This window comes from Chelonia mydas, chromosome 7 (assembly GCF_015237465.2).
Source record: "Chelonia mydas isolate rCheMyd1 chromosome 7, rCheMyd1.pri.v2, whole genome shotgun sequence".
Classification (NCBI taxonomy): Eukaryota; Metazoa; Chordata; order Testudines; family Cheloniidae; genus Chelonia; species Chelonia mydas.
In genome coordinates this window covers 35,028,359-35,172,537 of record NC_057853.1, presented here as the reverse complement: position 1 = coordinate 35,172,537, position 144,179 = coordinate 35,028,359, and the positions used below count along the sequence as shown (strand labels likewise).

The 144,179-nt window shown below is 40.9% G+C and overlaps 1 protein-coding gene and 1 long non-coding RNA gene across 3 annotated transcripts; one reads left to right on the top strand and one right to left on the bottom strand.

Moving 5' to 3' along the window:
- Nucleotides 1-34,168: 34,168 nt before the first annotated feature.
- LOC119566819 lies at nucleotides 34,169-37,642 on the bottom strand. The gene is made up of 2 exons (XR_005226218.2): nucleotides 37,392-37,642; nucleotides 34,169-34,946 (listed from the first exon to the last, which is right to left on the bottom strand). It is a non-coding gene; the product is annotated as an uncharacterized LOC119566819 (long non-coding RNA).
- Nucleotides 37,643-37,837: 195 nt separating this feature from the next.
- Nucleotides 37,838-105,379, top strand: HDAC11 (histone deacetylase 11). 2 transcript variants are annotated; one of them, XM_037904724.2, is made up of 10 exons: nucleotides 37,838-37,993; nucleotides 43,218-43,366; nucleotides 47,493-47,593; nucleotides 64,779-64,895; nucleotides 73,752-73,794; nucleotides 77,776-77,852; nucleotides 79,653-79,715; nucleotides 83,617-83,713; nucleotides 98,167-98,345; nucleotides 102,272-105,379. In XM_037904724.2, coding segments are annotated over exons 1-10 (1,071 nt in total). In that variant the 5' UTR covers nucleotides 37,838-37,991; the 3' UTR covers nucleotides 102,515-105,379. The 2 variants fall into 2 exon arrangements, with proteins under 2 accessions (XP_037760652.1, XP_037760653.1); XM_037904725.2 differs by lacking the exon at nucleotides 37,838-37,993 and adding an exon at nucleotides 38,047-38,241.
- Nucleotides 105,380-144,179: the final 38,800 nt, after the last annotated feature.

The following is a 144,179-nucleotide window of genomic DNA, read 5'->3' as shown; positions in this document are numbered from 1 at the left end:
ACCTACACCGTCCCGGGTCGTACCATCTTTGATAACCTGTATCTGGTCGGGGATCTCTTGGAGCTTGGGTGTAGGGATGGTCTGTCATTCGCCCTCCTGTCCCTGGATCAGGAGAAGGCGTTCGACAGGGTGGACCACAGGTATCGCCTGGGCACTCTGCGAGCGTTAGGCTTCAGATCCCAGTTTGTGGGTTTTCTCCAGGTGCTGTACACTTCCACAGAGTGTCTGGTCAGGCTCAACTGGACCCTGACCGAGCCAGTCAGCTTCGGGCGGGGAGTACGGCAGGGGTGTCCCTTCTCAGGCCAGCTGTAAGCTCTGGCGATCAAGCCCTTCCTCTGTCTCCTTCGCAGGAAGTTGACGGGGTTGGTGCTTCGAGAGCCAGAGTGGCGGCTGGTTCTCTTGGCGTACAGCGACGATGTGCTCCTTGTGGTCCAGGACCTGGGCGACTTGGCACGGGTGGAGGCTTGCTAGACCATGTACTTGGCGGCCCCCTCTGCCCAGGTCAACTGGGTGAAGAGCTCTGGCCTGGTGGTCAGGGACGGGTGGCAGGTGAGCTCCCCCCCACCCATGCTTCAGGCCATCCGGTGGAGCGCAGGTCCGCTGCTCTATCTCAGCGTTTATGTTTCTGCCACGCATCCATCTCTGCCAGAGAACTGGCATGGTTTACAGGGCAGGGTGATAGAGCGGCTCCGGAAATGGACAGGACTACTCTGGTGCCTCTCCCTTTGAGGGAGGGCACTGGTACTCAATCAACTAGTCCTGTCCATGCTCTGGTACCAGCTCAACACCCTAGTCCTGGCTCCGGGCTTTCTCGCTGACCTCCAGGCAGTGATTCTGGAGTTCTTTTGGCCAGGACTGCACTGGGTCTCTGCAGGGGTCCTCCATCTCTCCCTGGAGGAGGGAGGGCAGAGTCTGAAGTGCCTACGCACTCGGGTCCATGTCTTCCGCCTCCAGGCCCTGCAGAGGCTCCTTTACGGTGCAGGTAGTCTGGTGTGGAGAGTACTGGCGCACACCTTCCTGCGCCGATTCCGAGGTCTCTGGTACGACCGGCAGCTCCTTTATCTCGATCTGAGAGGTCTTCCGTGAGACCTCTCTGGGCTGCCGGTCTTCTACCAGGACCTCCTCCAGACCTGAAAACTGTTCTCGACAACCAGGTCCACGGCGGCCACCGAGGGAGCAGATCTCCTCACAGAGCCCCTGCTACACAACCCTCAGCTCCGTGTGCAGGTGGCGGAGTCCCCCTCGGTGCACCAGAGGTTGGTCCTGGATGAAGTCAGAGTCGGAGACCTCCTGGATTATGACTGGGGAGACTGGCTGGATCCCCTGACGCTCACTCAGCGTATGGGGCTCTCCAGGCCTTGTACTCCCTGGTGCGTACTTCAGGAGGTGAGGGCTGCTTTGCCACCCGCTGCTCGGGCTTACCTTGACTGGGTCCTGCACGAGGGCACGCCCCACCCACCCTCCACCCCAGGCCCTCTGGACCTTTTCATTGGGCCCCTGCCCGGTGGACCCAACCAGTCCCCTGCCTCTTCTCCATGAGCCGGCTGTACGACTTGCAGCCGGTTCATTTCCAGACCGCGCCAAGGAAACACTTATACATGCCTATGCTCCACACCCTTTACTTCCTCACCCTCGCGTCCCACCCTGACACAAAGTGGCAGGACCTCCTGCCACCTCTAGAGCGTGAGGAGCCCCGGTGGGCCAGCCTATACTCCACCCTGGTCCCAAGGCCCACCGGGGATATCAGCTGGCGGCACCCTCATGGGGCCGTGAGCTCGGGTGTGTAGTTGGCAGGTTTACCCCTATCCCAGATACCTGCCCCTTCTGTGGTGTGAGGGAGACTCTGGCGCACGTTTACTTAGAGTGTGCCAGGTTGCAGCCCCTATTCCGGCTTCTCACAAATATTCTGTTACGTTTCTGCCTGCACTTTTCCCCTCACCTCCTTCTCTATGCACTCCCAATCCATGGCCCCACAAAGTCACGGGACCTCCTGGTCAACCTCCTCCTGGCCCTGGCTAAAACTGCCATCTATAAAACCAGGGAGAGGAGGTTGGCTGATGGGGACTCCTGTGACTGTGAGGTCTGTTTCTGATCCTCTGTCCATTCACGTATCGGGGCAGAGTTCCTCTGGGCGGCGTCCACTGGCTCCTTTGATGCCTTTGAGGAACAGTGGGCGCTGTCCGGGGTTCTCTGCTCAGTGTCCCCGTCAGGCTCCCTTCTTTTAACCCTTTGACCCCACTCCTTTCCCTATTATTTCATTAGTTGTCCCCCGGAATCATTTGGTTTCCAGGTCCTGTGGATCCTCCCCTTAGGCTGGGGGGGGGGGGGGTGGTCCTATAGCAGTGGGCGGGCTTCCACCCGCCCACTTCCCGGCACCCAATAGGTACATGCATAATGTGGTAAAGATCACGATCAAGACATACGCTTTTTCTTGCAGAGTGGCAACACAGAGCATAGGTGGCTAAAGAGGAAAAAATATCAAAACAATTAGTGGGGTAATATTTATCCTTCCCATTATTTATACTATTACTAACGTTGGCTGAATAGTCATAACAAATAATCTATAAGAAAATGTTTACCTTTGTCATTGTTCACAGAATTCCTGAGACTAGTGTTTGTTTTCTCAAATTTAATCCATAAAATAGTCTATGAAATGATTTGAGAAGGTTATTTATAGCTTGGTATTTGAAATCCAAAATAGCAAACTGAGTTGCTTAATTGTGATTGGTCACAAGTTACACTGTATTGGTGTTTCTGTTCCCTAGCTCAAACCCTGATTCATTCAGGAAAGCATCATTATTCGGCCAAACACACATGTTTAATTTTAAGCATGTGTTCAGCTCCCATTAAGTATGTGCTAAGTCCTGTCCTGAATTGGGGCCTGGAAGAACTTAGCTCCTATAATCATGTGAGTATGGGTGTGCTCACAGAAAGCAAATTTAAAGTTCACTTTCCATGAGTATTCTAGTGTGCAGCCCTAAAATTCACTGACTGTGAACATAGATGTCCATAGGACAAATACAAAAGGTTTTAAGAATATGGTAGAAGATTTTTGTTTTAAAATTGAATGTTTATATAGATGTGTGTACAGAGAGATTCCCACTCCCTCTGCAGCCCCTTTTAGCCATGTAAAAGCATTGGAGCAGCTCTGAGGGGCCCTAAAAGCCCTGGTTCCAACTTAGTAAGACAGCCATAAGACTGCCTTCGAGGGACCTCTTTGCAAGTCTATAGGGTATCTGGCTGGAGCAGGTGAGGCTACAGCTACCTGCAGAGATGCTGGTCAGTGCTTTGACCCATAAAGCAGCCCTGTGAGACAGCTATAACTTAGAACGGCTTTCAGGGCTGTCTAAATTACACCAGAGGCCTGGAGCACCCCAGGATTGGGGAGGGGTTAAGGTGACTTAAAGATATCATAGTGTTCCCTTCCCCCTGGGCTACGAGTTTTGGTGCAGCACAGAATCTCCCCCACAATATTTATACAGGCACGCAATATAACGTGACCTCTCCCAACTATATTCCATTTGCTCAGCGCTTTTTATTATAACTCCCAGCTTTCAGTTGCTTATGACTTGGTTGGAGTTTTACCTTTTTGAGCTGAAATTTTACAGGCTTAGTCTCTTCATGAGGGATAATTATTTTTTTAGGCTTGATTTAAAATGGTTCAGTCATTTTTGAGTACAAGTGAAAATAGTCAGTTTTGCTGTAGTCTCCTCCCCTCCCCCACCTCTAGAGCCTGAGGTTTTTGAGTTGAAATTTGGCAAATTTCCCAATCTAGCAAAGGACTTTTTAAGCACATCCTTAAGTAGTGGGACTTAGTGTTACTCTACCATGCCTGTTTTGTATGTATTGCTCTATATTGTATATCAGGCCAAATTCTACTTGCTTTACTCACACTCATAGTCCCATTTATGGTAAGGCAGTTTTGAAATCAGTGGAATTAGTTATGTGAATAAGGCAGTTAGTATTCGGCCCATTCTGTCTGAACAATGTGCTATATTTTGTATGAATGTTTTGTTAGAATTAAAAAACAAGTCATGGAAATAATTTCACAACTGAAATTTTAGGCCACAGATTGCTAGTATACGGAGGCACATTATTCTTAAAGTCCGACAGTCCTGATATGGAAATATAAGAACTTTGTAAACAGTTGTGGGATCATTGCCAATGCCACATGGTTGCACCAAGATATATGAAATCAGAAGAATTATGTAGGTTCAGAAAGGTAAGGATAATTAGTTATATAATTTTGCACAATATCCTGTGCAATGCAGGTGGTCAGGAAGTATGATTGAACAAAACAGTTCCAGATCCTGTTAAATTTGAAAGACTCAAGATTGCCAGACCTGATTTGCCTATTAAAAATTTCCAGTGTGTACATGCCACTAACTGTAATGTGTAATTCATATGCCCACTTATGTAAGTATATATTAATGTTAATTACAGTCAACGTGTAAGGAATTCCTAGGCTTTCATCAGCTTCCATTATGTAGATTTAAGGAAAAAAGATCTCATTCCTATGTAAATATGTCTTTTGAAATCGCTTTTCTTTCTTATGAGACTTTCATTCACTCATTCATTCAGTGAATGGCTCATTAATGTGAACTATAATCTGCATTGACAGGCACAAGGCCAAAGCAGTATTATGTAACAGTTTGAAAAGGGACAACTGTAAACAACCTATTTTAATAGCTGTAACATTTACACTAGAAAGGTAGATAAACTTGAAAGTGAAAAACGTTTATTTTTATCTGATGATATCCTGTTTTATAGTTTCAGCATTATGACTCTCATCCTGAATAATTTGAGAAGGTTTTACACCATCTGGGAAATTCTTGCAAGTGAAATGGATTGATATGATAAGAATACAGAATTAAAAAGAGAGAAGTTTCTCTTTTGGGACCTAATTCACCATACTTTGCACTCACCCAAGACTTCCACTGGTATCAATGGGAGATTTGGCTGTGCAAAGAATGGCAGATTGGGCCCCTACTTCACTGATTTGCTAATCAAGAGTGTTCCTTTCTTGATAATTTAAAACAAAGTAAAACCAATGTAAATCTAAATTTACATTCCTTATTAACATGAACTGAATGCTATAATTTAAATTTTTATCCACTTCCTCCCTTATGTATGGGGATTTATATATTTCACTCAAGCACCTTGCAGAGATACTTGTTGGGAAAAGCTAGGTAGAAATAACCACAGTGCTCAGTTTTATAGCTTCAATCGATCCATCATTAGATCTCTGCAAGCCTGAAGGGATGTTCTCACAATTCTTCAATAGTCAAATGAATGTGTAAAAAGTCTTATATAATAAACTGTTTATGCTAGCTTGATTAGCTGGGAAAGTGACTAATAATTGCAAAGGGAATGTGTTGCTTTATGCACTCTGTTTTTTTTTTCTTTTTTAACTGCTCATTATCAATATATATTTCAGTGTAGTAGTGAAAAATAATGCCCCAGTCCTACAATGAGAATGATGTAGGTGGACCTGGGCATTTGCACTTAGGCACTCTGAAGTCAAGAGGTCTTCAGTTGGATGCAGGAATCTGCCACCACAGTTCTCACTGCGGCATTAGGGCCTAAGTTATCATAAGGTAACTAGTAAATGTTAACAGCTGGGACGCATTATATAGTTTACTCCTATATTATATAACATTGGGCTGACAGAAATAGTCCTTTGAAAACTATGGTCTGTGGTCCACTGGTGATCTGTGCAGCACTTTTACATGTTCCACAGACCTGCTTCCCAGCGGTGAGGAGTGCACCATCATTTAAGGAGTCCATTTTGGGAGTTGTAACCCAGGATTTCTAGATGCTTTTGTTGAGTAACTTTAAAAAAAAACAAAACACCACTTTGTACCCTGTGTAATTGCTTCGTGTCTTTTTTCGGCCAGTGTTTTTTTGGTGGTAAATCTAACTGTGATTACATTTGTGTAGGACCACAAAATTGTAAGGGTAGCACACACACAGGATGACAGAACCACACTGCAAAATGAACTGGAGAAATTAGAGCAGTGGAAAAAGCGAGCAGTCAGGACTTATTTGGCACCAAAAAGTCCTGTACCTAGGAAACAGAAATGAATAGAATAGGTACAAAATGGGGGAAGAGGGTGTTGTATTACTTTTATGCATCCATTGCATAAATGACACTATGTGTCTTTTGTTTCCTTAATTCTCTTTTAATGTCACTTTCATGTAACCAAGCTGCCAGTCAGGTTACGGCGGGGAAGGTGTAGGTTCAGGATCAGGAAGGGAGATAGTCATGAAATGGTCTGTCAAAGAAATTGCCTGCAGTACAAAAAAGTTTGTGAATCAGTGATATAAAACAAGTTACAAAAGAATATAAATGACACAGATTCACCGTAGATTGTAAACTTTTAAAGGCAAGGATTGTAGAGTTCTGTTTGTTTGGTAAAGGCTTCTTTCTCTTTCATAGCCCCATTGCAATAAAAATCTGCATGCCTCAAACATTTAATGAATTTGTTCTCACAGCAGTTATGGAAGCATTATTATCCCCATTTTGCAGATGAGGAACTAAAACACAGTGGAATTAATCGACTTGTCCAAGGTCTCACAGCAGGTCCGAGGCAGAGCTTGGAAATTAATTCAGATCTCCTCAGTCCTGGTCCAGTGCATTGACCACAAGGTCATCCTTCCTCTAGAACATTTTGGGTCCTGTATACAATAATAATAAACTGTTGTACAAAATAAAAATTAATAATTAGAGTGCATTAAAATATTAGAATGGAAAGAAACCCCTAAAAACACAAAACCTCGAATTTCATACCTACAAAATCTGAAAGGAACACAGACATGATAAAAAAAATTTGAACTGTTCCTTATCTCTTACTGAAATAACACCAGAGATTACTAAACTAGAATTTATTTTTTAAACCTGATTTGCTTTTAACCACTGAAATCTGCTGTTAACTTTATGCAGACATCTGCCAATAAAACGCAGTCTTTCAAAATGTTCATGGAAGTTGAACACAAAAGACTATGCAATCATAGCTGAGGGACACTCATTTAAATACTCTGAATATTCATGAATAGTTTTGCATTATTCTCTCAGCTCTTCTTTGGTATGAAATTTAAACAACAAAAAAGGCATATTGGCTTTGAGAATGTTGATTAGCATATTTTAAAAAATTCATATTAATAACAAAATTTTAAAACCCACAACAATTCTTCACACACTGAACTGTTACCCTAAAGTAAAATGTATTTTAAACTTTAGCCATATCCTAGAGGTTCTGCTGATGTTTATAAAACATTCCAGGTTCACACTATTCGTATCTCCAGCGTCAGCAGAATGCAGAGATTAAACTGCTGACTTTTATAGGGCTCGATGGTAGGCAAGGGACACCTAGCAACTTCTTGACAAAAGAAAAAAAGGGAACAGTATGAATGTGACTTTTGCAGCTTATGGAAGAAATGAAATGGAGATAGACATAAGTTATACTCAATTTCCATGTTTGCCGTTTTGTTAAGTGGAACCCTGTGAACAGAAGCTGGATTTTGTTAGGGGATGAGATGGGAGAATGGGACTTAGCTAAATACACCAAAGTGTTTTAAATATTGTACAAGAGTTTGTAATGAATGGAGAGTAGGTGTAGATAGCTCATGTTTGGGCAATGATACAGTTTCATTTCTCCTAGCAGTAGCTGCGCCATGTCTACTGGTTTATGTCTACTCAGCAATGAGCATTCTAATATACGTTCGAATTTACAGTTCTTTGCAAATAAAGTGCCAACTTTGGAAAAGTGCGGAGCACCTGTAACTCCCACAGAAATCAATTCTCAAGATATAAACATGGAGCAGATATCACCAATATTAGTTGTAAGTGAACATCAGCATGGTCTTAAGTACAGATAATCCTTGAGAGAAAATGCCAGCTTGGAACATATCTGGATTTTGCAGCTTGCCCCAATAACTATTTAGATTGTAAGTCTTTGGGGGGCAGAGATCATCTTTTTGTTCTGTGTTTGTACAGCACCTAGCACAATGGGGTCCTGGTCTATGACTAGGGCCCCTAAGTGCTACAGTAATTATAATTATTGTCAATAATAATATTATAATGGATAAACTTCAGGCCATTTGAAACTGAGATCTGAATTTTGCAGCTTGGGTCCATCTTTAGACAAAAGACAGTTTTCCCTGTGGTAAATTTGACCTCAAGTATATATTTCCCTTAAAGAAATGCATATTCATCTTGTATCAAAATTCTAGATATTTCCTTGAGAAATTCTACAGTGGCCAGAATGAACTAAATGACTTTGACAAGGAGTCATTCCTTGCCAGTTCTGATAATAGCTACAGTAAACAATATGAATGAAATGCATTTACAAGTTTATTTCACCTGGGTCAGCTTCTACTTTCAAGCTTGATTGGCTCTAAATTCTGTACGCAGGCCTGTCAAAATTAAATACCTTAAAGGGCTTTTGAGGCTCCAAAGGTCACCCAGCTACCTAACCAGGAGCCTTTAATAACAACTTCAGAGGAAATCTGCTTAAGAGTCTTTAAATAGTTCACTGATTCCAAAAATAGCATACGGAGCAGTAAGTAGAGAGATCCGGAGATAATTTCATCTTTTTTGTGTTAAGGTATTTTCAGCATCTTTAAGTATAGGCTATAATTTCCAAACTAAATTGCCTAAAATTACATAAAATCAGTGGCCTGGTTTTCACAATTCCCACAGAAGTCAGTGAGAACTGCCGGTGCTTGGCCCCACTGAAAAGTAAGACCAACCACAGAGTTGATCTTTCTGGGTTAGAGCTGAAACTAGTCATTCTGCATTTCCCCTGCCAACACTGTCACTGTCATACAGGTAGAAGACCAGTGAGACCATGTCTACACTACAAACTGTGGTTGACGTGAGTTATGTTGGCATATACTGACACAGTTAGTATATCGCTCGTGTGTGTACATACTTGATTGCTTGCGCCAGCACTTCACATGGTCACCAGGAGTGCTTGTGTTGATTGCAAAGTGTGGTGCACAGTGAATAGATATTCCAGGGTACCATGTGCCGCCAAACAGCACAGTGCATTCAGGGATGTTTTTGCAGTTGTGGCATAGATATGAGCTGTATAGGGAACACTGGGAGCTAGGAGTCAAGTGCCCTTCAAGCAACTTTCTCCATCCCATAATGCCATCCCTATCCCATGATTTGTTGCCTTTTTTTTTTTTTAAGATTCCATGCAGCACAATTCAGTGTCCACCGTCTCCGACAGAAGCCTGGAGCCCGCACAATTCTGTATGGTTTTCTTGAATGTTGAAAATACAGGATGCCTGATTCTCCAGTATTATTAGAGCCACAGGAAGAACCACAACAGTGGGAGACATGATGATTTGTTTGAGGACATATTGCTGAGGGACATAAGAAAAAACAGTTCATAGTCGGTGGTGGTGTTCACCGAGCAGCGTCAAATGGTGGAGTACCACGCCTGGGCCGGAGAAACGAGCAAGGACTGGAGAGATTGCACCATAATGCAGGTTTGGGTCTAGCAGCAGTGGCTGCAGGACTTTCGGAAGTGAAAGGCCACATTCCTGGGTCTGTGTGCCAAGCTCACCCCAGCCCTCCAGGGCACACATAGCAGACAGCTACATTGTTAGTTGAGAAGTGAATGGTGATCACGTGCTGGAAGTTTGCTGAATTGTTATCAGTCAGTAGGAAATTATTTTGGAGTTGGAAAATCCACAGTGTGGGCCATTATCATGTAAGTGCGTAGGGCCATTAATCGTGTCCTGTTACGCAAGACTGTGACTCTCAGCAATGTGCAGGACATAGTGAGTGGATTTGCAGCCAGGAGGTTTCTGACGTGAGTGGGGAGATAGATGGCACTGGCATGCGTATCTCTAATTTGGCACCAGCCCACTTTGCCACAAGGGCTGTTTTCCTATGATTATGCAAGTGTGGGTGGATCACCAGGAACACTTCACCAGTATCAGTGTGGGCTGGTCAGGGAACGTGCATGATGCTCACTTCTTTAAGAACACAGGGCTGGTCAGAAAGCTGGAAACAGGGACCTATTTTCCTGACCAGCAGATTACCATTGGCAATGTTGAAATGCCAAGAGAGATCCTGGGAGACCCAGCCTACCCCATGCTCCCCTGGCTCATGAAGCCATACACTGGTCACTTGGACCGCAGTAAGGAAAGATTCAGCTACAGACTCAACAGGTGCAGAATGATGGTTGAATGTGCTTTTGGTAGATTGAAGGGAAGCTGATGGTGTTTACTACAAGATTGGATCTCAGTCAGAAAACTATCCCAGTGGTTATAGCTGCCTATTATGTGCTGCGTAATGTACATGAGGCAAAGGGAGAAAAGTTGCCACTAGGGAGGATGATGGAGGCAGAGTGGCTCACTGCTAAATTTGAACAGTCAGACACAAGGGCAATGACAAGAGCCCAGCATGGAGTGATGCATTTGTGGGAGGCTTTGAAAGGGCACTTTAATGGTCAGCCATATTAATGTACTGTGCTTGGCTGTGCTTTGGCCCTGAAGGTTTGTGGGCTGGTAGGAGCTGTGTCGTGCCTGGTGTGCATTTAGACATATAATACAATGAACCAATGAATTATTGTGTTTTGCTGTACGTTTATAACCATTCCACTATCTTTCACTGAAACTATTCATTATACTCAAGGTTCTTTCCCCTGAATCAGGCTCGCCCGGGCTTGACTAGCAGGACTGGTTAGAGTGGCAGAATCTTGAATGTATCCTGACTCAGGGCATAGCTGGACCCTGTGCTGCATGTCCCTCCTCTTCCTCGCTGTTCACAGCAGGGGTCTGTGACTCTGGCTCCACCAAGGTATCCAGGGTGACCTGCAGGGTGCAGGTGGGGTCTCTGCCAAATATGACATGCAGCTCATCAGAAAAGCAGCAGGTCTGTGGCTCAGCATCAGATCAACTATTGGCGTCCCTGGCATAGCGTTATGCTTGCTGCAGTTCCTTTGCTTTCACCCAGTACTGCTGCTGCTCCCTGTCCTACCCCTTTGCCTGCATCCCCTGTGCAATCTTTTTGTAGATGTCCATTCTTCTACATCTGCTCCACAGCTGGGCCTGAACAGCATCTTCTCCCACAGGCCCAGGAGATCCAGTACCTCCTGTCTCTTCCAGGCAGGAGTGCGTCTGGAGCGTGTTGCCATCATGGTCATTTGGGCAGCTGCACACAATAAGGAAGAGCTGCTAGATGTGGTCTCCAAGCTGGGAAGTCAGCGAAAAGCATTTTAAAAATACATGCTGTATTTTAAGGAGTTTGGGGTCTCTGTGACCCCGGGCAGTGGAGTTCACAGTTACGACTAAAGCGGTCAGTTTTGGGCATTGTGAGACAGCTGCTGGAGGACTGTTAGGGCCAACATAGGTCACAGAATGTCTAGACTCACACTGCGTCAGCCATGGCTCAATGCCATTTGGGAAGGTGGTTTTACTGCATCACCGTAATGGCGTGGTAGGAGACAAATCTGAGTGTAGGCACATGCATAAATTGGTCAATGCAAGGCAACTTAAATTGCTCTAACTTTGTATTGTAGACCAGGCCTAAATCAACAGGCTGTCAGTTTTCAGCATAGCAGGAGGTTAATGTTGGGTTGTCCCAAGGATCTGTATTATGCTTGGTATTGAATGTATTTGTTATTATCTGGAAGAGAGGAGGCATGGGGAAGGGATAGAACAATGAGTTTGGCAACATTTGCAGATGACAAAATTATTTTGGGTACATCAGTATGAGGGGAGACTGTGAGAACTTCAGAGAAACAAAACTAAGCAAATGGGCATCATGATGGTTTCTGAAATTTAGTGTTTGACAAATGCAAAATAGTGCATATTAGAAGGAAACATCTAAACTTCTCCCACACAATGCTATGTTCTAAATTACATGTAATTAGGAAAAAGACCATCACTGTAGTCAGTTCAATGAAAAAGTCTGTTCAGTGCCTAGCAGAAATCAACATAGAAACTGTTATCATACATAAAGAACGGGATAGAAAATGCTTAGAATATTATAATGCCATTAAAGAAAAGTTAATGGTGTACCCACCTCTGGAATTCTGTGTCTTAGTTCTGGTCATCCCATCTCTCATGAGGGAGAACAGAAATGGAACATGGTCTAGAGATGGGCAATGGAAATAATTAGAGGCATGGGAAGACTTCTGTATGAGAAGAGAGACCGGGAAAACCGAGAAGTCTGCTGCTTGCCGGGGGCTAAGATTCGCGATGTGACGGAGAGACTGCCGAGACTCATCAAGACTCATCAAGTGAGGGGAGGGCTCCTGCCTCATACTGGGAATGAGGGGCGATCAACAGGTTATCTCAAGTGCTTATATACAAATGCACAAAGCCTTGGAAACAAGCAGGGAGAACTGGAGGTCCTGGTGATGTCAAGGAACTATGACGTGATTGGAGTAACAGAGACTTGGTGGGATAACTCACATGACTGGAGTACAGTCATGGATGGTTATAAACTGTTTAGGAAGGACAGGCAGGGCAGAAAAGGTGGGGGAGTAGCAGTGTATGTAAGGGAGCAGTATGACTGCTCAGAGCTCCGGTACGAAACTGTGGAAAAACCTGAGTGTCTCTGGATTAAGTTTAGAAGTGTGTGCAACAAGAGTGATGTTGTGGTGGGAGTCTGCTATAGACCACCGGACCAGGGGGATGAGGTGGATGAGGCTTTCTTCCGGCAACTCACGGAAGCTACTAGATCGCATGCCCTGATTCTCATGGGTGACTTTAATTTTCCTGATATCTGCTGGGAGAGCAATACAGCGGTGCATAGACAATCCAGGAAGTTTTTGGAAAGCGTAGGGGACAATTTCCTGGTGCAAGTGCTAGGGGAGCCAACTAGGGGGGGCGCTTTTCTTGACCTGCTGCTCACAAACCAGGTAGAATTAGTGGGGGAAGCAAAAGTGGATGGGAATCTGGGAGGCAGTGACCATGAGTTGGTTGAGTTCAGGATCCTGACGCAGGGAAGGAAGGTAAGCAGCAGGATACGGACCCTGGACTTCAGGAAAGCAGACTTCGACTCCCTCAGGGAACAGATGGCCAGGATCCCCTGGGGGACTAACATGAAGGGGAAGGGAGTCCAGGAGAGCTGGCTGTATTTCAAGGAATCCCTGTTGAGGTTACAGGGACAAACCATCCCGATGAGTCGAAAGAATAGTAAATATGGTAGGCGACCAGCTTGGCTTAATGGTGAAATCCTAGCGGATCTTAAACATAAAAAAGAAGCTTACAAGAAGTGGAAGGTTGGACATATGACCAGGGAAGAGTATAAAAATATTGCTCGGGCATGTAGGAAAGATATCAGGAGGGCCAAATCGCACCTGGAGCTGCAGCTAGCAAGAGATGTCAAGAGTAACAAGAAGGGTTTCTTCAGGTATGTTGGCAACAAGAAGAAAGCCAAGGAAAGTGTGGGCCCCTTACTGAATGAGGGAGGCAACCTAGTGACAGAGGATGTGGAAAAAGCTAATGTACTCAATGCTTTTTTTGCCTCTGTTTTCACTAACAAGGTCAGCTCCCAGACTGCTGCGCTGGGCATCACAAAATGGGGAAGAGATGGCCAGCCCTCTGTAGAGATAGAGGTGGTTAGGGACTATTTAGAAAAGCTGGACGTGCACAAGTCCATGGGGCCGGACGAATTGCATCCGAGAGTGCTGAAGGAATTGGCGGCTGTGATTGCAGAGCCCTTGGCCATTATCTTTGAAAACTCGTGGCGAACGGGGGAAGTCCCGGATGACTGGAAAAAGGCTAATGTAGTGCCCATCTTTAAAAAAGGGAAGAAGGAGGATCCTGGGAACTACAGGCCAGTCAGCCTCACCTCAGTCCCTGGAAAAATCATGGAGCAGGTCCTCAAAGAATCAATCCTGAAGCACTTAGAGGAGAGGAAAGTGATCAGGAACAGTCAGCATGGATTCACCAAGGGAAGGTCATGCCTGACTAATCTAATCGCCTTTTATGATGAGATTACTGGTTCTGTGGATGAAGGGAAAGCAGTGGATGTATTGTTTCTTGACTTTAGCAAAGCTTTTGACACGGTCTCCCACAGCATTCTTGTCAGCAAGTTAAGGAAGTATGGGCTGGATGAATGCACTATAAGGTGGGTAGAAAGCTGGCTAGATTGTCGGGCTCAACGGGTAGTGATCAATGGCTCCATGTCTAGTTGGCAGCCGGTGTCAAGTGGAGTGCCCCAGGGGTCGGTCCTGGGGCCGGTTTTGTTCAATATCTTCATAAATGATCTGGAGGATGGTGTGGATTGCACTCTCAGCAAATTTGCGGATGATACTAAACTGGGAGGAGTGGTAGATACGCTGGAGGGGAGGGATAGGATACAGAAGGACCTAGACAAATTGGAGGATTGGGCCAAAAGAAATCTGATGAGGTTCAATAAGGATAAGTGCAGGGTCCTGCACTTAGGACGGAAGAACCCAATGCACCGCTACAGACTAGGGACCGAATGGCTAGGCAGCAGTTCTGCGGAAAAGGACCTAGGGGTGACAGTGGACGAGAAGCTGGATATGAGTCAGCAGTGTGCCCTTGTTGCCAAGAAGGCCAATGGCATTTTGGGATGTATAAGTAGGGGCATAGCGAGCAGATCGAGGGACGTGATCGTTCCCCTCTATTCGACACTGGTGAGGCCTCATCTGGAGTACTGTGTCCAGTTTTGGGCCCCACACTACAAGAAGGATGTGGATAAATTGGAAAGAGTCCAGCGAAGGGCAACAAAAATGATTAGGGGTCTAGAGCACATGACTTATGAAGAGAGGCTGAGGGAGCTGGGATTGTTTAGTCTGCAGAAGAGAAGAATGAGGGGGGATTTGATAGCTGCTTTCAACTACCTGAAAGGGGGTTCCAAAGAGGATGGCTCTAGACTGTTCTCAATGGTAGCAGATGACAGAACGAGGAGTAATGGTCTCAAGTTGCAATGGGGGAGGTTTAGATTGGATATTAGGAAAAACTTTTTCACTAAGAGGGTGGTGAAACACTGGAATGCGTTACCTAGGGAGGTGGTAGAATCTCCTTCCTTACAGGTTTTTAAGGTCAGGCTTGACAAAGCCCTGGCTGGGATGATTTAACTGGGACTTGGTCCTGCTTTGAGCAGGGGGTTGGACTAGATGACCTTCTGGGGTCCCTTCCAACCCTGATATTCTATGATTCTATGATTCTATGAGATGGAAAAGATAGTATATATGTTCATTTTTGAATACTCTGGCAATCCTGATAATACAGATTACCAAATGCAAAAGCAAGTGACCATACAGACCTGAAATTATACCTGAAATGTTATAAAGAAAAAAATGTGTTTACAATGAATAAATTGAGTTTGACTTTAAATTTAGTTTTGATGTAATTTCTACCCAAAGAAAGTATCGCTGGCTAACAAGAAACTGAGCTATTAAAAGGAATCTGGAATAATGGCTGAATCTAAGATGAAGCCTTTTGTTTTCATACCCCTAAACAACTTTTTTTCAAAGGGATTTGCACTTAAGTTTCTAATTTTGGCCTATCTCTAATAACAATAGACCAAATTCTGTCGTTGACTTTCTCATGCAAGTTGCAATGATTTTGACTTTGGTGGGACTAACCTCATGAATTGGCCCAATATTAGCATAGCTTACAGCTTTAATGTTCCACACAATGTCTGGAAAGCTCTTTGAGTTCTTCAATTTAAAGGAGCCCTAGAAGTGCAAAGTTGCCTTATTTAAGTGAGTATCTGACAATTCATTGAGAAATAAAAGATGATTTCAAAGCTACTGTACAGCACGTGGAATCTCTTCGTGAATTACTTTGTCCATGTCCTATGTGCATTAACGTTGTAAATTAATTACAAGAATGCCAATCCTAGTTCTGTAACAATAAATGAAATCTCACACAGAATCTCAGTGGAAACTATGTTGTACGTAGGCCTGGTTTTGTGGAAATTTTTAGGTTGACGAAAAATTTGTTTTTCAGTTATTAGTTTTTATTTGACAAATATAGTCTCTTTGTTTATAATTCACTGCTCTAACAGCTCCCAGCCTTTGATTGTTAACTATTATTTGAATAAAGATTTGTTATTTATTTGAATGTATGAGCCTGTGGGCCCAAATTAATTGATGTAACAGGCTGAAGGAAGAAAAAAAAAGGAGTGAATTATTCAGTAACATTTGGCTTAATTACAATCAAACAACCCTTTCAAATTGAAAAAGTACTTGGTTAAAAGTGGAACACAAATGAGATTTTTCTTTATAAATAATTGAATATTCATCAGTGTTTTAACTTTAAAATTCCACCATTTAAAAAACAAAGACTAAAATATCCATATTGTAGTCTACATAGCTTGAAATTTGCTTTATTTGATCCATTTCTGAACATATTCTTTTTGACTTTGTGGGGTTTTTTCCAGCACAGATCCTACACATGCTTAACTTTATACACTGTGAGCAGTCTCATTAAATTGAGTGGCTTTTGTTAAAAAGATATCTTGTTTGGCTCCTTGTAGATTTTTTTCTCCCCATTAGCATGTGTGAACCCAATCTTGCACTGGGCTATGTGCAACTTCAGGAATTAGCTGGGATGCAGAGCTCAGTGCAGGTTCCAGGCGTATATTTTTAAATTGGTAAAATTTGCATAAGAATTTGAATACCATGCTATAGCTCAGTCTCCCATTCCACAATTCTAGATCTATTTCTAGTAAAGGATATATTTTAAATAAAACAACTCAGTAACGGATAAGATTTCCCTACAACTTAAAAACAGTCTGTAAAATAACAAAATTCTTTACTAGAGAGGTAAATTGGGTGAATCTTTTAACTTCTGTTGGTGAAAGAGATAAGCTTTTGACCATCACAGCTCTTCTTCAGCACTGTGGAGCTTGAAAGCTGTCTCTTTCACCAACAGAAGTTGGTCCAATAAAAGATATTACCTTACCCATCTTGTGTCTCTCATATCCTAGGACCAACATGGCTACATCAACGCTGCAAAAAACCCTTTATTAACATTTTTCCAATAATTTTCCAAATTCTTTTTAAAAAAATCATATAATTAAAATTCGAGGCACTGATCCTGCAAAGATTTATGTACATGACTAACTTTACACATTGTGAGTAGCTCAGTGAATTGCTGCATTCCACATCATATCCTTTACTAGAAGCAGAGCTAAGATTGTAAAGTGAAGCACCCTTGGGAGCCGGAGATATAGCTTGTTATTAGAAGGAATATGTAAATACTGTCAGTTTGCAATACAAGCTTCAATCCTACACTGAGGTCTGCCTGGGCAGACACCTGCACGTAGCTCATTGCAGAATCAGGGTTGCACAGCCTAATGGAAAAAACAATGCTGCAAGAGCCAAGCAAGGCATCTTTTAGCCAAGCAAGTCACCTTTTCCAAGATGGTATCTGAAACAAATGTACAACTTTATTTTTTTTTTAATGTTTCCCCTTTTTAAATTTAAAAAAGAATAGCTTTAATTTTTGTATAATATTTTTCTTGACCAAAAACAAAACACAAGCAGAAATAAGCTCAGGCCTTCATTATGAATCAGAAATAGGATCATAAGCCCAAAGTAAAAAGGGCTACAATCAAAAGGATCATAAACCCAAATTAAAAAAAAATCCTTTGCAACTCTCCTTTAAGGGACGGGTAAAGTTCTTTACTTTTTACATTGTGGGTTAACCCTCTAGGTTCCACTATTCAAGAGGACACTACAAAATAGATGAAAGACTGAAGGGGGGACCTGTACTGTGGCCACTTTGCACTGGTTATGCCAAGGAAAAGTGGCTGCCAAGACCCATCAGGGAAATACTCGCAATTCAGAGAGCTTCCCCTGTGAACACAGAGCCAGGACAGACAGCTTGAGACCACCCCTTGCAAGAGCCACTGGCACAGGAGGGATTCTAGGGGCAGCCTAAGGTAAGGAGGGACACGGTTGATGCATTCCTGTGCTTTGGGTTTCTCCAGCCGATAGGAGCCAGTGCAGCTGAGACACAAGCTAGGGATGTCCTTAGGGCTTTATTAACATGCACTGGAGCTGCACTGACAGATTTACAAAGGGATTTAGGTAGCTAAAGATGCAGATAAGGACCTAGTCAGGGCCAGATTAACTCTCCTGTGGGCCCGGTTCTATTAGATGTTGTCGGGCTCCTGTATACAAGTCTTTTTCCTGGGAGGGTGTTTGGTGCAGGAGGGGGCTGGGGCAGAGGATTGGGGTGCAGGAGCGGGTGTGGGGTCTGGGAGGGAGTTTGGGTGCAGGAGGGGATTCTGACCTGGGGTAGGGGGTTGGGCTGCAGGAGGGGGATTCTGATCAGGGGGTTGGAGTGGAGGTGCAGGCTCCAGCCAGGAGTCGTTTACCACAGGTGGCTCCTGGCTGGTGGCGCAGCCGGGGTCAGGCTGTCTGTTTGCATGCCATGGCCCCACGCCGCTCCCGGAAGCGGCTGGCTGCTAGCATGTCTCTGCAGCCCCTGAGGGGAGGGGAGCAGCAGGTCTCTGTGCGATGCCCACGACCACCAACGCCACCCCCATAGCTCCCATTGGCCGGCTCCCAGCCAATGGGAGCTGCGGGGACAATGCTGGGGGTGGGGGCAGCGCAGTGAGCCACCTCCCCCACCCCTGCCAGGGGCCCAGAGAGGTGCCAGTGCCAGTCGCTTCCGGGAGTGGCATGTGGCCACGGCATGCAGGCAGCCTGCCTGAACACTCCTTTTAGCGGCCCAGAGATCGCTGCCTGTGATTTAATTTTGCGGGGCCTCCCTTGAGCCAGAACCCTGGGCTGCAGCCCCTAAAGCCCCTGCCTTAATCCAGCCCTGCACCTAGTGGGATTTTCAAAAGCACCTGGGTTAAGTGCCTAACTTCCATTGACTTCAATGGGAATTAAGTACCTAATTGGCACCTTTGTAAATCCCACTAGGCACCTATCTGCATCTTTAAGCACCTAAATACCTTTGCAAATCTGGCCTTCAGAAGTCACCAGCACAGGGATGAATTTGGGCCTAAAGGGCCTAGTCCTATCGACCTTACTCAGGTAAAACTCGAATCAAAGTTTCTAAGAGTTTAATTCCCACCTGTAATATCTACTTTAACATAGAGAGGCTGATTTATCGGTAAAGTGTTTGATGATTGCATAAAGTCTGTAAATCTAATACAAAATCCAGCTGCAGACCTCTCACAGTTCAGCAGGCCAATCTGCATCGCAAACCTCTGAAATCTGGCTGTATGTATATAAGGAGCCGTCTCTGGATCTATTGAACTGGATACTCAACAATGGGAGGCATCTCCAAAGTCTCATATTTGTATTGAAAGAACCACCTCCCTCCACCCAACACCAGCGCAGCGTGAGCATGCCGAGATAAGTGAAAGAATTAGCACAAAACAAATCCAAAACATATTGTACCATCCGGAAAGGACGTAGATCTGAGAAAACATTAAACATAACTTAAGGCTGAAGCAGCTAGAATAACTTGTTCTCTTCAGACGCTGCAGTTTTGTAAACACTAGGGAGTTTGTTTGTAGTTACTTGTGATTTACATTTGTCAGCTAAATCAGAAATTTAAATACAAAATACAGCATACGGATTTGTGATGTCCTCAGGAGGATGCTGGGCTTGTCACAAATGAATGATTCTTTACGATGAGATAAAAATAATCTGTGACACAGTCTTGCTCCAATGTCATTCAGGTTATATTTATTTATTTATTTAGATTTATTAAAAAATGAAAGTGGGTGCTTATCCAAAACCTTAGTCGCCTCTTGACAAGAACAAAATATATTGCAAGGTGCATCTGTTTGCCTGGGCTGTTGTGGAAGGTAGGCTTTGGTGTGGGTCAGCTTTGTTTGGTGGGAAGGGGAATTTGGGTTTTTTTATGTTTCGTAAAGGGGTTAGGCTGCTGAATGGAAACTGCTCTCGTTTTGAACTGGTGTCTAAATAATAAATAAATAGCATCTTACCCCATGACAGCCACCAAAACTTCAACCCCTTAAAAAAAAAACCACACACACACATCTGCCAGAATTAAGATTACCTGTGCCTCTGGGGAATTAAACTGTAAAGTTCTAGCAACTCTCTGCTCAGCATTTGTGAGCTGCAATTTTTCAAAGGTTTATAACTTGGTCAAATTTTGGTGGATTTTCACAGGGAGGGCATTTCAAGTCAGTGCTCCAAAGCATGGGGGGGCAGTAGAGCTTTTCAAAGGAAAGACGGCCAGAATTTTGTAACATGGGCAAAATGACATTTTTCATTAGTGTCATTCCTAGAAGCAGCTGACCTGTTTTGGCTGGCATTAAATATACAGAGATATAGATTTAGAAAATTCTTCAGCCTGAGGCAAACATCTGTCATGGAAAATTTAATCCCAAATGGTTAGTTTGGCAGAGTTATAAGCAACTGAAAACAGAGTCTTACAAAGGGAAGTGTCGGGCAATCTTAATAATAGGTGGTGCTACCAGCTCTGCCTAAAATACATATAAGATAGTGAGAGCATTATCTGTTCTCGTCTCAGCATTGTTAAAAATATGGAAGGTGAATTGTAAAGCAGAAAACTCCTAAGTTGCTGTTTCTCACACACTGCCCCCAACCTACAATGTACAAATACAGCCTCAGATATTTGAACGTAAAAAGCTCAGGGGGGAGGGTGTTGTTGTTTTTACAACTGAAAATCTAGGCTCAGTGTTCTCTGCTGCCTCACTTGGGAGGCGGGAGAGCTGCAGCTCAGGTTACACAATTGTGTGGTGTTATTGGTAAGGCCCCGTGGACCTCATGTTTTGGTTGGTTGGTTGGGGTTTTTTTTAACAAAATCATGGAAGTGTCAAGGGTAGGTGTTAGGGTGACCAGACAGCAAGTGTGAAAAATCGGGACTGTTCCTATAAAATCGGGACATCTGGTCACCCTAGTAGGTGTTGGAACTTCACAGGAGTTCTGCCCAGCCTCCGAGTCCACTCCCTGAACTCCTGTGATTTTTCCCTGCAGCGGGGAGGTGAAAGCTGGTATCCCAGTTTCCACCGCCCTGCTGCAGTTGTGGCTGCTCATGGGGTTTTCACATATCTGAGTGCGGGGTGGATAGGTGGTGAGCCAGTCCCATCTCGGGGAGTAGAAGGTGACTGAAGGCAGGAGCATGTCGGGGTGTCTCACCACGTGGGGTCTGGCTACCACTCCTGCTTCCTGACTGGCCAGCCAGTAGGGAGAGTGGGGTGGCACTAACAATATACAGCAATTAGGAGCCCCAGGCTGGCCCACCCCCAGCTTCTCCAGGCAGGCCCAGGGGAGACACCCCAGAAGCTGAGACTGCAATCTGCTGTTTGGAACATGAGCAGGTGTATGAGGGGGCCCTGCCCTGGCAGGGGGATCAGGGTGAGACCAGGATCCAGCCCCCTACTGGGCAAGGCCCCCTTCACCCTCCTGACCCTCTGCTGGGCAGGGTCCCCTTGCAGACATGCTTGTGCTCCAAGCAGTGGATCCCACACTCAGTTCCTGAGGTTTCTTCCCTGGACCTGCCAAGGTCTGCTGTGGGGTGGGCTGGAGCAGGTTTCCTAATTGCTATGCATTGTCAATGCTGCCCCTCTCGCTGCTGGCCGGCCAGACAGGAAGCAATAGTGGCGGGCTGGGCCAGATGGCTAGCACCATGTGGTGAGATGCCATCCCCCGCTCCTTCCAAGCAGCCAAATTAGCTCAATAAATCAATTTTTCCAACAGTGTGTGTGAGAGGGCAGAAGTAGGCATTTGTGCTTCTTCCTCTCCGCTGTCAGAAAAAACAGTGTTGTGCTTATTTCTTATTTCAGTCTGTGAAATTGTGATTTACTCATGGCCTTAGTCATGGTACAGGTCTTCCAAGGTCCTCAAGCAAAGCCTGCGAAGTGAGCAAATAATATTTAAAGTGCCAAAATCAATAAGTTGCTGTATCCTTCCCCCATCACAGTGGAGCGGCTGAGTTGGTCAGATTGGTAGGGGATAGTCCCTGGGGTCCTGATGGGTAGTTGAGGATGGGAGGTTTCTACATTGTTTCCTTTATGCTGGCCAGCAGGGAGGTTACCCGCTGCCCCCCTTTCCTTTCATCCTCATAGGCAGGAGGAGAGCATGCATGGAAGGGGGGTTATTTAGGTCTGTGTCTCCCTGAGTAAGTGTGTGATTGGCCAGTATGAGGTTGGGGGGGGGGGGTCTTGGGAGATGATTGGTGCCTGCATCAGTCGCCTCTGAAGATAAAGGGTCCCTTCTGAGACCAGGAGGCTGTTTGGCTCCCACAGAGTTGCACCCACCCATCTTGCTCTTACTGTGGATAGTTCCCTGGGTGGATCTCCAGATATGCTATGGGCTTAGCCAGAGTGCCTTTTTTAGGGGGTGAGAAGGGAATTTACCTCTGGACAAGATAGGCCCATGTTAGGTTGTGTTTTATACCTTCCACACAGCAGCCCGGAGGCCTGGTTGGTTATTTAGGATTGCTAAAAGGAACAAACAAACCAATATACTTCTCAAAACCTTTGTCTCAGTTTGTGTCTGGCATCCAGTGCAGATAGAATAAGTGGGTGACTAACCCATGGGGTGAACCTGAGCATGGGATGTGGGAGGGAGTGGCACTAAATCTGATTGATTTGGAACAAGTCTAGGGGTCTTGTGCAGACTGAGTCAATCTCATGGGCCACCCAGCAACTGGGCTTGATCCATCTCCACTGTCACAGACAGCGTAAGCTGCGTTAGTGGAAGAAGCTGCATGGAAGAGAATTAGGCTAGGGAGAGAGTAGGCAGTATCTGCATAGGCAGCTTGCTGTTAAGCACCCATAGGAGCCCATTGGTGGAAACTGCCTGGAAAATGCTCTGCATCAGCATATGCCTGGGTACACCACATTTGGTATGGTCCTGGCCTGCCCCAGTTCACCTAGCAAGGTTGGGGTTGTAGATACTTGGTGTCACTGCAACCTTCCCACCTGCTGGACTTCTTAGCAGCATCCTAGGTTTCTGCATTCTGCATCCTAGGTTTCTGTGCCGCCAGCTAGCACAGCCAAAGGATGAGTTGATTCTACTGTGTCTAAGAACCACTGTGACAGTAGCACCGGAGGAGAATAAAGTGTATATTCCAGTCTGATTTGGCAGCCCTTTGTCACAGTGAAGTTAATCCTTTATAGGGTAAGAACAAATTAATGGTTAACTCTGAGACAGCAATAGATACTGTCATCACTGCCGTGTGGATCAGAGAGAAGAAGCCAGGTGGGGAAGAGAAACGGAAGCCTATGCTACGCAGAGGGTCGCAGGCAAGGAACTGAACTTTATTACCAACTGGTATTTTTCAGCTTTCCTGTAGGTGACAGAGCTAAGTCATCAATCCCCTGCTGATACCTTAAAACACCACAGGCCACCAGTCAAGATGATGTAAGCTGCAATTAAACCAGTGTTAATACAAGAATTGGTGTAATCACTGTAACTAAATGTGTGGGTGCTAATTGCTGGTCATTGACGTACTTCAGATGATGAGCAGCCTATTAACCTCAGAAATGCAGAATGTGTATTACTTTCATGTTCTGTGATCAGCACGTGTCTTTGTTAAAATAATTTCCTGTGGAATAAAAATGAAGATGAAATGAGCAGTTCCTTCCTCTGAGCAATAAGAAAGATTTTGCTGGGATATTTGGAAAACGTGTGGGTTTTTATTTATTTATTTAATGATGTTCAGATTGATCATAGTGTGGAGAGGGGGAATTTCCCTGTCTCTAGTGAATTTCCATTCCCCTGCCTAGGCACTGCAAAAGCCTCCACTGCATATATTTTGACTTTGGATTGCATGAGAATGCACCAAATCTAAGTCTTCATGAGACTCTCATCACTGTAGTATTTGAGTCCTTTACAAACATTAACACATTTTCCTCACAGTGCCCCATGAGGTTTCATTTTACTGATCATAGAATATCAGGGTTGGAAGGGACCTCAGGAGGTCATCTAGTCCAACCCCCTGCTCAGTGCAAGACCAATCCCCAAATTTTGCCCCAGATCCCTAAATGGCCCCCTCAAGGATTGAACTCACAACCCTAGGTTTAGCAGGCCAATGCTCAAACCACTGAGCTATCCCTCCCCTCTGAGGAACAGAGGCACAGAGACCACAGCCCAGATCCTGGTGTGTAGTATGAACAGTTTGTTCCGTAGTGTGTAGTATGAATAGTTTGTTCCAGTGATTCTGGAACTAAACCAGTGTACAGGGATATAGTAGCTACTACACCCGCACCCCTCCCTATTACCGTGGCTTCTGTATGCCTTTCTGATCCCTAGCTTCCCTAACAGCCTCTTGGGTGTATCTCATGTAACTTGTAGCCATCACTCAAGAATTGTCCTGTCTACTCCAGCCAAAGACTGCAAGCAGGATGCCAAAACCTCATGGTCAGTAGTATCAAAGTCCGTTTATAAAAAGGCTGCCAAGTACGATTCAAGAATGCAATTCTGAAATATTCTTAAGGTGTTCCACTTTTTTCACCACAATGGGCATGGTCCTCAAGCTCTTTAAGTACTGAAACTCTGTAGTATTCTCGTACAAAAGCAGGCCCATGAAAGAAACTCTATACAAGATATTGCATATCCTAGAAAGTTTGGTGTAACAGCTGCAACCATGTTAGCATAGTTGACTCTCTCAATCATACTTTTGCCACCTCTATAGTTTAATGGGCTAACCTCTGAAGCTATAATTGGTGCATTTACTTAGCAGAACTGGTTGTAGGGAGCCACCGACTACACTGGCTACCTAGTTGTTTTGATGTTCAATTCAAAGTATTGATATTAATCTATAATGCCTCATATGAATTAAATTCCGGTTACCTGAGAGCTGACCTCTTCCCAAGCTGTTCCATGACAGCTGAGATCAGCTGAGATGTTCAAGCTAACAATGCCTAGATTAAAATGTGTGTGGGCTGCTGATAGGGAAATTCAACTGGAATGCTCTTGATTCTGGAATTAATTTCCTTTACTGGTCTGAAACACTCAAGAGTGGTGACTTTTAGCACATGGTGTGAACCCCATCTGTTTACACAGACTTTTGCCAAATGGAATGTGATATATTGCTGTAAAATCATGGGCTAGTTTCTTTATTTATGTTGACTGCTCGACTAAATGTTGATATTGTTTCTGCATAAATAGCTGTACATCTCCCTGAGTTATTCTGAAGGGTGCATTTTTATAAATCTAAAAATAAGTTCATAACAAAATATTCAATAAATGGTGAATGAATTTGCAAATATTTCATGTGTGTACTTTGTGTGGTTGTGTTCGTTTTCATCAGCACTTCATATTCTTTCCTGAATCAGTTATTTTTCTTATTTCAGTTGCAAATGTTATCTGAGATGCTGGTAGTAGAAAATTCATGCACCTTAGTGTTCTTTTTGTATTGGGTTTTGATCTATTAAATCAGTAAAGTAATGGCTATGTATAATTCTGCCTTATACTTTACAACCATATAGGCTTAATATGTTACATCTACATTTCAGGTAGGATTCTTACATTGGTTTGAAATGTATGAGCCATGTCCTCCGCAACATAAGCTTGAGTGTCCTCAGACCATTGACAGTAATCTTTTAAGGGATGTAGTATCCCTTCTAGAGAATGTTGTACTGCATAGAAATGTGTTATGTGTACATAGACATCTTTCTAGTCGTTCATGTTAATCTTTTCTCAGAAAACTTTTGGGTTAAACGTTTGAATATCTCTTTCCCCACAGTTTGATACAACTGGGGTTCTACTAAACCACTTCTTGGTGGTGCTGGAAGTGCACTGTAAAAGTTCACTTCCTTTTATTTTTTCAAAGATTTGATCAAAGGGAATGATGTATGTTAATTCTTTCTGAATAAGAAATGCATCTGAAGCTATACGGAAAAAGGGAATTTTGGAATATAGAATTTAATCCTTATCTTTTAGATTAAGAAAGGGTAGTCCTTTTTGAATATTTTACCAAAATTTTACCACATTTTCGATACCTGCTGTATACCAATCACCTGAGTTTTAATATATAGCGTTGGAAGTTATAGGAAGCTATTTTACATAGGAGACAGAAGTTGTATTTTACTTAATTCATCAGCTTTTTCCTATTCTGTATGCATAACAAAAGAATTACATAGCTCACCATTAGCAAAGGCACTATGAGGTAAGAGTGGAGAAAATTTCAGTTTAACTGAGTTTATCTGACTGTGTATTATTGTTTGCATTTTCTCATGTCTGAAAATTTAAAAAAAACGTATACACTGTATATGATGTCTTTCATTCTGATGAATACCAAAGTGCTTTATATACTGCAATATCCCACTGTGACTGATACTGGTTTTCCCTAAGAAACATATATAAATTTCTAAATAGTTTTGACCATGTATATCTATATGAAGACAGATAAATCAGAGGTTACACATATGTGTGTGTATTTGTGTGTACTTATTTTGTCTTATTAAACTCATTCCATTTCCCTTCTTTGCATACCACCGCCCCATTAACTAGCTAGTCATGCTTGTAAAGTGACTTGCAAATTAACACTTGATTTGAAAACTTGTGCTCATTTGGAAAGAATTTCATTCCACTAGAAGCAATTTTAGCTGTCTCGCTTTCAACAGAGATTTACAGTGTAAAGCAGTAAATCAAATCTTATGACTTTGTCTTCATAAGATGGTCTCCTTAGGGCCTTTAGCAGAGACTTAATCTTAGGGAATCTAAAATGGCTATAGTTCTATTTTAGATAAACCATAGCTGAAATTTGTATATTCTAAAATTTGTTGAAATAGTGTAGTTTTCAAAAGAAGAATGAGGTCTAACCTGAAGCCATAAAATGATAGTTAGTGCTATCAGGCTGTATTGTTTTAAAAATAGAGAATTTCAGACTAGATGAATGTCAACAAGGGAGGCGGATTTAGGCTACTTGTAAGTAAAGATGAGACTATGAGAAGAGTAATGATGTCTTTGAGAAGCATCCAAACTATGCATTTCCAGCAGCTGTGTGCAATACTAAGGTATGAAATCTACAGCAGCTTCTGAGCTATATAAAACAGATCTTTTTCTGCCCTGCTGGATTATAGAAATCAATAATTTTACATTTTCTACACACCATGGAAATAGGTTTCTGATCTCAATCATGTCACCACATAATAGATAAAAGCTTTCAGGATCAAAGAGATTAAAGTAGCATGGTTTTCCAAGATGTTGCTCACTAACAGCTTAATTAAAGCTTCTTTGGAAATTCATGTAATGATGTGCTATGAAAAAGCTTTACAGAAAAAATATCCTATACTTTGTCTTATGTTTATGTTTTCTTTATTAATGATCTGGATGATGGGATGGATTGCACCCTCAGCAAATTTGCAGATGACACTAAGCTGGAGGGAGCGGTAGATATACTGGAGAGTAGGGATAGGGTCCAGAGTGACTTAGACAAATTGGAGGATTGGGCCAAAAGAAATCTGATGAGGTTCAACAAGGACAAGTGCAGAGTCCTGCACTTAGAACGGAAGAATCCCATGCACCGCTACAGGCTGGGGATCGACTGGCTAAGGAGCAGTTCTGCAGAAAAGGACCTGGGGATTACAGTGGATGAGAAGCTGGATATGCGTCAGCAGTGTGCCCTTGTTACCAAGGAGGCGAACAGCATATTGGGCTGCATTAGTAGGAGCATTGCCAGCAGATAGAGGGAAGTGATTATTCCCCTCTATTCAGCACTGGTGAGACTACATCTGGAGTATTGTGTCCAGTTTTGGGCCCCCCACTACAGAAAGGATGTGGACAAATTGGAGAGCGTCCAGTGGAGAGCAACGAAAATGATCAGGGAGCTGGGGAACATGACTTATGAGAAAAGGCTGAGGGAACTGGGCTTGTTTAGTCTGCAGAAGAGAAGAGCGAGGGGGGATTTGATAGCAGCCTTCAACTACCTGAAGGGGGGTTCCAAAGAGGATGGAGCTTGGCTGCTCTCAGTGGTGGCAGATGACAGAACAAGAAGTAATGGTCTCAAGTTGCACTGCGGGAGGTCTAGGTTGGATATTAGGAAACACTGTTTCACTGGGAGAGTGGTGGAATCTCCATCCTTAGACGTTTTTAAGGCCCGACTTGACAAAGCCCTGGCTGGGATGATTTTGTTGATGTTGGACCTGCTTTGAGCAGGGGGTTGGACTCGATGACCTCCTGAGGTCTCTTCCAACCCTAATCTTCTATGATTCTATTGTAATCTAAAAACCCATTGCTTTCTTCATATTTCCTTAAAATGTATTTTATCCCTCATATTACTTATAGCATATTTCTTTACTCTACAGATGTTTCATCTGTTTTATACGTAGATCTACCTATGAAAAATCTGATACCAGAATCTAGATTTATGATAATTTTACAATAAATTCCCTTTGATAGAGCTCAAGGACACAACTCATGAGCCTGTGAAAGTTTCTTACATGTCATAATTTTAAAAAAAAGGGCCATTCCCAAGTATTCCACGCAAAGATCTGAAGAGCACCTTCCTCTGTGTCCATAGGAAAGGGAATGAGGCTTTGCAGCGAACTAGGTCCCCCTCCTATATAGAGGAGACCTGCACATGTTTCAGGGGCATGATAAAGTCTATTGAAGTCACTCCATTTCCATTTTTTGTACTGCAATCTGGTAGTGTTTGTGACATATATGGCAATTTCCTGCAATATCCTGGACAAGCCTTACTGAATTATGTTTAAGTATCTTAGGAGTTCATGTATTAAAAAGGGAAATGTTTATGTTTTATGTGGAATTGTATGTAACTTATTTAAGGGGAAGACATGGCTAGTGTAAACCACATGAAATGCTATGAACTCTTTGATAACACTTTTTAAATGTTATGTTAGGACTTTTTTAAACAATGGGCTAGACAAGAATGAACTTTTGGTTGAGTGGATTTCCTAGGGAATGCAAATTTCCACTTCTGGACCCAACCTTTTGAAACCATGCCCTGAGGAGAAACACACTGTCTATGACGGGGGTTCTCAAACTTCATTGCTCTGTGACCCGCTTCTGACAATAAAAATTACTACACAACTGCAGGAGTGGGAACTGAAGCCTAAGCCCGCCCAAGCCCCACTACCCTGGGTGGAGGGAGCCGAAGCCTGAGCCTGCCAAGCCCCGCCGCCCGGGGTGCGAGGGTCAAAGCCCAAGCCCTGCTGCCCTGAGTGGGGGGGGGAGGGGCAAAGCCCAAGGGCTTGTAACCTGAGCCCCGCCACACAGGGCTGAAGCCGCTGGGCTTGGGCTCCAGCTCCGGGCTTTGGCCCTGGGCCCCAGCAAGTCTAATGCCATCCCTGGTGACCCCATTAAAATGGGGTCTCAACCCCCTGTGGGGTCCCGACCCACAGTTTGAGAACTGCTGGTCTATGAATTATCTATTCCCAGACCAAAGACCTAGGCTGCATAAAAGAGGGACTAAACTTCTCATGAGTGTTCTTGTTCTGAGCAAAAGGTGTTATGAACTTGTAACCAAGAAAAACACCTACATGTGGTTTGAAGGACTATGCACAGGCCAGAGCTCGTTAGAGTTAGGGTGATCTCTCTGGTAAACTAATTAGCATGTTTGTAGGTTCTTTTATTGTGTACAGTATGTTTTCTCTGTAATGTATTTACCTTTAGAATAAATATGCTTGCCCAGAAAGGGCTGTGTTGTAACTTAACTATGGGTAATTATACTGTTTATAGCCGCTGAGGAAAAGGCAAAGCAGGCCTGCTTAGGCAGTCTGACTTGCTGGGGAATTCAGTGTTGGCAGGGAATTGCGCAGCCTGGAATTACCTAGGTCAGGAGGAAGAGAGATGAGTGTCTATGCCCACTTGGGCAAACTGATCCCACTGAAGGAAACCATCAAGGGCTTCCAGGAGATCCTGGCAGATGCCTACGACCACCTGCCGGAACAGGCCTTCTACATGGTGGGCCCCATCAAGGAAGCTGTGACGAAGGCAGACAAGCTGGCCGAAGAGCACTCGTGAGCGACTGGCTCCGTCATGCCTCTCCCCCACCACATCCCCATCCAGCTCCCCAGGGCCCGAGCTGGAAGTCGTGTCGTGTCTGCAGGGTATATTTAAAGTTTCCAATAAAATATCTGTCTAAAACATGGTGGGGGGAGTTACAGTTGTGGAGGTGGAAGCCTCACAGTAGATGCCCTTGCTGGACCATGGAGGGGATGTACAGGTGCAGTTACTCTGAACTGTGACAGTGTTATTTAGTGTTTAAAGAATGGAATTGGAAACCGTGACTCCTAGGTTCTGTTCCTGGGTCTGCCACAGACTTGCTTGCTGTGTGACTTTGATAACACACTTGACTGCTCTCTCACTTGGTTCTCTCATGTAAAATGAGTGTTTCAGTGCTTACCGAGTGTACCTCCCAGCTCTGCTATGGAATTTTGATGCATGAATATAAGGTGCTGTATCCAGTAAGTGCTGATTAATCCAACGGTCATTTATGACAGTGGATTCCTAATGCAAGCATGTTACTTGGAGGCTGACAGGTAAACCATTTACTCTAATTCTAGAAGACCTAACCACCAAGAACAGTTTCATATTTTCATACTGTCACTAAATTGAAGGTTGGACTGATGGGAGGCTATGGTATGAATGAGGGGAAGGGGGAAAAAAAAAAAACTTGGAAAGCAAAGGTGAGAAAAAAATCTAAAGAAATCAGGGCAGATGCAGGAAGTTTTTTGTGTTGTGTATACATTTGGGAGACATTCAAAGTAACAAAATTTAGGCAAATTCCAGCGCGAAAAGAGATAATGGGTGAAAATAATTACACAATTGCAACAATTCTTAATTTGGCACTGCTATGAGATTGCCCAGTTGCTTCAAAATACAACATTTGTGGGCTGTTGGGAAGGTGACACAGAAGAATAGTTTTTAGCAGGGATTAGTGCTTATGAGATACGTAGTTCCAAATGTCAGAAGGCTATGGAATTTGCCATAACAGATCAAACCACTGTCTCAGACAGTCACCTGGATATTTCAGATGAAGTTGAAACCCCTCTTAATGCACCTACCTGAAAACTGAAAATCCAGGGATCCACCCTTTAAAACTATGAGAGTTTGAGAGGCTGATGAAGATTTCTCATAGAACTCATTATGTTTTCAAAAGCATGTTGTCTCCCAAGGAAGATTTTGGTCTCCAACACTATTGTTATTAATCAAAGTAATACTGATATTATTATATCCTATTATAATTTGGAGGTTGGATAGATAGGGTGAAATGATTTGATATTGGCAGAGCCATCCTTATATTTTTGGGAGGTCATAACTTATGCTATCGCGTACAATGCATAGTTTTAGTCATATTTTCTCTATCTGCAGGAGCAAGAAGATTGTTTTTGATGGTTGTGATGGGGTGGGACTCACCACTGCAGCGCCCCCTGCTGGATGTCCCAGGGATCATCTTTGCTAGCCAGTGTGCCCTCTTCTGGTGGCATCTTGCCACCATCACTTCTGCTCCAGGGACCCACATCACTCCCAGGACCGCGGTGTCCTCTTCATGACACAGCCCTCTGCCTGTACTGCACTCTGGGCTCCCCGCTTCCAAGGGAATGTCACAGTCCTTTAATCCAGCCATTTCCTCAGTGGCGAGTGGGGGTACCCAGGCCCATCTACTAATCTGGGCCCAGGGACCCTGTAGATGGCCGCTGCTTGCAGCACCCCCTCTGACTCCTCAGTAGATTTCCCTGGGCCACTTCCTCACAGCCCCAGAATCCTCTTTGTCCTTGCCTCAGGGCCTCAGCCTGCAAATCCCTGCAGCCCACCAGGAGCTGCCTTTAGGTCTCTGGGTCTCTCCCTGCAGCACTGCTCTGTCCAGGGTGCTTGCTACCTTAAGCCTGCAAGAGAACTAGTCCACCTCCCTCCACAAGCTGCAGGGAATAACTGAAACTGCTCTGCTCTGAGTCTCCAGCCCTTCTTATATGGGCCAGCCCAGCCCTGACTGGCTGCTCCTCACAGCCCCTCTCTGATTGGCCACCTCCTGCTCAGTCTCCCAAGGGCTCTATTAAACCCTTAGAGCTCAGTGTGGGGTAGGCATACTATCACAATGGTATTTCAGATCATGCAAGTGAATCTGTGCAAATAGAACCCTGTGCTTATACAAAGCCCCCTTGAAGTCAATAGATGAAGTCAAGACATATAATCTGAAATGGCTTTGATGGCGTTCCATTCAAACACAGGAGTATGCCTACATTGGCAATGTTGGGCTCATAAGTGAGCAAAATAATTCCTCTCTGGAAGTGAGATGTTCCTTCTAATGTGCCTTTTGTGATTTACAGTATGAAATTAGTGATTTCCTAGATGACTGACTTGAAAGCATGTTTACCTGACCAAACCTTGAGAGTCGACAGGCTGATGGTTATTGATGACAACCATGATATATGCCTGTGCCTTCAAGTACATTGTAATTAATGAAGTCCTTTACCATGTTTTACTCGTGTGATCCAAAACTATTCAACTTGCACTGTTTCAAGAGAAGCAGAACTGAATGGATGGTAGAGACATCAGTTTCACAAATTACATCAGAATACGGTGCAAGTTGGGTTGCAATCCTATTTGCTTATTTTTAGCATGTATCTAGCACCCTCCTTCCTGAAGGATCCCAAAGTGCTTTACAGACAGTGCTGTTATTCATGATGTTTCTATTTCTAAGTATATACAGTTCTCCTAGGAGACAGGAGACCTAGATTATGTCCCAGCTCTGTCTCTGATTTACTTATTAGCTTAATTTATTTGTGGCTCACTTTCCTTATTTGTAAACTGGAGATTATACTTACCTTCCTTTGTAGTTTCCCAATTCTCTTGCCTTGAAAATTCTATTTAGAGAGGAATACTGAAGCATGGAGGAAATCCAAAAGTCCATTGTCTGTGATCCTTGCATAGTCCATTTCCTATGGATATATTTTTGGGCTACTTAAAGAGTAAGTTATTCCCTTTATACATGAAAAGAACAGATTACAATTTAGGCCCCAATCCTGCAAACACTTACATGTGATTATTATACTACCATGAGTAGTCTCCTTGACTTCAACAGGGCTACTCATGGTAGTAAAGTTGACATGTGCATAAGTGTTTGAGGCTTTAGATTGTATGTAAGCTCTTTAGAGCAGGGACCATATTTTGTATAGTGTGGGCTTGTACAGTGCCTAGCACAATGGGGCCTGGTCCATGAATGGGACTCCTAGGCACAACTGCAATACAAATAATACATAATCACAAAATTCCTAAGGTATAAATACATATTGAAATGTAGAGAATTATTAACTTCATTGCAAAACTTCCTAACCGAGGAGTTTGTTAAACAGTGTATGTCTTTTTTAAGGTAAATGTATTTATTGACCACCTCTCATACCCTGGCTGATGCTAAAAAGCACCAACTTCCAGCAAGTAAGACCAGTTATGAAACTGCATCTTCATGGAGGGTTCTGTTCTTAGGGTGGTTCAAAAGAGCCCCCTCCCCCACGATCTCTATGTAATGTTAGAAATGCCACTGTTATAGCCACAAGTGATAGACCAAAAGAAGACGGAACCGTTGGCAGGACCTCTCTATGCTATCAGCTCTGCTGGTGGATAATCCTAGGGATTTAAAAAAAAAAAAAAAAAAAAACTATGCAAACCACTGTGGAGTGGAGCAGAGCAGAAGGAAAAATTAAAACAAAACCAATGAATTTCAGAGCTAAGCAGAAGTTGTGGGAGATATTCCTTCACCGGATAACTTTTTGGAAAAAGCTGGGAACTAAGTAAAACTTTCATCTTTGAGAAGTGTGGAAGGTGTCTGTGTAAAGATGTAGTTCAGATGAGCATGATTAATGGCAAATAGTATATGGGGAAAACACATACAGAATTCAATAAATAAAGAAATCAGCCTGAGTGTAAATTTGTTCTTAATTTAATTTTGAAAGCTAATTTATATGAAAATAGAACAGTTAAATATTAATTATATATGTAGCCAATAAAACAAATAACACTCAAATCCTAATTAGCGCTAAACATTAAAGTCATTAATAAGAAATAAAAGGTAGATATGAATGAACTAATGTTCTGAGGCATGTGCACAAGAAGTCAACATGAAAACAAATTATAATTAAAAGATAATGTTAAAGGGATAAAATGTTTTCATAGGATAATGGTTTCCTGGTGCTAAATAAATACCAAGGTGAAATCCAGGCATCTGTGAAAACTAAATGTCAAGTTACAGCCAAGATATTTTAAATCGGAGACATTTTCCAGTACTCTCATGGAAGCACATTATTTCTCTTCCACCGAGAAAATGATAAATCTGAACTTTAGTCATTTGGTTTGATGGATATTGTTGCCATAGTTGGACTGTTGTTCATGGCTGTATTATTGATTAGCTGTGTTTGTACAGAACAAATTTGTTATGTGCATGTTAGAATTTGTTTTTTTACATTAAATTATTTTTTCCCTCTCATGTATCAGGTAACTCTGAAATTAGCAATGGCTTGAATTTCCAAGGGGCCTCAACGTAACAATTAAATGTGCACCTCATGCATGCACGCAAATTAATAATGTTGGTTCTGGTGGCAAGAGCAGGCAATTGGTCTTCAGGCTCATGGGATGAAATCCTGGACCCACTGAATTAAATGGGAGTTTTGCCATTGATTTCAATGGGATCAGGATTTTCCCCCTGGTTTCTATCCCTGGATCTGCTACTGACATGTTGTGTGACCTTTGGCAAGTCATTAACTTTATCTGCCTTCACAATTTATAAATTGTGAAGCACTTTGAGATCCTCAGATGAAGAGTGCTATAAAGCTGTCATTGAAAATCTGGGAAGGATAAAGCCTTTATTCAACATCAGAAATGCACAGTGGGTAATTGACATACTTATGAAAATCCTAATATGGTTTTACTTCTCATCACATTAAATCAATTACTTTTATTCTGTGATCTTTTATAGTTTCCTTAATCCAGTCCACAGTGTAACCTTTCATCTTCAATTGATCTTTCATAATTCTTGTGTGCCACTAAAAGTCCAGTACCGAGTCTCAAGTGTAAGAGATCCTTTAAAAACAAACAAACAAACAAAAAACTAACCAAACATATTCATCATTGAAGTCCCAATGGGTGACAGCCTTGATATTGTCTATAGCCTGTAATTTTATACTGGCTAGTGGACAAAGGCACTACTGCTCTCTGCTGGCTGAATTGTAGCTGTTTGCATTCATATTCAATTCACATGATTGCTTCTCCTTTGACTATCTGGATCACAATGGGTAAGGGCCAATATAGCCCCTATTTTCCTTTAATTTAAGCAATAAAACATGAATCACAGAACACCCAAGTGGAAGTCATTCACAAAATACTTAATCTTTATTAAAATAATAAAGCTAGAGTCTCTCTCATCCCACTGGTACATATTGTGATAACTAACCTGTTTGCTACTGGAATGACTCACTGCAAAGCATATCTAACAATAGAGGCCTGAGATCTATCCCTATTGTTGAGAGTGCAGCCAGAGATGTATTACAATATCATGATGCCTTTAGGAATATATAGCATTTGTTATGCTCACTTACCTATTGGCAAACCAGATCAAGTCCCCTGCCTCTAGCAATTGCCAGTAATGCAACGTGCAATAGCCTGTGCTGGTGGGTGCTAACTCTGGAGTTCAATTTGTAGTTGCTCCTCTGCACCTCTTGTTCTAAAGCACTTCACCATCCATAGATGCTGTCTAGCAATTATTTGACCTACTAGTGAAATGAAGCTTTCTAACATCTCAAGAAGCCCACACAACTTAGCACAGAAAAAAGAAGGGAGAATTTAGGTAGCCGAGTGTAATAATCTATCTTGCAATTTGGCCAAGAATTGTAATACCCACAAGTAGTGAGGACCTCTGTGTTACATCTCATGTGAAAGACAGCACAGTGCCTTCTAACCTCATGCAGGGCTTCAGACAGAGACAAACACTTACAAGATCTCTATCAAGCATTCTTACAACTACAATACCCACCTGCTGAAGTGAAAAAACAGACTGACAGAGCCAGAAGAGTACCCAGAAGTCATCTACTAAAGGACAGGCCCAACAAAGAAAATAACAGAACGCCACTAGCTGTCACCTTCAGCCCCCAACTAAAACTTCTCCAGCGCATCATCAAAGATCTACAACCTATCCTGAAAAATGACCCCTCACTCTTACAGATCTTGGGAGACAGATCAGTCCTCGCGTACAGACAGCCCCCCAACCTGAAGCAAATACTCTCCAGTAACCACACACCAAAAACACTAACCCAGGAACCTATCCTTGCAACAAAGCCCGATGCCAACTCTGTCCACTTATTTATTCAAGTGACACCATCATAGGACCTAATCCCATTAGCCATGCCATCAGGGGCTCATTCACCTGCACATCTACCAATGTGATATATGCCATCATATGCCAGCAATGCCCCTCTGCCATGTACACTGGCCAAACCGGACAGTCTCTATGCAAAAGAATAAATGGACACAAATCTGACATAAGGAATCATAACATTCAAAAACCGGTAAGAGAAAACTTCAACCTCTCTGGTCACTCAGTAACAGACTTAAAGGTGGCAATTTTGCAACAGAAAAGCTTCAAAAACAGACTCCAACGAGAAACTGCTGAGCTTGAATTAATATGCAAACTAGATACCATTAACTTGGGTTTGAATAGAGACTGGGAGTGGCTGGGTCATTACACATATTGAATCTATTTCCCCATGTTAAGTATCCTCACATCTTGTCAACTGTCTAAATGGGCCATCTTGATTATCACTACAAAAGTTTTTTTCTCCTGCTGATAATAGCTCATCTTAATTAATTAGCCTCTTACAATTGGTATGGCTACTTCCACCTTTCAGTGTTGTCTGTATATATATATATATAATCTTCTTACTATATGTTCCATTCTATGCATCCAATGAAGTGGGCTGTAGCCCACGAAAGCTTATGCTCTAATAAATTTGTTAGTCTCTAAGGTGCCACAAGTACTGTGAGCTCGTCCCGTTCGTGGAGGAGCAGTGTCATGGCAGCCGGTCCCGTGCGCCCCGTTGCCCCATCCACTCTCCCGTTGCCCCCCCTCGTGCCCCGCTCGTGCGGCAGGACGTGGTGGGGTTTTCGGGGAACATTGCGTTGGGGTCAGGGAAGCAGGTCGGCTGTGGGTGCCGGCTCCCGGGTCCCGAGGAGAGATGGGCCTGCCCTGCGTGTGATGCTCTAATAAATCTGTTAGTCTCTAAGGTGCCACAAATACTCCTTTTCTTTTTGTGGATACAGACTAACACGGCTGCTACTCTGAAACCTGTAGTAACTCAGGGTGACAGCCACTGAATTGCCAACAGGAAGCATTTAAAGTATGGCTTGGAAAGTCACCCATCCAAGTACAGAGCAAATCCAACCTTACTGTGTAGAGTGACAGGCAGGGGAAGTAAAACTTCTGCTGGCAGCCTGAGTGGGGCTGTGATCTCTGTGTGACCCTTTCCCCCGTACCTGTTTACAGGCCTCTTTCAGCTCTTTTACACTCAGCCTGTGCTCCAAGACAGAGCTGGAAAAGGTGAGCGAAGTGGGTGTTGCTTGCTGGCCTGCAAAGACAGGAGCCTAAGCAGCAGAGATGAAATTGGCAAAGTGTCACCCAGAGTAAGGAAAGGGAAAACGGTGTGTGTGTGTGTGTGTCCAGGTGCTGCCCTTTGCTCCGAGCTGAGGTGTCCTGCAAAGGAAGGGGAAAGGCCACGGAGATGAGAGGAAATGATGCCTGTGCGAACTCTTCGGTGCTCTTGGGGCAAGACACTCTTACACCTCACACCTTCCTCCTCCTCCTCCCCCCAGCCCACCCAGGGCCCCCTTCCTAGGGCCCCGCCTCTCTCCTCCTCCCAGCCCAGGGCCCCCTTCCTAGCTCCTGCCCCCCAGCCCGGGGCTCCACCCCAAGGCCTCCCCGCACCCTTGCCCAGCCAGTGCCGCGCGCTCGGTCCTGGGCTGGGCGGGGCCTCTCGTGTCTCCTCCTCCTCCCGCCCGCGGTGTGGGGCGGGGCGGCGCGGCGCGGCTCGGCCCCTCCCGCAGCGGAGCGCTGGCTGGCTGAAGGCGGCCGGGGGGATGTGAGTAGCTGACGCGGTCCAGGCCGGCCCGGGCCTTGTTCGGCAGGCGGGGCCAGGGCCGGCCCCTCCCGGCGTGGCGCGGGCCTCGCACCCTGAGTCGGGGACAGCGGTTGTGGCGCCCCCACCGCGCTGCCGGGAGGGAGGGCGCAGGCCCGGGGCTGCCGTGCCCCAGGCCTGGCAGCCCGGCCGAGGCCCGCTGGGGGCTCCATCAGGGCCCCCCATGATCGCGGTCTCCGCCCCGTAGGCAGGTGCGGTTGACTCAGAGCCGGTCCTGGCCGGGCTGGCGGGCACCGGCCTGTATCGCCCCGGGGGGCGGAGCCTGGCGGGGACCGTCCTTGCAGGTGGCGGCAGCGGGATTTGAACCAGCACAGGAGACGCCGAGCGCCGGCTTCCTGCCGTAGGCCCCCACCCCCAACAACCCTCTTACCTGCCCCGCCCCAGGGAGACGCTCCCTTGCTGCTCCCCTCCCAGCTTCCTCTGCATCCGCCTTTCACCCCTGGACCACTCCAGGCATCTTGTTTCTGCAGCACCGTCGCTCCAGAGTCTCTCTCTTTCCCCTCCCAAGTCAGTTTCCTCCACTTGTCCAACATCAGCTTCTTTTCTCTGACCTGCTTCACGGTTTTGTACCACAGTCTCTAGCACAGCTCCTGGGGGAACAGCCTTTTTGTGTTGCTCTGCTTTCATCCATAGGCTATCTATTATTGTAGCTCATCTGACCATCCAGCTTTCCTCCCATCTCATAATCTCTTTTTTCCTTAGCTGTTATTCTTGGCATTATTTTAATAGATGTAGTCAACGTGAAATCCGCTCAGTTTTAAAAATGAGTTAAAAGTAGTTTCAGATACTACAGCTGCTCCTGAGGAGCTGTTCATAAATTATGTAATACATTTTTGGTGATTTTCAAGACCATTTATAATACTTCGTAACACTGGAAATAAACATGCAAACTTAAGGACCCACCCACTTCTAAAGCTTTAAGTAATTTATGGAGCACCCAAGAGTACCCTTACCAATTTTTGTGGTTTTACAGCAGGATGGACTGATTTCAATCACCATTTTTAATTATGATTTGAAATCAAGAAACAGGAAACTTTGATTTAAATAATTGATTTTAATTTGTTTTTCCATTTGTACTTCTCGTTTTCCTGAAGAAAGGTTGAATCTCATTGGTCAATAACCCTTAAAACAAGTTGATGTGCAGCTAAATATAGCTTTTACACTAAATTTGGTGCTTCATTTTGCTAAGTAGGAGGATATACCATATCTATACACATTTATTTAAGCAATATATATAGCTTAACATATATTTATTCAGATTCTTAATTTTTACCTTTTTATTATGTTAGAAAATGACAAATGATGCATTTATTATTTACTAGATTAATTTGTTATTTGTGCTTTGTGCCAACCTGCAATTGGATGGAAATTGGAATACAATTAAAAAAGCACAAAACCAGCATTTTAAAATTATTTTTATTAAGTAAACCAAACTGCCTTAAATGTTTTGGATACATAAGAAAAAAAAGTAAGTTAGCAAAATATGTTTTGCATTGAAAATAAATAATTTATTAATTACAGGTATTATCGTAGTTAGTGAATTGAACTGATTGTTTCTGGTCACCGTGTCCTTCAAGACTTTAGAATGAGTAGATCTCATCCTCTCACAGCTTGTTTTTATTCATAGATTGGAAGAGGAAACAAGCTTTTGTTCTTTTTAAGCTCCAGATTGGTATTTTAACTCTGTATGAATTAATCTTTGAACTAAACTAGTTGAATAAACTGAAAAGAAAAATATATTCTCTCTACTACTGTCAAAAGCTGGTTGTAGCACTTCAACAAACTTTGGTTCCAGGTGCTTAGCTTAGTGACTTTCACCAGTTCAGTGATTTGACTTTCTTTTAAATTTTGGCAGCAAATGTATTGTTTAATATTTTCTTTATTTAATATACATGATTTTAATAGAATATAGTAAGTTTAGGCCTTAACATTAGTTTTCCATAATTTCAAATTTAATTTTAAATACTTTTCTTTTAAAAATAAACAGTTAATTTAAATAAAAAAATCCATTTTTTAAAAAATGATTTTTCATCCATCCTGAATTACAGCCATATTTTCTTGAGGTTTTTATGTGTGTTTAATTTCTCTCCATTGTTATGTGAAAAATAACCCACATAGACAAAAGGGAGAACTGATTATAAAAAAGCGGTGTCCGATTCTGGAAAGAACCCTTTCCCCCAATATTTTTCCTGCTATCTCCAGGAATTGTAGGTATTAATTTTAACTATAGTAGGTAAAATATTTGTAGACTGAGGTATGATTTTAAAAAAATGTTCTTTTAATTCTGTAAGAGGTATAGTTTGTATGAAAGACAATAGAACAATCACATGATTCTGTAGTCCTGACTCAGGAAGAATTTCTTACAATCTCTGTGGAAGTTTTGTGTGAATCAAGACTACAGTTTGGACCCTAAATTTCCAGTGTGTTTTGTATTTCCATAGAGTTTTAGGTTTGGTTGAGCATCTTTCCTTACTTATATGCCTAATGTGTAGGGACAGTACATTTTGATTTGTATTTAGAAACAAAACTTTGAAACTTGAGCCCAGTACATCAAAATAAACTTTAGATTATGTCAAGTGAAAAGTTGGACCTACGTTTTAAAATTTAAAATGGGTTAGTGTTTAATCAACTTGGAGAAGGGTGGAACAGGTAGAAATGGAACTCAGTTTTGCCAATAATTGAATTTAGTGCTGGAATGAGTTAATGTACATAATCATTTGCATCTTCTTTGTGTGTTTTGACATACTGCTTCCGTCAGGTGCTTGGACATGAGTAGGGCCCTACCAAATTCACAGTCCATTTTGGTCAATTCCATGGCTAGGGGGTTTTAAAATTAGTCAATATCACATTTTCAGATGTTTACATCTGAAATTTCACGGTGCTGTAATATGTGCGGGTCCTGACCCAAAAGGCAGTCAGGGTGGGAAGGTTGCAAGGCAGTTGTAGGAGGGTCATAGGATTGCCACCCTGACTTCTGCCCTGCTGCTGGCAGGTCTGTTGCCTTCAGAGCTGGGCAGCCAGAGAGGGAAGCCTGCTGGCCAGGCACTCAGCTCTAAAGCCAGCGTCCTGGCCAGCAGCAATGCGGAAGTGAGGGTGGCAAAGTTTGGTGGGGTGGGTTACCATATGTTTCGTTTTTCCAGCAGTCTCCCATCCGAGTGGAGGGGATGACAGCTGGAGCCGCAGCCTCCCCCACTGCTCTTTCAGGCAGAAGAGGCTCCATCCCGCTCCCTGCCCAGCTGCCAGGGTCAGCGGCCAAACATGCTGGAGGGGAGGCACAGGGAGAGAAGGACAGAGCCCCCTGTCCCTCCCTGCCCCCAGCAGGCCAATTTGGGGGGCAGTTGACACCCCCCCATACCCCTCTATGCATCGCCTCTGAGACAAGGTTTTGGAACTAATTAATACATTAAACAGTAATAAGTCACTAGGAGCAGATGGTATTCATCTGAGAGTTCTGAAGGAATTCAAATATGAAATTGCAGAACTATTAACTGTGGTATGTGACCTATCACTTAAATCAGCTTCAGTACCAGATGACTGGAGGATAGCTAATGTGATGCCAATTTTTAATAAAGGCTCCGGAGGCGATCCTGGCAATTACAGGCCAGTAAGCCTAACTTCAGTACCAGGCAAATTGGTTGAAACTATAATAGAGAACAGAATTATCAGACACATAGATGAACACAATTTGTTGGGGAAGAGTCAACACGGCTTTTGTAAAAGGTAATCATGGCACACCAATCTATTAGCATTCTTTAAGGGGTCAATAAACATGTAGACAAGGGTGATCCAGTGGATATAATGTACTTGGACTTTCAGAAAGCCTTTGACAAGGTCTATCATGACAGGCTCTTAAGCAGAGTTAAGGAGCCATGAGATAAGTGGGAAGGTCCTCTCATGGATCAGTAACTGGTTAAAAGACAGGAAATAACAGGTAGGAATAAATGGTCAGTTTTTAGAATGGAGAGAGGTAAATAGTGGTGTCCTCCAGGGATCTGTACTGGGACCAGTGCGGTTCCATATTCATAAATGATCTGGAAAAGGAGGGAAACAGTGAGGTGGCAAAGTCTGCAGATGCAAAATTACCCAAGAGAGTTAAGTCCAGAGCTGACTTCAGAGAGTTACACAGGGATCTCACAAAACTGGGTAACTGTGCAAGAAAATGGCAGGTGAAAGTCAATGTTGATAAATACAAAGTAATACATATTGGAAAACATAATTCCAACTATACATACAGAATGATGCCATCCAAATTAGCTATTAACACTGAGAAAAAGAATCTGTGAGTCACTGTGGATAGTTCTATGAAAACATCTGCTTAATGTGCTATGACAGAAAAAACTAATGGAATGTTAGGAACCATTGGGAAAGGGATAGCTAATAAGACAGTAAATATCATAATGCTGCTATATAAGTTCATGGTATGCCCAAACCTTGAATACTGCATGCACTTCTGATCGCCCCATCTCAAAAAAAGATATACTAGAAAAGGAAAAAGGTATAGCGAAGGGTAACAAAAACAAGGGTATGGAACAGCTTTCATATGTGGAGAGATTAAAAAGACTGGGACTATTCATCTTATAAAAGAGGCAATGGGGGGGTATGTTAGCCTATAAAATCATGAATGGGATGGAGAAAGTGAATAAGGAATTGTTATTTACTCCTTCACATAACACAAGAACCAGGGGTCACCCAAAGAAATTAATAGGCAGCAGGTTTAAAACAAAAGGAAGTACTTCTTCACACAACGCAGTCAACCTGTGGAACTTGGCCAGTGATGAAGGCAAAAGCTATAACTGGATTCAAAAATGAATTAAATAAGTTCCTGGAGGATAGGTCCATCAATGACTATTAGCCAAGATGGCCATGGATGCGACCGCATGCTCTGGGTGTCCCTATGTCTCTGACTGCCAGATGTTGGGACTGGATGATGGGATGGATCAGTTGATAATTGCCCTGTTCTGTTCATTCCCTTTAAAGCATGTGACATTGGCCACTGTTAGAATACAAGACACTGGACTAGATGGACCGTTGGTCTGACCCAGTGTGGCTATTCTTATATTCTCAACAAGCCAGACAATGGCCCCACTGCTTAACGTGGGGTGAGGTCATTAGATTTTCCTTTACCAATCGTTAGGAACAGTGATGGTTCTATTTTTTTTCCCTTAAGGCCTCACAGAACTGAGCTGTATCATGAAGTCCCACCAACATGCTGGCCTATTGTATATTCTCCAGACTACAACATCACATTTATGGGATTGGAGAAGCTACATCCGTTTGATGCAGGGAAATGGGGGAAAGTAATCAATTTCTTGAAAGGTAACATAATGACAAGGTTACACTTATTATCCAACTTTTAAGTGGTGTTAAACTGACACTTGTGCAAAGAAAATGGAACAGAAGAAGTAATTGCATGCAGGCTCTGTACACATTAACTATAGTTATTGCTAATATGGACAATAGTTGATCTGCATTACTGTCTGTCTTGCTTTTACTTTCTGGGCAAACCTAGCTTTTTTCTTTTTAAATGTATCACCTTTGTAATACTTTAATGTATGTGAAACCACAAGCTTAAATCTCAGCAAGTTTAACTTACCCTTAATGTTTCTTATGTAAATTGAGGTCCAAGCACTTTACACTGCTGAGGCTCTTGCAAGTGAGAATTTAAAAACTGAGATTCTATCTGCTCTGCTTGGACATTAAAGAAACTGTAGCAGTTTTCTTTAAAGCATGGGTTTACTCCACTGGCACTTGGCACTTTCTTCCCCACCAATATTTTGAAAGAACTTTCCACCCCAGTTGTGGCTGCATTTCTGTGGTGCTGTGTGTGTGTAGAGTGAAACTCACATAATGGTTGTCAGTTTCACTCTGCCATTTGGTTTGAAAAACAGCAGGAAAAGTAACTAGTTGGTTAATGTCATTCTGACCCACTGCTTGGCAAAACTATGAGCAACAGCAAAAGTACAGGAGCTGCCTGTATAAAGACTCATGAAGGCAGCAATGCATTAGTAGGTTATTTTCAAATCAGAAAAGCTAGAAATATCTTTAATGGTTGCTTAGCATGCAAAATTCCAATCACTGCAGAAAGTTCCCTACTTTTCAATAACAGAGGATCAAGTGAATTTTTCAAACTGCCAGAGTACTTCACAAACTGTATATGGTAGAGAAGATCCCAGATGCATGCCCATAAAACATTTATAAAAACCATATAGCTATTCTGTTTGTGCTACATATTTTAAAGAGAAATTATCGTAAAATTGTTTGAGAATCTTAAACATGTTTGTCTGTTCTGTTGGACTCTAACAGGGGACTCTTGTGCTTGTGCTGATTCAGGTGTAGAAGGCAAATGCCCTATGTTTTTAGAGTACAAAGCATCCTGGTGGTACTTGGTAAATGATTTATCCTCAGAACAGGTGCAATACAGGATGAAAAAGTGCAAGTTTACCAGATCTGTTCCATCCACATTTGTTAGAGTTCAATCCCAGTACCCATTTAATTTTTAGTCTCTCTGAGACTATCATAAAGAAGGCCAAATTAATGCCAGTTGACATACGTATTCTGAGAGACTCCCTTTTGACATATACTATCAAATACTTGTCAGACACACATGACCCCTATCCACGACAGACCACTTTAGCAACTGACTCTGTTCTGTTTTTCAAATCATAATGATGTAATGAACATTTTGACATTTAATGTACTTAGTGTTCATTGTGGTTACAAATTGGTTACTAAATGTTTTCTTTCAGTACTAAATTACAAGGTGATAAGAGGGGAACATAAATTAATAAAAGGTTGTCTTTATACAATGGAAGCAGATGCTGTTTTGCAGTTCCAGTTACTATTTATTTTAAAGCTAACCCTGAAACTAAAACTGCACGATGACTCCAATTCTACTGAAATGAATGAAAAAAATCCTTCTTATGCATTGTGATCCTTGTAAACATGTAAAATACATGACTTCCAAGGGGAAGCACTGAGTATGACTAACTGTAACTGGAGCATTTTGGTTGCTTCAGTCTCTCTTTGGAATGCTATAGCAGAAGAGAGAACATTCCACCCTGACTCTTATCACTAAAAAGAGTTTTAATGACTGTCTTGCTGCATTAAATTATATATGGTGTGAATCTGACTTACTCTTGAGATTGCTGATGGAACCTAATATATTACAAATTAAGTAGCAAATGACATTTCAGGAAGAAGGAGACTAGCTGTGGCTTGAATATATCCATCCCTTACTATCTCATAATATTGTTGTGATAATTAATGTTTGTAAAGTGCATTGAGATCATCTGATAGAGGCATAAAGATTAGTGTGCTGAGAGGCACTAATATTACTGTTTACACAGATGAAAAGTTCGGTGCAGAAATGCTGTTGGGAATTTCAGATATAAGAATTAAGGTCAGAGCCTGTAAAACCTCAACACCTTTTCACCCGAGGACTGAGCTTACTTGGCCAGGTCAAAAACACCTGTCAAACACACCATGCCCAAGCCAGTGGCCCGCCCAGAGCCATGCCTATTCCATTGACATTGCCACATATTCACTCCTCCGTCAATAAAGCAACTCTGTCTCTGCACATGAATTAAATTCTTCCTCTCAGGGGCGCACACATGCATGCACATTAAATGCATTCTGATATTCACCCCAGTTAATGAATTCTGGGATCTTTCCCAGTCCCCTTCTTCAATCAATGAATCCTGACTTCCATCCCCTCCGTCCACCAATGAATGAACACTTGGTCCTTCTACCTTTGTTGGGCTCCTCTGAGGTGGCTGCCCTTCTGGACACGCTGGTGTTTCTTCCAACTGCTCTTCCCCATGTGGACACCTCTGCTGTTCACTTTCCAGTTCCTCAAGGAGAAACTGATGGCCCCAGACACTTTGCTCCCCTCTCCCATTTCGTAGAAGAGAAGAGGCACTCTGTTCTCTGCATCCCCTGACTGGAAAACTACTAGAGGCATTTTGGCTACTCTATTCTTATACTTCTCCCTTCTTCAGGAAAGAAGTTGTTGCCTCCTTGGCCCTGCTCATCTAGGAAAAATTTCTACATGAGCTGGGTGAATGGGCAAGGTGGGTTTTTCAAGCCTTGGTCAGTAGGAACACAAAAGTTCTACCAGTACAGACTTGTTTGTTTTATATCATGCCAGTGGAAACAAAATTAGTCAGATTGTAGTCTTTCTGCAGCTGCATTAAGAAGGCTTTTCACAAAGTGTAGTTGCTCAGCAGACATACTCTAGTACTATATAATATAAACAATTATAGAGACAAGGTGGGTGAGGTGATATCTTTTATTGGACCAACTTTTGTTGGTGAGAGAGACAAGCTTTCGAGCTTATGCAGAGTTCTTCTTCAGGTCTGGGAAGAGCTCAGTGTAAGCTCGAAGGCTTGTCTCTCTCACCAACAAAAGTTGGTCCAATAAAAGATATTACCTCGCCCACCATGTTTCTCTAATATCCTGGGACCAGCATGGCTACAGCAACACTGCATAAACAATTATGTGATGATCACTGGTGTTATACTTCTAACAGTTTATCACCATAGATAAAGTATGCATAACTGTTTTCCACCATGTGCGTTGCTTAGCCATCCCCGATGCACTGAAATGAAGTTTGGTATACCGTCCAGCAAATGTATCCACATATGTTCCTGCTTGTGTTTAAAAATATCTCATTCATATATAATATATATCCATGTACAGATATCTTGGGGTGATATTTAGGAAAGCAGTAGTTTGTACTGGTAAAACTTAATTTTATGTAAGCTACCTATGGGTCACCAAATATGGAGAGCAAGTAATTGCTTCCAGGCTTCTGCAAATTAAATATCAATAGGGGTTTGACAATGTTAAATGTACCAATTAAGCCTAAATGTTCACTTCTTATCAGAACTCCCTAAGTAATTCTTCTTCGAATTTTGGCATTTCCTGCTCTGATGATTCACTGAATTAAATGTCAGTGCTTGAGTGTGGAATTTGCAGTAAAATATATTAAAGAATCAAGGTGAATAATTGCTGATACTAGGACCAGAGTTTTCAAATTCTATACATGTTTAAACTATCAGTGCCCTTTGGATATTTATTTTTTTTGTTTAGCCTCATCTGTCTTCTATTTTAAAACCTTCACTGCCTACCTTTCCTTTCCAGTTTAAACAAAGAAATTAGCACTTTGAAATTATAAAGTGGCATATGAGCATTATTAAATTCTTATAATTATTTTAGTTTTGTCCATAAACAATTTTGTTATATTATTTATATGTGATTAATAACTTGTGTAGAGTGTGTGTTTGAAGCATTTACTAGCACTTTGAATTAAAAGTCCATGTAATGCAAAGTAGGAACTCCAACACCTACAAGCCAGATTCTAAAATTGTAGGGAAAAAAATTAGAAAGTTCAACAATGCTGAATAACAATTTTTCTTCCTCCTTTTTTTCCCTGCTGTTTCAGAAGAAAAACTAATTGCAGATGACTTGATTGTACAGGCACGAGAAGCTACTGAAGAAGACCTGTTGGTTGTCCACACAAGACGCTACCTGAATAAATTAAAGGTGCTGTACTTACTGGTTATCTTTGAAATAAACTTTTTGGAATTTATTTCAAGCAGTAGATGTCCTGCCACTGGCATAATGTTGCTTCCTTTTTCCTGGTCAGTGCCTGTCGTTAATGAACCAGCAAATTCCAGTTCAGCAGTTTACCCGGGCTATATTCTGGATTTGCCCTCTAACTTTTTAACTCTTTTTTCAGAGTTACTGTTTCAAAGTCAGACCTCTATTTGTCATAGTGCACAACATTTAAAAGTTCAGTGATAATTGTTGAAATCGGTATTGGAAGTCCAGTCTCTACATCAGCAGAGTTGACAAGCTGTCAGTAATCTTGAGATTATGTTGGATACAGACTAGGGTTGTGCCTATACCTTGAGGTGAAGGGCAACTGAGCAATGGTGTCACTAAGACTGCTATTAACTGTATCCTACAATATTTTACTTTCTTTCCTAGAAGTAAGTGACAGCATAAATGAGATCTAAACATAATCTAGACTAGAATATTTCTGTTCTATATTTGGGGGAAAAAACTGATTATATGTATAGTCTCATCATATAGTGATGATAACACTCTTTCTATTCCACTTTTAACTCTGGAGGGTGCTAAACATAATCTATTAAAGCTAGACATTTTTAAATCAACAGGTCCAGATAATTTGCATCCAAGAGTTTTAAAAGAGTTGGCATAGGAGCTCACTGAACCATTATTGTTGACCTTAAATAAGTCTTGGAGCAATGGGGAAGTTTCAGAAGACTGGAAAAAAGCCTATCTTGTACCAGTTTTTAAAAAGGATAGTTATAGGCTTATCAACCTGACATCAATCCCTGTCTAAATAATGGAGCGGCTGATACAGGACTTGATAATAAAGGATGAAAGGAGGACCACCATGATTAGTGCAAATCAATATTAATTAGATCCTGTCAAGCTAAATTGATCTTTTTTCTGATAAGATTACACGTTTGGTTGATAAAGGTAATAGTGTTGATATAATATACTTAGACTTCTCTAAGGTGTTTGACTTTGGTACTGCACAACATTTTGATTAAAAATCTAGAACAATATAAAATTAACATGGCACACATTAAATGGATTAAAAACTGGCGAAGTCTCAAAATATAATTGCAAACAGGGAATCATCATGAAGCAGCTCTGTTTCCACTGCGGTCCCACAGAGATTGCATTTTTTATCATTGACCTAAAAAAACCATAAAATTATCACTGATAAAGTTTGCAGATGATACAAAATATTAAGACATGACCAACCCACCCTGTCCTTAAACAAGTGCATTAGCCCTTTGGATTCAGCTCAAAATTGCCCTTGTTTTTTAACTGCCTAATATGGCACCCATTGAAGTCTGTGGCAAAGCTTCCATTGACAACAGTGGTGCAGGATCAAGCCCTAAAACTCTCCCTGGATTTGTCCTAGCTTTACCTTGTAGACAGTATACATGTCTGCTTACCTCACTGTTCAGTGTGCGTGCTTAGCACCAGCCTCCTGTTTGTCCCATCCTATTGTGTTGCCACTGTTGGTACAAGATGTTTCTTATGCATAGCTCCTGGCATTTGGGACAGCTTTTCTTTGGCTCTGAACTTAGACTTTCCATTTATTTTTCAAAATCCACTTGAAAATGCCTTTTAAATCCCCTTATCCATCTGCTAGAATTTTTTGTTTTAACTTAGTAACTATATTTTCTCTGTAAAGCATTTTGGAATATACTTTTATGAAAGACAATGGACAAAATAGCGTTGTATTTTCAGTATATCAGAAAAATTCATAAGCCTAAAAGCAATTGGTAATCAGGCTACTACCAGCCGCATTATAGAATAATCTTGTGTAGAATGTAGACTACCCCTCAGCATGGTAAACAAATTTACCCTTGTCATGGAAAGTGTGGGAAGAGGATTAAAGGCTCTGGTGGAAGACTCAAAATATGGAAGGGAAGATGAGAGAGACTGTGGTGCTACATAGACTACAGGAGTTGGTTTTCCTTTACAGCCATGTCACCCTAAAATGTATAGAATCAAAAGCAATACTTAGGTTTTCCAGTCACTTAAACAAAGTGAGTTTTGCCCTTGTAGTTTGATAGCAGGAGTGAAGACTTTTGGTGGGCTGCTCTAAAAGGAGAGGGCTCAAATGTAGAATTTACCATGAATACTTCTATCACTTGGAATGGACTTAATGTAACTAGTTGGTTGTGTCTTATTCTCTTCTGCAATGTACTTAACATGTTGAAGTCATCCTACTAATTGTACTCATTTTTGTTTTTTCTTTTGCTCCAGGCAAAATGACTTTTTGGCAAATTTAAGTGAGCATAAGGAAATTAGTAACATTTGAAACACAATTAATTTCCTCCATAGCTCTAGGGTTCTAGTCTTTACAAGGGTAAATTCTATTTTATTTTAAAGTGCTATAGTAGTTAGAGTAAATGTTGAATAGAGCATTAAAATAGAATATACTATACTAGATGTTCTTCTACAAATAATAATTGCTTAATGGGTTCAGGTTTTATGTAATTTTAGGAAGGCATTTGTTTAGGGATTTCTTTGTGCCAGTCTGTTGAAAAAAGAGGCTTCATACTTCAAGACACGTATGTGGCACTGGAATACAAAAGAATAGAAAGACACAAGTGTGCTCAAGGGTGAGAGAGACCTTAATTACAATCTTGCTTGCCATCTGTATTTGAAGGCTTACAATGCCAGTTGATATCTCTACATATTAATACTGAATAGAGAATGTTTACTGACTATTCTAATTGTAAAAAGGTTATTTTTGTTGACATACCTTTCTTTGAAAATGTACTAGATCAGATGCTGTGGACAGAATGAGATAGATGAATACAGGTGACATAGAATGTGAATTTAGAAACTCTCCAACGGTATTTGTAAGTAGAAAATAATGATCTTATATGCTGTAATTCAGAAGGAGCTGCTCTGAGTTTGCCGTCATTGCTTTTGGACAATAAAAGCAGGCTTGAAATCTCATTTTTTGAGCCCTGTGTTCATCTGCTTAGTGGCTCCCTTCCTCATGTGGTGTTGGTCGCTCATGTTGCTTCCTACTGATCTTTAAACCTCTTGACTCACCTGTTATAGTCTCACTTGGGGCTTCATGCCTTATTGATTCTGTTCTTACCAGAGCTTGTCTCAGTATTGAGCCTTGGTTCCACAGGACCACCCAGCATACATTTATTAAATAATTTCTTGAGGCAAGGAAGGAGGCACCACGTGCATAGCATGGTTCTAAGTGCCATAGAGGTGTTTCTAATATATATGCAGAGGACAGCTCTACAGTCATCGATCTCAGTGGACTCTGAGGTCTCAGTGGTCATAAGTAAGGATATCTTTTAGTCACGGGTATTTTTAGTAAAAGTCAGGGACAGGTCATGGGCAGTAAACAAAAATTCACAGCCCATGACCTTGACCTGTCCATAACTTTTACTATATACCCCTAACTAAAACTTGGGCCGCGGTGTTGCGGGTCCTGGGGCGGGGTGTGGCCCAGGACTTTCAGCGGTGCTTGGGGGGAGGCAGGCGGTGGCGTATAGCATGGGACCCGTGCTGTGGGTGGGAGGCAGGCAGCGACCCAGGACCCCCGCTGGTGCTGGAGCAGGGCGGGTGGTGGCGCACGACCCGGGGCCCCTGCTGGTGCTGGGGGGTGGGAGGGTTGGCGGGGCTGGCAGGCTCCCTACCCAGCTCCGACAGGCATGTCCCAGCAGCTCCTCGGGGGAGGGGCGGCCAGGGGGACTCCACGTACTGCTCACGCCACAAACATTGGCTCCGCAGTTCCCATTGGCTGGGAACCACAGCCAATGTGTGCTGCAGGAGCGGCGCATGCGGGCGTGGGCAGCACGTGGTGCCCCCTGGCCCCTCCACCTAGGAGCTGCAGGTACATGCCAGTGGGAGCTGGGGAGCTCCCCACGCCAGTAAGCACTGCCCCGCACCCCAACTCCCTGCCCCAGCCCTGAGCCCCCTCTCACACACCCAAACTGCTGCTGCTGGCCACTGCAGAAGTCACAGAGATCACGGGAAGTCACAGAATTCGTGACTTCCATGACCTCTGTGACAGACATGCAGCCTTAGTCATAAGCTACAGATTCTCACCTTATACATGATTGACAATTGATCTCCTTACCTCTCTGGGATGGTGGCAGTACAGGGAGAAATTGCAATTATGAATGGACTTCAAAACTGTAGTGATCAGGGTCACTCCTGTTTTGGGTCTGAAAACCTACTTGGGAGACTACACACTCAGAGTACTTTGTCTAGGAACCATAGCTACATATAAATGTTCTGGGAGAAAGTGCAGTCCTAAATATACTAAGGACGTTCAGAAGCCTAGTAGCCCAAAGGGTAATTATGATGGAAATGGATAAGCAAGTCACCCTATTTACAAACAATCAGAGGGTATCAGAACATTCCTTCTGTGCTGGGAAGCCCTACTGGTGTTGGGAGTGAGTGCTCCTTGTCCCCTAACTAGCAAGAAAGGAAAAATTAGTTACAGATTGGGTAAACTGTTTGGTAGTGGAGTCAGATGAATTGTCCCTGAGCCAGGAGGTTGTGGGCCGTATCTTTCTCAAAATACTAGATATCCGTACACAATGCCCCTGAACAAAAGGTAGTGGTGTTCAACACAAAGCTGTGGAAAGAGGTTACATTATTACAGAGACACGTTCTTTGTTTGTTTGTGAGGGAAGGTTGCATATGAATTCCTATTAATACTTCTGATAACAATGGCCCTGACCAGGCTCAGGATAAACAAAGATTCATTTATCTTCATAGCCCCCTACTGCCTAAAACAAATATGGTTTTCAAACATGTCTTGAGCAAAGAAGGCTAGTTCCATTAGGCTAATAGTCTAGTCACATCTGAATGCACAGGATAATGGCATCTCTTCCTGTCTGTATGGCTCCTGCAGCTATAGAAATCAAGAGGCGTGACTTGTGAACTATCCCGAGTTCTCTTTGTTGCTTGGAAGGAGTTTGCTAGAAGGACTTACAGTTTGAAAGTGTAAAAGTGTTAAGATCTGGTGTGAAAAGGCCCACACAAAGTCTGCTTAACTGCCTTTTAACTCAGACAAGTGAAAGACAGATCTACAAATAGCAGATCTAAGCCCATGCTCTGATGAGCAATGAGAGCTGCTTATATTTCTGGGAATGAAGAGTGGAGTGTCAGTCATGAGAATGCTGTAGCAAAATTGAAGGTGAGATAGAGAGCCCCTGGAAAATTTCCAACTGTTGTGGGGAGACAGGTGTGTCTCTTCACTGTGTTAGTAGCAGCCAAAGAGGCTGACCTAAGATCTTTTGATGGGGAGAAAACAGGCTGAAGGGCAGTTGGAGGGGAGATAAGCTAGGACTGAGGAGACAGATCAGGAAGAACTCTTGTAAATTGAATTTTTAAGTGGAATAATTTATGCTTTTTAGTATCTGTATATCTTTAACTGAAAAGTTGTCCAGAGATGTATGGGTTTGCCTTCACATCCTTTAGTAAAAGCACAGTTCTAGCTGCAAAACATGGCCCTGGAGATTTTCATGGAAGGCTTTCAGTCCCTGAAGCAATAAATGAATTATGAAAAATGTAGCTTTGATATTTGTATCCATCTTGCTCCAATATTTGTGTTATATAAAGAAATACTTTATCCATTTACTTCAAATCAGCACTCTGAAATTTCAAAAGGAAATAAGCACCAGTAAGCCTAAGAAATATTTGGCACCCTATAAATCTTACACTTCTGGGATGCACAAAATAGAAATAATTTACTGTTTTACAATAACATGTGTGAGTGTCAAGTACCAGAGGGGTAGCCGTGTTAGTCTGGATCTGTAAATGTTTGAGTGAATACTGTAATAGAAATTACCTACACAAAATGGATCACTCTTTTGCATGTGTGTCAGTGGAATGCAAGGTGGTGTTCTTCTGGGAGTGTTATGACACATAGACTGTTCCACACCTTAGGCTGTAAGAGCAATTGATCAATTTATATAATTACAAATTAAGTTTATCAAAAACTTATTAACTTTTTGTATGTAGAAACCCAAATTGGTCATTCTTAGCCAAAAAACCCCACCAAGTCCCAGAAGCTCTGATTTCTAGTTTGATGTATGTCTTTTATGAAACACATGTTATTTACAACAGGAAATGGAGAGCAATCAATTATACAATTCAGTATAAAAAATTCCATTGTCTGTGTTTGTTGTACAAACACACATTGTTTTGTTGCTATGAAATTATGGCAATCTTTCAGAAACTTTTCTGTGGGTAATTTGCACATGGTATATATGCATCTGATGAAGTGAGCTGTAGCTCACGAAAGCTTATGCTCAAACAAATTTGTTAGTCTCTAAGGTGCCACAAGTACTCCTTTTCTTTTTAAGTTATTTCTCTGTGGCTCCAAATTCCTACAGATTTTTGTCTGAAAATCCCTCAGATCATGCAGCTGTGTCATTATGATGCCTACTCTCTCTGTTTTTAATAAGCATGGTTGATATATCATGTTTTTTTTTCTCACCTTGACTTTTTTACATTGGTTTTTGGTGTTAACTGACAAACTTTTTGTAATGGGCATTGGTTATTTACTTTTCTTAACTTTTATAAAAAGTTCTTGAAATCAGTTAATTGATTTTGACTGTCACCTAGACTCTTGAGCAAATAGCTATCATATTAAGATCGGTAGGAATTCCTGCAGAAAATATTATTTGTAGGGTAATGAAGTGTGACTATATATATATGGAAATTCAATTAAAGAAGAAGGCTCAATTATAGATAAGTAAAACATGTACACTGAAAGGTGGTGGAAGTATTCTCTCACATTTGGCGTTGGCTGGGGTTGTCACTAGTTCGGTCTAGTGTGCTTTACTACTCAGGCTTTTGCTTTGTAACTTTGGGCATCTGGCATTAGTCGCTTGGATACTTGCTTTACTGATCAGTACATAAGATACCTTTGTCAGGTAACTTTGGCATCTGGCTCCATAAGAATCACTGAGAAAAACTGTTCTCTATCTTAAGAATATTAATAAAATCCCATTTTTAAGAAGTAAGAGAACATTAAGGGTGAATGGTTAATCACTCAAGACAAGAAATGTCAAGATTAAAGTTCTATGCACAGTTTTAACTATCTCTTGTACATGTACATTACGGTGGTCTTATTTACATGAGCAGATACCATTTCACAAATGCAATAAATATCATATACATTTTTTCTCTATAACTTCAGATAAATGTGCAACATTTTATAGTGCTGGGCATTACTTTGTGTACGCCAGAATTCAAGCTATCTACATGAAAGATGCAATAAGGGCTTCTGGACAACCCTGTCTCATTTACTGCACACCTCAGATGAATGTAGAAAATATTGCATAAGATGACATTGTATTATGTGAGAAATGGGCTGTAATCATGCAATTAGAGCTGTGGTTCCCAAACTTGTTCCGCCGCTTGTGCAAGGAAAGCCCCTGGCGGGCCAGGCCAGTTTGTTTACCTGCTGTGTCCGCAGTTTTGGCTGATCGCGGCTCCCAGTTACTGCAGTTCACTGCTCCAGGCCAATGGGAGCTGCTGGAAGTGGCATGGGCTGAGGGACATACTGGCCGCCGCTTCCTGCAGCTCCCATTGGCCTGGAGCAGAGAACCGCGGCCAGTGGGACCCGCAATTGGCTGAACCTGCGGACGCGGCAGGTAATCAAACCAGCCTGGCCCGCCAGGGGCTTTCCCTGCACAAGCAGCAGAACAAGTGTGGGAACCACTGAATTAGAGTATACTGTAAAGTAGAAGTACAAGAGGGTAGAGTTAAGCTGCTAACTTTAACTTTACCACATCTTGACTTTTGAATGCGTATATATGCCATCTTAATCTTCTCTTCACATGCTTTTTTAATGGCATTTCCTAGGTTTCGTAAATAGAAAAAAAGAAATTCCATTACCTGAAACTGCTTTATTAGACACCACCCTAACACTCTGTCTTGCGCAAAGTTCGTTCTGAATTAAGCTTGTTAATAGCAGAGAGGAAGAACTCATAACCATTTCATATGTTCCCCCTTTTTTGTCAAAATGCCAAATGAATGAAATTTTTTGTCAAAATGTAGAATTTTGAGAAATTTTGACAAGCTCCGATGCTTATCATGGAGACCCGCTTATTGAGCTTTCTATGATTCATTGTTTACTGCAAGCAAATGTGGCAGGGGTCTTATGGCTTTATGCTGGGCCTAATCCAGTCAGGTGCTGAGAAGATATTGGGAGATTATTTGCAACCTCAGTTCCTATAGCAGGCCGTGGAAATAGAGTGCAGTACCTCGTGCCATTATACTCTTAAGTCTTATCCTAAAAACAAGGTTTTTCGTATATTTTCATAGTGGAATATATCGTAAGAGGGTATCTCATGGACATCACCCCTCTCATTTGCGATTATTTAACAGTCCTGTAGCAATGACAACAATCACCTACATAGAAAAATAATATTTGAAAAATATTTATATATTTTTATCTGTCTTTAACACTATTTAAGCAGCTGGAAATAAGGAGAGCCTGTGTCTTGTGACCAGTGACTTCTATGTAAGCCACCAGCAAGGGCTGTGCAGCAAACCAGTTGGACCACTGTTGGGAAATCTTTACCCATTTTCATGAGAAAGGGGTCCTATGGAAGAGTCTGCAGTGAACTCATGCCCAGCATAACTTTCCTTTGCATAGAATATAGGTAAAAGGTGTTTTAAAGATTAAAAAAAGCTGTGTTCAAAGTATAAAAAAGCTTGCATGAATTGCCCTCATAACACACTTAAATCAAAAGCAATTTTCACTGGAAGACTCAAAAGGCATTTCACGTCAATGAAGGCAATTTCACTGTCAGTTTTCAAATTTGTTCTGTTTCAATGCTAAAACTGTCCAAAAAAATCACAAGAATTGTATATAAATTTTCTCTTTATTAAGCTTATATTTGAGATGCATAGAATAACCGCTTTAAAAGGTTGAAAAATTCATATGTAAATCCCAGGAAATTTACAATATTTTCCTCACAAAAAATTGAAGAATAATAGTTGAAAGAGTCAAAAATGGTATGTTATGATGGAATGAAAATGGTAATGTAATGTAAATACTTAGGCAACCTTAACTAAAACTATTGCTACCATCCTACCTATGCAGATCTCTCCTGCAGCCTAACCTGCAAAATGAGAGGTGCAACTGTGAAACGGCAAGATCTGGTGGTAGGTCTGTAGCCCTTATAAAGCAAGTAGTTCTGCAGAAGCTTTTACCTGAAGCACTTTTTCCCCCCAGAAAAAAGTATAATATTACTTTAGTGCTTGATTTTCAGAGGAGCTGAGTGCTCACACTTCTTGTTGATTTCACTTGGAATTAAAGGTTCTTAGCACTGATGAAAATAAATTGGGCCTTTAGCTGTGTCTTCACTAGGAAAAAAACTTGTCTTAAATAATGCGAGTTAGCTAACACAAAATAAAACCCTAATGAAGACAAGGCAGTTTGTAGTTGTCACACAAGGTAGTATGCAAGGTAAAGACTATGGAAGCATATGGTTAACTCAGCCTAACTCGTGACAAAAGCAAACTGCCTTATCTTCACTAGGATTTTATGATGTGTTAGTTAACTCGAGTTAAAACACAACTTTTTTCCTCAAGTGAAGACAAGACCTTAGTGTCTGGTTCCTAATAAGATTCTAAATGTGTAGTTGATTGGCTTCAGACCTTTGGGTGTAAAACCTTTATCTGCTGTTTCCTTGAACTTGGTACTCTCTTCAGAAATCCACTGAAGATATGAATACCATTTTATTTTTAACATCTAAGATATTATTTTAATTGGCTTATTTTAATTAATGAGCTGTTAAAAGTAGTGGTTTGTAGTACTTGAATGCATAACATGAAAGATGGTATACCAAAGTTTGCTTTTGATCACCCTCATGCTGTCTGCTTTAATGTGACATCTCTCCATTGAAGTTGTTTTTCTGTTTCTTTTGTTTAGATTTAACTTTGATCTCCAAAGTCTTAGGTACTGCTTGCTGTAGATAGAAATTTTGGAAATATTTTAACCTTTTCCATTATAATAAATTGGTGTTTTGTATAGGTTAAGGAACTGATCCTGCTAAAGATGGACGCCTCTATGCATGTGCTTAACTTTATACACATCTCAGTGAATGAGTAAATTAGATGATTCATACTGTTTAAAGTTAAGCAAATGAATAAGTCAAGTCTCTGCAGGATCTAGGCCTAAGTGAAGAACTCTTAAAAGCTAACATCCTGAAGTGGTGGTGCATACTATTTTGTGAGTCAAACTTAATACTGTCAAGTAGTTTCATTTGGGTGTTCGCAGCAAAAGAAAAGCTCAAATGGTGAATGGTGTACTGGGTCTGTCTAATACATGCTTTTATTTTACCTCTCTTAAACAGCAAGGGAGTGAAATATTTAAAAATAAAACATCAACTGGATTCTTACTCTCAGAAAATTACTTACTCCCACTTCTGAGCAGAATATGGTGAATCCTTTTAAAAATTCCTGTAGCATTATCAGCACAAATAAAAATGGGTTAGGTACGCTTTGTAACCACAGAAGAGCACATAAGAGAAAAATGAAGACACATCGAGTGCAGTGTTTGCTGTCTATAGGTAACTTGCAGTTTGTTACTCTTATGGACACAGGACCCATTTTGACTGGAGGCAAGTTCCATAGTTACATGCAACAAGTATAGTGTATAAAGGAATGGAAATAGGATTTAAAAGTTGATGATGACTGAATGAGAATAAATGTCTACCAAAGAAATAGTTACATGTATTGATTTTTAATATCAATCTAGTTATCTAGATAAGCTTAATGCAGAAAGTACAGTGGCTTCTAAGATTACTATATAATGTCTGTCCTTTTGTTCCGTATCAGAAGAAATTAATAAAGAGCGTTGTCATTAAGACAGATATTTCTGGCCAGTTGACAGTTTGGAAAATTAAATTACCTCGAGTTACCATCTATTCCAAATGTTTGAATATATTTCTCTTTAATTTTTTTATACGCATACAGAACCATATCTTGGAGGGCTTTCAAGAGGTATCCAGTAAATCATTTTGCGCTTCTGCTATGCACATAAAGTACTATGAATATAAAATATTCATTATTTAGTCATTGAATTGTGATGTCTTGCTAGAATGACTACATTGGCTACATGTTGTATGCAAATCATTATCGTTATCCGTTATTACGCTGTACTTTTCCTTTGTAATTACATTTTGATTTTTTCTGTACACTTAGTGCTTTTGTTTGTAATGTTGATGTGGTACTAAGGTATTTTTATAATAGGAAGTCTCTTCGTGATAGAATTGTGGCTTCAAAGTAGCATTAGACAGCTTGCCCCATAAGTACATGGAAACAATCTAAATTGGGTTTAATTTATTGGTATTGAAAGTTTACTGTGCTTACTCCAGTGTTGATTATGGAGTTAGACTTTCAAATTGTGGCATGCTTTTGCACTTCTAAAAAGCAGGAATTATGCTTGCAAGTACATGTGCAGTATGTAATGAGTATGACACTTTCAAGTTGTGTGTGTGTGTAAATGATGCCGAGTGGGTGTAACTACAAATATTGCCATACAAGTAAAGTAGCATTGTGTGATTAGCATTCATTCTAGCTGGGCCACTTTGAAATGATGAACCTTGAGCTGAAAAACCCTATGAATTGAAAATTGTGGCTCGGTAAAGTTGTATTTCATAAAGGTGTAACTTTCACTAAGAAGTCCTCCAATCTTAATATTATTTTTCAGTTTATATGGGACACATGAACAACAAATATAAGCATTTTGATAGTGCCAATTAATAGAAATGTCCACCCCTCAATAAAAGACTGAGGCCCTGAGTAAAAAGACGTCTCTGTCAAGTAGAGCTGGCCAAAACATATGATTTCCAATTTGCAGGAAATTTTGCATTTTTGAAATTTGATTTAGTTCCAAATCAGAATGAATCTAATTTTTTTTAAAAATTCTGTGAACCAGCAATCCTTCCCCTCCCTGCCTAAAACCCACACCTTTTGGAAATACTAACACAGTGTTTATATAATGAAATCTGCTCCCCAGCCAGAACAGCTGCTGAGTGAAATTGACATTCTCATCAGTTTCATGGCTGCTAATAGCAGCTGCTGGGGCTCCCATGTGTAGCTGGGTGACATTTTTTGGAAGAAGTAGTTTATTCACTGGAAAATGCAGTTTCGGTCAACTCAAAACTATTGCACATTTGACCCAGTAGTTTTGGCTGAGGAAAAATTTTTCAGGATCAGCGAACTGAATGCATGTCTTTCTGTTCTCTTCATAAACTTTAGCTCGCTGGCTAAGGTACTTGCCTAGGATGTGGGAGAAGCCAGGTTTGACTGCCCACTCTGGAGCAGGGACTTGAACTCAGATCTCCCCCTTTTCTAGGTGAGGGCCCTAACCACCAAGCTATTTTTTCTTCTAAGGTGAGTGTGTCTCAGTCTCTCCTATTGAAGCTGTTCTGCTGTGCATAAATACTTAAAAATTAATTGGGCCACAGAGAGAGAGAATGTGAGAATAAAGCATTCACCTGGAAGGTAGGAGATGTGGATTCAAGTTAATCCTCTGAATCAGGCCGAGGGAACATTTGAATCCACATCTCCTTTCTCACACACGAGTGCCTTAATCACCAGGCTCTAGAGCAATTTCCAATTTGCTGACAAATTCCCAACATTTTTTGGAACCAAACTGAATATTGCCTCTGATTTTTTTGGTTTGCTGGCTGAACTGAAAAATCAACTATTTGCCCAGCTCTGCTCCTAAAATCTGCAGTTCCAGGCTGGGGACTCCAGAGCTTTCAGACTTCTGGGCCAGCTAGAATCATAGTGAGCTGGCTGGCCTGGGAATCTGGATGCTCTCACGTTCCTGGGCTGGGGCAGCCCTTGCAGACTGCCCTCGAGCCACAGCCCTGGGAGCCTGTCCTAGGACTTCCAGGCTCCCAGCTCTACAGCAGAGAGCTTGGAAGTTCTGATGGCAGGGCTGGCCTGAAGCTGCAGACAATGATCAAATATCTCAGAATATTTTGTATCTTATATCCCAACATCCTTTGTGTTATTTTAGCCAGCTCCCCCATTGCAGTGAAATACATAATAATTTATTAATTTTATGAAATTAATATATTTATAAAAAGTGTTAACTATTCTGCCAAATGTGACCAGAGCCAGTGCTTACATTCAGGACATGATTCATTTGATATTTTCATATATTAAAAATATTATGTATGTGTGTATGGAAAATTTCAGATTACCCAGTGATATATATTTAGTCAGCACTATAACAGCAGCATTTATACTTGTTATATTTGCAACCAGAAGTGCTCGAAACATAATGAGAATAATTATTTTAAAACACATAAAAAACCTTAGCCTATAGAAAATGTGGTCCCCATATTGTCCTAAAGGTTTGTGAGAAAAGTCTACAAAAATCAGGGGGTAAAAATCTCTGTGTTGAATTTATACAAAGAATTATTGTTACTGCTTCTTTTCAGACCATATGGAAGATCAAGGTCCAATTAAATATTTAACAGGAGAACCATTTGGATAGGATAAATTGAAAAATAAGTTTCACAGCTCTCCTTTACCCTTAAAACAAACATATAGCTGCCTGTGTTAGCCATTTGCTTTTAGAAGCAGGCTTATTAAACGTAGTTATCTGGAATTACCGTAACAAGGGCTGTTTGCTATGAAGCAAATTCTTTTGTTAGATTTGTGTGTAGCAGCCACAAACAAGTCTGACAAGAAATCCGCCATTCTACTGCTCAGCTCCTATAGAAAGCACATAGGAAAGCAGAATTTATCTCCTTTTCATTCCTATATGTAGTTGCAGTGGGAAGCCTTGCATGGCGGATAAACATGATAAAATACTGCCCATTCTGCGGTGGGTGGTGTACATTGAACCAATACACAGTGCTTCAAACACTTCCTGATCACCTACTGGAGGATTAAATGTACCTAGTAGATATGAAAGACTTGGGGAACAGCTACATCAGCAGAGGTACTGGAACTGTGTGCAGACTCAGGAAGCTAACATTGCCTTGGCATGCATTCAGAAAGTCAGCTTTTTAATTACATATTGGTCTAAAAGTCCCTCCCCCCCCCCTTTTTTTTTTAATGTAAGCTTCAGTTCAGCTGAAGTTGCTGGTACAGGTGCGTTCATTCACCAGGGCAAGCGTTCCACGTGCCCAAGATTAGTGGGTTTTTTGAGCCCAGCCCATACAGATATCTTCGCCTCATAATGATAAATCCTGTCATACGTGAAAACCATTTAATCCTAAACAAATGAAAATACGTTTTGTAAAAATGCCATCTTTGGCTTTACAAATAGGATTCTGTGGACAAGTCATCCAAAACAAACTTATTTAGAAGCTCTTTGTTATCAGACATGTTCCTATGAACATTTAAAGCATATCATGTATCATAAACCTTTACATTCCCATTCATCAGCATATGGACAATGTGCCGAACCGTTTGATAGCATCGTCATCAGCCAGGTGAAGAGCCTGACTTCGAAGTAAGTCAACGGGTGCTTGTTAAGGCTATGCGACATAGCCTGAATTTGACGGCATCTACATCATGGGTCATTAGAAAAACCCCATTTCAAAAGATTGGCCAAACAATTACACTGTCTTGTTTGCAGCTGGTTCAGGGATGACCCACAGGTACCTTGGCAGGTCAAAACCTGGTGGGCAGATGGTTGGGTTGGTAACATTCCCATTTATATGTGTTTTATTGTTTCATATTTAGGGTTATTAACCTGATAAAGTCATTCAATATGATGAACATGTACTGTAAAACACAATTATGAAGTGGTATATTCTTTTCTTCAGTTTCTAATGCACACAGCTAATAACTGTAAGAATGAGGGGTGGGGGAAGGGCAGGATAATAAATTTTGGAAGTAACAAGAAAAGCATCTGAGCATAGAATCATAGAATATCAGGGTTGGAAGGGACCTCAGGAGGTCATCTAGTCCAACCCCGAACTTCGAATGTATTTTATCCCTTTCAAATATTATGCTCCAAAGGGTGGGGGGTGATGGGGACATTAAAATAGTAATTAAAAGTCTTGCTGTGTATATTGGGGGTGGGGGTGGATGTGAGCAGAACTGTGTCAAAATATGATCAAGGACACTAATTTCCTGACTCTTATAATCTTTGTGAGAAACAATTTCAATAAAATGTATATTTTCCCAGTTTTAGCTGTATCTTTCAGGACTGAAGACTTTCCTCATGATTTATGTTTATCTTATGCTAAATATCTAGTCAAGTATTCTGTTAATTAGAATAAAATGAACATATATAGCATATACCAACATTGAGAGTTCTTGGGCTTTAATTACCTGAAAGCATTCTATAACTGCCCTTAGCTATGAATGCAAAGCTTTGAGTCATCTGTGTAGTCATAAGAATGCCAAGATGGAATGATTGCATCATGATTCCAAATTTGTTATTATATAATACATTGATATGACTCTTTTTCGGTGCCCCATTTCTTCTTTTTCTGACCCCATTTTCCCTTTTCTTTTTTAAATGTTCATGTAAATAACTGTTTGCAGTGTTGTAGCTGTGGTCTCTTTCATGCTTTTCTCCTTAGCTGGCACTGTGCAAATGAAAGGGGCGGTATAGTAAGGCTGTACTTTTCCTTGGCCAAATTACATTGTGGAGGAGATTACATATTGTATTATTACACATGGATTACAGTGTGTTTACAGAGCTGGCCAGAAAACGTCAACATAAATTAAAGGGAGGCAAACATTTTTTGTGAAATGTTCTTACGTTTTCCAACCATCTGTAATGCTTGACACCAGATTTTATACTTGGCCAAATTCAGCCTAGTGCAACTCTATTTAAGATGCACTATGGGTGAAATTGGCTCTTTATATTTATAGTACCAACCAGAAGTTAAAACAGCTTTAAATAGATTTTAGCAAGTCTTGCCACATTAAAAGATGATAGTGAAGATAATTGTATTAATGATGGACAGCTGTTATTAACAATTTCCGACATGGTGTATGCCATATGTTATCTTTGAAATCTATTTCAATATAAAAGTATAACAAACTCTTAAGTGAACTGCTGTCAAAGTAAGCAATGCTGAATCTATATGCTTTTTATGTTTTAAACACCTTAATGCATAGCCACTCCAATAAATGATACTTACAGTCTTCCTTTAAACTGGTTTTGGCCGTAAGATGTCATAATTTGAATACCTAAGGAGACTAAATAAGCATATAGGTTTTATTCTTTTGTTAAAATTCACCCACCAGTTGCAATCACACAGCTGGTGAAATAAGAGAATCACAGAGGAGTACAGAGTCTCTTGAAATTTCATTATGGTGAAGAGTGTGGGATCCACTCAAAATCCTTGTGCAAAGGTTTCCAATTTATTGACCTGAATATCTTTATGAAATATTGAGTAATAACTTGAAATGTAGATGTTATATATTCTTAGCTTTGATTTAGGTTTTGAAATATATTTAGATGTGGTATTGCTCCTCACACTGTTAGTATGGATTCTTAGAAGTAATATCAGCAAGTTCTTCAGTAGAATAGATCAAGTATTATAAATATTTTGGAAATAATTCTTCAAATCATTTTCTCAATTATTTAATACGGCATTTGCCTTAAAACATATTCCAGGAGTGTTTAATATGCAAAATAAATGTTACCTGATCTTGCATGAAAATAATCAAATTATTATGGATTGTTTAAGCTAAGAAATACATAAAATGTTCATTAATAAGTGTTAAACTTCTTAGTTCAAATCTATTTGATGTATTCTCTTGACCTTTAGGGTTGAGCAATGTAGTAAGCACAGCTAACTATTAATACCATTAACGAATGTTCACTGTTGTTTTTGTAACATTATTAGCCTATTTAAAATTTGGACATCACTGAAAAAATAATTATTTTGTCAAACTTTGGCAGAAGAATCCAAAATCTGACTTTTGAAACATTGTTTCTCATAAATTGCCGTTTGAGACCTGCTGGTGTCTAAAAGAAAGGAAGCTGTTCAGATGCCAATATAAATCATTGCTATTATAGACATTGCTGTTTTTGTGGAGAGAAAATGTTGTATGTTAAAGCCACATGCTTTTGTTCAGTATATAGTAACTGTGACAGAATATTAAAGTAGTAGTTTGGAGATAAGGTAAATTATTCAGAAACTAATTTGTAATTATTCTTTATTTTTTTCTGTAGTGGTCATTTGTAGTGGCTACAATTACAGAAATTCCACCAGTTCTCTTTCTTCCCAATTTCCTTGTTCAGAGAAAGGTGCTGAAGCCTCTAAGAACCCAAACAGGAGGAACAATAATGGTAAGCTATTGATGCTTTTTTCTACTGTCTTTCATCAATTTGAATTAATGAACTATATTTTTAAAAATTTAACCATTGCCCTTTTGTCATAGATTTTATAATTCAGAGCCGTCTGTGCTTGTGTACCAATGGATCTGTGATTGGGTGGGTTTATTAATCCTACACTGGACCAGGGCAGGAGGAGGGTTAAGGATCTGACCTAGAGACAGTGGCTAAATCCAGCATGACATTGCAATACCTAGCAGCTCTATCAAGACGAGAGGGCATGAAAAGAGAAACAACTGCTAAGAAGGGAGAGATTTTTGACCCTACTCAGGATGTTATCTGCTCTCACAATTCTTTTTTTCTGATACCATAAGAAAAAGGATGTGCTGCTTAAAATGAGTTTCTAGTCTGAAATACAACTAGTGAGGAAGTGACAGCTTCTTACAGTTCATTTTGTGTATTCAGAAATTCGTACCTGCTCATTTTAATGATTAAAATAAGGTTTTACTGCTTTTTACTGCTGTGAGCACTATAGTGGGTGCACAGCTAAAATGGAGTGAGCTGTATTCTGTTTAATCATAAGAGAATTGTTTTCCAAGTTCCAATTAGTTACATCTGGTCTTCCTCACTGCAGGCAGTGGAGTCGCACAGGTGTCACTGAGGGCTTAATTTGTCCTACAGAACCTTTATTACAGATGGTGATATGCCAGATGGAAAGAACCCACTTGAGACTCTGAGCTAAGGCTGAGTTTGCAGGGCTAGTAGTTGGGAAAAAACATCTTTTTCATTGAAAACTGAACACATTTTGATACTGAAATCAGAGAGGCAACAACCATCGAACTCCTTCTATGATATTTGTCAGAGTAGAAGCACATTTCAGAAAGCAAACCGCAGTGCTTCAAGACCATAGTGGTGTTCCCTATCTCTTTTCACAGGAACAGACTGTAGCAGCGAGTTTATAAGTTGACCATAAATGATCTTATCTAAATTTACAGTTGATGTGGTAGCAGATTTTCACTGCATCTACTGCATTTTCACCCTCCCCTGCCTTTCCCAAACTAGCTGTTAAAATGAAGATCCACAGAATGGTACAGAATCCCACATTGCCATTCCTGAATTATGTTAAGGTTAGCTATTGAAGTGCATTGTCTTGAGGTTCAGCAGTGTACTTCTTTTTCTTTCAGCACTAGAAATCAGAATAAAAGATCTATTGCAACTTACTAGCTGATATGAAAGGTGGAGGAGGCTGGGAAGCTTTAGGGGAAGTGTAAGGCAGCAGCAGTATTTTCACAAAACTGAGAGGTTATCTATGTTAATTGTCTATCAGTGGGATAAAAGGCACTTTGCAGCAATCAGTCTGTACATTAAAAGCAAGATGCATTTTTTTTCAAATTCTTCCGTTGGTGAATAATATAAAAGATTAATTGAAGATGCAAATAACACATAAAGGCTTAAGGAGGGGTGGAGTAACAGAGGCCCCAAGACTGGGCAGGGGGAATCTCAGTCTGCCTAGATCCCAAGGTCGTCCTTCCTCCTTACCCCAGTGAGCGCATGGTGCAAGTGTGCAATCCTGGGTCTTGTTTACAACTGAAAGCCGGCCCTTTTAGCCTTTACCCATGCTGGACACTGGCTGCAAGTGGTGATGAATCAGTAATTTTAACAGCATTATATGAACCTCAAATCCTGTCGTTTCTATCCCAACTGAGCCTCCGAGAGGCTGCAAGGAAGGCAAAAAAGTCACCAGACCCCATGCCACTCTGGCCCAATGGGAAAAATTCCTTTCTGATCCATAAAAACAGGCAATCAGTCTGACCCATAACATCATAAGCAGGACAACTCCTTATCTACAACTAAGTGGACAGAGGGCGGGATAACTGACCAGAGAGTAGAGGCTTTTGAAAATCCTAGTGTAGTTTAAATAGGAGGGGGCAACCGGCAGCCAATCAGCTGCCTCCATACCCATTTGCCAAGCCAACAGCTAAGCAGAGAACTGCCATTTGGGGGGTGGCAGAGCTTCTCTTCCTGCCAGGCATGCATTTTGGGCTTCTCCCATTCCCCGCTATCCAGTCATGGTTCTCCCCTGCTAAAAGCGGTAAGAGGGTATTATTTAAAGCAAAATAGGAAATTAATTTCACACTTTGTTCAAGAAGTAAATAAAATTAAAAACTTAAAATTAATTAAAATTACTAGCTTTGGAAGATGCTGTATACCCAAAAGAAGGGTTGATAGTACCATAAGAAAGGAGACTGCACTATAAAAATGGTGTGTCCGCTAAAATTTAAAATTCATAGAGTAAAATATCTTGTCCCATGTGTTTTTGTTTATGTGGCACAATTGTCTGTCAAGGCTTACAGCAAACAGTGGGCTTGCAGTAAGCTATATTAAGTGTTTGTTCAGATTTATGCATGTTTTAAGAATAGCAACATATTCTTGTATGTCAAGAAGCATTCCTGGTGTGAAGGAACATAACTACTAGCACTGTGGAAAGGACTTGCTTGGTTTTCTAGAGTGTGGTGTCTTTAGACTGGACTTTTTGACGTAATAGGGACACAAGGCCAAATTCTCCCTTTACATCCCTGACAGGCATGTACATAGTGCCCATGAACGTGAGTGGGACCTGTGCAAATGTAACCTAGGGCAAAATTTGGCCCATAGCTCTAAAGAAATGTCTGCGTCATTAATAGATACTCAAGAAGAAATTACCACAGCTGTCACGGGGAAAGCTCTCTTTGATGTTAATGAACCTAGTTAGGTTCCCAGAGGAGTTTGTCATTAATATTTAATTGTGAATGTATTATTAATTAATTACTGTTGAAAAAATACTTCAAATTAGCATTTGCCAGAGGGAAAAATCTGTAGTGTTCTTAGAATTCGATAACGACATAGTGTTCAGGCTGCACAGGGCACCATGTATTTTTAGAGTCTGCATTGCAAATGCAGAAACTGTAACTGAAAGAACTTCAGAAAATGATAGAATTACGTATTCTAATGATAAACAGCCTCAAGATGGGTATTTACCTTTTTTGGTTTCTAACCTGGGCTGGATTTGACCCAGTGGCCTAGAGATGGGAAACTCTATATCCCCATTACCTGTCTTTTGATCCACTCAGCCTCATTCAAGAGTTCTCACATTGAAGTCAGAATGCTTTCCCTGTCAAGTCAAGGTAGACTTTGAACTGCCTTACACTTAACTTCTTTTTTTTAGCCAATTTAAGTTTAAAAAAAATGTAAGCAATATTACCAAGGGCACTGTTCTGCCTCTGACCTGCTGTCTGTTTGGGCAAGTCGCCTTACCTCTCTGTGTCTCTGCTTCTACTCCCATCCTTTCTTTGTCTTTCCAGTTTACTCCCAATCCTGCCAAAACGTACACACATGCTTTAACTTTATGCTTGTTGAGCTCAGCAGGCCTGCTGACAGTACTTAAAGTTAAGCATGTGCGTAAATTATTGCAGGATTGGGGCCATGGATTTGTAAAATCTTCAGGGCAGAGACAGTATCTCGTTATGTTTGTAAGAGTGTCTTGCACAATGGGGCTCTGATCTTGGTTGTGGCCCCTAGATGCGACTGCAATACAAATAATATTATAATCAGAATTATTCCCATTTTTAATTTTTAGGGCAGATTGCCAGTATCCTTTTTGTAAAAATTCCATCACAGGAGGGCAGAACTAGCGACATTATAACTACCCTATTATTTAGATGAAGTATAGATGATTGGGGGGAAGCACTATAATTTTCTACACACATGCTTATTTAATAAGATAAATCTAAATAGTGTTTGAATTCTTACTTTCAGTATTGTTTAGCATTTATTCACAAAATTTTCATGTTTTTCTTCCCAGGTTAATGCTCAAAATGTTATGTCCAGTACAGGGACTAACGATAATACTATTTGACACTTATATAACGCTATCTTTTCAAGCACTCTATAAACATGAAAAAAATTAATTGCCTTCCCTTGTTAAAATTTCTGCTCACTGGTGCTGTAAACTGTACAAATTGCTTTCCCTAATTCTGCAAAGGAAATGTCATCTTTGTTTGTCAAGAATCTCCAGTTTCCTGCCAGTTGTTGGAATCAGTCATCTAGAGGTATTCAGGAAAGAAGTAGAATGGATAGCTGGTGGGTGGGCTCAGACAACCATTTAACGTGTATGATTGTCTACTGTGAACATTCAGAAATCACTTTTGACAATATGACTTAATTAATTTTAGGCACAGAATGGCATCTTAAGTAATTCTCTTTGTGAAAGATTCATTTGCTTACCAGTCATTGGTATTAACCATCTAAAGCATTTTGTAAAGTTTGAATCTGTTCTCTACATAATCATGCTCAAATGTGTTGCAAAAACTGTTTGATGATTTTCAAGACTTCAAGTTAAACAGCATAATTGCTTAGCCATTCTGATGTGACTTACATTTTCATAATGACACAAAATACTCTGACCAGTTTAAAATAGGTACCTATATACATACACATACATTTGGCAGAAGCGTTGCTAACGTGGTGGTGAAGATGAGAATTAAATAACAATAGTAGATCATGAAATCAAGTAGCAAACTGGGAAATTTAGCAAAGGAGAGAGATTTTACATAAATTTCTAACAAAGGTGGAAAAGTGGCAGAAGAGGTCCTGATTCTCCTGTGGAGATTACACTCATCCTGAAAATAAAGGTCCCATTTCCCTCTGCTCTCTGCTGTGGGTTGTGGAATAGGATGGACAGCTTCTACTACCAAGTCACCTAGGCAGTGCTGGGGCCAGGGGTACTCTCCACACTTTTGTACTGCTACAAGTTGTTGGGTTTTGATTAGGGCTGTCAAGCGATTAAAAAAATTAATCGCAATTAATCACATGATTAATCATGCTGTTCAACAATAATAGAATACCATTTATTTAAATGTTTTTGGATGTTTTCTCATTTTCAAATATATTAATTTCAGTTACAACCCAGAATACAAAGTGTATAGTGCTCACTTTATATATATATTTGCACTGTAAAAAACAAAAGAAATAGTATTTTTCAAATCACCTAATACAAGTACTGTAGTGAAATCTCTTTATCATGAAAGTTGAACTTAAAAATGTAGAATTATGTACAAAAAAATAAAACAATATAAAACTTTAGAGCTTACAAGTCCACTCAGTCCTACTTCAGCCAGTCACTCAGGCAAACAAGTTGGTTACAGTGTGCAGGAGATAAAACTGCCCGCTTCTTGTTTTCAATGTTACCTGAAAGTGAGAACAGGCGTTCGCATGGCACTGTTGTAGCTGGTGTCACAAGTTATTTACATGCCAGATGGGCTAAAGATTCATATATCCCTTCATGCTTCAACCACCATTCAAGAGAACATATGTCCTACTAATGATGGGTTCTGCTCAATAACGATCAGATTTTGGAAGGCACTTCAGATTCTTAAACCTTGAGTCGAGCGCTGTAGTTATTTGTAGAAATATCACATTGGTACCTTCTTTGCGTTTTGTCAAATCTGCTGTGAAAGAGTTCTTAAAATGAACATGTGCTGCGTCATCATTCGAGACTGCTATAACATGAAATATATGGCAGAATGCGGGTAAAACAGAACAGGAGACATACAATTCTCCCCCAAGGAGTTTAGTCACAAATTTAATTAATGCATTATTTTTTTAACGAGCATCATCAGCATGGAAGCATGTCCTCTGGAATGGTGGCTGAAGCATGAAGGGGCATACGAATGTTTAACATATATGGCACGTAAATACCTTGCAACTCCGGCTACAAATGTGCCATGTGAACGCCTGTTCTCACTTTCAGGTGACATTGTAAATAAGAAGCAGGCAGCAGTATCTCCTGTAAATGTAATCAAAGTTGTTCGTCTTAGCGATTGGCTGAACAAGAAGTAGGACTGAGTGACCTTGTTAGGTGCTAAAGTTTTACATTGTTTTGTTTTTGAGTGTAGTTACGTAACAAAAAAAAAATCTACATTTGTAAGTTACGGTTTCACGATAAAGAGATTACAGAACTTGTATTAGTTGAACTAGAAAATACTATTTCTTTTGTTTATCATTTTTACAATGCTAATATTTGTAATAAAAATAATATAAAGTGATCACTGTACACTTTGTATTCAGTGTTGTAATAGAAATCAATATATTTGAAAATGTAGAAAAACATCTAAAAATATTTAATACATTTCAATTGGTATTCTGTGGTTTAACAGTGCAATTAATTGCAATTAACTTTTTTGATTTAATCGTGTGAGTTAACTGCGATTAATCAGCAGCCCTAGTTTTGATATCATAGGGTGTGAGGTCTGCCTTTCTTTTTAACATCAAGAAATATCTTGACCTTTTTTGACCATGTTCTCCCAATAACTTTTCTTCTCCTCTCTGGTCTTCAACTTCTATTTCCTTTTTCCATTACACTTTTATTATATCCTACTTTCACTGTGTTTCCTTAAAGATTGAAGAAGAATAAATTTGAGCTTAAATGTATTGGTGTAACAGTTTCTCATGCTGTTGGACAGCCCAAAGCTGCCTTGAAAAGTGGAAAAAGTAGGCATACTATCTGGAATATTATCCTTTACTTACATTATTCATAAAAGATTGCTTAACAAGGAGTGCAGAGGGAAAGTGATAAAGTCATTGTCCAAATTTTGGGATCCTGATGAGATGTGTCCTTTTATTAATATGGATAAAAGCAGCTGAGGTAGAAACAAGTGTAACTTCTTTAGTATTTATTTTCAGTGCCCAAAGTGGAAAAGGCAAATGTAGACCAGTGTGTGAAAGGTGAAGACTTAACTGTATGTGGACTTTAGTTTCCTCTTTATAAGATGCCATTCAAGTCTAAAATAAGCAACTTGAATATAGTGACCTGCAAATTGGTCCGTGACAAATAGGGTGAAATTCTGCGTCAGGTACATCCATGCAACCTTGTTGGTTACAATGGGAAGGCATAGGGATAGTTGAGGATAGAATTTGACCTGTAGTTTTTCAGCATTTGTGTTACAGTGGGGAGGAGGGAAAGAAAAATAATTCCCTTGGCCCATGAGTGTCAGAGGGCCCTTGCCATGCTGCTTAAAACTCTTTTTATTTCCCTAGTAGTGGGTTTCCTCTGAGTGCTATAGTGGCTCTCTGTCACTGCCTCTGGCTAGTCCTGCAGCACTACCTGGGAGCCTTGCACTGATCTCTGCTGTGTGATGTGAATCACGATAGACAGTTCTGATGTCATTTCATAAATGGTCTATTCGGTATTCATAAATATGGCTATCTGGAAGAGCTTTGCTCACTTTGTAAGCTCTTGGGGCTGGGATTGTTGTGTTTGTATAATGCCTAGCGCAGTGGGGCTCTTACTGCTACTGTAATACAAATAATAAATAACAATAGTGGCCATTTTTTGGTCATGATTTCCATTACACTATGTTCCAAGCCTTCTCTAGCTCTCATCATAGCAATATCATTCCAATTCTAAAAAGCATAGTGTCTGCCTGCGTCGAGCACTAAATAAAGGCCTCGACTGTCCATGTGCTCTGTCCATGCATCTGACGAAGTGGGTATTCACCCATGAAAGCTTATGCTCCAATACGTCTGTTAGTCTATAAGATGCCACAGGACTCTTTGCCGCTTTTACAGATCCAGACTAACACGGATACCCCTCTGATACATATGTTCTTAAGAATTCAGAAATAGAAAATATGTGCCTTCTGTTGCTACCAGTGCTGTCACAAGTGTTATCATCAGGGTTACTACTATTTCATTAGTCCCTCTTGCAGTCTGTGATGGTTTTTGACTTTGTAGGGACCTTTTTTTTTTCTTTTTCATGAGAAATACCTGGGAAGTACACTGAATGAGGAGGTAGTGGAGAAGCACTGTGACTTGTGGGTCCTTCCCTTCAGTAATTCCTCCTCAAGATCTAATCTGGATAAATTGACAGTGTTTGGGTAGTAAAATGGCCCCCCCCGCCCACTGATTTCTTAAATATTAAGTAATCTTCTGGAGGTATCCAAGGACCAATCTTACTGATGGAAGAGTTCCTTGTCTCTCACTTTGAAGCTTTCCAGTTCCCCTTGCAAATGCAATTTTCATTCCATCATTTTGGGGAAATAATTTTATTTTATTAGAAATTGTAATATGCCCTTTAAAAATATTTGACACTTCAAGTACCTATAATTTATCACTCATCAGTGTAGTGAAAGAAAATAATGTCTGCCTTCAAATGCAGAAATGCTCCTTTATTTCTGTCTGCTCCTTGCTCATAATATTTCACATTTTTCTTTTAAAAGTTCAAGTTTCCTAATTCCAGCATAGTGTGCCCTTTCTTTGTTGATTCTTCCCCTTCTTTGAATGACATTTGGGTACGCAAAAGAGCAATGGTCACCATTTCCAGGTATCTGAGGAAAAGGATTGATGACGCTCAACATTATAAATGTTACTTTGTAAAAAATCCCAGGACACTTTGCATATTGCAGGTTTTCTCAAGTGTATCAATATGTTTGCAGTTATTTAGAGCTTCTAAATGTGTTGTTGGGAGGATTGTTATATAAACTGGAATGATACAAAAAGGATTGAACACTATTTATTCTTACTCCTACTGTTACGTTGGAAGTTTTACCAATTTGAACAATTTTTTCATATTTTCTGCACTTTTCAGTTTGGCTACTAGTGGTCCATGTTCATCTCTGCATAGCAAAGTTAATTTTAGATGCACAGTCTCAAGAAAATGAAATATAGACGTCATGTTAAAGGGTCTCTTCCAGCATGTCTTGCTCTGGTAAAACTTCCATTGACTTTAATGAACATCTCTAAAGACCTTAAAAATGCCTAAGGGGGGGTACAGGATCAAAACCTAAATGCCATAGTTTACACATTCCTGAAATTCTTATTGCTTTTTTCTTAAAGGCAGGAAAGCTTGCTGTTGACAGAGGCTGGGCAATCAATGTGGGTAAGTACAAATGTAATTAAGCAAATGAAGTTTTACCAACTACTTTAAAAATAATTTATTTCCTCTCAACGTGACCTGTATACTGTTTTATAACAGCCAAACCTACCTCAAATGTAAATGTCCAAAGTTAATTTTAGAGAGGTTATGTTAATTTTAGAATTTCAGAGAAGAGAAGAATAACTTTTAGAGATGAATTTGAGAAGAAAATTAATTTTAGAGAAGAGAATCTTAGTTTCGTAGTATACTATAATCCATATTGCAGTTTTGTGATTAAACAAAACAATCAGATTCTTCTAAGAAAAGAGAACAAACAATGGAATGCTAATTTGTGGGCATAAATCCTAATTGTTTTGTTATTAACTAAATAAAGGTAGACAATATCAGTATGGTATTGAAAAATCTTAATATTTACATGATAAAACCTAAGTTTTCAACTCTAGGATACAGTGATTGAAGCAACAGAAGCTCTTGGAATGAGACATCTAGGAAATTGGGGAGGAAAAAATGGGATTTGGAAGAAAAATTACATGATTTATTGCAATCGGTTTTTAAATTTTCATTAAATCATATTTTTAAAAAATCAGACATGTAACATCAAATACAGCCTCAATAGCAATATACAATGAAATATAGTATGTTTTATGTATATGTTATCAACTGAAATCATAACAAAATTCAAAACCTAAAGAAAATCCATATTTATTACCAGAATAATTTTTCAAATGCCATATAATAATCAAATCTCTAATTACCTTGAATTTGGTTTTATATCGTTCACTGTCGTCATTATCCTGTGTTAAGCGCACCATGGAAGTTTTACAGTTGCTTATTAAATAAACACCTAGTGTGAAATTTACTCCAAGGTCAACACATGGCCTGTGCACCTCTTAAGTCACTATTTTGGAGAGGAAGGATGGTCCAGTAGTATTTGTACTGACTGGGGTCATAGAAGACCTTGGTCCACTGATGACATTGTGTAAAACCTTGGGCACTTAGTTTCTCTGTGCCTCCATTTCCCCTCTGGAAATGGAGATAATAGCATTCTCCTACCTCACAGGGGTTTTGTGAGGAGATAACCTTATTGAAGACTGTAAGGCATTCAGATACTACAATAATGGGGGACATATAAGTACCAAGATAGATAGATAGGGACTTAAGTCATGCATAGGCAATCTGGCCCTCTGCACATAGGTAAATTCCATCCCTAGTTTACAGACAAGGATGACTGTGATTTTAAAAAGATATGTTCAGGTAATAAAATTTTAATAGAAGTTTCACAAATGATTTGTTGTTAATTACTTAAATTATATATTCATTTTCCCCAAAAAAGTAAGGTTTAAAAGATACAGTACTTTTTGTGAGAAAATAAAATTGTTTGAAACTTACTCAGATGAAATATTTGCTGGGAACATAGAGGATCTTAATTATGGGCACAAACGCTATGAATAAGAAAATGTTGTTTGCTTCTAGTGCTCTGTTCCTCATCCTATATTGCAAGATAATCATTGTGGACATAGTTTGTATCCATACTTGCCAAATTAAGAACAACAATACAATATGGCACTTCTGAATAACCAAGTTAGCAATTTCACTGTACCCTTGTTGTACAACTAATGTACAGTATCTGTAAATTTTAGAGGAACATAGAGACCACTGACACAGTCTAGTTTGGCATCCTGCCTCCAGCAGTAGCCAGTAAAGAAGGCTTCAGAAGAAGACAAAAATAAAGTGGAAAAACATTTAAAACTTAAATCTCTTGAAGAATAAATTCAGAGTTTTCACTTTACCTTAATGTTTCTTCCCATCTCATTTGGAGAACACAGGTTTTTTGGAGGAATCTTACTGGGCTGTAGGAAAATTCCTTTTACTCACATATAGAGATTCCTGTATAGAAGTTCAGTGTTCCAACCTATAAATTATTGACATTTAATACACACTTAAATGATGCTAGATTAGAATTGTTGAGAGATTCGTTCTGACTGTAGCATGATTCAAAGTTCTTTTATTTCCATAACTTGCCGCAATGCAGTTTCCCTTCAGCATCCCAAATAAACAGAGACCATATTGCATTTAACTCAACTGCAGGACTTCATTGTTCTGTTTTGTCAATGTCCATTTCTGTTTCACTACAAAACTGAAATATTTAATGCATTTGGTGAATCTACAATGTGAAAAAATAAAAGTTAATGATTTGAGAAATGCAACATGTTTTTTATGGGCACATACATTACATTGCTAACCATCAATTATCAGCACATTTTCATGCAAATCCTATCATGAGGTAAATAAATAGCAAGGGTACCTAACTACATTATTTTGCTAAATAGATGTGCAATAATTTTGCCACAGAAAAAAAAAGAGCACTCCAGAAAGAGATGCACTACACTGAAGTCAGAAATATCCATTTCTTTAATCAAAGAATCTTTGGTCTCTCCCAGCCACAGAAATCTTTGAAACGTATCATGTTGTAGTGAGAGCTTAGTTACAGTAGGTTTGAATTTGTTGTATTTTTAACCATTTGTTTGGTGTTTTCCAGTAGGTCAAGTGGAATGACTGAGATTACTTCATTTAAAAAGAGACTTAATTGTAGTAATAATAAATTATAAAGGGTATAGTGGAAATAAATCTGGCCTTCTTTCTATCCTTTCCCAATAATAGGGCAAAAGGAGGAAGGTCAGTGACTGTAGAAGGAATAGTCAGGGTTATAATTAGCTTTTGGATTTCACAGGGGTCACAGATGTTAAATTTTTCCCCACCTTTTTTTATATTTCTGTGACATTTCTAAAGACGGTAACTCCCATGTAGTGAGCATTTGGGCAGCCATCATGTCGTAAAAAGAAGAATCTGAGCAAATTTATACTTCCAGAGAGAGAGAGAAAAAAACAAATTTGTTATGTGCAAATATAAAATATTACCTCTTTCATTCTTCTGGACACATCTTTCTATTGTTTCTTAGTATAATCCTCTAGTCTACAGAGTAAACATCCAGTATGAAAAAAACAAAGGCAGACATGCTCTGTGGAAATTCAAATGAAATTATGTTTGTCAGTTATATGGGTCAGATATATGTAGCATGTTTATCAGTAAAGTGTTATGGATTTTTACATAAAATGCATTGTATTTGTGATTAAAAATAATTAGTGCTATATGGTGAATGTTTGGTATATATGATTTTAAAGAGTAACTCTTAAAATCCATTCCTGATCTTAGTGTTGATTCAAAACAATATTTTGCATCTATCCTACAATTTAATGTCCCATGGATGAAGGAAGGCCTTGGGTACATTGGCTGCACTGACTGACAGTCAGTGACAGTTCTTGTTTTAGGCTGTTGCTGACCCATGACTTTCAGATTGAGAAGGACTTGCCCATCCCATCCCATCCCATCGCACAACCGCACAAGTTAATTGGGTACATTGTGGGGGTTTTCATTCCCCCCCGTAGATAATTCATTAGGTTATTACTGTGGTAGAAGAAGGTAGTATTCTAGCATGCCTGTTGCCCTGGTTGCTGCCTCAAGTAGGTTTGCCCTTTGCAATTTGATGAGTTGAATTGGCCTCCTGCTTTACTCTAAACTAGAGCACATGGCTCCAGGTGGGTGGGCCATGGATGCAAAGTGCCTTACCACAAAGTCATGGGTTCTAATGTAGTGTATAATCTCCTTTGAGCCTAGTTCTTCAGATGGTTGCAGGATTTCCAGGTTCTGGGGCCAGATCACTTCAGACTGGGACACATAGTGCTTCTTTCTCTTGGGACCTGATAGGCTAAATATATAAAACATGAAGGGGTGACACTGAATGTGATATGCGACCAGGACAATGGGTTAGGGGTTTTCGATGCTTTTTTCAATTTAAAAACGTGATGGTCATTGCTTAAGTAAACAGCAAACAAACACTGACCTTACATTTTGCAGTGACAGTGTTTTCCATAGTATCTAGCTTTTTAGCCTAATATTTCTTTAAAGTTACGTTTTTACATTTAGGTGGTGGCTTCCATCACTGTTCAAGTGATAAAGGTGGAGGATTTTGTGCATATGCTGATATCACACTGGCTATTAAGGTAGTACATTTAAAAATAATTTTCTCTTACTGTTTGTACAAATGAAAATATTATCAACATAAATTTCTTAAATCAGTAGTCTAACTTACATCTTAATAAACAGGAGTAAACAAAACAGTCTGTAGACAGGGATCAGTATTAAAGTAGTCTAGGGACTGATGCTGCAGCATTTATGCATGTATAACTGTCACTGATGGGGGCAATAATTGTGTGGAGAAGGCTGCAGAATCAGATTACTGCAGGTAAATATGACTTAATACCATTTTGTTACAATTCTTTCTTTAAAATAAAAATACTTTTAAAAGTATCATAGATTAATTGTCTTTAAATGTTCAGTGGGAACTGTCCTGGTTCTGCAGTTGGCAAACTTGACACCCACATGGGGCTCCACTGATTTCTACCTAAGTTTGCATGGGCACAGGTGTCCGCCCTCAGGATCTTACCCTTAATGCATTTTGTCTTCCTAGATAAAAATGTTAAGTCTTCGAAAATGATCTTACAAGGGAGGGGAAAGAGTTTGAAATACTTGATTATATTTAGTATGGTATGTTCTATAAACAAAGTATATCACAATATATTTGATAGCATGTTATAAAATACTAACCGAAATAATTAAAATGTTAAGATATAAACAAATATAGTACACTATATGGTGAAGTGCCCTAACTTTTTTTGTATGTTAGTTTACTGATTTGCAAAATTCCTTAATCTGCCCTGGGGCTCCCAGCTATTCCAATGCAAATTGGAAATTATAACTCTTCCATAATTTGTACATGTACTAAAGACATTTTTTACTATCAATTAGTTAACAGTAGTTACTATTATGACTCAAAGAATTTTTTAAAAACGTTAATGTGCTTTCTCAGCCATATGGAATAGCAATTAATGAATTCCACTACTAGCATATAAAGTGACTTTGTAAAATAAAGTTGGATCCCTACTACAACGTTTTCCAACTTTTTTGAGAGAGAGAGGAATGCTCTTTATGCACATTCAGTCTGCATCATTATCACAAACCAGTTAATATATTTATCCTACACAATCCTTTAGAAATGTGAGCCATTGATGATGTGATAACCTGCATCACCTCTTTCAGCTCTAAACACAAGTAGAGGGAACTTTGTTTTTTTCAATTATAAGATTTGAATCTGAAAGCTAGCCTATAAATGTAAAAGCGGCAAAGAGTCCTGTGGCCCCTTATAGACTAACAGACGTATTGGAGCATAAGCTTTCATGGGTGAATACCCACTACAAATGTAGTTCATGTATATAATGTGATGCAAATGCATGGATTCTCTTTGTGTATTGAGTCCATAAGCTTCTCAAGATAATGGTTTTCAAACCATAAGAAAACCTCTGTGTGTTTTATGTAATTATTCCTTCACATATTGTTAAGTTTCCATAATAAAGTGTTTCAAAAATATCTAGCCCTTAATTTTTGGCAAATAAGAAATAGAATAATAGAATATCAGGTTTGGAAGGGACCTCAGGAGGTCATCTAGGCCAACCCCCTGCTCAAAGCAGGACCAATCCGCAATTTTTGCCCTGATCCCTAAATGGTCCCCTCAAGGATTGAATTCACAACCCTGGGTTTAGCAGGCCAATTCTCAAACCACTGAGCTATCCCTTCCCCCAAAATCTTTCAAGGGGGCATTCGGATTTGAATACAAATATATACAGTACATTCTGTTCAAAAATAAAATGTACCATGCAAGTATCAAGCTTCCATTCTAATCTCTCATCTACATTCCTAACTAGTTTTTTTTTTTCTCTTTCCTCTGTACTTACCCATGATTCCAGTTTTTATTTGAAAGAGTAGAAGGAGTGTCTAAGGCCACTATTATAGATCTGGATGCTCATCAGGTGAGTGATTCACATGTTCGTTGCTGTTAAAAAAAAAAAAAAAAAAAAAAAAAAGTTTTACCAAAAAGCAGAAATCCTCAAAAATACAATTTTTCTAACAACTGTATTATGGTAAAAATGTAAGTTACAGAATGCAAAGGTAACCTCAATTGGAAAGGATTTAGGAAATAAATGTGTAGCATAGTAGGCGCAAAGCATCCCACCATAACTCAATTAATTACCTGACCTTTAATTTCTTAAGTTGATATTGTTATATAATTACAGAAATAGTTTCTTAGTTCACTGACACATGAATATAGTCCCAATTTTTTTACTAAGTTATTGGAGAGCCTGCTCTTATCTATTCATTTGTCTGCTAATCAATAGGGTGCTGGTTTCTGACAAAGTGCCATTGGGATTCAGGTTTGGTTGATGATTCCTTCAGTGCTGATTACTGTGCATCTTCTCTAGGTTATATTTAATATTTAAATCAGTCAGGTTTTCCAATTGTTTTATAGTTTTTTCTTCATGCATAAACTATTTTTAATCCTCATCTATCTAGTTCTAAAAATTTGTTTACCTAAATTTGTTCCTCTGTGATTAGCGTCTAAGATTTTTTATTTTTCTCTTTGCTCCTCAAGCTTCATGTATCATTTAGCTTTCTTGTATTACAGTGCATTAAATCAAAACTTTCATAAGAAATCCTTTTGAGCCCATTGAGTTAAGATCCATAGTAGGGGGTTCTTTTTGTTGCACCCCAAGCTAAGTGTCCTGCTGCAGCCACCAACAGATCAGGTTTCTTCAGACCATAATTATTGATTAACTCAGGATTTGGTTTGGAGGATCAGTTTAGCAGCACAAACTAAACCTTAGGACTGGGAAACCAGAGAGTTGATTTGTACAGTGAGTAGGATTCAGAAAATTATACCAGTGTTGCCATTGCCAGGAGTTTGAAAAACATGAGTCAGGCCTCAAAGTATCATTAGGGACCTTTAAGAAAAACACCAAATATCACAAGACTTTCAATAAAATCATGAGAGTTGGCAATACTGAAAATCTAACTCTGTCACTTTCCCTGCATGTGGTAACTTAAATGGAATTTTCACTGCAAATCAGTTGTATTTTAAACAATTTTTCTAGAATTATTATTTCAGATAAGCCAGGGAGTGGTTCCATGCTTTTTGAGGCCAAATTCAGCAGTCCATCCCTAGTCATTAATGCTCTTGAGCATGTGCTTAAGGCCCTTGACTGCAATTGGACTTAAAACTAGGGGTGTCAAGCGATTTAAAAAAAATAATCCCGATTAATGGCATCTCTCCCCTTCCCCCTTTTCCTGGCCCCCAAATACTCAGTAAACCTTCATCATCTTCTCACTTACTTCACCTATTTGGATAAAGATAAGTTTTCATTTTATGTGGAAAAATAAAGCCTCACTTTTTAAAGCAGAGACTCTTGGCCCTGGAATGCAATGTAATCTAAAAATACTGTACTGTGAACTCAGAATGAAGCTGACAACACAGACCTGGCCAAAAAAATAAGAAATCTGACAAGCCAAATTAAAAAGGATGAATGAAGAAAACCATTGCCTACTCTATCAGTCAGCAGCCAGGGTAACCCTCCAGTGGTAATTAACTTACTCTTTAGAAAGATACCTCGATAAAGCAGTGCCATGTATTGCTATTAATTTACCTCCCCACAGATTTAGTCAGTAAAAATTAAGACAGATATGGTCTGAATAACTGGTTATAGAAAATCATGGGATCATCACTTACTGTGTTTGATTATTAATTACTCTACACAACCCTGGTGTTTGATTATATTTTATGCTCCTTAACTGTGGTGATAAAGCTGTCTTAATAAAATGTTCACTGTTGCAAATTTAAGCTGAGTTGTAGCTCCATCATGTGGCTAGAATGTAGAAATATTTTCTCGTCTACCTACGGTGATGCAGCCTAACAATCGTTGAGAATTGTTCAGCATCCCATAAGAAACAAGAGACTCTTAAAGATAATTATAATTATAATTAATTCAGCATTCATAATCATTGCAGCAACTTTTACAGGAGATGAGTTTGACCTTCAGTGCTTGTAATGGGAAGACTGACTTCACGATAATGGAGTACACTATATACACACACACATACACCCCTTCTATAGAAGGAATGATTTACTGTGTGTACTGAGAGCTCTCATCTCTGGTAGTAGGATTTTCAGCAAAATCCTAATAAGGGCTAAAAAGTTTTTTGTGTGGATTTGTTTTATAAACCTGATTAGTCCATACTGTAGATTGATTACCTTTACTGTTCAGCAATAAAAATTATTTATTTTAGAAAAGCTGGTAATGTACTAAAACTGCTTTTAATCAGAAATGTATACCGTATTTTAATGTGGTGTTAATCCACTTTTGAGGCAGTTTCATTGCTATGATGAAACGTAATGATCTAGAAGAATGTTATCTTCCATCATGTCTCTTATCTGCATGCTAAAATTGGCCATGAAACAAGACCAAAGATTATGTAATGTAGTTACTTTGTATTTCTGAAGGGATCTTTGAAAGGGTGTCAAGGCTCCTTGTTAAAATGCTTCTCAAGAAATCTCTGACCTTATAGCTGTTGTGCCAGTGATCTGTAGATTATAGGCTACATCAGTCCCTCCCACAGTTTCCCTTTCTTTAGCAGAAGGAGTATGTGAGGTAGCAGACTAGACAAGAGTCCTCTAACTGTGCAGATCTGCCAGCGTCACGAGGAAGTTCCGTAGATCTCAGGGAACCCGCTGAGCCCATCAGCCTTGGGAACTTGACTCACTCCAGCACTTTACTGTCATTAGTTCCCCATCTTTGTACTACCCTCTTCTTTGGGGCCTGGGAGTAGCAAAGTAGTGAGTAAGAGTTCATGCTCAGCCACCTCTAACAGGCCATATCGGTGGCACAAAAACATGCAGTGGAGCATTCGTGTATTCCCCACCACCCTTTCATATGTACTAGCCAGTTTTAGCATTGTAATGGCTTTTTTTCTCTTGGATGTCTTCAGGACTGGGAACCACAGCAGAGATACAACTTTGCAACTGAATTTTATCAAGTTAACGTTAAATTACACAACAAAAATACTGAAAATATTATTTTCATGGATTTACTCCTATACTTTGAAATCAAATCATTCTGATTACCGTCTTGCTTTCATTCCTTACATAGACTCTGACATAATTTAACATATTTTATTTTGAGAACCACTCATTAGAGATTGTTTTATGCTGTCTGATAGGAGTGCAGATGAATTCAAGGGTGTGGAAAAAGGAGATGATGATCAGAATCTGATTTTCCCTTTAACCATTCCTCTCCCCTACCCCAAAGTCCAATATTTCAATAGAGATTCCTGGCTTTACAATGGTAGAAGGTAGAATGTAATATGTTTCTCATTACGTTTTATTGATATTTTACTTTTGCAGTCTTTCGTGAAGGTTAATTAACTTTTTCAACATTTCATTGATTATCAAAAAAACCTCTGGTCTCATTTTACATATTCTCAGTAGCTGACAAGCTTCTGGAATATAGTGTGGTTAAAGCCTAGAGCTTGGTCTGATTTCTATTCTTGGCTTGGGTACAGACTTCCTTGTGACACTGAGCAAATTGGCTGCTCCGTTCCTTAGTTTTCTTGTCTGCACAGTGGAGATGAAAATACTTTTGTATCTGCAAAGGTGTATTGTAATGCTAATTTCAGTAATATTTGTAAAGCACTTGGGGAGCCTCATTTAAAGATGCAAGTATTATTATTCACAACATCAGAATAACCTTTAAGGATATAAACAAGAAAAAGTACCTAGGACATTAAACACTGTATCATTGTATTCTTAATTTCCTTAATGCTCATAGATTCTTTAATACTGTGTTTGCTTGCTAAGATCAACCTATTGAAATTTTCTTATAGGGAAATGGCCATGAGAGAGACTTCATGGATGATCATAGGGTTTATATTATGGATGTGTACAATAGATATATTTATCCGGGGGATGGCTTTGCTAAACGTAAGTACTTTTCAAACTGATATGATCTTAAAGTATTAAAAATGTATTTACCACAGAACAATTGCTCCATTCACCACTGAAATGCTGCTCACTCTGATGTGAAATACAGCAACACAAAAATATTCATGAACTTAATGTAAGAAAATTCCCTTTGAGGATGTTTGCAAAAACTTGCAGCAAATATTTGAACTTCAGTATCTATCATGGTTCTGATTAGCCATGAGTCACATGTTATTGGTTCTGGTTCATTGGCTGGCTGAGATTGGACCCCTAGTGGTCAAGACGGAGGGTTAGAAGTCATTTAGGGTATGTCTACACTACGAAATAAGGTCAATTTTATAGAAGTCGATCTTTAGAAAGCGATTTTATACAGTCGATTGTGTATGTCCCCACAAAGTGCACTAAGTCGGCAGAGTGCATCCTCGATACTGTGGCTAGCATCAACTCACGGAGCGGTGCACTGTGGGTAGCTATCCCACAGTCCCCGCAGTCTCCGCTGCCCACTGGAATTCTGGGTTAAGCTCCCAGTGCCTGATGGGGGCAAAAACATTGTTGCGGGTGGTTTTGTTGTCATCAGTCTCCCCTCCCTCAGTGAAAGCAACGGCAGACAATCGTTTTGCACCTTTTTTCCTGGGTTACCTGTGCAGATGCCATAGCATGGCAAGCATGGAGCCCGCTCAGCTCACCGCTGCTGTTGTGAGCATTGTAAACACCTCGCACATTATCCTGCAGTATGTGCAGAACCTGGTTATGAGATGCCAGCACGAGGATGATTGTGAGGAGGACGTGGACACAGACATTCCTGAAAGCATGGGATGTGGCAATTGGGACGTCATGGCGGCATTGGGTAAGGTTAATACAGTGGAACGCCGATTCTGGGCCCGGCAAACAAGCACAGACTGGTGGGACCACATAATATTACAGGTATGGGATGATTCCCAGTGGCTGCAAAACTTTTGCATGCGTAAGGCCACTTTCCTGGAACTTTGTGAGTTGCTTTCCCCCAGCCCTGAAGCGCAGGAATACCAGGATGAGAGCTGCCCTGACAGTTGAGAACCGAGTGGTGGTAGCCTGTGGAAGCTTGCAATGTCTGACTGCTACCGGTCAGTCAGGAATCAGTTTGGAGTGGGCAAATCTACTGTGGGGGCTGCTGTGATCCAAGTAGCCAATGCAATCACTGACGTTCTGATATCAAGGGTAGTGACTCTGGGAAATGTACAGGTCATAGTGGATGGCTTTGCTGCAATGGGGTTCCCTAACTGTGGTGGGGCGATAGACAGAACACATATCCCTATCTTGGCACTGGACCACCGTGCCAACCAGTACGTAAATCGCAAGGGGTACTTCTCAATGGTGCTGCAAGCTCTGGTGGATCACAAGGGACGTTTCACCAACATCAACGTGGGATGGCTGGGAAAGGTACATGACGCTCGCATCTTCAGGAACTCTGGTCTGTTTCAAAAGCTGCAGGAAGGGACTTTATTCCCAGACCAGAAAATAACCATTGGGGATGTTGAAATGCCTATAGTTGTCCTTGGGGACCCAGCCTACCCTTTAATGCCATGGCTCATGAAGCCATACACAGGCAGCCTGGACAGTAGTCAGGAGCTGTTCAACTACAGGCTGAGCAAGTGCAGAATGGTGGTAGAATGTGCATTTGTATGTTTAAAAGCGCACTGGCGTGGTTTACTTACTCGGTTAGACCTCAGCGAAACCAATATTCCCACTGTTATTACTGCTTGCTGTGCGCTCCACAATCTCTGTGAGAGTAAGTGGGAGATGTTTATGGCGGGGTGGGAGGTTGCGGCAAATTGTCTGGCAGCTGGTTATGCGCAACCAGACACCAGGGCGGTTTGAAGAGCACAGGAGGGCACGGTGCGCATCAGAGAAGCTTTTAAACCAGTTTCATGACTGGCCAGGCACTGGTGGATCACAAGGGACGTTTCACCAACATCAATGTGGGATGGCCAGGAAAGGTGCATGACGCTCGCATCTTTAGGAACTCTGGGCTGTTCGAACAGCTGCAAGAAGGGACTTTATTCCCAGACCATAAAATTACCATTGAGGATGTTGAAATGCCAATAGTTATCCTTGGGGACCCAGCCTACCCTTTGCTCCCATGGCTCATGAAGCCATACACAGGCAGCCTGGACAGCAGTAAGGAGCAGTTCAACTGTAGGCTGAGCAAGTGCAGAATGGTGGCAGAACGTGCCTTTGGACGTTTAAAAGCTCGCTGGCGGTGTTTGCTGATTAGATTAGACCTCAGTGCAACCAATATTCCCATTGTTAGTACTGCTTGCTGTGTGCTCCATAATATCTGTGAGAGTAAGGGGGAGACGTTTATGGCGAGGTGGGAGGTTGAGGCAAATCGCCTGGTGGCGATTTTGAGCAGCCAGACACCATGGCGATTAGAAGAGCACAGCTAGGCGTGCTGCGCATCACAGAGGCCTTGAAAACCAGTTTCATGACAGGCCAGGCTACGGTGTGACAGTTGTGTGTTTCTCTCCTTGATGCAAACCCGCCTCCTTTGTTGATTTTAATTCCCTGTAAGCCAACCACCTTCCCCCCTTTATTTCCTTTGCCAGCTGTGATCGAAGTCATTATTGTTTTGAAACCATGCATTCTTTCTTTCTTAATTAAAAAAAAAGTGAGATAACTGACAAGGTAGCCCGGGTGGGGTGCGGGAGGAGGGAAGGACAAGGCCACATTGCTCATTGTAGCCACACTACAAATCAAAGCTGTTTGAATGACAGCGTTCTGTTGCTTGGGCCATCCTCTGGAGTGGAGTTACTGGGTGCCCGGAGCCTCCCCCTGCGCATTCTTGGGCGTTTGGGTGAGGAGGATATGGAACTTGGGGAGGAGGGCAGGCGGCTATAGAATGGATGCAGTGGCGGTCTGTGCTCTGTTGCCTTTCCTGCAGCTCCACCAGATGCCTGAGCATGTCCGTTTGCTCCCCCATTAGCCTCAGCATCGCCTCTTGCCTCTTCTCATCACGCTCACCTAATGCTTTCCTGGCCTCTGACCCTGAGTGCCTCCATGCATTCAGCTGTGCCCTATCAGTGCGGGAGGACTGCCTGAGCTCGGAAAACATGTTATCGCGAGTGTGGTTTTTTTCGCCTTCTAAACTGCGATAACCTCAGGGACGGAGATGATAGGGGGAGCAAAGAAATATTTGCACCTGCAGGGGAGATAAAAAGGGAGAGTAAAATTTAAGATGATAAGTTTCTGAGGAAAAAAAGGGTGATTCACTGTGAAAGAATCTATCAATTCACAGCAGAGAGCACATGTGCTTTAGGTACAGGGTCGCATTTTGCCTTTTATATTGAGTGCCTTCCGGTATGGTGACGCATCACACATAGCTGGGCAACAGAATTCAGTTTCCAGGCAGCTGTGGTAGGCCAAAGGGTACGCGGGGTTGGCTTCTTCCGCTTTCATAACGTGTGGGAATGGTTTCAAACTGCAGCACCCTCCTTTCCCATAGCAAGCAATGCTGGTTGGGTTTGCCATTTAAAAGGAGGGGCTGCGGTTTTCGGGTGGATGTGCAGCACACCCATCCCCCCACCCAGCACGTGGCTATTCTCTGGGATGATCCCTTCACTCCTCCCCCCCACCGCATGGCTATTCTCAGGGATGATCCCTTTTAGCCAAGGGCAAACAGCCCAGCGTGAATGGGGTCCTTTTACTGTTGCCTGACAAAAATTCGCCTATTTCAACCAGGTGACCATGAATGATATCACTCTCCTGAGGCTAACACAGAAAGATAAAGACGGACTGTTGCTTGAATGCGACCAAAACCCAGGACCATTCGCTGCCATGCTTTGTGCTGCAATGGTTCCAGACTACTTGCTACTGGCTTGGCGTGGTAAAGTGTCCTACCGTGGAGGATGGAATAAGGCAGCCCTCCCCAGAAACCTTCTGCAAAGGCTTTCGGAGTACCTCCAGGAGAGCTTCATGGAGATGTCCCTGGAGGATTCCCGCTCCATCCCCAGACACGTTAACAGACTTTTCCAGTAGCTGTACTGGCCGCGAATGCATCCCAAGTCTTCAAGGCAAATCAAACATTAAACAAAATTGCTTTTAAACCCTGTACTGTAGTTACAAATGTGCGCTCACCAGAGGTGCCTTCTCTGCCTTCAGGGTCCGGGAACCCGCCCTGGGAGGGTATTGGCTCCAGGGTGATGAAAAGGTCCTGGCTGCCAGGGGACACGGATTCACCACTTGCCTGCTGTGCATTCTCCTCCTCCTCCTCATCCAAAAAATCCTCTTCCCTGTTGTGTGAGACTCCCCACTAGCAGGTGTCCATGGACAGTCGTGGGGTAGTGGTAGGGTCCCCCCTAGAATGCCATGCAGCTGATCATAGAAGCGGCATGTCTGGGCCTCTGACCCGGAGAGACTGTTTTCTTCTTTTGTCTTTTGGTAGGCTTGCCTGAGCTCCTTAACTTTCACACGGCACTGCTGTGTGTCCCTGTTGTAGCCTCTCTCCATCATGCCCTGTGCGATTTTGGCATATATATTAGCATTTCTTCTTTTTGATCGGAGTTCGGCCTGCATAGATTCTTCTCCCCATACAGCAATCAGATCCAGTGTCTCCCATTCGCTCCATGCTGGAGCTCGTTTCCAATTCTGGGACTGCAGAGTTACATGTGGTGCTGAGCTCGCCACGCTGACCAAACAGGAAATGAAATTCAAAATTTCCTGGGGCTTTGCCTGTGTACCTGGCTAGTGCATTGGAGTTGAAAGTGCTGTCCAGAGCAGTCACATTGGAGCACTCTGGAATAGCTCCCGGAGGCCAATACCGTCAAATTGCGTCCGTACTACCCCAAATTCGACCCAGCACAGTCGATTTTAGCGCTACTCCCCTCATCAGGGAGGAGTACAGCAGTTGATTTTAAGAGCCCTTTAGGTCGACAGAATGGGGTTGGTTGTGTAGATGCATTGCTTATAAAATCAACCTAACATGGCTAAATTCGACCTAACTTCATAGTGTAGACCAGGGCTTAGTTTGTTTTATGTTTTTTTAAAGGAGAAGTTGTAGTTACACTTCTTTCTTTTGGCCAGTTTATGCTAAAATGATTTATGGGTCTAGCTATACCAGCAAATCCTTCTAGTGGAGATGCAGTTTATATTGGCAAAAAAAGTGCCTTTGCTGATACAGCTTTTACTAGTTCCATGAGCCTAATAATCTATACCGGCAAAAGCACTCATAGCAGAATAACTATGTCTGCACTAGTGCTTTTGCTGGTAAAATCACACCCCTAAGCAACATTACTATATTGGCAAAAGTTTCGAGTGTAGACTTGGCTGTTGAGGTACATTTTATTTTTTCAAAATTTGGCTGCTTTTTAGAGTTAAAACACTAACAGGAACAGTTTGATTTGTTCCATGTATTTTTCCCATCACATATACATAGTGCGCTATTTTTGTGTGTTCCTTCCCACATTATCACTGCTGGCCTTCTGGCCTTTCTTGTGTGAGGCTTACCTCAAAGTAATAAGTTTAGGTCAGTGTGCCTATCTTAGATGCCTACATCTGCAGACTTTATTTTTCATCCTATTTACCAAGTATACTATCCATGGGTGTGTTCTTGTCTTAAGGGCATCTGCCCTAATTTCAGTCTGAAAGGGAGTACGTTGTACTGCCACTGATTTGAGATTTCTTCTGCCTGGGTCATTATTCAGTGTCCTAAGGGCATCTGCTTTTTGACATATGTTCCACTGGATTGAGGCATGTTTATACACTGAAGAGAAACAATAACAATAATCATTAGACATTGGCAAAACAGAGTGATATTTCAGCCATACTTGTAAAGTGACAGCAACTAGATGTGAAGAGACAGGTTTACCATTAGCATCATGGGTTTGTTACCACAGAAAGCTGCTGCAGAGGCATTTAATTAAAAAATATAATTTAACCTAAACATGTAGGCACTAGGCACACATCTTTTGAGGCCAGAGGTGAGGCACCTGTCCAAATAGGCTTCGGCTGCTACTGATGCTGATGCTAGATGCTGTAGAATCTAGGGATAAAACATTATTTCATGGTTGTTCTAACATAGATGATGCCACCCTGGCATTTGTCTATGAAATCTCACAAGGGCAAACATTTTGCAGATGAGAAGTTTCATGTCATACCAGCAGTCTAATATACAGGAAAAGCTGGATGGGCAACATATTGAGGGCACAAAAATGCACAAAACCAATTGGGAGAAATAAGTGAAATTATTCATGTTACTTTTTTTTAACTCTACTTAACAGGTCTATATGACATAGGTTTGGACCTATCATAAGGCAGATACACCCTGTCAGCCCCTAAGCGTGGTATGGCCCCAGGACCTGAGTCACTGAGGCAGACCTGGGCTTCAGGACTGTTAAGGCCCAGTGTTCGAAGTCAAGGTAGCTGCCCTTCTTCCCAGGGCAGTATGGTCCAATGGCCAGAGTCAATAGGGCTGTCCAGCGGTTCAGGACAGTAAGGCCTAGTGGCCAAAGTCTATGTAGTGGCCTCCAGTGGCCCAATTCACCTCCCCACATATTGGCAGTGTCCATGGTGGGTCGAATGGGGTAGGGGCCCACCAGGTCCTGATCCAAGGCCCCAGGGAACTGACATCTAGTTGCTCAGTCTTGGTCAACCGTCACTACTGTACCATTCCCAGGTTCACTTCCTACACCTTCTTCCAACGCAGGGAGTCCCTCGGCAATCTCTGCCTTGTCTCCGTTGGCCTCGACTGAGGTTCGGTAGAGGCACAGTCCTGGCTGGCATCGGCATCTGGTGGCTCCGGCACTCTCCCAGCTGGATCCTGCAGCACACATCTGCTCTCATCAAAGGTCAGCCCAGACTGACCTGAGCTGCTTCCTCTTATACTGTGGTTCCAGTCGGAGCATGCCCACCCGGTGTGAGGGGCCGTGGCTTCCTCAGCCCATAGCGTCGGGTTAACCCCTTCCAGCCCAGTGTGGGTCAGGCATACCCCATAACAGAACCGTTCAGGTGAGGCAGTTGAAGCACTAGTTGAAACTCCTATGAAGAATAGCGTATCATGACCTCTAATGAGAAGTAATGTTTCTTCCAGATTTTATTAGAGGAATTCAACTATATATAACTCGCTGTGCAAAGCAGTTGTTTTGGTTTGGTTTTATTGAGAATTTCACTACATTTATAATTGACTGACACGTTGATTTTTAAAATGACAAGTTCATCAAAAAGCAATAGAGTCCTTCCTCTAATGGTACCTGAAAATTCATTAAATGTTTATTGATCATCAAGAAAAAAATCTTTAGCTGTATTTTAGGTATTCTCAGTAGTGGATGAACTTCTGAAATGTAAGGTGCCAACATTAGCTGGTCTTGTTAGTAAGCCATTCAAGAGACCATGCAAAACATCAGAATAGGCTGGACGTGCTGTTGATTTAAGGACAACTGTCACTACTTAGAATTTTGTATATGTTTTTGTTAGACTAAACATTTTTTAACAAATGGTTCATTCAGGATTAGCTAACTCTGCGTAACTAGGGATCATGTTGCCTGCAGAATTGTTATTTATATAAGCCTTTAGAAAATGAGAAACCTCTGAATACCCTGTAAGCATTGTGAAAAGAAATAGAATACTCTCACAATTCTTAGACACTGGGTATTTGGTGTTTCACCATGGTGTATCCCTTAGGTATAGTGGCCTCTCATAATTAATTGGCTTTTTAAATTAAAAGGAAAAAGCCTAAAGTTGGACTGATCTTTTGATTCAGTTTGATAAGATGCAAATGTCTGTGGCAGGCTTGATTTGTTTACAGTGTCAGAGTGCAGTGTGTAATTTTTTCTTTCTGCTTACTTTTTTTTTAATATAACTGTCACTCTGACAAATAGCATACTTGCTTAATTTGGATGATTGACAAGGAACACATGCAATGCAGTACATCTTTCTTTATTTTTCAAATACTTAACTCCAGAGTTTACACAATAGCATACTCATTTCAAAGTATTACATCAAAAATGTTTGTCAAGGGTACATCATGTCTACCAAGAGAAGAATTACTAACAGATGAAGTTAAAACAAAATTGGTCAGTGCATTCCTATACTTATTTATCAAATAGCAATGTTTTCTAAGATATAGAGTGTAATTCATTTATAACTTTTCCAAAAAAATGGAGCACGCTTGTTGATTTTAAATGGCAACTCTTCTGTAGCTGTATTTAGAAAAAATGGTGTGAATTGTTGTTTGCTACTCTACATTTCCTGCTCTGTGGTCCTTTGTTCAATTCATGCTGCCTCTTCAATTTATTAACTAAGCATATCAAATTTATGTTAGTATCCTGTTAACATTTTGCATGTTGCTTAATTGTAAGACTTTTATTAAATAAGTGTGTGTACAGTACCTAAAAGGTGACATTCGTCCTAGTATAGGTGGTCCATTTAATCATCTACATAGAAGTTCAGTTATTTTTAGGCCATGAATATATGCCTTAAACCATTTGGAAGGCATAGGCTCTCTCTGCACTGGGGTGAGTTTCACCCCAAAGCCTCTGAAAATAAAGACAATTGCTAAAGTTGTCACAGTTCTGTTTCCACCAGGCTTGGTATTTTCTTGCTAAGATGGAAAACACAAAGACTCCTAGTCATACCAGCCATACGTATCCAATCAGATGCTTTCCCCCTGTGTGTAGCACTCTCACTCATGCCAATTGAAATGTGACTCATAATCAAGATGAGCGAAGTTTCCCCTTCAGCTCCTCTTCTTCACTACTAGAAGCTACTCCTGGGGCTTCTGAGCAGTCAGTTAAGTTTTCCTCCTCCATCTGTCTTTACTCCTGAGGGAATTTTGTACCAAAAAATTTATAATTCTGCACCAAAATATTATGCACATGATATTTTAAAATTCTGCAAATTTTATTTGTCAGTAAATAACTGTGGCTCCAGCATGACAGTGGGGAGGACAGGCCGCTGGTGGCATTGAGGTCGGAGATCACACTGAAGCCCCGACCTCCCCCGGTACAGAGACTTGGCAGTGAAGCTGCACCTGACCCTGATTACAGTGCAAGGGCTGGGCCTGCCCCAGAAAAACCCTGGGGCCCTGCCCCTCTGCAACAGGTGCAGCAGTTGTGGGTGGGCAGGCTCAGTCCAGCAGGATACAAGTGTGGAGGGGCTTAATGTGGGGGGATCCAGGTGTGGGGTGAGAGGTTTCTGTGTGGGACAGTCTGGGTGCGGGAGGCTCAGTGGAAGATCTGGGTGCACGAAGGCTCGTTGTGGGGTTCTTGGTGCAGGGGCAATGGGACTCTGCAGGAGATCCAGGTAAAGGTGGTTGGGGCTCGTGGGTGGGGGGCCTCTGGGTGTGGGGAGATGGGCGTTGGCGGGGTGGGGGTCTGGGTGTGGGCTGTTCATTGGGGGAGCCTGGGTGCTGGGGGAGTGGGGCTTGATGGGGTGAAGGTCCCGGTGCAGCTCGTTGGGGCTCAGTGGGGTGGGGGTCAGGTGTGGGGAGCTTGTTGGCAGGGTCCATGTGTAGGGGAGTAGGGCTTCTCACGGTGAGGGTTTGATGGGCCTGCTTAATGGGGGAGCCCCAGCTGCTGCCAAGGGGATGCCACATGCCAGGTTTCCGCTTCCCCCCACGATTCCTCTATCCCCTTTTCTTCTCCATCCCCCTCCCCTCACTCCCACATTCCCCTTTCCCTTCCCTATTCCACCCCTGTCCCTTCCCCACTGCCTCTTCACCCCCACCTCCTCACCCCCCTTTCCCTCATTTCCCCCATTCCACCTTACCCAGCCCCACCATGGGCACTCAGTATTGCACAGAAAACAGGAAGGCTCCTAGCACACAGAAGGGGAGCACGACTGGCACTAGGACCCAGGAGGAGGCATTCAGCTACAGAATCAGCAGAGCCGAGACACAGCCTCCATCAGCTGGGCAGCTCTGCGCTGGCAGAATGGGGGGGGCAGTGGTACGTAACCCTGTGTGCCCCCCCTGCCTTGCCTCTGTTTGGAGGGGGGCAATCCCCGCCAAAAGACTTTACTCATGGTTGCCCCCTATGCTTGTGCGGCTTCCCTGCCGTTTTCTGCAGGGAAACGCAGGAAATCGGGGGCAGGGGGCATTTTCTGTGGGCGCACAGTCACGCAGCATCCCCCCAGAAGTATATCATACTTGTATGGTTCCTGTTATTGTAGTATCTGAGTGCCTTAAAGTCTTGATTGTATTTATCTTCACAACACCCCTGTGAGGCTGGAAAGAGCTATTATCCCAGTTGTACAGTTGGGGAACCAAGTCACCAAGATGCTAAGTGATTTGCCCAAGGTCACACAAGAAGCCTGTGGAGGAACAGGGACTTGAACCTGGCTCCTCCAAGCTCTAGACCAGAGGTGGGCAAACTACGGCCCATGGGCCACATCCAGCCCTCAAGACCATCCTGCCCAGCCCCTGAGCTCCTGGCCCGGGAGGCTCACCCCAGCCCCTCCCCCGCTGTCGTCCCCCGCATGCAGCTACACCACTGTGCGGGCAGCGGGGCTGCGAGCTCCTGCCGCTCTGAGTGGCATGGGAAGGGGGCAGTGGCGGCACGCGCGGCAGTGGAGGGTTTGGGTAGGGGGTCCTGGTGGGCAGTCAGGGGACAGGGAGCAGGGGGCAGTTGGATGGAGCAGAGGTTCTGGGGCGGTCAGGGGTCGGGGAACAGGGGGGATTGGATAGGGTGTGGGAGTCCCAGGGGGCCTGTCAGGGGGCAGGGGTGTGGATACGTTGGGGCAGTCAGGGGACAGGGAGCAGGGGGCTTGAATGGGGGTGGGGTTCTGGGGGGCAGTTTGGGGCAGGGAGTCCCAGGAGGGGGCAGTCAGGGGACAAGGAGCAGGGGGGGTTGGATGGGTTGGGAGTTCTGAGGGGGACAATCAGGGGGTGGGAAGTGAGAGGGGGGAGATAGGGGGCAGGGGCCAGGCTGTTTGGGGGGCACAGCCTTCCCTACCCGGCCCTCCATACAGTTTTGCACCCCAATGTGGCCCTTGGGCCAAAAAGTTTGTTCACCCCTGCCCTAGACTCATGCCCTGACCCATACTTCTTTGTCCTGGTGACTCCTCCCTCTTTTACTCACTGTTCTCTTTGCAGGCTCCCTTACATCACTGTGATTCTGGTGTGATCAAGTGGGGAGAAATAGGAGGCCAGAACTGCTGCTACTTAGCTCTAAGCAGCAACACATCCCAAGGGAGCAGCCGTGATATGAGCAAACCAGGATCAGTGAAATTACTAACAAATTTGGGAGAGAAAGTGTTGAGGGAAAGGAGTGGGGAGGAATTGGACCATTGTGAGAAGAGGGCCAGTGTGAAAGATTGAGGGAGGAAAGTCAGAGAGAGACAGTGAGGAAGGGACAGGGGGGAGAGAAAGCAGGTGTGAGAGAGAAAAGAGGGAAAGGAAACACTTCAGGGACAGATAAGGAAAAGATAGTCTTGTGCTGATGCAGAAGACTCTAGGTCAGGACCACTGGGTTAATTGGCACTGGAACTAAGGGTGCTGGGGGTTGCTGCCGCTCTCCCTGGCTTGAAGTGGTTTCTATCATGTACAAGGTTTACAGTTTGGTTCAATGGCTCCCCACACTACCACTATACAAATTGTTCCAGCACGCCTGACTGGGTTCCATTCTCAATTCTGGTATTAAGTCAATGTGTGACTTCAAAACAGTCATGCCACCTCTTTTTGCCTCCATTTCCCTTTTGTAAAATGGGAATATTGATAGCAGCCTACCTTAATATCCACAGAAGTATTAGCATTAATTTCTTTTTAGAGAGAGAAAGAGAGTCTGAACCAGAAAAATCTTGTGTGTTCACACTCCCAAAAATGTCACTTGAGCTACTTTGAACTTGGCAACAATACATAGTAAGCAATTAAACATTGTAATCTTAGGGTGTGTTTGCTGAAGATGAGGACATGGTACCTGAGAGCTATGGGATATCGATCCGTGATTGTCAGAACTGACATTTAATGGTTTAATCAGAACAACACTTATGTTTCTTTCTCTACTAATTGTTTCCCTCCTCTTTTTAAACTCCATCCAGCTATCACATTGTTTCCCCTGAACGTGAGCTAAGTATTGTCCATAGTTGTTGTGATGGGTTGGATCACAGAAACCGCCTGGGAACTGCCACCTGATGTGCCAAGACTATTTCTGCCCCTGCTTTCCCTGCCAGCTTAGGACGCCAGCACCCTGTCTTGCTGAGCCAGACACACCCGTCTGCTCCAGCACAGACCCAGGGTCTGAACCACATACCCCAAATCTGAAGACTTAACTGAAAGCAAGTTAAGAAGTGTTCCTGCCTTTAACACTCAGATGCCCAATTCCCAATGGGGTCCAAACCTTAAATAAATCTGTTTTACCCTGTATAAAGCTTATACAGGGTAAAGTCATAAATTGTTCACCCTCTATAACACTGACAGAGATATGCACAGCTGTTTGCCCCCCAAGTATTAATACATACTCTGGGTTAATTAATAAATAAAAATAAAAATAAATTTATTAATAAATAAAACTTGGAACCACTTAAATCCTACTTTCTGTATTTAATAAAATCACAAAGAACAAAGTGAATTACCAAGCAAAATAAAATAAAACACGCAAGTCTATGTCTAATCAAACTGGATACAGATAAAACCTCACCAGTTCCAGTAAGCTTTCCTTTACAGACTAGTCTCCTTCTAGTCTGCGTCCAGCAGTCACTCACACCCCTGTAGTTACTGTCCTTTGTTCCAGTTTCTTTCAGGTGTCTTTGGGGGTGGAAAGGATCTCTCTTTAGCCAGCTGAAGACAAAATGGAGAGGTCTCCCTGGGGTTTAAATAGACTTTCTCTTATGGGTGGAGACCCCCTCCTCTCTCCTATGCAAAGTCCAGCTACAAAATGGAGTTTTGGAGTCACCTGGGCAACTCACATGTCCATGCATGACTGAGTTCCTTACCAGCCAAGCCACATCCCTGGGAAAGCTCAGATGTGGATTGGCATCTCCAAGTTCATTGTTGGGTTAAGGGCTTCTTGATTGGGCACTTACTGAGAATAGTCTTTTCTCAGGAAGCTGACCAACTGCTTCACTAAAACCTACTTAGAATCAGACAAGTATACAGCCAATATTCATAACTTCAAATACAAAAATGATACATGCATACAAATAGGATTAAGAGATTCAGTATATCATAACCTCTACAGAGATATGTTACATGGCATATGTATCATAAAACATATTCCAGTTATGAGATATATATATACACACACACATTCATAAGCATATTTCCATAAAGCCTTATGGGGCACACTGTCACAGTTGTATGCAGGAGTACAGCTGTGCATAATTTTATGAATATTTATGTAACAACAAGCACAGAAATCATGAAAAATAATATCAAACAAAGGAAGCAGAGTATGAAAGGAATAAAAGAAAGATGGAAAGACAGAACAACTGCAAAGCTGGATGAGGACTGGAATGCAACAATGAGCCTCATAAAGATTATTAGGACAAATTATTATCGATCATTATAATTTTTGTTTATATTCAGTGGATCTAGAGCACCAGTTTGTTTTGTACAGCACCTACAGGATGATGAGCCACAGTCCCTACCTTGAAGAAAGTCTGAAATGGATTTGATTTGTCGATTTGTATTTTAATGTATTTGTAAGTTATTCAAAACTCTCTGTGCACATAGCTAGGCTATGGAATCTTGTGTGTCCTTTCTCTTACCCTTATCCACCATCCGATGTTTCTCTCCACCCGTTTGTAGTTATTTGACTTAAATTAGGCCCCACTTCCACAATCAGTTCTGTGGGGGCAGACCCATACAGAACCCTGCTGACATCAAAATAATCAATTAGCGAATTAGTGTTTGCCAACACACCTGATAAGGATATTTGATGGTAAGCAGTTTTGGGCATCCATACAGCACTTGGCACAGAGGGACTCTTGATTCTGATTGTAGCCTCTGGGTGCTGCTGTAATACAAATGAATATTAATAATTTATCTTAATGGTCTTTGTTTTACCAGCCTTTCATGCCAGCATTTGTCCTGCACTGCAATTAAATTTTCTTTACATCTTTATTTTACTACTTTCAGGCCTTTGTGTCTTTTGTCAGTTTGATGATATTCTTACTGATTTCCTTCCCAGTTGTTGAATATTTATGGGATAAATATAAATGGAGATTATTTTTATTCAATAATAGTCCCTCTGTATTATGTTTTCTTTTATTCATTATGCCTGTTTTTTTTTCTTTTAAATGTAAAATGTTCCCAGGTTGTAGTGTTTAATTTAGCTGCAGCTTTTTGGGGGGTGGGGGGGAAGAGGGAGAAAGGTTGCTAGAATGTTTTTAAGTTAAAATCTTATGAAATTCTGTATGTTTTCAGAATGTTCATAAATTGTAATCTTTATGCTTTTCATCTTGCTTCTGTCTGAATCTTACTTTTTCCTTCACAGCATGTTTTTTTGTTTCTTTGATTCAGTATCATTAAACCAATTTTTTTTTAGGAGCCATAAAGAGGAAGGTTGAATTGGACTGGGGTACAGAGGACACAGAATATCTTCAGAAGGTACAAACACATGTGGAAGGGGCATTAAATGAACTGAGGCCAGACATCATCATTTATAACGCCGGAACTGATATCTTGGATGGTGATCCACTGGGAGGTCTTGCTATTTCACCTCAGGTTTGTATAACAATACAGTATCTACAGACTTTACTGGGGGGGGGGGGGTTTCCCCAGTGAATACCGGTATCAATGGCTGGATTCACCACAACTTTGCCCCCTTAGCTCTGAAGCTTTGGAACCTCCCCAGAATCTAGACGCATCCTTCCAGTTGATGGTTCTTTTCTGCTGAAACTTATCACCGTATTCCCTGATCTTGAGCTTCCCCTTCCTCTTGTCTTGTCTTTCCTCTCTTAGTCCCCAGGAAAGGACAGACATAGCAACTGCAGTTTTGTAAGTTATCATTTTCTAGCATTTAATTCATTAGCTGTCCTTGTTCTTGGCCCAGAGCTTGCAAAACCTTAAATGCAGGCACCAGGGAAGGAAAAAAGAATAAGTTGATATGTGAATCAGTCCTTCCTGCTGAATGTTTTCAAATTTCATAGAAATGTAGGGCTGGATGGGACCTTGAGAAGTCATCAAGTTCAGCCCCCTACTCTGCGTCAGCACTAAGCAAACCTAGGCCATCCCTGACAGGTGTTTGTCCAACCTGTTCATAAAAACCTCCAATGCTGGGGATTCCTCAGCCTTCCTTGGAAGCCTATTCCAGAGCTTAACTACCCTTAGAACTTGAAAGTTTTTCCTAATATTTAACCTAAACCTCCCTTGCTGCAGATTAAGCCAATTACTACTTGTCCCAGCCTCAGGGGACATGGAGAACAGTTGATCACAGGCCACTTTGTAACAGCCCATAGCAGTCTTCATCCCTCTCTGCCAGGGCTGCCACAGTCAGCAAGTAAAGAGCATGCAGAAGCTGGTGGGAGAGGATGGGGCCGGGCAATCAACTAAGTGCTACCAGCAATGCTGTGGCTTAGCTTCTGGCACAGTTCCCCTTTGGATTCAGGGATCCACGCTTTGTCCTGTGTAGGCTGAGGCAGTTCTAAGTGTCCGTAGATCTGCTCTCAATACATGCTTGCTGATAACATGCAACAAATACTGCTTTATATACATGTTTGTCTTAGGAAATTTTCTAATGAATCCGATCCTGAGCTCTGAGAAATCAGCTAAAATATTTTGGGATACAGACACTTCAGAAGGAGTTTGAATAATGACATAGCATGCGATGGGATTGGTGTTTAGTGTCTGAGTGATGATGCTCATTTTCCATTGTCATCGATGATAGAAGAGAAGCTCAGTATTTAATGCTGAATTTGTAAATTGCGAAGTGTTAAGCAAGCAAAGAGTCATCAGAATAGTTCTTATTATTAACTATTCTCTGATGTAAATATTTAAGCAGGCTGAAAAGAACCTATTGAGAGATTAGTTGCACTGTTGGTATTTTTTTTAATGGTCTTGGAATGCAACTTCTGCTCTGTCAGGATACACTATGTGCTGTACTGAAATATATATATTTCATTTAAAACTATTCTTCTTGAAATGGGAACCAAGATTAGCAAAGGACTATTTTAGCTCAAAGTGTTTGGACTCCCGTACAAATATTTTCTACTCTCAGAATGTTTGAATTAAACTCCCAGTTGTAAACAAAATAAAGATAATATTATGCTTAAAGAACATAAATGAGTATCTGGAGATCTAGGTTATATTTTTGGCTCTCTAAATTGTGTGATACTGGACAAGTTATTGAATTGTCTTTCTGTGCCTCAGTTTCCCCATATTTAAGATACGGATTATTCCTTTGTGTGAAAACATAAGAACGGCCATACTGGGTCAGACCAAAGATCCGTCTAGCCCAGTATCCCGTCTTCCGACAGTGGCCAATGCCAGGTGCCTCAGAGGGAATGAACAGAACAGGTAATCATCAAGTGCGCCATCCCCTGTCCCCCATTCCCAACTTCTGGCAAACAGAGGCTAGGGACACCATCCCTGCCCATCCTGACTAATAGTCCTTGATGGACCTATCCTCCATGAATTTATCTAGTTCTTTTTTGAACCCTGTTATACTCTTGGCCTTCACAACATCCTCTGGCAAGGAGTTCCACAGGCTGACTGTGCATTGTGTGAAAAAATACTTCCTTTTGTTTGTTTTAAATCTGCTGTCTGTTAATTTCATTTGGTGGCCCCTAGTTCTTGTGTTCTGAGAAGGAGTAAATAACAGTTCCTTATTTACTTTCTCCACACCAGTCATGATTTTATAGACCTCTAGCATATCCCCCCTTAGTTGTCTCTTTTCCAAGCTGAAAAGTCCAGTCTTATTAATCTCTCCTCATATGGCAGCCATTCCATACCCCTAATCGATTAGGTTTAATTCATTCATGTTAGTAAAGCACTTTGACATCCTTGGATAGAAAGTGCTCTAGCCATGCAATGATTGTTGTCCCTTTTTAGATTTCTGTGAATCACAGAATCATAGCTACTGGGTTATCTAGCTCATCCTTCTGCAAGTTCAGAATTTTTCCTTATAGTATATTTTTCTACATCTGAGTCTAGTCTGTTCTAAAATGTACCATTTGCTGAAGCTTCTAATATTTCATTTAAGAATCTGCTACACCGGAGTTGTTGCTGATGTTCAGCCTAAATTTTTAATCTTAATTTCATCTCACTATTCCTAGTTAAACCCTTTGTCCTTGTACAGTACCATTTAAACAAACAAAAAATCTTTAGATAGATTTTAAAAAACAGTTAAAATAGCCAAATTTAAATATTCATTTTCACCCTTTTTTCATTTTTCTAATTTTGTTCCAGTATTTTTCCCTGATGCATTTATAAGGGATGATCTTATTTTTCTTAAGCCCTTTGTCTAGCACAGACTCATTTTATACCTGTTTGGCCGCTTCTTTCCCCACAGTTGTGATTTTCAATATTCTTGTTTAGTTCCTTTCCCCCTTCTCTATTTATAGTAATTTTTTAACCTTTTGATTTCTGAACAGTCCATTGTGAAGCTACATTTCTTACTTTTATTATTGTCTTGGAGAGGAGTTGTAGTAGGTTGGTTGCACCTTTTATTATGTGTTTTTTAGGATTATCCTTACTTTGTCCATACTTGTGGATTTTAATATGTTTTCTCATTAAGTAATTCTGAATTTCCCTTTTCCTCAAAGGTGGTTTCATGAACCTAGTAAACTTTGCTTCTCTGTTGCATGCAGTAAAGAATGAGTTCAGTGACAGTATAGAAGCTCTTGATCCCTAGTCTGTCCTATTATTCTCACGTTTTAGAACGTTCCCCTCTGTTAGTAAGAAATAGATCGGGATTGGTGCTCTTGTTGGATTCTCTACTGTCAGGATCATGAAGGACCCCATTCAACTGTACAGTACGTAGATAGGTTCTTATAGTAGTCATACTGTACCCTTTTTAAAGGGTGAGGAAAGATGATCTTGTGATTAAGACACAGGACTTGGACTGGAGATCTGGGTTGAGTTCCTGGTTCTGCTAGGAATGTCTTATATGATCATGGGCAAGTCGCTTGATCATAAGCATGCGAGTAGTCCTCCTGTAGTTAAGTATGTGCTTGTATGCCTTTCTGAATCAGGGCTATGATGTCTTATAGTTTCAGTTCTCTATCTGTAAAATGGGGATAATGCTTCATTTTCCCACCCCTTTTCTGTGGTGTCTAGGTTTGCTGTGCAAGAACTATCTTACTATGAGTCTGTACAGTACCTAGCACAATGGGGCCCCAATCTGTTGTGACCTCTACTCACCACTGTAATACAAATAATAAATAGTCTTTGAAAAGTTCATGTATAGAAAGCCAAAGCATACTGTTTGATACACTACAAGAGGGATATTTAAATAATTTAAATAATTATTTAACAGATTTTCATTGTATTCCTATTAGAAAATCAAGCATGTAGATCACATAATGGTAATTTCTCATGTATATAAAGCCATAAAAGCATAAGCTACAGGCTACAAATCCATACCAGTAAAAATATAAACTAAGTGACATTCATATAATTTCACTTTGTTTTTCATTTTTGTAAATATGCAGGGAATTGTTAAAAGAGATGAAGCGGTATTCAGGGCTGCCAGAAGCCACAGAATTCCTATCTTGATGGTGACATCTGGAGGCTATCAGAAGAGGACAGCACGGATAATTGCTGATTCCATTCTTAATTTGCACAACCTGGGGCTTATTGACAAGGAGCTAGCAACCAGTGAAGCTAAAAACCCCAAGGTAGAACTGATGATTAGAGAATCCATTTTAAAGTTAACTAACCTGTCATTACAGTGAGACAGTACTATGTTTTAAAAAGGAAAATTCACTAATTGTATAGTGTTTATACATAGGAACAAAAAGTCTCCCCTGCTCTGTCAGAGTTAATATAATATAACATGAGAGAGAGAGATTTATTTGCTTATAAAACATTAACAAAGTAGAGATACTAGCTAGTCCCAGAATGATTGCAAGTGTCTAACTTGCTTCTGATGCACTCTTGAGTAGCTATGATATGAAAGGCAGCAGATCTTTAAGAATTAATTTAGAGATATACTCAAGGGCAGTGTATTTCTGTTTATAATATATAGTATAACTAGCTTTAATTGTTTCTCTTATTTTTATGGAAAGTCTATTGTGTTCTTGAAAGGATTCTAGGGGTAGGCTCTGAAGACGGTCCCAGGCCACTTAGTAATGGTGCAGTTCTTTCAGTAGATGGGAGGAGGGAAATTTTAAGCCCTGAGCAGAACCATTTGAATGAGAGGGCTTTTCAATAATTGCAAGGACAATAAAAATGCAAATTGAATTGTTTTTGTGCTGTACCTACATTTTCTTGATTTTGATAGTACATTTTGGAAATGTACATAAGTAGATGAGATAAAGACTAGCAGAAAAAGGAGTGGTATTGAGAAATCAAGAGAGAGAGAGGAACAGACAAGAGAGGGGTGAAGGGTAATGTGACAGTTGTGACAATGTGCATGTAGTTTCGGCAGAATTTTCCACAATACCCTAGTACCACTAATTGTGCACTTTGGCACATTTTATTGTAACATTAGAGAACCATGTTGATCCAAACAATTGTCAGAAATCCTTCCCCCATTCTCTGTATATTTATTATTCCTGTAATAATAATGAGGATTGTGCATCACTATTTGGTAAATGTTCTGCTCTAAGTTCAGCACCTCTGGTTAATCCGACGACAGCACATAATTCAAAATGTTAAAGAATCACAGTCTCTCACATTTACATGCACTGGAAATCTTTCCAAAAAATAAGTGAATTTAGAATTCAGTACACTAGTGATCAAGAATTTATTATCCAAAAATAAAAATTACCGAGTGATCATTTGAAAACCAGGGGTGATAATTTGAATTAATTATAAACTATTGAGTTTCCCCTCTAACTGTATATATTAGAGTCCAATTTTATTAATAAATTGTTTAGCTACATTCTTTGCAATTAGTATGGACACTGCTGTCAACTTTTCCTGTCAAGAAAGGATAAAAATAATTCTGCATTATATTTTATCATTTTCTAGCCGATGTTTAAGTTTGGTACTGGGAAGTGGTTAACAAAAATATATCTATTTGTATGTCCATTAAACCATTCCTAATGCATTTGTAAAAAGAGAGATGGAAAATAGATGAAACATTACTGGATGTTCCAAATTATTGGAAATAAAGGAATGATATTTTACTTTTTAAAATGAAGGAATAGAGAGAGAGTTGTGCAATTCACCTCTAGTTATCGATTCAGTGCTAATGTTTGTATAAACGTTCTTATGTGTAATACTGAGAAAAATGGTCAATTGTTTGGTATGGTTTAAGAAGTCATCTTACAAAGTAAATTAATTAGTTTATATTTTATTCCCTTTTCTCATACTGACTAAAATCTTCCGCTCTAAACAAACTAAAAATTTGAGTAAGAAATGTTCAGGTCCTATAATATGCAAATGAGGGCCAAAGGATTGGTTCTTAAACTCTGTTTCTTGTCTCTTTAAAAATAAGGGCTTTAACAATAGAGTGGTGAATATTCAACATTTTTGCATCCTTAGACAGTCAATAAAGAACTTTAATTTTAAAAAGTGTTGTAATTTGAAAAGGTAACCTCTGAGGCACCTCTAAGTTACACCATGGTTTTCAGAAGTATAGTGGCCCTCTTACCATTATTATTGTATAGTGTAACAGCAGGCAGTGGGTTTTTGTTCTATTACAGTGTTGCACTTTGCACTTGCTCAAAGATTTGGCAGTAGACATAGCAGTAAGATGCTTCACTGATAGTAAACAAAATCACATACTAATTCAGACATAAATATACTGTGAAATATCTAAATAAGGCTTACTTAATTACTGAGATATATTAACTACAAAATCTTGAAATCAGGCTTTCTTGGAATGCCATGAATTGTCAACAAAATAATTTATTCAGTGGAGAATTAGGTGCACCTATTAAATGTAAAGAATTTGATCTTTGTATTAAATACTGTCTGTGGCATAGGATTATAGTTTTCTAAGTAGTATAAATATTTGAGAGAAGCCATTTTTCTTTGCCTTCTAAATGTTCTCTTTATACAGTGCTGGTTTCATGACATGAGTAGGGTTTCTGTCTTCATATGAAGGATGTCAACTTTTTTCTCTTAGTGATAGAATCAGCACTTAAGTACTTAAGTAATGTTTAGTTGTAATTGAAATACTTACCTCAGTTAACACTACTTCTCAGACACTTGAGTCTACTAGTTTTAGAAAATTGTACAACTCGCTATAAATATTTGCTTTAAAATCTATTTGGCACACTGCACTAATGTTGAGTTACAACACTGTTATTAAAAAGCACTTTTAAAATTCTTACTGTAAGAATATTCAAAGTACTATTAAAATGTTGAGATTTATTTTTACTGATGTCATGTATCAGGGGGTAGCCGTGTTAGTCTGAATCCACAAAAACAAAAACCTTAAAGGTGCCACCGGACTCCTTGTTGTTTTTACTGATATATTACTTAAAAATGTTCCTATACTTTTTTATAATTTTTATAAAATTACATTTGTATCAAGCTAAAACACTGTAATAGTGCCATATGGTCTTTTCAAAAACGTGTTCTGTTTGTGTTTAATATGTTTATATTACTCTCTTGGTGGAAATTAAAATGATGTTGGATAATGTTGACTGACTTTTCCTCCTGTATTCGTCTTTCTTTTCCCTTCCCCTTTTCACATTTAGTATATAACGGAAATCTCAGCAAAATACACTCAGTATCAGCCTTAAGGAAGTTTGGAAGTTAATTTCATCACGTTGCTTTAAAAATGAAAAGGAAATAGTTTAGGGTGAGATTTTCAAAAGAGGTACGGGTGAGCCTGCAGGGAATCCATACCCATTTTGATGTAGGATCACAAGTCCCATTCAGTGCACCTAAATCACTTAGATCTTAGACACATTGAACACTCTTAATCTATCCAAATCTTCAGGTACTTACCTTTCATATAAACAACTTTTTCAAACATTTCAAATAACCTTTTTCCCCATAAGCAGTCCCTTTGACCACAGTGGAACTACTGACAAGCGTAACGTTCTCACATGCATAAATATTGACTTCTGAAATAGAGTATTCTAGTCCGAGAATCATATACCTGATCCTGCAAACACTAACGCATGTGCTTCACTTTACATGAGTGACACATCCCATTATACTCTGCCCAAGTGTTTGCAGGATTGGTCCCATAGTTAGCCCACAGCAAACACTGTACATGCACTCACTGGCATTTTGGCATTTTTACTACTAGCTTTCAAAAATGAAAGCAGTATGTTTTCTCTCTCATGTCTTAGAAAACCCCCAATGGAATGTATTTGGTAGAACCACCGAACTGCTGTGACCGATGTCAAGATTTAAAGGCATTTCTTCATTAATGTGGAAGGAAATGATGTTAAATGGTCTTGTGACTAAGCCACAGGATGAAATTTAGTTGGTTCTGGGGCACAGTCCACCACGGACTTTCTGTGTGACCTAAACAAACTTAATTGTTATGACCCAGAGGTATTTAGGCACATAACTCCCATTGATTTCAGTGGTAGTTAGGAATCTAAATATCTTTTGAGGATCTGAGCCTATGTATCTGTTTTCCTGTCCACAAAGTGGACATTTTATTTACATCAAAGGTGTGCGGGGAGGGTAAAAGAACTGGCTCATAACTTTTCTATATCTGTGCTGGAAGGAAGGTCTCCCTCAGCTTGTGCAAAACGGGGAACTGAAGTTAGCTTCATGGGTCCAACAGCCACACAGTAGGAGGGGGAGAAAATGGGGCAAGCTGGAGGATTGTCACACAACTATTCCTCTGTTTGGTACTTTGGAGTTGAGTCATTAAAGATGATACAGCCCAAGATTCTGTTATCCTTTCTCGTGTGCCCCTTCCCCCAGGGGTCTACTACATCCTGGGGGAGTCTGGTTCTGCAGCTCCAACAGAGTCATCATGCTGTCAGGGACCAGAAGGGTGGGTCTCTGGGGGCAGAGCCATTGCAGAGATACAGAGCCTCAGTAAGGTTGGTGCTGGCTTTTGGAGGATCTGCTGGGTTTGTGAGAGGCCCTGCAACATACACGATGGGGATCAGGGGAACCCATGCCTCTCCCAGTGGAATAATATAGAGAAAAACTCCACAAGCAGGATATCATGGAGATTCCCTTCCCTAAGGGTTTTACTGCAGGAGGTGGTGATCTGGACTCTAAACATACATAAAGCTCTTGGAGATTCCCTCCTGGCAGGCACTGTAGAAGTGCACTCTTAGGTTAAGATTATTAACCTTACAGAAATAGATGAATTCTGAATTTAAACTATAACTCTTGAATTCTCAGCTGCTTGTATTATTATTGCAGGAATCTCCAGATAATACAGATTACTTATAAAATAAATTGGGTGTAAGAGATGAGCTGACTGGTTCATGTACTCATTGCCAAAAGAATACATTCAGCAGGACAGTAGCCTCCTGGATTACTTAGTCACTGGTGTGTTTTAGAAAGATTTATGTGAAATGAAATCCTGTGATTAATATATTAAAATATAAATTAGTAATTAACCTTTAAACCATTTAAAAGTTTATTAACTGGACTTCTGTTGCAAGCTCAAATTAATTGAGGTATCACCTCAGCCTCTTAAAGTAAATTTGCAGTCTGGGTTTTCTCATTATCATACTTTGCAAATATAAAGAAACTTGATTCTCTGTATAAATTTGGCCCAACATTACTGGAAATATTAGTTTAAAACATTATGGAACAATTTTTTTAGCATTATAAACCATCTCCAAATCCTGTTTAAGTCTGTATCTTATGGAGATCCCAGTTTTCTTCTAATTTCTAAATTATATTCTTAGCTCATACCATAACTCCTGTGTTAAACTGTGATAGCAGTATAAGTATTTAATTGCAAACCAATGTTTTACTCAAATTACAGAGATCTCCATTACAGCTTTTCTGTTAGAATTATCTTTCCAAACTGATAACTCAACACTTGCCAAAATGATTCTCCAAATGTTCCCAAGACTATCTGTCTTGTAGAATTTATATGAGCACATATATCACCCTGGCAAGCTGCCACTTTAAGCAATCTGTCATGACATGTATTTCCTCTTAATTATTTTCAGTTTCATTATTTAAAGTTTTCTACACATTTTATTATCTTTGGTTTTCCCAGTTTAGTTTTTATGGAAAATTCACCAGTTCTGTGACATGTTACATATATACAGATAATAAGCAATATTTGTTTTAAATTCCATTCTGCTTTTCTGGTGCCAGTCTAGATTAGTTAGTAATGTCTTCATTTTTTATGTCTTCTTTATTAATTGTAACATTAATTTTATATGAACACCCCCCCCCCCCACACACACACACACCCCTGAATATCCTCCCTACTTGTTTCAGTATTTAACATTCAGTTTTTAGTGTTTTCTTTTGTATTTTACAACTCATATTCCCTGTAGATTATACCACTATTGTCTTTAGATGATGAGTTACTGGGCTACTTTCTTGTAAAACTTCCAGTGATTCTCTGAAATTTATTAGTCTACTTAATTTTGGCTGTAACTTTATAATATTTAATTATAACTTCCCCACCATAAAAACTTAAAATATTTCTCACCAATCAGAATATTGATCACCAGAAATCTGTAGATTATTACTATAAGAGGGACTGGTAATGTTATATAAAAACATTTCACTTCTACGATGATTCAGATCCAGTCTGGAGGCCCAGTCCTGCAATAATTCCATGCTCCATGTCCCAGATCTGAGTGCTTACAGGATCAGCCCCTTGATAGTAACCAGAAGAAACATTTAATGGCTATTCAGCCTGTGTCAAATGTACAGGTCTCAGGTCACTTCCAAGGAGCGTTTCCACATCACACAAAACCACCACCATAGTTGTAGAACTGTGCAAATAACCAACTTTTTGGTTCAACTGGCAGTTCTGAATCAGAATAAAAAGTTGCTTGGGTAGTTCTGAAATGAATCTTTTTTTCAATATTTCAGGCACAAAAAAAGTTTTTAAAGAATTCATTTAGAATTGAATGAAACATTTTGTTCGACCAAAACTAAACATTTTGTTTAGATTGTCAGAAATTTTAACAGTTTTTAATTTTTAATAAAATTGAAGGAAATTTTGTAATTACAAGTTTTTTTAATCAAAAAAATCAAACACTTTTGTTTTGAAAATGTCAAAACAAAACCTTAATTTTTTTCACATTTTTTGCCTTTTTCCCTACATTAACATTTAGATGAAACTGACATGAATTCTCAAAACATTTAATCATCACCAAATCTGCACTTTTGATGAAAAATTTTGGCTGAAAAATTTTCTTAGTTTTACGTAATGGCAGCCATTGGCACCTTCATTAGCATTCAAGAGAAGTCAGAGAAGCCAAGGTTTGAATGGACATGAAAAATGAGCTATTCTTTTTGCTCCTAAATGTATTTTATCCAGATCAAGGTTGAAGCTCAGTGGCAGGGCTGCATCAGGGGAGTTAGAATGGTTTGTATGCTGTACCTGCTTTGCAGAGAGAGGACTTCACTGTTCAGAGATTGAGATTCCAGGGCCAGACAGGACCACTGTGATAATCTGGTCTGACCTGTGTGATCCAGGCCACAGAACTTCCCCAAAATCATTCCTAGAGCAGATCTTTTAGAACAATATCCAGTTTTGATTTTAAAATGGCCAGTGATGGAGAATTCATCACAACCCTTAGTATGTTGTTCCAATAGTTAATTACCCTCACTGTCAAAAATGTATGCCATATTTCCAGTCTGAATTTGTCTAGCTTCAACTTCCAGCCATTGGATCATGTTATACCTTCTTCTGCTAGCTTGAAGAACCCATTATCAAATATTCATTCACAATGTAGATACTTATAGACTGTAATCAAGGTACCTCTTAACCTTCTCTTTATTAGATTCGAGCTCAACCTATTTAGTTTATCACTATAAGGAGGCCTATTTTCTAATAATTTAAGCATTGTCCTGGCTCTTCTCTGAACCCTCTCCAACTTATCAATATCCTTGTAGACTTGTGGACACCAGAACTGGACACACTATTCCAGCAGTGGTCACACCAGTGCCAAATATATAGGTATAATAACTTCTCTTTGCCTACTCGAGAGTCTTCTGCTTATGTATCCAAGGCTCACTTTAGCTCTTTTGGGCACAGCATTGCACTGGTAGCTCATGTTCAGCTGATTATCCACCTGCACCTGCAAATCTTTTTCAAAGTCACTGCTTCCCAGGATAGAGTCCCCCATCTGGTAATTATGGCCTACATACGAGATGTCAAGCTGGCACTTTTCATAAGCACTGGAAAAATCAAAGTTCATGTATTTATTGGAATTTAGTCCTCACTTTCTCCCTGCAGATGTATTGGGAGATGATGTGAATCTCAATAATGTATATAGCAATGAGTTCTATCCTGATTAATATCTGAAGTATTCATTAAAATAGACCCGTTTCTTGTGGTACTAACTACTAACAACCGGGTATGACAGGAAGATTTTAGGCCACTTTCCCACTCGTCTAAGCCATTAGAGGTTTAATTTAGTTGGTCTTATGCTGGGGTTCAAATTTAGTTATAATTGAATTTCACTCTGTCAACTACCCAGTCATAACCCAATGCTACCCAATAATTGTAGTCTGGAGCCAGGACTAAGATTCTTCTTGGTGTATTAAAGTATGTATCTCTGTCAGTTGCCCAATATTATTGATTAGCACTCATATGAGGACATAATACTATAACCTTTCAGATCCAAGAAGTGTCCATGTCAAGAACAGTTAACATATACAGGACCTGTTCTCTTATCCATTCCTATGGAACTAGCTAGTCTTTTGTGTCTGCTGTGCAGCTGGAAGCTGCTGTTTGGTATTTAGATGTCAATTTTGCATTGTGTGTTGAACTTTGTAAATTTCATTACATGCTGCACCAGTTCAAGCTTAACTGGTGATAGCAGTGGCAGGAAGTATGTAGAATACTTCCCTAGTGTAGAATAACAGTGTGTGGTCATACAGGCAACTTTCCTCTGAAGTACCTCTCATGCTGCGTGAAAGGACTTTTTTTATGCAACAGTGTGTATCTGTCTAAGTAAGCAGGGACAAATTTAGATTTGAGGTTGGCCCAAAAAGTCAACCTGGAGCAATTAATATTGCCATTTCTGTCCTATTTTTCTTGGTTGGTTGGTTGGTACTTACTGTATGGGAAGAAACCAATGTTCTTTTACTGAAAAGAAAAAAGTTTAAAGTTTTGAAATTTAACAGTGATTCACACAGAGGTATCACCTGCAAAGTGTGAAAAATGGTTCATTATCAACAAAAATCAATTTTTCATTTAAAAAGATGAATTAAGGTCTATTGATCTTTCTGTAGTACCCTAAAGTGGCTCCACGTATGGGGAGCAGTTTGTGCCGTACGCGCATGCTGCTCCCTTAAATTTATACTTGCCTTCCAATGCTGCTAGTGTAATTACTAAAAGAAAAAGCCAAAATACCTTTTATAATGAAGAATGTATTACAAGGAAATGAAACTAATGTGGTGGGACAAAAATATTGTTTGGTGTAGATGCATCTTCTCAATATTCTTGTACTCACCTAATTTTTCCAGTGATGACCACCAATGATCAGTTGCCTATCTGGCCCTAATTATTTTTTAAACTTTGCCTTGGTAGTTCCCATAATTCTACATTCTGGACCATTGAAGTTAAGATGCAAGGGGATCACCTCCCATTCCCATACCCTCTCCGAGGCAATTATAGTGTCTGGTTACATGAAAAAGTAAAAGTAAGAGAATATTCAGGAAAGACGAGAAGAATATATTTTCTTTAATGTGGCAATTGTTGTTGCTTCTTTACATCCCATACGTTTTATCTGTGCTTTTTATTTTCTCTTCCTGAAGGTGTGGAATTTAGAGATTTATTTGTAGCAAATTCCATCCCACCTTCCAGCCCCCATGAGCAGTCCCTGCTGCTCTAAGTTTTTTGTAGTTCAGTTTTCTCCCCCTGTGTGTCCACTATTCCTCCAGTTTGGATGATGTCCTAATTTTGATCACTGTTAAATTTATGTAATAGAAACAACCACACTGGGCAGACCAATGGTCCAGCTAGCTCAGATTCCTGTTTCCCTAGCACGAAACACTTCAGAGGAAAGAGCAGGAAACTTTCCACGTAGGTCTCAAAGCATCTTTTTTCCCAATTCTCGGGGTGTTTTAGGCCAGGTTTAAAGTTAGGTTGACCCAGCTATATCACGCTGAGGTGTGAAAAATCCACACCCCCTGAGCGATGTAGTTAAGGTGACCTAACCCACAGTCTCCACAGCGCTTGGTCAACGGAAGAATTCTTCCATCGACCTAGCTACCACCTCTTGGGGAGGTGGATTAAGTACAGCAACAGAAGAACCCCTCCCATCATTGTAGTGAGTATCTGCACTGAAGCACTGCAGCAGCTCAGCTCCAGTGTTTCTAATGATAACATAAAGCCTTAATCCAGGGGTCGGCAACCTTTGGCACACGGCCGGCCAGGGTAAGCTCCCTGGCGGGCCGGGCCAGTTTGTTTACCTGCAGCATCCGCAGGTTCAGCCGATCACAGCTTCCACTGGCTGAGGTTCATCGCTCCAGGCCAATAGGGGCTGTGGGAAGCGGTGGCCAGCACGTCCCTCGCCCCGCACCGCTTCCCACAGCCCCCTTTGGCATAGAGCGGCAAACTGCGGTCAGTGGGAGCAGCGATCGGCCGAACCTGCAGACGCGGCAGGTAAACAAACCGGCCTGGCCCACCGGGGGCTTACCCTGGAGGGTCGTGTGCCAAAGGTTGCCAATCCCTGCCTTAATCTTTACTATTATCTGTGGATATTCTTGTTCTCTATAAAAATATTAAAATAATGCTATAAAGCAAGTATGTAGGAGCCAAAAAGGTGCTGTCTGTTTGATTAAAAAAACCAACCTTCTGGAAATCCTGAACAACCTGAACCAGCCTGCAATTCACAGGAAGACTGACAGATGTTTCACTGTTCTTACTACAGAAGCAGACTATGGGCTACCTAGAAGTTCTCCTTTTTGTGCCAACAAACACAAAAAAGCATTAATCCTGTCCTACCTTTCCCAATTCTCATCATTTCCCTTAGAGTTCATTTCACTGTAATTACGTTCAGTTTGGATTGAACATTCAACATTGACCATAATTTTGAAATACGGACTTATTTACACATGAAAGGTAGGGTGCAAATGTAAAGTAGATTAACTATTCCTGATTAACTCCATGTGTGGATCAACCACAAAGTAAATCAGGAATAGCTATTTGGGAATAATGCTATAAAACAACAGTTTTGTAGAAAACAACAACTCCTGCTCAAAATGTTCAGAATTTTTAATGTAAATTAATATTTGAGCCAGTCTCATTTAAAAACAACTCCTCTCCCCCGCTCAAATAAAGCCTAACCACCTGAATCAAAATGGCGGCTACCTAAAGTTTTCCTAAACTTCTGCTGATTTTCATCATCCTTCATATGCAAAGAAATCCTTTGACCTATCAGGCTAAGTATCTCTGGTAGTTTCATGTGATCATCTAATCTCAGTAAGAGACATGTAAATTGATGGTTTGTTCTCTGTCATTGCTGGTAAGTATTAATTAAACCATTGCTAAACTTGCTGGTTTTAAATTAGCATGGGTTTCACTGAACTTTTTTTGTTCCTTTATTTTTGCATTGTCTTGCACCCCTTGTGTTTAGCTTTGGTTTTGGCTCATTTGAATGGCAAAGGTGAAATGTAAAATATAACTGATAAATTGAGTTAAACTCCTGGCATTATAGGGCTCATAATCTGTGAAGTTTCACTTATCCAGAAGGCCCAACTCTGTGATCAAGGGTTAGAAGTTTAATTTCCAAGCCATAAAACTGCATCTCAAAAAAAACTTGTACCTAGCTAGAAGCATCAAAAAGTTTTGCTTTGACAAAAGGTTTGTGGGACTCATAGGGTATGTCTACACTGCAATGTAAGCCTAGGATTAGTAGAACTCAAGTTACCAGTCCCTGGGTTTGTTAACCTAGGGCTTGAGTATCTACCCTCACTTGTAACCCTGGGTTAGGAACTGCTGAACCTTGGGGTTCCAGTATATATGCTGCATTATGCAGACAGGAGTCCAACCACCCATATCCCAGACTTCCTAGCGCCCTCCAAAAACGTGGCCACTTTAGCCGTTTGTTTGTGGTGTAGTGTGGGAAAACTTGACAGTCCACCAAATTTGATTGTCCAGAGGACAAAGAAAGTCCACCCATAGGATTGTGGGATACTTTTGGTGGACTCCCAGAGCACAAGTTCAGTGGGGCTGCGTCTACACTGCAAAGCAATAGGGCTTGAACCCTGGGTCCCAGCTTGACTCAGGCTCAGACCCTGCACCCCCGTGGGACCCTGGGTACAAGTCCTGGGTTAGTGTGATTTTACACTGCCGTTTAGACATATCCATAAAGAGCTACATACGTCTGAATTCTGATCCATTTTAGAAGACAGAGCTAGCAGGATGCTACCTGGTTACAGATTTTGTTGTGAAAGGTTTGCATTGCACTAGTAACAGAAGTTCCTTATCTCATTATGCATATCATTGTAGGATTGGGCCCATAAGCTATAACAGAAGAAAAGAGCAATACAAAATATTTAATAGAACTTTTATTTCAGAATAAAGGATGTTTGATTTTATAGGCTGAGAGTATTCTATTGAAAACATATTTTTAATAGGGTATAAGAATGTGGATACTTCAATGGCTTTGTTAGCTACAACACAAACATAAGTTTGTTGCTAGCAATCTACACACACAATGTTTCAAATTATATGTCAATAGGAGATTTCATATTTTGATATTTTATGGATTGTATAACAGTTGTAACCCATTAGGTTTGTTCCATTTCTAGTCTACAGCTGGTAATGAATTCAGCTAAGAATTATCTAAAGCCTGTGGTTCATGAAAATACCCTCATACTGGCCAAATTTCACTGGTTTCAAGTTCTTACACAATCCGTTTTTGAACTTCAGGGTTTAACTCGTAAAAGATATCCACAAAGCAGAGTCTCAGGTTTATAGCAGAACTGATTATAAGAAACACCCCACAAAGGAATTTGAAAATTGCTACAGCTGGATTTTTGCCATTTGAAAATTGATTAAAATCTGGAGCTTAAGCAAAGGAATTGATAGCAAGATGAATATGCCTGGGGAAGACAGGCCATGTATATAATTTGTACAGTCAGTATATGATTGTATAGTCAGTATCATATGAGAGTGGCAGCCTATTGCAAGCCCCATCCAAACACAGCTCTGGAAACTATTTTATAGCATCATTGGTACGTATGGACCTTTACAGACACACGCAAGACAAAGAACCAATTTTTGATCTGTTACACTATTATAAATCTGATTAAAGTAACATCCTTGAAGTCAGTGGAATTGCATTCACACTGACATAAATGAGAGCAGACTGACCCAAAGGCCCTTCTCTGAAGAACTTATTATACAAGGACCTGATTGTGGAAATACTAATGGACATAGTGCTTACTACCCCATGTAGCACTATATCTGGTAATGATTACAGGCTCAGGTTCTAGGGACTCTTTATTGTCTTCACTGGGGCTAGTTTAATGGGTAAAGGATGTGTGGTTAGGTCCTAAGTTAGACAATGTACAGATAGAAGGTGGCGAGGCAGGAGATGCAACAAGCTCATGTGATTTGGATTGCTTATGTTTGACACCCATTTTATAGTTACAGGAGAGTGGGAAGGAATTAGTTTGGTTGCGCTGTAATTTTTATGATGTTTTATATTGTAGGCAAGAGAGTCTGGTTAAAGATGGAAAGTTAACTGAACAAAGTGAATTGTCAGGAGGAGCTTGCAAGGAAGAGCATATGTACGTCTTTGTGGAAAGGAAAAATGTAGTACATGAAAATACAGTATTGTGCAGAGGCTTGAGATAATGATATTAGCCAGATATTGATCTTAGTTATGCTAAAGTAACGTCCGATCAGAATTTGTGTCACCATACCAAAGATGCAAGATAGAAGCAAGATACTAGATAAAAGGAGCAAAAGATACTAGATAGAAATATTGTGGAAATAATATGACAGATCTCTGGTATGCTTTATTGCTTTGAATTATAGGAAAATACATTGTAAGGCAGATTGTTGATTTACTGCAAATTACTATAGACAACCAGGACATAGTTCAACAACCCTCCCTGTACATTTTTGAAAGTGTTTGCGGAAGGACACTAGAAGTCTGCTGTATTTTACGTATTTGCAAAGAAAAGGATTCATTTGACCAAAATGTTTTTCAACGTGAAGTTTCCCACAGTAAACTTCCACCATAATGCCAGGTGTGCCATTATTTCACCAAATTGTCCCGACATTTTAGTTGTGTTAACGTTCCAAAGAGTCCAGTGAAAGGAATTCTAGTAAAGTGGAACAGCAATAAATTTGACTGTTGGCAAGTCAAGGCACTGGCTAGATGCCAGTTGTGGGACCTGCCCCAATACAAACTTCTTAGTAGTAAAGTCACTAAGTTAGTTAAACTACTAAAATCATAATTACTCAAACTTTTATTTTAGCACAGAGGCAAATAATTGCTGTAACTAACAAACTGGCACATTCCACAGAACAAAGTGTTCTGTCCACTGTCTGCCTTGGTATTCCTCCCCATTTGCCAAACCTATCAGCCCACATAATTTTTTCCCACTTGGGTACGAGGATGTTTTAGTTCTTAGGCCCTGTCTGTTCTTAATTTAGAAATCATGTTAACTGAAGCAGGGCTTGTGTTAGAAAAAAGCTAATGTGCTTTGCCTGCCCAGTGCCTCATCACATTATGAGTGTCTTGACTTAGACATCTGTATCGACTAAGGATGAAAGTGGCAAACAGGTCAAAAGTTCACTTTTTAAGAAGCTCTTTGTCAGACTTAGTTTTGTTCCACTGCTGCTTTCACAATATTATAGGTTCCCTTCCTGCCCCTCCCCGCCCCCCCACAATTGCTTAGTTTGCAGATGGTGCAGGAGGTGACATACCAGTAACCAGCATATTCCAGTTATCTCTTCTATCACTGCCTCTTTTCCCCAACCTCCTTTTCCCCTTAGTTGCCAAATGTAATTGCAACACTTGTTTGCCTGAGATATGTCAGATGTTGCTCAGCAAAGAGAGGTTGTAAGAGAAGTGGTGTGGGCCAGGTCTTCTTCCTTTCTTTGGGAGATGGAATCCAGACTGAAGCCTGTACATTGTACTTCATTTTAAGACTCTTCTTTTTACTACTCCCCGCACAGGTTCCTGGGTCTGGGAGTTCTGAAGTCACTTTTGAATCTTTTGCCATGGCCAGCTATTCTTTCTTTCTTTCTTTCTTTCTCACACACATAGACAGCCAGCTATTTATTCTCTCTCTCTCTCTCTATACCTCCTGCACCATCTGCAACTCTACCTTGTCTTAATCACTAGCCCCACATATTGTAGCTTAAGCCATCTTCCCCTAGTCAGTGAAATGACCCCAGTACAATGTGCCAAGTGAGAGAAATTTACCTTAATTGCCCTCTCTTGAAGCAGCTACTTTGGGGATAACTTTCCTCTTCTTGCTGTGATCCAGAAACTAATAAAATGATAATTCTGGATTCAATCTTTGACCAGTCTGGTACTGCTGCCAGGAACTGACGGCATTTGCTGAGTTCAGATAGATCTAAGATTTAGGAGCTTGCTGCTGATGTGTTATGCCAGTTATTGTTGTATAATTGCAAACATATTCTTTCTTCTCTTGATATTTTTCTCCTAAGGATGATAATTTTCTTTAATATCAACTAGATGGCTCTGCAGGGCCCAGCAGATCAGAAGCAGTAACAGAGGGGCTGATCCTGAGAGGTGCTGGACACTTGTAACTTGCATTGAACTCAGTGGGAGTTGCAGGTGCTCAGCAACTCTCACGATCAGGCCCAGAGCTTGCAAACTGTGCCGTCCCAGACTCACACCCTCCAGAACGTCCAGTGCTTTCAATGTACGTGACATAGTTCAGCTCATGCAGCTAGTCCTGTGGGGCTCTGAGGGGGCAAGTTGTTTTTTTGAAGGCCTACTGGATTTCCTCTTCCATACCCCTACTTCCCTCCTCCTCCCCTGCCCCTTTCTTTATTCAGACCATACTCTCTACTCATAGGGATGGAGGAGGCTCCCTCCAGAGCCTGCTAATGGTCTTGGAGAGCTACATGAAGTATTAGTTTCTATTGGAAACTGAGCATATTGGGCCTGGTTCTCATTAAGGCCCCTTTACACCAGAGCAAGGGGCAATACTGGAAATCAAGTGGTGGGCTGAGTGACAATCTGATTCCTTCCTGCTCCCAGATCACTGCAGCAATGCTGCTGCCCTTTGCATGGGGCTTGTAGCAAAGACACAATTTAGCCCTTATTTTAATACAGCACTTTGTACATATACAATCTGAGTGTGCTGAGTATAATACTGTAATTATTTTCTGAAACCAAATTCAAAATATTGTGGGAAAAGGCAAAGCTCCTTTCATGGGAAAAATTGAATAGGCATAGGAAATAAATGTGGTGGGGCTGTGGATCTGAATGGGCATGATGGGTCCAATTCCGATTCTCATCGCATTGGTTTTACCCGAGACCATCATTTTGCCTGGAGTTGAATTAAGTACAGCAGTCATGGAAAGACAGCCCATTGTAGGAGATATTGAACACGTTACAAATACAACACTTACGTTTTGCCAACTCAATGGTATGTGGAACCACAGCACTCTTCATCTGTTACTTTTTCCTTCCACACGGAATCCTAGTGTTACAGATAATTTGTTAAATTGCATATTCTAAGATATAAAGGTAGTTAATTTTTTTCCACCAATAAGAGCCAATCTTTGGATCAATTCTGTATATCTTTCCAATTCTGATGTAATTCTTTTTACTGAAACCTCAAGAGATTTGACTGTTTTAGGTGGGTAATGAATATATAGTCATTTTTTCAAGTTCACAAGTCTTTCTGTGACATAAACCAAATACGGCATTTTTAAAACATATGGTGGAAATTTCTGCCTTCTTTTTAACGTCTTATAATTAAGCATTAAATATATCAAATCATGTGCAGATACAGTACACTGTAAGTGCTGAGGAATCTGTCCATTTTCTGTCTATTTTGAGATCTAAAGAAGTTTGCAACAAAACCTATAACCAAAAGGTGAAACCCGCAGTGATAAAAATTTGTCAGTTGTTCCATGACTTTGCCTTGATTTGCATCACAGGCAGAGGAGAGAGAGCAATTTGAATTGAAGAAAAAGTAATTGTTGGGTCATTAAAATAGAGGGCAATGAAAAGCTCATTACAAATAAAAGGCTGCGGCTTGTCCTCTACGGCCGTAGAGCACAGGGATGAGTGCAGATGGTGCGGGAAGCCTTTCTTTGCCCCAGGAAATAAATAAGGCAAGATCTCTCCATAGCATTCACACTATGCTCACTCCCCCAGCTGCCAAGACATGAGTCCATAGCCTAGTTATTTCATGTGATGACTATTCTTCCCTGGCCTCCCTCTTTCCCACCTTTCACCACCACAGTCCATCAGAGGATATTGCCACCAAAATAATTTTCCTTTTCTGTGGTTGTGACCTTAACTTCTTCCCTTCTCTAACTTCCTGTCTCCTTCTGCATACAGCTAATGGGTAAGGTTTTTAAGAATGGGGGCTTAAAGCCAGGATCTTCAATCCGTACTTAGGTGCTTAAAAAATTGGCCTGGTTTTACCCAAGAGCACCCAGCCGCTCGTGGTGGCTCTTCCTTATGTTTGTACAAGGCCTAGCACCATGGGTTCCCAATCCAGATGGGGCCTTTGGGCACTGCTTTGATACAATGTTTAGCAATAATAACCGTGTTTTTAAACTGCTTAGATTTTAAGTTGGTGTTCCTTTTAAATAAAAATCAACTTCAACAAATTATCTGAAGCAGACAGAGCTATTTTTGTGGGTGTTTTGGAAACTAGTATATTTGACATTTCTTGGCTTGAAAATGTTATACTTGTCTCAGACTGTTACCATAAATTATGCCAGAGTCACTTTACAAGTCTCTTTGCTGAGACCATATCCTGTGGTAAACATGGAAGTGCAGACTAATAAAAACCAGGTTTAAAGAAGTGTTACTACAGGTGACATGACTACCATAGTTCTTATTTTTCTGTGATATTCTAGCTTCATTTTGGCTGCTTTTAAGAAATGATGATGTAAAAAGATGCGGAGCTGCTCCCTTCTACATGGGGATAAGTGAAAGAGAAAGGTTCAGAAGCAAATACTATAATAGGTTCTAAAACACTGGATAGTATCAGTTAGAATTGTTTTCTTTTTTCAAAGCAGCCATAGTTAGTTAATTATTTGAACATCATGAGATTTGAGCAATAATTTATTTCAAATATTAGTTGCTGATTCCAACGATTTCTAGTATAAAGTTTACAAGATAGTGCTTAAACTGACTGTCCGCTGCAGTCTTAACTCAGGCCCCAAAGCAGCAAAACACTTAAGCCTTAGCTTAAGTTGAAGCATGGGAGTAGTCTTATTGAATGTGTCCTGACTTTAGAGGAGCTGTGAACCCACAATTCCAAGTGAAGTCAATAGGAGAGGCAGGTGGCCAGCTCCTCTGAGATTCAGGCCCCTGATATTCTGATCTCATCAGTATATATCGGGAGTTAACAATGATAAAGTCAGTGAAGTTATTGTGGTGAAAAACTGAAAAGTTATTGTGGTGAAAAAGACATCAAGAGCCTGATTTTAATCTATGTACATCAGCCGTCATCATCCCTATCTTTAAATGTTATCTGTAACAAGTTCCTAATGTAATATTTGGGGGAGGTGCTATTGGCAGTTGCTAAATGAAATGTGGATGAAATTGAGCCTCTTTTGGACAAATTATGTTAGCTCCAGGGAACACCATCTCTGAAATTCTCTCCGAGGTTTATTTTCTTAATTTTGATCATTTCCTGAGTCCCTCTTTCATCAGATAGATTTGTTGTGTTAAACTGTTGATTGTTTGTTTTAGCAATACTAAATATAGTTTAGAGATTACGGAGAAATGCTTTGGGAAAGGAGAGGGAATTTAAACTGTAGATAACCTGGTGGGAGCAGAGGATGAAGTCCCACAAACAAATGTGCATGATGGTACTCTCAGCTGTAAGAACTATATCAGTGCCGTGAAGATTCACGTTGAGGTGCATAAAACCAGAAAAAAAATTCATGTCCAATCCTTTTTAAATTAAGATTGGATGATTTTCTAAAAGATCTGCCCTAGGAATTATTTTGGGGAGTGGCCTGTGCTATACTGAAGGCCAGCCTAGATGATCCAGTGGTCCCTTCTGACCGTAGAATCTGCAAATATAAATCTGTTGAATGGCGTTGACAGCTATAAATACTGAAAGTCAAAGGAATGTTTTAAAATGGTAGAAAAGTAAATGAAGCAACAAGTTTTAGCTGTTCTTATACTAAAAGGAGAAAAAACAAATTTTTGGCATTCATTCTACTTCCCTTACCCAGTCCCATGCATGCTCTCTGTACCTTGTAAATAAATATATTGGATTATAATAATCTTATGACCCTTATTTTTTATTTTTTTCTAGATTTAAACATTAAGTTGGAGGCTTACAGTTTTCGAGTTATGACGCCATAGGGAGAACACAGCCTTGTTCTGATTATTGGAGAGGTAGCTATACATCCCACAAGTTTGGTTCACAATTGATTCCTTACCACACAACCTTTGCATAAAACTACTTATTTATTGATGTATATGTGCATCAAGTAGATTATTAGCTAATAAAAACATTTCTCCCTATGCGTTGTAAAGGTGATAGACACGCAAAAGATAAATAAAGCAATGCATTTCCTCCACTGGACTTTTATTATGAGTAATTTTAAATTTCCTTGCTATTGATACATATTTTAATTCTTTACTTAGAAAGTTATTGATGCTGCAAGAATTATAAGAGTTCTTAATATTAAAACTTGCTTGTTAAGGACACTTTATTGACAAGATGGAAAACAGCAGAAGTAGGGTTGCCAATTTTGGTTGGACTTATTCCTGGAGTTTTCATCACATGATATAATCTTTAATTAAAAATTAATCTTTAGTTCCTGGAGACTCCAGGACAATCCTGGAGGGCTGGCAACGCTGAACAGAAATTAACTTAGTCTAGTTTATTTGTCTGTAGAACTGATATATAATCTACTCAAACCAATCTTAATTAACAGCCGGAGCAGGTATTAATAGTACTTAGTAACAAACTCTATGATAAAAAAAGAATATACTAAAATGTGCAATGTATATGATAAAAGACAAGAATCTGCTTTATATTTTTTCTGGCCTATATTCACTTCCTCTTTAGGGAGCAGAATATTAAAATAGGAGTTGATTAATGATAACATTATGAGAAGATATTACACAGTTTTCTCAGTCCATCAAGAAAATTTCACATAGCTTGTTGTGATTATCAACTCGTGGTCTTGTATCTAGATACTGGAATTAGGGTTTTGCAGATTAACCATATCATAACTGTGACCATGACCACAAAATACCATTTAAATGACCAGATTTATATGCTGTCATGTAATGCTTTGTGTTTATCTATATATACATCCATGAAGCAACTGTTTTCTATTTAGATTTCCCATGTTGCTTTGCTCATTTCTCGCTTGATTTATTTAAAAGAAATAAAACTGTGTGACCATCACTGGCTAAGTACAAACAAGATAAGCGGTTATCATAGAAAGGTCTCCTGGTTTTCTGAATTTATCATTCATTAAATGGCAAAGTTGAAATAATTAGGAAAGTGTGATTTAATGCCATCTAAGGGTTTTATTCTTATTTGATGGTGTTCTGACATATGCACTTTGGTTTGTAAGTGTTGGGAATAAGTACATATACATGCAGAGATTTGCTGTTTGTCAGAAGTTCATAGTAACTGAATTAGTGTTATGAAAGATGTCTTTTATTATAGCTTTCCAAGGCAATATGGAGGGCGTAGTTCTTCTCAGTAATACTTATGTAGCTCCATTGATTTAAGTGAAGATGGTCTAAATTATTAGGCACAAATTCAACAAGGTAATTTAGCTCATACCTAACTTTAGGAATGTGACTAATCCCATTGATCAGCCTGTGCTCTTTTAACTCATTCCCAAAAGTGTCTAACATAAGCCAGTAATAAGTCATGGGTAACATTTTCAAAGCACCTAAGTGATATAGGTGCCTAAGCCCTGTTAAAATCAGTGGGATTTAGACTCCTAAACCACATAGGCACTTTGGACCATTTTACCCTACAAGTATTTATGCCCTATTAACAAAAATATTTGTTGTTCTCTGCTTGGACTGTGACTTACAGTAGCAAAAGGAAGCTAATTCAAAAGGAAGGCTGAGTTTCTGCCCTCAGTTTATCCTGTTCTGCCTTGGAACTGCACGTCACACTATGCATGGTATTGGACTGCTTGTAATATCTGTTTGAATACAGTAGTTAAGGTTGGAATGTCAGCCTTAACTGTGAATCTCCTTGCTTGTGTTGGCTTCTCACAACTATGTAATTACTTACCGTAAATGTGGGGGTTTTCCTATTAATTTAATTTCTCACGGGGTTTGTAGACAGAGAAAAATTCCTCATACAACAGTGTGAGAGCTGCGACTATCATTTTGAGATGTTGTGGTTCCTTGTCTCTTGGAGCTACTGAACAGACTCAATAAAGGGTGCAATCTCATTGTACCTAAAAGTTACAAAGGGAATACAGATCGGTCTCTGTCTTAAAAATCCTTATGAAATATTTGAGGGGAAAGGCGCTGAACATACACACTGCTATAACTGTGCTTTTAGAAATGAAGTGACCTGCTCAGGTTTTTCATTAAAAGGTTTTACTGGATTTTCAAATAGAAAATATACATGTCCAATTTTTCTGAAATTGTTGCTTTACAGGGGAACAGCTAATGGGAAATAAAAGGTTGCCAAGCCTCTAATTTGGGTGCATATTACTTTATACGTGCACATTTTTGTTTGCTCTGTTTGCTCACACAAATGTTGTTTGTACAGGCAAAAGGTATGCGCAAAATAAGTATGTTCAAAGGTAGAGGTTGCATTTTACACACAACCTACTGAGCCAACAGGCTCTGATTACAGGGATTAGTATTGCATGGCTACGCTGATGATGGTGGATTATAGAAATATTTGCAGGCAAATCTGATAGTAAGTGATTTAAAAAAAAAAACAATTCACCATCATAGTCTGACTCCATTAAACTATGTAAGTGTCTAAATCAGGTATCAGGCCACAATAGATGTCAGCCCTTCACAAATATAGTTATATTAGCTCTGTCTTACTTTTAAATACTCAAGGCCCTTCACTACTGGTCTGAAAAAATGATTAGCTTGGAAAACAAAGCTGAGTCACTGGATAAGGAGTGCAGAAAAAAGCACCTGAAATAATCACCACCTCCATTTCTTGTACTTTTATCAATTAAAAATTGAGAAGCTGTTTTTTGTAATGTAAGAAAAGTCAAGGTTTTTTAGGCTTCAGTGAAACAATTTGCAGGTTGTTCACAAATAGAGAGCTATGCATACAGTATCCTTTCTAGGCTTAATTTCCTCATACTCTTTATTGAAATTAAACACTTTCAGATTACGGGTAAAATCAAGATGCCAACCCTTCGGCCTTCCCCAAGCATTACCATTCACTACGCTTCAGGCCCATTTAACGTACGATAATACAAAGAGGAATCTTTCACATCTTGTTAGGCTTGTGTTTGCAGTGCATCTTTAGTAGCCCCTATCGTCTTATGCTATTTTGATATACCTGCACTACCTGGGAGCACACAGGCAGATATGACTACATGTGATTCTGTTCTACACTATTTGAATCATTAGCTGATTAAGTGCAGCTCAGTTAAAAAAAAGGGTTGAGAGATCATAATCCATTATCACTGGGGTGCTTTGTCAGAAGGCTTAGTTTAAATGAAAGTCCTTTCTTTCTCAGATCAGGGCAGGGAAAACTTCAGCCTAGGTATGGACAATATAAATCTATGAAGTAGTGCTAAGGACGATGTCAGCAGTGTTGGGCTTGATTTATTATATATTTCCCTCACAAGGATGATGTTCAGAAGGTTGGATTTGATTTCATTTTCACCACTGAGAGATTTCTAGTAAAAAAATAAAAATTACCATACCATGGACATGACAAAACAATAGTAGATATGGCAACGGCTACATTTCTTGGGGTTTTTATTCATGGTATTTATTGACTATAGGCAGTGCAGTCTTTTAGCATGCGTTTCGGTAAACAAATTATCTTCAAGAGACACTGATCCTGGGAAATATGATTGTCCCTCCAAATTGTACGTTGCCATACAGTTCTATTCATGTTGTATCACACAGTGTTAGGAAGCTCATCTACATGGGTTTCAGACCCAGAACGAGGTTTCATAAGGCATCCAGGATACATTTCAACCACCCTGTAAGAGGGAAATTGTGAATGTTTGGGAGACCTTCCCTTCAGAAACGTGCAGTTCCACAATGTTGTTTTAGTGCAAGTAATCAGACAATGATGTTTTAAATCAACAGACGAGGGAAGATGGGGTCATTCTTCTCATAGCAGCTAAATTTCTAAGTTTGAAATTGGAGTAAATATCCACTTAGACTTTTATTTTCTTCTGCAGTTCATCTTGGAGAGATGAATGCTGTCATTATAGCATTATAGACAGACTAAATCATTCTGAGATAGAATCCTCTGAGTCCTTGACCTGGAAACTGTAAATCCGTTCTTTCTAAAGATGGAAAACAAATGTTTGTCTTTTACCACAGATATGACCAGGAACCTGCCAGTCTTCTGCACAAGAAAAGAGAAAATCCACTGACTTGTGGGGAATAAAGGCTAACAAAGGTTTTAGTGAGGCTTGGGAGAAACAATTCAGCTGTTTGAGTGGCCTTCTATTGGCCGATTATAACTTTAAGATTTTTTCATGTTTCTGATGACTGAGGTTAGAGGGAGAGCCTGAAAAGACTGGCAGATTCAAAGAGCTGGCTCTGTTCCTCTCAGTGCTTAGAAAAAATCCATTAGACAAAAAAAAATCAAAAACAAAATTTGCTACTTTGCATGATATCAATTGAGTACCGCTTCCTATGCTCCCACAACAGTGGTTGATTTTCTTCTGCACTTGTCCATGGCATTGTTCAGACTGCTTTGCTGGGAGACAATATGCTTAATGTTTCTCATGATCCTGCAGAAGGTCAAATCATTTCTGCCTAGTAGCCAGATGAATAAGTGAGCATTGCATCTAAAATGGCTTGTTAAAAGCTCCCTCCTGCCATAAGATAGCAACGTAGTGTTCTGTTTTACTCTGTTTAGGTTCCTACACTGCACCCATCATCATGGAATCTTCTGAAACAATCTCTTTTCCTTTTAAAAGATATAATTATTAAAGAAGTAACCATGTGGAAATACAGTGGAAATACTATTAGAAGCTAAGCATATCAACAACAAAATATGGAGCTGCAGTAGCTGAGGTTTCAGAACATGAAGGCTGGAAGGATTTTCCCTTTGGGTAGTAATAACTTGTATCCCTGGAATCAGAGTTTGCTGCAAGCTCTGTTTTTAAATAAATATGTACAAAATTATTCAAAATTATGATTAAAAAATTCCACCTGCAAACCATTTCTGAATGTCCTCTCAAGTATCCCATCTGAGCTCATTACGCCATCTTAAAGGACAGGAATCTTTTATCACAATTGTATTAATATGCCATCTTAGCCATAGGCCGTAGCGCACAAGTTTTTTACATAGCCTTTCCTACCACTCAGCACAGGCTACAGGCTTCTGGTCCACTCTTGCACTGAAATCAATGGCAATTTTGCCTTTGGCATATAGTATTTGGCATTTGAGCTGTTTTCATTGGCTACACAAGACACCTCTCATGTTTTTATTTGCTGATTGGCTGAGTATAGTTCTTTGACTCATGTTCCCAATGTGAAGGTAGAATTCATAAATGTACAAACTCTAAAGTAATACCGGATGCCAATGGCCCCAGCTAGCTGCTGTAGCAGTCAGGGAACACTTGGGCAGGTAAGTCCTAGCCAGGCCTTTTTTTCTCTCCCATGTAAGCCCCTTTGCCAGCTACAAGGAAGGAGGTTGGTGTAGGAGCCATTATGCTGGCTCTTTGCCATCAAAGCATTCGCCTATACTGGAATTATCCTTCCATGGCCTGCTGCACCACTCTTAGGACTGCTTTATGTTGTTGGCGTGCAACAAAGCACCTGGAATATAGAGAAGAATATGGGCCATTATCATCTCTAGATTTCAAGAGCACTCGTTTAATCCCTGACCATATTGTTTCCTGCCAGTTTACAATACTTAAGATGAAAAGTTAGTCACATTACGAAGCAGAGAAATAGAGTTCTATGTATGTGATATGAAGGGATCCCTAATTAAGCATGAGATGGTTGAGTTGTAGGCTAATTATCTTTCCCATCTGCCATCTAATAGGATTTTGTAACTCTTGGGGTTTAAGGTTTGTCTGTTTTCGCTGTCCTTCATTGTGAAACCTGGACATATATGCCAAAGCCAGCAATGAAATTACGCACGTTAAGATAATAAATCTCTAATTAAAAGACAATTATTTATTTTGGATGAACAAGTCTGCATTGTTCAACAGGGGTGTGCTTGGGATAATTGGTTATTTGGAAGGGTAATGCCCTAAGAACATGAATTCCTTCTTAATAAACTTTAGTTGTGGGAAGAGTGAGACTGAAATGTAAAAAACCACAAGCCTTTCAAAATATTGTCTGTGAGAAAAATGTATGATTTAGTGTTTCCATTTGCACAGAGGAAATAGCAATACTTTGCTTGACCCATATAATAAATTACCTTTAAACTTTGTCATATGATTTACTCCTCCAGGATGCGAAGCAGTTGAGGGAAAAATCAAATGTATTAAAATAACCTGCTCAGTTAGGCATAGGATCAGATTTTATTTTATTCCTTCTTTAGAGGCTTAACTGTTTGATAAAAAAAAAATTCCTTAAAAAAAGGAAAGTCTAACAGAATTTGAAAACACATTTGCACTATACTATTGAATCAGCAGTTAGCATTCTATGTTCTTATGCAAAGATACACCTGCAACTTTGAGACTTACAGGAAGTTAGCAAGCAGAATGCCTTTAGTGCTTGACTAATGTCTTGTTGCCCGTTAACAACATATTGTCTTTGAAGTGTATGCTCTCCAGCCTTTTATACAGCAGTTGCTTCCCCATCTCTGTATCATACTGAAAATTCTGGTAATTTTATTTTAGCAAAATGTATCTGTGGTTTGTTCTGATAGATTAAAATATGGATATGAAAAAGACCTATGTATATAACTGGGAAGCACTAAGAGCCACAAAAGAAATAGATCTGATAATGATTTATAATATATAAGTGTAAACATGTGGTAAGCAATCAGTGTTGGTTAACCTTTATAGTTCTTTGATTGGTATTCTACTGGTCATGCCCAGAAAATGGAGAATTACAAATTTTTATTACAGGTAGCCTCACTTTCCTTTTTTGCTTAGTAAATATTTGTGATGAATATTTGTAAATGGAAATCTTAATGTATGTAGTGAAATTTTAGGCTGTCTTTTCAAAAGTGCTCTGTGTCAGTCTTGCTCTGCTCCCACTGATGTCAATGGAAGATTTCCCATTAACTTGAAGCCAATGCTGAGCCCTTATGAAACTGCCATCCCTAACCTTTAGACCTGAGGTCTGAGTGAGATTGGGTCCAAAGACTAACTGAATTCTGGACTATCATCCTTAAAGTATGACAGCCTATTTGGTGTGTCACTTGAAAGATAAACTTATGGTTTCACAACCTTCTAAAATAAATCCCCAAAAATAAAAGGACTACAAGAAATTTTAGCTGAAACCTAATCTTGGAGAGATTTTTCTCTGTAGATTCCTATGATAGATTCATTCACTACCGTGCATTCATTTATAGATACAGGCAGAAGAATTCTGAATGTGTTAAAATCAGAGACAATCAAGATGCTTTTAGAACATTTGTCTAAGATGAAAACATTTGTAAGCTGCTAAATTGTTTCCCTGATTCTTGAGTTGTAGGATATCAGGCATTAGCAACATCTGTTATATTTGTGTCTTTTAAATGGAAGGCAGTGAATTCTCAATCCATCCCTAGAGTAATTCTGCTGGGGATGAATTTGGCCAGTTGTAAGATGGCTCCTATGTCCTTACGTCAGGAAGAAATTTGGCCCTGTTTTAATTCTGAGCACTGAAGCATTCCAAGCTCAATTACTTGCATCAACTAGGAGCCAATGTACCACTTTCAATTGCCTGGGCATATCATCCCAAAACACTTTGGATTTAAAAAATAAAGGTGTTGAAGCCAATAACTAGATGAAAATATTCTTCCTGGAAAAAAAATACTCTCAATCCTGAAGTCAGTGGGACTACTCATGGGCTTAAAGTTAAGCAAGTGCTTTGTTGGATCTGGGACAGCATGCTCATCATGTCACAGGACAGAGCCCTGTGTAGGTTTGTTAGTTTGTTAGTATCATTTCACAACAGATTGCTCAGCCAGGCTGTGTTAGGTATCAGATAAAGTCAAGCGACTCACTATTTAATGTATATTTACACTTTTATTATATTTATAACAAGCTAAGTGCACTGCAATTTCTAAAAGAGCAGAGTTTAACAAGCTACAATCACCTGAAAACATTCTTGGGATGAGCATAATCTCCTTCACAGCATAGGCCTCATTATGGATCATAATTGCATAGCCCATCTTGCTTCCTGTAAATCATCTCTATGGCCCCATTGCAATCTCACTGCCATTTTTTAGCTAATCATTTCCCCACAGGAAAAGCCTGACAAACCAGTTGACTGGGGAAAATGACCAACTTTCCCAATGAACCAGTGATGAACCCAACCAATTTAAATGGGTTTGTATTTTTTTGTGGGGGACCTATGATGTCAGAAAGATAAAATATTGCATTGTTCCTCTTCAGGATACCCCTTTCAGAAGATATGTTTTCATTCTGGCACACCGTCATCCTTAAATCCTCAAGGGGCTGTCCTTTCTGAATTAGTCCCTTGTCAGAGGAGGGCACAATGTTTTTAGATTTTAACCGGAGGAAATATATCTTGAATCTGTGTTGAATTTGGAAGTCTGATTTGGCTCAATTAAAATGTGATTAGGCCTTCTGTCTCCATTGTAGGAGCTCTGGAGAAACATTTCATGTTGAAGGCTGGCCTGCTGATTTTGGCTGAAATAAAGATGGAGAGAAATGTGCTTTGGTATGAGAAATTCCAGCACTCCCACTAGGTCAAAAAAAATTCTCTAGACTGTAGCATTTCATCAAGTTCCCCATTAATATGTCTCAGTGCATCACAATCATTAGAATTTGGAAGGCCACCAACTTTACAATGAGCTAGGATATTTATTATATACGCTATGTGGTATTCTTTTTGTGGAGATATTTGTTTAGAAGTATATCACCCTCTCTAGTTATAGGCTGTGAACCTCTTACAGATTGGATGTCAGTGATTTTACTCTATGCAGTGTTGTTGTAGCCATATTGGTTCCAGGATATTAAAGACATAACATGGGTGAGGTGGACCAATAAAAGTTATTACCGCACCCACCTTGTCTTTCTAATGTTTTTACTGTACATTAAGTACTGAATTTTCTTAAACCAGAGTAAATCTAGTGTAACATCATTAACTAGAATAGATGATTTCAGAATTACACTGGTGTAATCAGATAAGGATCCAGCCATTTAAATCTGGGCCAAAAAGGGAAACTTTTCTTTGAGCTATAGAGCTGACCCAACACAAAACAAAAAATTCATTTACAGAGGAGCATAGAAACCTTTAGCTTCTCAGAGGCTTATAGCTGATACAATTGTGGGCTTTGTGATTTATGTCACCTCCAGTATATCTGACCTTTACAGGAACTCTTTCTTGCTGGTCTTTTTATGTTATGAATGTTATTTTTCCAGATGGAAATATTTAAAAATCGACGTTTCATTTAATCAAATGCAGGCTCTGGAGTGCACCTGTTAGAGAGAGGTTCTCTGATCTAAAGGTGGACGAACCTTTCCACAGGGAACTTGGGATAATGGAAGTGATACAGCAATGATTTAGAAACTAGACCCTGTGAACTGGCTTTTTTTTTTATTCTGAGACTATTTTGCAGGTATTTATTCCTGTTCTACTTGCTGTTCCCTAAAAAAACTAACAGGATTTAGATAGAGAATTTAACCTCTGGTGTCTAATGTATTCTCCTGAAAAATATGTATCAAAATATGATGACATAGATTTCCACTGGGTTGAATACTGACCTCACGATATACAAGAGAAATGGGATGGGGGGCGACACATGGGGGACCTTATCCTAGCATGAGGCAGCTTCACATTGGCCTGCCTAATCTTTATAGCAGGTGGTCTGACTCCTGTTTTTGTTTATGCGAAGTTTCATGATCATGATTTGTAGATGAGGATGAAGATGGAAATCTTGGGCTGACATGGGAGGAGACACAGTGTTTCTCAGAGGCCTTCCCCAGCAACTCCACTGTATGGTCCCACAGACCTGCAGAAGTATTAATGCTATGCCCCCTCCAGTGTGTCTCCCTGTATTCTGCCCTTCTAGATGTGATGTGCATCCACAAGTCCATCTAAAGTTGATGGGGAGCTGTTGGGACTCAGCACCTCTGAAAAAATATCTGGTCCTTGATGTTTCAAGTTGGGCACCCAGAATCTGAGACACTCAAAATTAGTAAACACTTTAACATTTAGGGCTAAGTGATTTGCCCAAGATCAGACAGCAAGTTAGTTGCAGAGCTGACAATAGCACTCAGGGCTCCTAGCTCCCAGTCCAAAACTTTAGCTTGTAGAGAATATTGCCTCATTACTCTTTGGAAAACAAATAATAATTTTACTAGAGGTGGGTTGATCTACCCAGCACTCTTAATTTAGACCTGCCAAATCAAGTGGGCTTTTCTGTTCATTTAATTTGTTCTTAGATAAGTTGGCTTTTACTTCTCACTGTATATATCCAGTTTATACTGCCATATGTTTAGAGTCTACTAAGGAGATGAGTGCTTTATAAATGCCTAAAGAAAGATAGCTGAGCTGTGTTTCTCTTAAATGAAAGTAGGTCCTAGATCTTATTGTGCACTGTTTTAAAGAAAACAGAGCAGCACTAAAACAGCCTGCAATATTAAGTGCAGCAGTTAGGTTGGATGTCAGGCTCATCTATGAGCAATCACTCAGTAGGACTCACACAATGTTACAAGTTCTCAGGCTGCATATGCTTTTCCCTTTGCTTTTACGCATCCATAAAAAGAAGTGTCTGAGAAGACGGATCCATTTTTTATTCATCCACAGGCACACAATGAGCTGTTCCTTTTATTTTTCTGAGAATGGAGGTGGAAGTTGCTGAGCAACAGGTCTATCGGATGCAGGACATGGGGAAAAAAACCTCAAACTTGAGGTAAGAAAGCCCAGAAAGGGGGCAGAGGGACTGTCAGCCAGCAATGTAAAGCAGGACTAGTACCCTCTTCATAGGCCCGGGGTTCCATTGTGTGAGAGGCAGTCGGTGGGCTGAGGGGGCTGTGGATAGGCCAGGAGTGGTGCTGGGGAAAGATCCTTATCTTCCTCTTCCCCTGGCTCCCAGCAGGGATGCCTCCACACACATAACGCAGAGAGAAGACAGTATTCTGGCAGAGTCTGTCTACATCTCCACCACCCCATGATGGGTACATCGTTAGTGCTGCTGCGGAGGCACAAAGCTTCCACAAGGATGGTTCTATGCTTCTGGGGAAGCCTGAGATCTGCAGGTTTGTATGCCAGACCCTCACTTTCCTGCTTGGGGTGGTCAACCCTACAGAAGAATACAGAGGTGAGTCAGGGTAACTTTATGGCCATCTGATGCCCCTTCTATTGATGACGCTATACAGAGTTACAGTCTGGCCTATTGTTAATAACAGGAACAGAGTTAACATGTAAATATCACATGTACCTTGACATGTCAGACACACCTGAACAACTGAATGTTTTCAGCTAAATCCTAAAACTTATTTATATTCTGCCATGAGCTTACTCCAGAAGCATTTGGAAGCCTTTCTTTGTGAATCAGTTAAATGTATCTCCTCCAAGCTATGGAAATTCTCCTGTATACTGAGCATCAAAATACCTCGTTGATTGGAAAGAGGGAATTTGGTGGCGTAAGTTACAGAGCTGGCTTTGTTCAGTTCGTATAAGTTGTTGAGAGCTGTCTACGCTTGAATCCAGTCCTGATAAAGTGATATGATAACCCTTCGGAAATATGATACATAAGAATGTGCAATCCGTTCATATGCAGTGGTGACATTTGGATACCCAATAGATTGCATAAATTAGTGTACTTTGGTGTTTATCTATAACACACTTCACATTGCTGTTATGCAGCAGCTTCCTCTATAAATACCTATTCTTCATAAATATATGCTGTCTGAATAAAAAACATTCTATATGGAAAATCTGGTATTGTTATATTAATATAGAGCCAAATAACCTCATGGAGATTAAACGAATACGGAAAAATAATAAAATAATCCTGAAGTGGATGTATAGTGCTGAGGTATGATCTCTATGGAAAATGGTGAAGAGGAACTGTGTCTTGAAGGTACTTTTTTCTATTTATTAGAAGCATCTTCATATATACCTCAGAAAGCTTCCATCTATGTTTCCTCTGCTTAATGGTGAAAGTAACACCATTTCAATTACAGCTACATGTTAATTTTACCAATTTCCATTGCTGCAATAGTAGTCAAATCTGTTCCTACATCGACTGAAGAAGTTTTACTGTTGATTGAGAATCATTTTGGTGCAAAAGCCTCTTGAGGCTTTCATTTGACTGAAAGGCATCCAGATGGGAAACATATTTTTGACAGACAGATGCCTGAGATTTGTAGCCCTAAAGCATCTGAGGTCAAAACAATGGAAGAAAAACACAATCTTGTTTGGAAAAAATGAATTTCTAATATGAGAAAAACCACCAAGGTTCTGTCAAGGGACATGATCAAAGGCTTATTTTTAAAAATACTGATTCAGTGACTGATTAATGAAGACTGTGTTTTCTTAAAGTCACAGCCATTGTCTAGAGAAGCGTGGTGAAGATTTTAACAGAAAAGTTTTCTTCATGTTTTGTAAAGACATTTTACAGGTTTTCTGTAGTATTATTTATTAGTCCATAAACTTTTCAGATTGATGGAGTTTAACTATCTCTGAATTTCTTTTAAAGGAATGAGGCAACAAAAGAAAGTAGTGATACCATGATATTAGTCCAGTTAGCCAATCATTTTTCAGAAATGAAAACAAGTACTTATGAAATGATCATGTTAATGCAACTAGAGACTGAAACTCATTACATAAGTAGTAACAAATGTACATTGTTTAAGTGTTCTTTTTTTTTACAAGAACATTTGTATGTTTAAAATTTAGTGTAACATTTTGTTAAACTCTCTTCTGTGTCCAGTCCCAATAGTAACAATTTTTGCTGGATTTATATTAACTGCAGAGTTAACTAAATTCCCATCCATACACAAACACTCTTCATTGTGCTTTTGACTCAAGTTGGCTGGCCTGATGGGGTTGGGGAGTGGGGGTATAGGGTACAGCTGGAGTTAGCACAAGTCATCAGCTGCTAATCCAATCACATTGTGAAGTTTGAGTGTTGTTTAGCAGCATAGCTGCTCTCAAACTAAGTTAACTCAAGAGGATTTAACTTGAGTGTAGATAACTTGAACGTGAGTTAACACTGCCTTATGCTCAATAAATTCTGTGAACCTTGACAAAAATGACTAAAAACAATCATTAATGGGCAAGTTACCAAATCAGCACAATTTCATGAGTTGTAAGATGCTGAAATGCAACCTCTAAGGTAGAAAATTTAATAAGGGATATCATCTCTCAACTACTCCCCTGGCTAAATTAAGGAAGCACAGCTAGCCATTACCTCACCAACTAGGGGGAGTGGGCCTACTAGCTATAAATATGGAACACCAGTAAGTGCACCTTGCCTGCATTTCTTCCATCCCCCAGCTGCTACCCTCTCTAGAGACAATGCAGTTCTGATGAGATATGGAAGAGAATACGCTGTAAGTTTTATATTAAACATCTTTTCCTTTGTAGCTATGTTTCCTGCCTGCACTGCCAAAACATTTTTGCTTGTTTGCAGTAATGTATGTATAATTTACGTTATTATGTTCATGTTCCCTCTGAATCTTTGGCATTGTAAAATGTGTGAATAAGTGTTAGATCAATAATTCTTTATGACTGCACTGGGAGTGCTCTTCTGGTTATCCAAGGCACATTACCAAAGAAATGTCTTCTATAAGCAGATTGGTTTGGTCTTCATTTATGGAGCGGAGTTGGGTGAACAGCTCATAATTTATTTAGTAAATGAATGGCCTTTTTGCCTACAAATAATTTTCTGAATGAACTCACTGTTCAGAATTGTTTAATGAATGTTTTGTGCAAACTAAATTTCAAGCTCTGGATCAGTTGTGACTAGTTCACTAAGTGCTAGATTTTTGTAATTTGATATCAGAGCATTATTGGTCACATTAATCACATGGTATTGTTTCCTGTTCCCTGAATAGATGTCATGTGTAATCTTTATGAACTACATGTGCTTCCACTCGAAATGAATTCCATGTCTTCAGGGCCGGCTCCAGGCAGCAGCGTTCCAAGCAGGTGCTTGGGGCGGCAATCTGCAAGGGGCGGCAGTCCGTGTGCCATTAGGGTGTTTCCGCGGCGGCAGCAAATTGGTGGCAGCTTCTATCTCTTCAGCCTCTCGCCGCGGCGGCAATTCGGCACGCTGCTTGGGGTGGCAAAAAGGGTAGAGCCGGCCCTGCATGTCTTGATTAAACAAATTTTAGCTAAGGGCAAAATATTTACCGATACTCTGGGTGGAATTCACCAAGCTAATGCCTAAGCACTGCTCTTCATCCTCTGAACAAAAAGTATCCTTGTGAGTTTTTCCAAAAAGCTAGTACAAATGGGTATACATATTAGTGTCTGAAATGTTCAGGAATAGTTTTGTCTCGCTAGTTGTGTAGTTCTAGCTAGGACAATGAGAGGAATGTCTCCCTCACAGCCCCAGGGCCTCACCTGTCCTGTTGTATTAAGTTCAAGTCAAGTCTAAGGGTTTTTTTCAGTGCAGTGGTATAACCGTGACTTTCCTTAAGGGTCTGAGGCTGTGTCATATGGGAGAGTGCTAGCCAGACGAGAGGCCTTGAGGTATGTGACAGAGGACTCCATTAAAATGGTACTGTCAAATGCCTTTTAAAAATCTGAATATCCACTACTGACCCCCTCTGTATGTTCATTTATTTTCCCCAGATTGAGCCAACAAAGGGCCAGATGCTGATCTCTGTTAACAGATGGAAAAACTGGATTAACAGGAGGCATTGACTCACTGGAGTTACACAGGATTTACACTGGTGCAAATAGATCAGAATCTGGCCCAAAGTGTTTATATACTTCTGTTTTTCCAGATGTTTTATTTCATCTCCTATTAATATTTTAGGACCATGCCTCATGGACTCCTTTTCTTGGAGATTACAGTTACATTTTCTTCGCTCTAGTTCTTCACTACCTCTCATCTCCCTCTGCACCCATTAAATTTTGTTGACAGGCTATACACTATGACATTGCTTAACTCTGAACCATTTCCTTGGAGTTCATTCTCCTGAACTGCATCAACAACAAAGTGGCAGCATATTGAGTATAGGAATGGGGTGGAAGGCATAAGAGAGAAATGAAGGTTTGTGTATGCAGTTGACTATGGGACTCCGCAAGAACAGCAAAGTTTCTCTGGCAAATCAAATTGGAGTGCGCCAGGGGTAAAATGCCAGTACCCTACCTTCTCAGCCTCTGCCTGCTGCCCTGCCATTTGGAAAAGTGTCAGTCCTAGATGAGTCAACACCATTTTATTGACAAAGCAGCCAGTACTGAAACCTCATGTGCTGAAATACTGTGTATTAGGAAGTGATGTGCCACTATTCCAACGGCCAACTTGTCCATACACTTTTAAGCAGATGGAGCAGGAGGAACTTTTCCCTCAAACCCTTTGTTAATTATATTACAATATTGCCTAGAGGCCCCAGCTACATCAGGTCCCATTGTGTGAGACACTAGATGTTCTACTTCCCATGCATGCGCTATGGGCTAGTGGTGAGCGCTCTGGACTGGGGCTCAGGACACATTATTTCTATTCCCAGCTCTGCTCCTGGGGAAGTCACTTCCCCCTCTTTGCCTTTGTTTCCCCATCTGTATAATGGTGGTAATGATACTAAACAGCTTTGAGATGCACTGAGGAAATTGCCACATGCGAGTTAGGGATGATTATTAATTGCAGTCCCTGTATTCAGGACAGAGCAATTTTTACAACTATACCACAAGCACCCAGCTATGTTTTTAAAACAATAAATACACATAGATTTCATCCGTTATTGCTACATTTTAAATCACTTTGTAAGCCCTTTTGCTATGCTCCAAGTGCTGTCAGCATTGCTCCACTGGTTTACGACATGATGTCTGACATGGACAAGCAGCATTGACCAGCAGGTATGCTGTATTTGTGGTGGAGAATGGGGTAATTTGCAAGATTGTGGTCAGGATTATAGGCATGAAGTGGATCAGAGTATGATACACTAAGCTGGTTTGTGTTGCTGCTCCACAATGGTTTGACAATTTAGGAAGGGAAATAAGTGAGCAGCAAACCCAAAATTGGCCACTTTACCCCAAGGAGCTGCAAGGAAGGGAGAACAGCTGCCAGCACTGTTTGTGAGAGAGAAAATGCTTGAATTAAAGCTTGTGTTGAAACCAGACCTAGTAATTCTATCTAATGTGCAGGCCTGTCAAGGCTCTTACAGAGCTTGGGCCACACAGGCTCAGAGGCAATATGCCCCAAATTCCACTGCTCCCTACTCAGCTGCTTGTTTGTACCCTTTTGAAAATATTTGTTCTGTTTTGCTATCAGTAAAATGGTCACAAAACAAAACCTCCAGTCAAACACTTTCAGTTTCAGAGTGGGGTGGATTGGTGGTTTCAGATTCAAGTCTCCAGATTTGAACCAAAAAGCTCTCAGGCCAGCTGACCTACCAGGACTCCCACCCTACAGTACTTGGGGATTACAGGGGTGAGTACTATCCTGACATTGGGCCTTTTTGTCCAGAGCTGTCATGAGAATAGCAGGAGTGTGTTGCTGTTGGCTTCGGAGCTGAACCCAAACTCCAGCGGTGCTTTAGCCTTGACCCTGAAACATAGTGTAAACATAATATGAATCATCTTCTGTGTATCACTTCCTTGGTCCACTTTTAGTGGGATCTTGGGGCTCGTGGAGGCCAATGCACTGCCTCAACTTGTCTGGCTGCAGTGACCACAAGGGATCATTCATGCAGTCAGGGAAACCAAAGAATATTCCAGCCTTGCATTTTACCCAGGCTACACACCCAGGATGTCCCCATGGTAGGTACTGTGAGGGGAAGTCCTACAGACTGTATGCGCTCCATACCACCCAGGGATTCTCCTGCATTAAGGGTGTGACAGGTTTGGTCACAGAGACCCCCTTGGGACTGTCACCTGATGTGTTGAAATTACCTCTGAGCCCATTTTCCCTGCCAGCTTGGGACTCCAGAACCCTGCCTTGTTGAGCCACACATGCTAGCCTGCTGCAACACAGACCCAGGGTCTGGGGCATGCCCCCAAAGCTGCAGACTTTAACCAAAAACAGCTCAGCAGGTTACCTCTTCAGCACCCAGACACCCAGCTCCCAATGGGGTCCAAATCCCAAATAAATCCATTTTACTCTGTATAAAGCTTACACAGGGTAAACTCATAAATTGTTGGCCCTCTATGACACTGATAGAGAGATATGCACAGTTATTTGCTCCCCCAGGTATTAATCACTTACTCTGGGTTCATTAATAAACAAAAGTGATGTATTAAGTATAAAAAGTAGGATTTAAGTGGTTTCAAGTAATAACAGACAGAACAAAGTAAGTCACCAAGCAAAATAAAGCAAAAACACGGAAGTCTAAGCCTAATACATTAAGAAACTGATTACAGGTAATATCTCACCCTCAGACTAGACTCCTTCCTAGTCTGGGCCCAATCCTTTCCCCTGGTACAGTCCTTGTTAGTTCCAGCAGAAATCTTAGGTGGTAAGAAGGGGCTTTCTCATGAGTGGCAACCCTTTTTATAGCTTTTGCACAAGGTGGGAGTCCTTTGTCTGTGCTTGGCCCCCACCCATCCTTCTGAATGGAAAAGTACAAGGATTAAGATAGATTCCAGTATGAGGTGACATGAGGTGACCCCAGCCTCCATTCTTTCTGGGCTGGCTCACAGGTACACAGGAAGGTTTGCAATTAACCAGAGCCATTTACAGTTCATTGATTCTGAAGTACCCTTAATGATTTCCACTGTTTACATCAGTAATACAAGTTTATATCTCAGGGTATGTCTACACTACAAAATTAGGTCAAATTTATAGAAGTCGGTTTTTTAGAAATCATTTTTATATAGTCGATAGTGTGTGTCCCCACACAAAATGCTCTAAGTGCATTAACTCGGCGGAGTGCTTCCACAGTACTGAGACTAGCGTCGACTTCCGGAGTGTTGCACTGTGGGTAGCTATCCCACAGTTCCCGCAGCTATCCCACAGTCTCCACTGCCCATTGGAATTCTGGGTTGAGATCCCAATGCCTGATGGGGCAAAAAACATTGTCATGGGTGGTTCTCGGTACATGTTGTCAGGCCCTCCCTCCGTGAAAGCAACAGCAGACAATCATTTTGCACCTTTTTTCCTGAGTTACCTGTGCAGATGCCATACCATGGCAAGCATGGAGCCTGCTCAGCTCACTGTCACCGTATGTCTCCTGGGTGCTGGCAGATGAGGTACTGCATTGCTACACAGCAGCAGCAACCCATTGCCTTGTGGCAGCAGACAGTGTAATAGGCCTGAAAACCATTGTCATCATGTCCGAGGTGCTCCTGACCGCCTCGGTAAGGTTGGTCAGGAGCGCCTGGGCAGACATGGGCGCAGGGACTAAATTAGGAGTGACTCGACCAGGTCATTCTCTTTAGTCCTGCAGGAAGTCCTATTGTACCATCTTATGGTGAGCAGGCAGGAGATGAGGATGGCGAGCAGTCCTATTGCACCATCTTCTGCCGGGTAGGCAGGAGATGTGGATAGCTTGCAGTCCTACTGCACCGTCTGCTGTCAGCCAAAGATGTAAAAGATAGATGGAGTGGATCAAAACAAGAAATAGACCAGATTTGTTTTGTATTAATTTGCTCCCCCCTCCCTCTCTCCCTCCCTCCGTGAAATCAACGGCCGACAATTGTTTTGGTGGAGTCTGTCAGGGGCACCTTGAAAACTTTAATGGAGATTAAAGATTAAAGATTTTGCTGCCTGAAATAGCAGAGGGAGGGATAGCTTAGTGGGTTGAGCATTGGCCTGCTAAACCATGGGTTTTGAGTTCAATCCTTGAGGGGGCCATTCTGTGTGACAATTGTTTTTGTTTCTCCTTGATGTAAAGCCACCCCCTTTGTTGATTTTAATTCCCCGTAAGCCAACCCCATAAGCCATGTTGTCAGTCACCCCTCCCTCCGTCAGAGCAACGGCAGACAATTGTTCTGCACCTTTTTTCTGTGCAGACGCCATACCATGGCAAGCATGGAGCCTGCTCAGATCATTTTGGTAATTAGGAGCACATTAAACACCACATGCATTATCCAGCAGTATATGCAGCACCAGAACCTGGCAAAGCGAAACCAGACAAGTAGGCGACATCAATGCGATGACGAGAGTGATGAGGACATGGACACAGACTTCTCTCAAAGCACGGGCCTTGGCAATGTGGGCATCATGGTGCTCATGGGGCAGGTTCATGCGATAGAATACCAATTCTGGGCCTGGGAAACAAGCACAGAGTGGTGGGACTGCATAGTGTTGCAGGTCTGGGACAATTCCCAGTGGCTGCGAAACTTTCGCATGCGTAAGGGCACTTTCATGGAACTTTGTGACTTGCTTTCCCCTGCCCTGAGGCACAAGAATACCAAGATAAGAGCAGCCCTCACAGTTGAGAAGCAAGTGGCAATAGCCCTCTGGAAGCTTGCAACGCCAGACAGCTACCGGTCAGTCGGGAATCAATTTGGAGTGGGCAAATCTACTGTGGGGGATGCTGTGATTCAAGTAGCCAACGCAATCAAAGATCTGCTGATATCAAGGGTAGTGACCCTGGGAAATGTGCAGGTCATAGTGGATGGCTTTGCTGCAATGGGATTCCCTGACTGTGGTGGGGCCATAGACGGAACCCATATCCCTATCTTGGTACCGGAGCACCAAGCCGGCGAGTACATAAACCGCAAGGGGTACTTTTCAATAGTGCTGCAAGCTCTGGTGGATCACAAGGGACGTTTCACCAACATAGAAACATAGAATCATAGAATATCAGGGTTGGAAGGGACCCCAGAAGGTCATCTAGTCCAACCCCCTGCTCGAAGCAGGACCAAGTCCCAGTTAAATCATCCCAGCCAGGGCTTTGTCAAGCCTGACCTTAAAAACCTCTAAGGAAGGAGATTCTACCACCTCCCTAGGTAACGCATTCCAGTGTTTCACCACCCTCTTAGTGAAAAAGTTTTTCCTAATATCCAATCTAAACCTCCCCCATTGCAACTTGAGACCATTACTCCTCGTTCTGTCATCTGCTACCATTGAGAACAGTCTAGAGCCATCCTCTTTGGAACCCCCTTTCAGGTAGTTGAAAGCAGCTATCAAATCCCCCCTCATTCTTCTCTTCTGCAGACTAAACAATCCCAGCTCCCTCAGCCTCTCCTCATAAGTCATGTGCTCTAGACCCCTAATCATTTTTGTTGCCCTTCGCTGGACTCTCTCCAATTTATCCACATCCTTCTTGTAGTGTGGGGCCCAAAACTGGACACAGTACTCCAGATGAGGCCTCACCAGTGTCGAATAGAGGGGAACGATCACGTCCCTCGATCTGCTCGCTATGCCCCTACTTATACATCCCAAAATGCCATTGGCCTTCTTGGCAACAAGGGCACACTGCTGACTCACATCCAGCTTCTCGTCCACTGTCACCCCTAGGTCCTTTTCCGCAGAACTGCTGCCTAGCCATTCGGTCCCTAGTCTGTAGCGGTGCATTGGATTCTTCCATCCTAAGTGCAGGACCCTGCACTTATCCTTATTGAACCTCATCAGATTTCTTTTGGCCCAATCCTCCAATTTGTCTAGGTCCTTTTGTATCCTATCCCTCCCCTCCAGCGTATCTACCACTCCTCCCAGTTTAGTATCATCCGCAAATTTGCTGAGAGTGCAATCCACACCATCCTCCAGATCATTTATGAAGATATTGAACAAAACCGGCCCCAGGACCGACCCCTGGGGCACTCCACTTGACACCGGCTGCCAACTAGACATGGAGCCATTGATCACTACCCGTTGAGCCCGACAATCTAGCCAGCTTTCTACCCACCGTATAGTGCATTCATCCAGCCCATACTTCCTTAACTTGCTGACAAGAATACTGTGGGAGACCGTGTCAAAAGCTTTGCTAAAGTCAAGAAACAATACATCCACTGCTTTCCCTTCATCCACAGAACCAGTAATCTCATCATAAAAGGCGATTAGATTAGTCAGGCATGACCTTCCCTTGGTGAATCCATGCTGACTGTTCCTGATCACTTTCCTCTCATGTAAGTGCTTCAGGATTGATTCTTTGAGGACCTGCTCCATGATTTTTCCAGGGACTGAGGTGAGGCTGACTGGCCTGTAGTTCCCAGGATCCTCCTTCTTCCCTTTTTTAAAGATTGGCACTACATTAGCCTTTTTCCAGTCATCCGGGACTTCCCCCGTTCGCCACGAGTTTTCAAAGATAATGGCCAAGGGCTCTGCAATCACAGCCGCCAATTCCTTCAGCACTCTCGGATGCAACTCGTCCGGCCCCATGGACTTGTGCACGTCCAGCTTTTCTAAATAGTCCCTAACCACCTCTATCTCCACAGAGGGCTGGCCATCTCTTCCCCATTTTATGATGCCCAGCGCCCACATCAATGTGGGATGGCCGGGAAAGGTACATGACGCTTACATCTTCAGGAACTCTGGTCTGTTTCAAAAGCTGCAGGAAGGGACTTCATTCCCAGACCAGAAAATAACCATTGGGGATGTTGAAATGCCTCTAGTTATCCTTGGGGACCCAGCCTACTCTTTAATGCCATGGCTCATGAAGCCATACACAGGCAGCCTGGACAGTAGTCAGGAGCTGTTCAACTACAGGCTGAGCAAGTGCAGAATGGTGGTAGAATGTGCATTTGTATGTTTAAAAGCGCACTGGCGCAGTTTACTGACTCAGTTAGACCTCAGCGAAACCAATATTCCCACTGTTATTACTGCTTGCTGTGCGCTCCACAATCTCTGTGAGAGTAAGTGGGAGATGTTTATGGCGGGGTGGGAGGTTGCGGCAAATTGCCTGGCAGCTGGTTATGCGCAACCAGACACGAGGGCGGTTTGAAGAGCACAGGAGGGCACGGTGCGCATCAGAGAAGCTTTGAAACCAGTTTCATGACTGGCCAGGCTACGGTGTGAAAGTTCTGTTTGTTTCTCCTTGATGAAACCCCCCGCCCCTTGGTTCACTCTATTTCCCTGTAAGCTAACCACCCTCCCCTCCTCCCTTCGATCACCACTTGCAGAGGCAATAAAGTCATTGTTGCTTCACATTCATGCATTCTTTATTCATTCATCACACAAATAGGGGGATAACTGCCAAGGTAGCCCAGGAGGGGTGGTGGAGGAGAAAAAGCACCAGGAGGGGTGGTGGAGGAGGGAAGGACAAGGCCACACAGCACTTTAAAAGTTTAAAACTTTAAAACTTATTGAATGCCAGCCTTCTGTTGCTTGGACAATCCTCTGGGGTGGAGTGGCTGGGTGGCCGGAGGCCCCCCACCCTGTTCTTGGGCATCTGGGTGAGGAGGCTATGGAACTTGGGGAGGAGGGTGGTTGGTTACACAGGGGCTGTAGCGGCGGTCTGTGCTCCAGCTGCCCTTCCTGCAGATCAACCGTATACTGGAGCATATTAGTTTGATCCCCCAGTAGCCTCGGCATTGAATCCTGCCTCCTCTCATCATGCTGCAGCCACCTTTCAGCTTCAGCCCTCTCTTCAGCCCGCCACTTACTCTCTTCAGCCCGCCACCTCTCCTCCTGGTCATTTTGTGCTTTCCTGCACTCTGACATTGTCTGCCTCCACACATTCGTCTGTGCTCTGTCAGTGTGGGAGGACAGCATGAGCTCAGAGAACATTTCATCGTGAGTGTGGTTTTTTTGCCTTCTAGTCTTCACTAGCCTCTGGGAAGGAGAAGATCCTGTGATCCTTGAAACACATGCAGCTGGTGGAGGAAA

Excerpts from the sequence above, each read along its gene's own strand:
- HDAC11 (XM_037904724.2), top strand. Across the intron at positions 77,853-79,652 it reads ATATCACACTGGCTATTAAG|TTTTTATTTGAAAGAGTAGA; the intron begins GTAGTACATTTA and ends CCATGATTCCAG. Across the intron at positions 98,346-102,271 it reads GTCTTGCTATTTCACCTCAG|GGAATTGTTAAAAGAGATGA; the intron begins GTTTGTATAACA and ends GTAAATATGCAG.